The 130,995-nt window shown below is 46.0% G+C and overlaps 4 protein-coding genes, 3 long non-coding RNA genes and 1 other non-coding gene across 18 annotated transcripts in view; 3 read left to right on the plus strand and 5 right to left on the minus strand.

The window, feature by feature from the left end:
* The first annotated feature begins 3,420 nt into the window (after nucleotides 1–3,420).
* Nucleotides 3,421–52,320, plus strand: LOC118372004 (tumor protein D54-like). Of its 9 annotated transcripts, none has more exons than XM_052481320.1 (9): nucleotides 3,421–3,671; nucleotides 13,984–14,186; nucleotides 14,415–14,563; nucleotides 23,560–23,607; nucleotides 36,056–36,157; nucleotides 40,240–40,266; nucleotides 45,603–45,647; nucleotides 46,994–47,042; nucleotides 50,428–52,320. In XM_052481320.1, exons 1-9 carry the CDS (start codon nucleotides 3,656–3,658, stop codon nucleotides 50,512–50,514), a joined length of 726 nt encoding a protein of 241 aa, XP_052337280.1. In that variant the 5' UTR covers nucleotides 3,421–3,655; the 3' UTR covers nucleotides 50,515–52,320. The 9 variants fall into 9 exon arrangements, with proteins under 9 accessions (XP_052337280.1, XP_052337281.1, XP_052337283.1 ...); XM_052481321.1 differs by having other exon boundaries at nucleotides 45,606–45,647; XM_052481323.1 differs by having other exon boundaries at nucleotides 14,020–14,186.
* LOC127912381 (uncharacterized) lies at nucleotides 40,907–45,580 on the minus strand. Of its 2 annotated transcripts, XR_008082150.1 has the most exons (6): nucleotides 44,278–45,580; nucleotides 43,582–44,226; nucleotides 43,496–43,538; nucleotides 42,765–43,452; nucleotides 41,426–41,602; nucleotides 41,261–41,382 (listed from the first exon to the last, which is right to left on the minus strand). It is a non-coding gene; the product is annotated as an uncharacterized LOC127912381 (long non-coding RNA). The 2 variants fall into 2 exon arrangements; XR_008082151.1 differs by lacking the exon at nucleotides 41,261–41,382 and adding an exon at nucleotides 40,907–41,081 and having other exon boundaries at nucleotides 42,765–44,226; nucleotides 44,278–45,579.
* Nucleotides 52,321–52,525: 205 nt separating the features above from the next.
* On the minus strand, nucleotides 52,526–53,448 carry LOC127912380 (uncharacterized). The gene is made up of 3 exons (XR_008082149.1): nucleotides 53,303–53,448; nucleotides 52,633–53,235; nucleotides 52,526–52,565 (listed from the first exon to the last, which is right to left on the minus strand). It is a non-coding gene; the product is annotated as an uncharacterized LOC127912380 (long non-coding RNA).
* Nucleotides 53,449–56,292: 2,844 nt separating this feature from the next.
* LOC127912572 (uncharacterized) lies at nucleotides 56,293–57,585 on the minus strand. Its single transcript, XR_008083296.1, has 3 exons — nucleotides 57,078–57,585; nucleotides 56,588–56,903; nucleotides 56,293–56,418 (listed from the first exon to the last, which is right to left on the minus strand). It is a non-coding gene; the product is annotated as an uncharacterized LOC127912572 (long non-coding RNA).
* A 7,818-nt stretch (nucleotides 57,586–65,403) lies between these two features.
* On the minus strand, nucleotides 65,404–65,475 carry trnae-cuc (transfer RNA glutamic acid (anticodon CUC)). Its single transcript has one exon. It is a non-coding gene; the product is annotated as a tRNA-Glu (tRNA).
* Nucleotides 65,476–65,763: 288 nt separating this feature from the next.
* Nucleotides 65,764–73,707, plus strand: LOC118372002 (pancreatic progenitor cell differentiation and proliferation factor B). The gene is made up of 5 exons (XM_052481328.1): nucleotides 65,764–66,047; nucleotides 67,994–68,086; nucleotides 68,926–69,003; nucleotides 70,488–70,587; nucleotides 73,224–73,707. Exons 2-5 carry the CDS (start codon nucleotides 68,032–68,034, stop codon nucleotides 73,348–73,350), a joined length of 360 nt encoding a protein of 119 aa, XP_052337288.1. The 5' UTR covers nucleotides 65,764–66,047; nucleotides 67,994–68,031; the 3' UTR covers nucleotides 73,351–73,707.
* A 2,809-nt stretch (nucleotides 73,708–76,516) lies between these two features.
* LOC118372006 (uncharacterized) lies at nucleotides 76,517–99,174 on the minus strand. The gene is made up of 5 exons (XM_052481329.1): nucleotides 99,004–99,174; nucleotides 97,138–97,227; nucleotides 84,363–84,453; nucleotides 77,421–77,525; nucleotides 76,517–77,271 (listed from the first exon to the last, which is right to left on the minus strand). The coding sequence occupies exons 3-5, from the start codon at nucleotides 84,415–84,417 to the stop codon at nucleotides 76,703–76,705; spliced, it is 729 nt and encodes a 242-aa protein (XP_052337289.1). The 5' UTR covers nucleotides 84,418–84,453; nucleotides 97,138–97,227; nucleotides 99,004–99,174; the 3' UTR covers nucleotides 76,517–76,702.
* Nucleotides 99,175–113,095: 13,921 nt separating this feature from the next.
* The window catches only part of LOC118382079 (ER membrane protein complex subunit 1-like), a 39,211-nt gene continuing 21,311 nt past the window's right edge, over nucleotides 113,096–130,995 (plus strand). For both annotated transcript variants that reach the window (XR_008082152.1, XM_052481330.1), the window contains exons 1-13: nucleotides 113,096–113,380; nucleotides 113,859–113,986; nucleotides 114,100–114,165; nucleotides 114,339–114,432; nucleotides 114,583–114,711; nucleotides 115,005–115,131; nucleotides 115,422–115,577; nucleotides 119,251–119,424; nucleotides 121,956–122,027; nucleotides 122,293–122,388; nucleotides 125,737–125,833; nucleotides 126,714–126,830; nucleotides 129,146–129,345. Coding sequence is in view for 1 of the 2 variants with exons in the window: in XM_052481330.1 (XP_052337290.1) it covers nucleotides 113,238–113,380; nucleotides 113,859–113,986; nucleotides 114,100–114,165; nucleotides 114,339–114,432; nucleotides 114,583–114,711; nucleotides 115,005–115,131; nucleotides 115,422–115,577; nucleotides 119,251–119,424; nucleotides 121,956–122,027; nucleotides 122,293–122,388; nucleotides 125,737–125,833; nucleotides 126,714–126,830; nucleotides 129,146–129,345 (1,599 nt within the window). In the remaining variant the exon portion in view is untranslated. The remainder of the gene's footprint in view (nucleotides 113,381–113,858; nucleotides 113,987–114,099; nucleotides 114,166–114,338; nucleotides 114,433–114,582; nucleotides 114,712–115,004; nucleotides 115,132–115,421; nucleotides 115,578–119,250; nucleotides 119,425–121,955; nucleotides 122,028–122,292; nucleotides 122,389–125,736; nucleotides 125,834–126,713; nucleotides 126,831–129,145; nucleotides 129,346–130,995) is intronic.

The following is a 130,995-nucleotide window of genomic DNA, read 5'->3' on the forward strand; positions in this document are numbered from 1 at the left end:
TTATCCAAAGCGACTTACAGTCATGTGTGCATACATTCTACGTATGGGTGGTCCCGGGAATCGAACCCACTACCCTGGCGTTACAAGCGCCATGCTCTACCAACTGAGCCACAGAAGGACCACAATGACAACAAGCTCAGTCCGGTGATGCTGTGACACACGGCCCCAGACCCTCCACCTCCAAATCGATCCCGCTCCAGAGTACAGGCCTCGGTGTAACGCTCATTCCTTCGACGATAAACGCGAATCCGACCATCACCCCTGGTGAGACAAAACGGCAACTCGTCAGGGAAGAACACTTTTTGTCAGTCCTGTCTGGTCCTGCAATGGTGGGTTTGTGCCCAAAGGCGATGTTGCAAGTAGGGTCTGGTGAGGACCTGCCTTACAACACTCCTACAAGCCCTCAGTCCAGCCTATTGCGGACAGTCTGAGCACTGATGGAGGGATTGTGCATTCCTGGTGTAACTCGGGCAGTTGTTGTTGCCATCCTGTACCTGTCCCGCGAGTGTGATGTTCGGATATACCGATCCTGTGCAGGTCTTGTTACACGTGGTCTGCCACTGTGAAGAAACGATCAGCTGTCCGTCCTGTCTCGCTGTCTTAGGCGTCTCACAGTACGGACCTTGCGATTTATTGCCCTGGCCACATCTGCTCCAGCTGCTGTTTCCTGAAGCATCGACCACTGTCAGTTTGTTTTATAGAAACGCCATGCATCGACCACTGTCAGTTTGTTTTATAGAAACGCCATGCATCGACCACTGTCAGTTTGTTTTATAGAAACGCCATGCATCGACCACTGTCAGTTTGTTTTATAGAAACGCCATGCATCGACCACTGTCAGTTTGTTTTATAGAAACGCCATGCATCGACCACTGTCAGTTTGTTTTATAGAAACGCCATGCATCGACCACTGTCAGTTTGTTTTATAGAAACGCCATGCATCGACCACTGTCAGTTTGTTTTATAGAAACGCCATGCATCGACCACTGTCAGTTTGTTTTATAGAAACGCCATGCATCGACCACTGTCAGTTTGTTTTATAGAAACGCCATGCATCGACCACTGTCAGTTTGTTTTATAGAAACGCCATGCATCGACCACTGTCAGTTTGTTTTATAGAAACGCCATGCATCGACCACTGTCAGTTTGTTTTATAGAAACGCCATGCATCGACCACTGTCAGTTTGTTTTATAGAAACGCCATGCATCGACCACTGTCAGTTTACTGCAAAAGTAGGTGATGTCACTATTCTGAGATCTCTGAGTTATTCTAGGTGTATATCTATCTAAAGAGTTATCGGGTGTTTCATTGAAGTCTCCAGCTATTATAAGCTATGAATTTGTATACTTGTTTCGCAGCTCAGTCCAGTTTATCAGCGAGATCCAAAAATAAAGTCCTATTTGAGGTGTGAGAATTGTACCCATACACATTGCATATAATAAAACAAGCAGTATCTAGTTTTGAGATCAATTTAACCAATCTTCCATCTTTGGACACACAACACTCTGAAATAGCACCTCTAAACGTATGAAGAAATATATAGTATTAGCTGAGTGGTTCGATCCATGACTACAATAAACAGTGACTTCCAAAAACTAGAATCTGGTTCGCAAGGAGTGAGTCTCCTGGAGTAGAATGACATTTTCATTTGAGTGTTTACAAAATAAAGAAGTGATTTTATTTGAATGATGTCTTGTAATCCCCTGGCCTTTAGAGATGCAACATTAAATGCATTTAATTCAAAACTTAAACATAATCTGACAATAAAAAATGTTGTTTTAAATAAGAAAACATAAACAGTGCAGTGAATAACTGGTTAACTAGTTGACCTGGTAAGCTCGGTAGTGAATAACTGGTTAACTAGTTGAACTGGTAAGCTCGGTAGTGAATAACTGGTTAACTAGTTGAACTGGTAAGCTCTGTAGTGAATAACTGGTTAACTAGTTGAACTGGTAAGCTCGGTAGGGAATAACTGGTTAACTAGTTGAACTGGTAAGCTCGGTAGTGAATAACTGGTTAACTAGTTGACCTGGTAAGATCGGTAGTGAATAACTGGTTAACTAGTTGAACTGGTAAGCTCGGTAGTGAATAACTGGTTAACTAGTTGACCTGGTAAGCTCGGTAGTGAATAACTGGTTAACTAGTTGAACTGGTAAGCCCGTTAGTGAATAACTGGTTAACTAGTTGAACTGGTAAGCTCGGTAGTGAATAACTGGTTAACTAGTTGAACTGGTAAGCTCGGTAGTGAATAACTGGTTAACTAGTTGAACTGGTAAGCTCGGTAGTGAATAACTGGTTAACTAGTTGAACTGGTAAGCTCGGTAGTGAATAACTGGTTAACTAGTTGAACTGGTAAGCTCGGTAGTGAATAACTGGTTAACTAGTTGAACTGGTAAGCTCGGTAGTGAATAACTGGTTAACTAGTTGACCTGGTAAGCTCGGTAGTGAATAACTGGTTAACTAGTTGACCTGGTAAGCCCGGTAGTGAATAACTGGTTAACTAGTTGAACTGGTAAGCCCGGTAGTGAATAACTGGTTAACTAGTTGAACTGGTAAACTCTGTAGCTAGTAAGGAAACCTGAGTTTAGAGAAGGAACTGTACCGCCCTCAACCGAGGTAGTTGTGTTGTGATCAAAATGATGAGCCTGTTTTCAGATTTACCTGATGATATAAAATAGGTCTTGATGTAATAATGACAATCGACTTATTACTCAAGAATAACTTGGCTTGGAAAGAATTGTAGATACATGTCACTGTAGGTACGGTATATACCTGAGCACACAGTATTTTCAAGTCTTTCAGAGCTCTCTGTCTCTCTGTCTCTCTGTCTCTCTCTCTCTCTCTCTCTCTCTGTGTGTCGGCTGTAAAATCGGGGCAGGAGAGACGCTTTGACAACGCCATCCACTGACGCCGGAAAAGGCACATGCTGGAAGTTCATCATCGAGCAAAAATGTATGAAAAATAAAATAAAAAAATAGGCAATTTTTAAAAATATTTTTTAAGTCTTAATTTATGGTAAGATACAGGGTTTTTACTGTTAAGCTTAAAATAAGATAGCGAAGTAGAAATAGGCGGGGTTTGTGACTGGTATCTAACACTTTTCACGCCACTTTCGATACAGAAGTGACTTTTTCGTAGCAGGTGAGGAGACTGATGTTAAGGTTAGCGAAAATGCTCTTAAAATCATGAAAATCACTTCTCATCGAAATGGCGTGAAAAGAGTGTGTCCATTTATTGGTGTGAGTAGGTAGTATTTAGGGTGTATTCATTACGCAGATTCTACATAAACCGTTTCCTCTAAACGGATAAAAACGTTTTTGCAACGAAAATAAGAGTTTCTATTGGACACATTCAGATAGATCCCGTTCTTATTATAGCGGTAGGGCCCGTCCCCGTTTGGTTCTTAAACGGTAAACGGTTTCCGGTGCGAGACGTAATGAATACACCCCTTGTTCAGTGTACGTCTCCCTCGACGTGTTTTGTTATTGTGGAATCCTGTCAAACACACGGAGAGGCTCAAAGGTTTCAATTGATTGAGTGGACGGCGCTGTGCTTAGCCACCTTTTAAAATTATATATAATCTAACTTACATATTTATTTTTGTTTGTTGCTATAAAGCTCCCCCCCAAAAAAAACTCCGCTCAATTCGACGCCATGGACGTTGGTCAAGGTAACGTTTATTACTGACATGTAAATTGTTGTTGAATATGAGACATGTTTGGCCTAACGTTGGTTGATATATGTGTTTGTGATGGTGCACACTGTAGCTATGAATGCAACTTGGGGCCCGACGCAGCAACACAGCCGTTCTGGAAAATGGGGGACCGGAGAGAGACGTGTTACTATGATGACATTTCTTTTGTTGAAACCTTTTTCAATTAACACGGTTTACTCCTTTTTTTTTTTAGATATTGTTTTTTAAAATATTTTTTTATCTTACAAAAAAATTAATTAACGATATTTGTGCTTTTTAATAGCGTATATATATATTTTTTTGTATACAAAGGCTAGTTAGCTAGTACGCTATTTAGCTCTCACAAGCTAACGTTAGCTGGTAAGGCACGGTGCTACTTGGGATCCTTGGGACGTCCCCACAATAACAACTAGTCCAGGGGTGTCAATCTCATTCCATGGAGGGCCCTGTGTAGTAGGCATGTCCCCTCCCCCCTTTCAATTAAGACCTAGACAACCAGATGAGGGGACTTCTTTTAATTAGTGACCTTTTTTAAATGAATTAATCAAGTAGAAGGGATGACCGAAAACCCCGCAGACACTTGGACCCTCTGTGGAATGAGTTTGCCCGTCCCCTATAATAACCCTTTGTGTTTACCATTTAGACATGTAAACTTCAAGCGACGTAACGTTGACACCCGTTGGGACGTCCCAATGAGCCAAGGTTGCAGGGACCAGCCAAGAACTCACCCAGGTAGCTTATTAGTCTGCCAGCTCAAGTTTAGTTGACAGTGACGCATCTACTAGTGATTGGCAGTCCGCGAACGCTAAGGTATTTTTAAACAACTCTTTTTACTGACTCGATATGTTTTTCTTTACTATTTTTATGAACTTCACTGAGGAGAATGTTCCTCCCATTCCTCCACTCACATTAACCTATTAAAAACAGTACTGGACCAATTAGATATTTTTTTTTAAATTTAACTAGGCAAGTCGGTTAAGAACTAATTCTGATTTACAATGACGGCCTACCGGGGAACAGTGGGGTTCACTTCTGTGATCAGGAGAAGAACGACACATTTTTTAAAACCTCATCAGCTCGGGGATTCAATCCACCAACCTTTCGGTTCCTGGACCAACGCTCTAACCACTCGAACCACTAGGCTACCTGCTGCCCCATAGGCTATAGGCCCAATACATTATCACTGCATGTTGGCTGTGCTTGAATTGCCCTGCCAATGCTATTCTTCTCAGACCATATAGAAATTATATTTCAACGTGTTAGGTACGTGATCACACGGGTAATAGAACGAGTTATATCAAAATGTGGCTTTTTAAAAATGTTTACTGGACTGATGACCTGCACCTGATGATCAGGCTTAGAGGAGGGAGTAACGGAGAGGCTGTTCCGTTCTCCCTCCCTCCCCTCCGCTGAGAAAATGGAACAATGTCTTCCCAGTTGATGGTGAAACTCAAGTCGCACTGCATTGTTTTCTGCCTGATGCACCAATTCATGTGGTTAATTGGAGACGCACTGCTAATAATAATAACAATGCAAGCTAATCCAAAAACACTTTGCTATATATATATATGAGATAGATAGCATTCATTCATTCATTGCAGCTGCAGTGCTGTTCGTAGCACATTTTATGGCTTAGAAAAGTGTTTTCTAATGTGTTGACAGTTCAACTTACTCAAATACAGCAGCTCTTTGCTTTCTTTGTTGATTTTTTTTAAATCTCACAGTATCAACTTTCCTGTGTGCTCAAGGTTTCTTTTTTTTACAGTCCTATGGCTCGAAGGTAACTCTGCAGACACTGTGATCTGAGCTATCTGATTGGCCTTGTGGTCGGCTTGTAGGTGCACTTGATTTGCTCTCTGGACCTGCCATGTAGGCAGAGTTCTACCATCAGACACGTGAAATTTGTTCAAAATGGGAACGCTTTGCCTTCCCGGCGCTAGGGCTGCTGAATCAAGTGCACCTAAAGCCATCAGCGCTAGGGCTGCTGAATCAAGTGCACCTAAAGCGATCAGCGCTAGGGCTGCTGAATCAAGTGCACCTAAAGCCATCAGCACTAGGGCTGCTGAATCAAGTGCACCTAAAGCCATCAGCACTAGGGCTGCTGAATCAAGTGCACCTAAAGCCATCAGCACTAGGGCTGCTGAATCAAGTGCACCTAAAGCCATCAGCACTAGGGCTGCTGAATCAAGTGCACCTAAAGCCATCAGCGCTAGGGCTGCTGAATCAAGTGCACCTAAAGCCATCAGCACTAGGGCTGCTGAATCAAGTGCACCTAAAGCGATCAGCGCTAGGGCTGCTGAATCAAGTGCACCTAAAGCGATCAGCGCTAGGGCTGCTGAATCAAGTGCACCTAAAGCCATCAGCACTAGGGCTGCTGAATCAAGTGCACCTAAAGCCATCAGCACAAAAATAGGAATGCAAGGCTTATCATTGTTTATAGAAATGTTTGGTGATCGACTAGGAATGCCTTGGGAGGTCGACCGCGATCGGCTGGTTGGTGACCACGGAGTTAGAGTTTAATGGCTGTGATGGGAGAACTGAGGATGGATCAACAACATTGTAGTTACTCCACAATACTAACCTAATTGACTTAGTGAAAAGAAGGAAGCCTGTACAGAATAAAAATATTCCAAAACATGCATCCTGTTTGCAACAAGTCACTAAAGTAAAACTGCAAAAAAATTGACTAAGCAATTAACTTGTTCTCCTGAACACAGTGTTATGGGGCAAATACAACATATTACTGAGTACCCCTCTCCATATTTTCAAGCATAGTGGTGGCTGCAGCATGTTATGGGTATGCTTGTAATTGTTAAGGACTGGGGAGTTTATGGATACAAACATTTTTTTAATGAAGCAAACCACAGGCAAAATCCTAGAGTAAAACCTGGTTGTCTGCTTTCCACCAGACTCTGGGAGACAAATTGACATTTCAGCAGGAAAATAACCTAAAACAGAAGACCAAATGTACACTGGAGTTGGTTACCAAGACAACGTTGAGTGTTCCCGAGTGGCCTAGTTATAGATTCGGACTTAAATTGGCTTGAAAAGCTACGACAAGACTTGGAAAAGGGCTGTTTAGCAATGATCAACATCTTTTTGACAGAGCTTGAGGAATAAATGTTTTTTTTTTTTTTTTTTAAGAGCAATGTGCAAATATTGTACAATCCCAGTGTGCAACTCTCTTACAGACAGAAGGACTCTGTTGTAATCGCTGCCTACGGGCGTTCTAACAACATGTATTGACTCAGGGGTGGGAAATACTTATGTAAATTAGATTTCTGTATTTAATTTACAAAAAATGTTGCTGCAATTTCTAACGTGTGTGTGTGTGTGTGTGTGTGTGTGTGTGTGTGTGTGTGTGTGTGGCAACAACAAAAACATATTTTAATCCATTTAGAATTTGGGCTGTCCCAAAAATGTGGAGTAAGTCGAGGGGCAGGAATACGTTCTGAAGGCACACTGTAGCTAGCTACCTGAGAAATGTGCAGTTGTGCTGTGAATTCTAGCAGCCACCGTCCTTATGAATATGTATGATGTAATCATCGTGCCGGCCAATCAAGATGCCAACTGAGCTCAACCTGCCGAAGACAGACAAACGATAAAGAACTAGGACCGGATGCCAGGGCAGGGCCTCTTCTCGCCCTGCCCTGGATACTGTAGCTACTCGTTACGGTTGATAGGACGTGATTAGGGTCACATGCGTTCATCCTCAAACGTGCTACAATGTGGCATCGAGTCAAGTGGGGAGTGGAGGCAGGAAGCCTCGTGGTTAGAGCGTTGGGCCAGTAACCGAAAGGTTGCTAGATCATATCCCCCGAGCTGACAAGGTACAAATCTGTCATTCTTCCACTGAACAAGGCAGTTAACCCCACTGTTCCTAGGCTCTCATTTGAAAATAACTATTTGTTCTTAACTGACTTGCCTAGTTAAATAAAATAAATAAAGCGGGCTTGGTCTCAAATGTCTAGACTACAGACATCTCATTTCAGTGTGTAACTAGGTTACTCTGTTAGCCAGCTATATAATTGCTTCATGTTGACCCCGTGGTGATCTATTAAACACGAAGAGGTGTTGTACAGTACTACAACATGTCTTACCTAGGGCCGGGACGATGCCTGAATCACCGTACTCGTTAGTCTGAAACTATAACTAGGCCACTCGGGAACGCTCAACGTTGTCTTGGTAACAGAACAATATTCTGCTTTTTGGAGTCACGCAATGATATGGTGTGTGTTTGGTCCTCCCACTACGACGCGGGGAAACCATGCAGTTTATTAGGCTACGAAGTTTATTAGGCTGTGAACGGACCCAAGGTCCACTGTCACTCGGGAGCCAGTGTCCGAGACATCGACTCCCTCGTGCCCATGGTTCTGGCCAACTACTGTGATATTGACACCATCGTCACACACAACCTTTGCTTTAGGTGATCAGAGGGAGGACTACAAAATGTTTTTTTTTTAAAGACCCTCGCTAGCGCAGCGAAGAGAATTACTTTTTATATTTATTAATTCTGTTACTTTTAGATATGTGGGAATTGTTAGATATTACTGCACTGTTGGAGCCAGGAACATTTAGTTAGATATTACTGCACTGTTGGAGCTAGGAACATTTAGGTAGATATTACTGCACTGTTGGAGCTAGGAACATTTAGTTAGATTTTACTGCACTGTTGGAGCTAGGAACATTTAGTTAGATATTACTGCACTGTTGGAGCTAGGAACATTTAGTTAGATATTACTGCACTGTTGGAGCTAGGAACACAAGCATTTAGTTAGATATTACTGCACTGTTGGAGCTAGGAACACAAGCATTTAGTTAGATATTACTGCACTGTTGGAGCGAGGAACACCAGCATTTCCAGACACCCGCAATAACATCTGCTGAATATGTGTATGTGACCAATACAATTTGATTAAATGTTGAATTACCTCTGAGCCCCACCCCTCCCTTGATATTGAAGAGTTTCGGGAACATTTCAACCGCCTCGTTGCCCTAAACGAATGAAGAAACGATGTGTTGACAGTAATGTCTGCTTTTGTGACACTTTTTTAAAAAACAATTTGCTGTGGCACATTTTTAAAAGAGACGGCCTTCACCCTGACCACAGGGGTTCCAGGATTATATCTAGCAACATTGCAAACTGTTTGACTGACAATCCAATATGGAGGGTGTTAGGAGATAGATGGGAGGGGTTGAATGGAGCTGAAGGGACTGGATGGTGTTGAGAGACAGATGGGAGGGGTTGAATGGAGCTGAAGGGACTGGATGGTGTTGAGAGAGAGATGGGAGGGGTTGAATGGAGCTGAAGGGACTGGATGGTGTTGAGAGATAGATGGGAGGGGTTGAATGGAGCTGAAGGGACTGGATGGTGTTGAGAGAGAGAGATGGGAGGGGTTGAATGGAGCTGAAGGGACTGGATGGTGTTGAGAGAGAGATGGGAGGGGTTGAATGGAGCTGAAGGGACTGGATGGTGTTAAGAGAGAGATGGGAGGGGTTGAATGGAGCTGAAGGGTGGGACCTAACAAGATAACAAATGAAAAACATACCGAGTCTGTAAAATATATATATATATATATATTGGTTCAGAACTTTTGTGAAATAGCACAGTTGCAAATAGAAATCAAACTGGATGGACATCAGAAATAGAGGAAGGACTAAAAACAAACTAAATGTAACTATTGTAAAATAGATTGTGTCTGTAAAAATGTGTTTAAAGATGTATAAACTGAAGGTAGAAGCCCATGTGTTATTGTTCATTAGTTTACTCCAATTAGGGGGAGGGGTGGTAGGGTTTGGGGAATAATTAAGAAAGGTATATTAAAAGTATATGTGTGTGTGTGTGTGTGTGTGTAATGTAACCATGTGTGTTTGTATATAATGTATGTATGTATGTATGGTAATGTAATGTGTGTATATAACCATGTGTGTTTGTATATAATATATGTATGTATGATTGGAAATGATGCAGACAATTACATATGATGGAAGCGAGACAATCTATCTGCAATATTAAAGCTGATCCACCCCTCTAAAACCAAAATAAACTGACTGATTTGGGTCTGGTATTGCTCCTCTGTCATTGGCTGATGAGGACATGGAAACATGGTATGTCCCGTAGTGCAGTTAAATGTTAGAGGAGGTCTTTTAACTCTCCTGATTTTAACTTTGTAAATCTAGCAGCTATCCGTGTCAAGATTGGGTTATTTAATTTTAATTTAACTAGGCAAGTCAGTTAAGAACAAATTCTTATTTTCAATGACGGCCTAGGAACAGTGGGTTAACTGCCTTGTTCAGGGGCAGAATGACAGATTTGTACCTTGTCAGCTCGGGGATTTGATCTTGCAACCTTTCGGTAACTAGTCTCTCGCTCTAACCACTAGGCTACCCTGCCGCCTCTACACTCTAACCACTAGGCTACCCTGCCGCCTCTACACTCTAACCACTAGGCTACCCTGCCGCCTCTACGCTCTAACCACTAGGCTACCCTGCCTCCTCTACGCTCTAACCACTAGGCTGCCCTGCCGCCTCTACGCTCTAACCACTAGGCTTGCCCTGCCGCCTCTACGCTCTAACCAATAGGCTACCCTGCCTCCTCTACACTCTAACCACTAGGCTACCCTGCCGCCTCTACACTCTAACCACTAGGCTACCCTGCCGCCTCTACGCTCTAACCACTAGGCTACCCTGCCTCCTCTACGCTCTAACCACTAGGCTGCCCTGCCGCCTCTACGCTCTAACCACTAGGCTACCCTGCCGCCTCTACACTCTAACCACTAGGGCTTATTATTCTTGGAGAACATTCATTCATGATGTTCTAGCTGGGGAGTTTCTTAACCTGTCAGAATCCTTTAACTTTGTACCCCCCCTTACGGTTCTGCTACTCTGTTTATTAGCCATGCATAGTTACTGTACCTCTACCTACATGTACATATTACCTCGACTAACCTTTGCCCCCGAACATTGACTCTGTACCGGTACCCCCTGTATATAGCCTCCACATTGACTCTGTACCGGTAACCCCTGTATATAGCCTCCACATTGACTCTGTACCGGTACCTCCTGTATATAGCCTCCACATTGACTCTGTACCGGTACCTCCTGTATATAGCCTCCACATTGACTCTGTACCGGTACCTCCTGTATATAGCCTCCACATTGACTCTGTACCGGTACCTCCTGTATATAGCCTCCACATTGACTCTGTACCGGTACCTCCTGTATATAGCCTCCACATTGACTCTGTACCGGTACCTCCTGTATATAGCCTCCACATTGACTGTACCGTAATACCCTGTATATAGCCTCCACATTTACTCTGTACCGTAAAACCCTGTATATAGCCTCCACATTGACTCTGTACCGTAATACCCTGTATACAGCCTCCACATTGACTCTGTACCGTAATACCCTGTATATAGCCTCCACATTGACTCTGTACCGTAATACCCTGTATATAGCCTCCACATTGACTCTGTACCGTAATACCCTGTATATAGCCTCCACCTTGACTCTGTACCGGTACCTCCTGTATATAGCCTCCACATTGACTCTGTACCGTAATACCCTGTATATAGCCTCCACATTGACTCTGTACCGTAAAACCCTGTATATAGCCTCCACATTGACTCTGTACCGTAATACCCTGTATACAGCCTCCACATTGACTCTGTACCGTAATACCCTGTATATAGCCTCCACATTGACTCTGTACCGTAATACCCTGTATATAGCCTCCACATTGACTCTGTACCGTAATACCCTGTATATAGCCTCCACATTGACTCTGTACCGTAATACCCTGTATATAGCCTCCACATTGACTCTGTACCGTAATACCCTGTATATAGCCTCCACATTGACTCTGTACCGTAATACCCTGTATATAGCCTCCACATTGACTCTGTACCGTAATACCCTGTATATAGCCTCCACATTGACTCTGTACCGTAATACCCTGTATATAGCCTCCACATTGACTCTGTACCGTAATACCCTGTATATAGCCTCCACATTGACTCTGTACCGTAACACCTTGTATAAAGCTTCCACATTGACTCTGTACCGTAATACCCTGTATATAGCCACGCTATTGTTATTTTCCTGCTGCTCTTTAATGATTTAAGATAAGCATTTCACCGAAGTCTACACCTGTTGTATTTGGTGCATGTGACCATACTCTTAATCTTGTCCTGTGTGTCTGAATATGGAGAATTTGGAAACTATTGATGTCTCAGTATTTTTAATGCTTTCTTCCCCGCCTCCTAATTCAAATCATTAAAATAAATCTGTCTGTTAGTAAATGGTTTTTCCATCCCACTGATTCTGTAGTCTTGTCTTCACACAGATGACTTGGTGAATGGTTTTTAATGACCTATGTCAAGATTACTTTAGAATATCCATAATACATTGTCTGCCTGTACCTGATTTTTATTTTAAATGACCACACTCGCTCTTTAAAAAAAAAAAAGTTAACTTAGACTAAATGACAGCGACATGCTCGCATCCCCCATCATCTCTGCCAATAGTTTTTACGATTCTTTACAGGAGATATAGAAAATATTAGATCCCAAAACTGACAGTAGTTGGCTCCATTACCAGCATTTCTGGTCAGGAGGCGCTTGAGGCAACTACTTTGACAGTTTGCGGCTTCCTTTTTGCACATTGGAGCAAATATCCTTTCGAGTTCCTCCTTGATATGTTTCCTCACATGAAGACCTTCTCCTGCCCCTTGGGCGTGGTCCCTACTTGACTCCTGTTGGCCCTAACATTCTGTCTATTGTAAATAGTTCCCTGTTGGCCCTAACATTCTGTCTATTGTAAATAGTTCCCTGTTGGCCCTAACATTCTGTCTATTGTAAATAGTTCCCCGTTGGCCCTAACATTCTGTCTATTGTAAATAGTTCCCTGTTGGCCCTAACATTCTGTCTATTGTAAATAGTTCCCCGTTGGCCCTAACATTCTGTCTATTGTAAATAGTTCCCCGTTGGCCCTAACATTCTGTCTATTGTAAATAGTTCCCTGTTGGCCAGTAACATTCTGTCTATTGTAAATAGTTCCCTGTTGGCCCTAACATTCTGTCTATTGTAAATAGTTCCCTGTTGGCCAGTAACATTCTGTCTCTGTTCCAACCTCTCATTTTATAAAGCCCGATCTAGACCACTCTTGACTAAATAATTATAGACCTTTCTCTATCTATCTACATTAAAAATACGATCTAAGATTTTGGAAAAAGTTGTTTTCAAGAAATTTGAGTATGAACAACTTATTTGGAAACCTCCAGTCGGGCTTCTGCCCACTTCACAGCACGAAAACGACTTTATTGAAAATCCGTAATGACCTTCTGTTGGCTGACGGTGAATGCTCTATCCTAGTTCATTTGGATCTCAGTTCTGTGTTTGATCATAGCATCCTTGTTGACTGGCTGGAGAGGTGGGTGGGAGTCTCCGGCGGTGCCCTCGACTGGTTCAGCTCATATCTTTTGTGGCAGATGTTTCTCAGTGAGAATGGGTGTTTCCGTATCGTCCCCGGCACCTATTCACTATGGTGTCCCCTCGGGTCAATTCTGAGACCAATCCCCCCCCTCCCCATGTATATCCTCTCCCTTGGTGACATCATTCGCAGCTTTCAGTTTCGCTGCTATGCAGATGAGACACAGCTCTATTGACAAAGACCCAGTGACCAAGCTAGCGCAGTGACCAAGCTAGCGCAGTGACCAAGCTAGCGCAGTGACCCGTCACCAGTGTCTTGCTGACAACCAAATGTTGAATGTCTGACAATTTTGTATTTTATTTTTTTTATAATTAAATTTTAAAAATTCAGCTCAATGATCTGTGGTGGTTCTATTTGACAGCCTGACGTGCTGGAACTCAGATTGTAAATAACCTCTGTTCATTTGTCCACAAATCTCCCTACGAGCCAGGATGCAGCCAGAGATTCTCTGGCAGGGCACTGTTGACCATTCCAAGGTCTTTAGGTTGATGGCGAAAAGGAGGCGTGGCTTTAGGACCCCTGGACTTAGTAGGAGTGGTCTGCCAGAGGAGATCAGTGCTGATCGTTGCTGAAGAGACACTTTTTTTTAAACATTTATTTTTTATGAAGATGCTTTGCATATCTGTTTTTAATTAGCTATCCTTTTGTTTACCTATTTTTGTTAGCACTTTTATTTGATGTGAAGCACTTTTGTTACTTGTATTGAAAAGCGCTGTATCAATAAAGTTTATTATTATTATTACTGTAGATGACACTAACACATCAATTCAAGGCCTTCTACTCTCTCTCAACTCAGCATGCCCCCCTGCCCCCACTCTCTCTCTTGACCCAGACATCAACCTGAACTCTCCCAACAAGGGCCTGGGCCCTGCAGGAGGAGCAGACCCTCGGACTGATGTCCCCGTGGAGTGCGGAGCCGTGGGGGTATCCTCCATCAACACGCTACCCCCGGGGCTCACAGAGGAGGAGGCTGAGGAGATCCGCTCCGAGCTCGTCAAGGTATGGTTCTGTCTGCCGGTGTCTGTCGGCTGGAATCAATATAGGCCGCGTGTTCTGTCTGTTGTCCCTGTGCTCTAATCTGATCACAACCCTTTTTGACTGAGTTTGATTTACTAATAATCGGTCCCACGGACATTTGAGTGGAACCTTTTTGTTTCAGACAAGGGTAATGTTCATAACTAGGTTTGGCCCAGCCAGTGGTTGACCGCTCTGGTGTGTTGCTGTCAGGTGGAAGAGGAGATCAGCACCCTGAGACAGGTGCTCCTGGCCAAAGAGAAGCATTCTGCTGAGCTAAAGAGGAAGCTGGGGCTGAGCCCCCTCAACGAGCTCAAACAGAACCTCACCAAGGGATGGCAGGATGTCCAGACCTCTAATGCGTAAGTAGAAGAAGATCCTTTAAAAATTTGAGACCTTACATTTAAAAAAAAAAATGTATCTGTAATATTCTTCTTCTTAGGTTGTTAAAATAACATCAAGTTATCGCTTGCAGTAACGTCAGGCAATCGATTGTTCTAGACGCTCTCTGCTGTTCCGTTCTATCCTTCTGGCCTGGTCAGGGCTTTTAGTAGTGGCCCTGTGAGTGCGGGCCCCCTGTGATCCGTAGGCTTTTACAATCACGTCCGTCTACTTCGACCCCTGACCCTACTCAAATATTCCTTTTGCCGTTTATGATGACTCGTTCTGTAACTCAACTGTAAGTTCAACGTTCAAACGGCCCCGTTGCGTTTTATATAAGTAGCATGATTCAAATCAAAATGTTATTGGTCACATATACACATGGTTAGCAGATGTTAATGCGAGTGTAGCGGGAAAAAATGCTTGTGCTTCTAGTTATATTCTAGCATATCATCGTAGCATCTTTTAGATTTTGAGTGAAGAAGCCATTTTAAATCGAGGCTTCTAAATTCTAAATCCTGTTTTCAGTCTTAAAATGCCACATATATTATCAAGTCAAAATAGAGGAAGCAAAAACCTTTTTATTTATTTTTTTGATGTTGATAGTGAAGGTGTATCAGTCAGCATCAGTGATTGAAGTTTCTGAAGTAGCCTTAGTTAATGGATTCTCTTCCTCCTCCTCAGATATAAATATTTAAATTAAGCTGATGTTTTTATCCAAAGAGACCTACAGTACAGTGAGTGCATACATTTAAAAAAATATATATATTTATTTTTTTGTATATGTGGAATTGAACCCACAACCTTTTAGCGTTGCTAGCATCATGCTCTACCAACAGAGGACTCGCCAGATATATCTTAGCACGACAAAACCTAAGCATACTGAATGCCTGATTTCTACTGTCGTGCTGGCCAGGCTACGTTTCTGGAGCCAATCTGGAAAGTTAGTGCTGAGCGATTTTAGTGCTTTTTTTTAATGTTCAGTTAATATATATTAATTATAATCATGGCTCTCTCTGTCTTTTGCTCTCTCTGTCTTTTGCTCTCTCTGTCTTTTGCTCTCTCTGTCTTTTGCTCTCTCTGTCTTTTGCTCTCTCTCTGTCTTTTGCTCTCTCTGTCTTTTGCTCTCTCTGTCTTTTGCTCTCTCTGTCTTTTGCTCTCTCTGTCTTTTGCTCTCTCTGTCTTTCGCTCTCTCTGTCTTTCGCTCTCTCTGTCTTTCGCTCTCTGCCATGCTTTAACGTGCCAATGTTGGTTTGCCAAATAGTTGCTGTCTATCCTCGACTAACCCCGTATAGTCCCTTCTGTCAGACTAGATCTCTTCTGCTTGGGGAAACTTCAAAGCCTGCTGTGTGAGACTGGGGAAATGGCTTGTTGTACTCCACTGAGGGAGCTCAAGCTCTAGATCCATCTCTTTTCCCTTTTGGATGGGTGGCTAACTGGCAATGACTCTCTGTCTCTCTTCTTCTATCACTTCCTGTTTCCCTGTGCTGTATTTCCTGTTAACACCCAGGATGTCACCTTGCTTTAAGGTGACATCCTCATTCCCACTTCCTCTGAACCAACAACTTAATATCTCTGATAGTTTTATAACTAGGTTTGGTCGCTCTCCCTATGTTCATAACATCCTTCTCTCGTCCTGGTATTGAAGGTATTACTGGCTTAGTACACGAGGGGGCGCCAAAAACAACCCAAATGCCCACTGGGTGTTAATTATCAGAATGCAGAAACAAAATTTAACACGAGTAATGGCAAATTTACATGAAGGCTGCTAGATAAATATGCCAACGACCGCAAACTAAAATAAACAAATTGCAAAAACAGGAAATCCCATCTATATATATAGGTATGAGTTACCGAATGTAATTTGTGGTGAGTTTGGACATTTACAAGCAAATGTGAACGAGAGACATTGTGCAAATGAACAACGTTTTGAAGCACGCTTGTCTGAAGGAAGAACAGCAGTGGCTCTGGAGCAGCATGTGAACACACTGTCTGTGTGGAGTCTGGAGTCGCTAGGGCAACGGGCCTACCTGCGCTACTCTGAGAATGGGAGGGGGGAGGCCGAGAAGGGAGAGGAGAGAAAAACGCAAAGAAATCAAGATGGTGGCAGCTGTACAAATAACTCATCCAAAGGACTTTGACTTCTCAGACACGGCAGCAAGTTACCACTGATGCCCAGTCACCTTATTTTAAATTCAGCAACGTAACACGACACCTTATGTTTAAGTTGCTAGTTAACACAGAATTCCATTTTTTATTTTTTTAACAGCATAGAAATATCTTGCTGTGTTTTTGTAAACGTAGATTTAAAATGCTTATTGTAATTTCTGCTTGGCATCAGACTAATTTTGTGCTTCGGTTGCACTTCTCCACTTGGATGAGAATTCACCAAAAGGCATTCTACCAGCAGAGAACACTCTGATGTGGAGCTACTGTTCTCCATCATTCTATCAGCAGAGAACACTCTGATGTGGAGCTACTGTTCTCCATCATTCTATCAGAAGGAGCTACTGTTCTCCATCATGCTATCAGCAGAGAACACTCTGATGTGGAGCTACTGTTCTCCATCATTCTATCAGCAGAGAACACTCTGATGTGGAGCTACTGTTCTCCATCATTCTATCAGAAGGAGCTACTGTTCTCCATCATGCTATCAGCAGAGAACACTCTGATGTGGAGCTACTGTTCTCCATCATTCTATCAGCAGAGAACACTCTGATGTGGAGCTACTGTTCTCCATCATTCTACCAGCAGAGAACACTCTGATGTGGAGCTACTGTTCTCCATCATTCTACCAGCAGAGAACACTCTGATGTGGAGCTACTGTTCTCCATCATTCTACCAGCAGAGAACACTCTGATGTGGAGCTACTGTTCTCCATCATTCTACCAGCAGAGAACACTCTGATGTGGAGCTACTGTTCTCCATCATTCTACCAGCAGAGAACACTCTGATGTGGAGCTACTGTTCTCCATCATTCTACCAGCAGAGAACACTCTGATGTGGAGCTACTGTTCTCCATCATTCTACCAGCAGAGAACACTCTGATGTGGAGCTACTGTTCTCCATCATTCTATCAGCAGACAGCACTCTGATGTGGAGCTACTGTTCTCCATCATTCTATCAGCAGAGAACACTCTGATGTGGAGCTACTGTTCTCCATCATTCTACCAGCAGACAGCACTCTGATGTGGAGCTACTGTTCTCCATCATTCTATCAGCAGACAGCACTCTGATGTGGAGCTACTGTTCTCCATCATTCTATCAGCAGAGAACACTCTGATGTGGAGCTACTGTTCTCCATCATTCTACCAGCAGAGAACACTCTGATGTGGAGCTACTGTTCTCCATCATTCTATCAGCAGACAGCACTCTGATGTGGAGCTACTGTTCTCCATCATTCTATCAGCAGAGAACACTCTGATGTGGAGCTACTGTTCTCCATCATTCTACCAGCAGACAGCACTCTGATGTGGAGCTACTGTTCTCCATCATTCTATCAGCAGACAGCACTCTGATGTGGAGCTACTGTTCTCCATCATTCTATCAGCAGACAGACTGATGTGGAGCTACTGTTCTCCATTCTATCAGCAGACAGCACTCTGATGGGGAGCTACTGTTCTCCATCATTCTATCAGCAGAGAACACTCTGATGTGGAGCTAATGTTCTCCATCATTCTATCAGAAGGAGCTACTGTTCTCCATCATGCTATCAGCAGAGAACACTCTGATGTGGAGCTACTGTTCTCCATCATTCTATCAGCAGAGAACACTCTGATGTGGAGCTACTGTTCTCCATCATTCTATCAGAAGGAGCTACTGTTCTCCATCATGCTATCAGCAGAGAACACTCTGTGGAGCTACTGTTCTCCATCATTCTATCAGCAGAGAACACTCTGATGTGGAGCTACTGTTCTCCATCATTCTACCAGCAGAGAACACTCTGATGTGGAGCTACTGTTCTCCATCATTCTACCAGCAGAGAACACTCTGATGTGGAGCTACTGTTCTCCATCATTCTACCAGCAGAGAACACTCTGATGTGGAGCTACTGTTCTCCATCATTCTACCAGCAGAGAACACTCTGATGTGGAGCTACTGTTCTCCATCATTCTACCAGCAGAGAACACTCTGATGTGGAGCTACTGTTCTCCATCATTCTACCAGCAGAGAACACTCTGATGTGGAGCTACTGTTCTCCATCATTCTATCAGCAGACAGACTGATGTGGAGCTACTGTTCTCCATTCTATCAGCAGACAGCACTCTGATGGGGAGCTACTGTTCTCCATCATTCTATCAGCAGAGAACACTCTGATGTGGAGCTACTGTTCTCCATCATTCTATCAGCAGAGAACACTCTGATGTGGAGCTACTGTTCTCCATCATTCTATCAGCAGAGAACACTCTGATGTGGAGCTACTGTTCTCCATCATTCTATCAGTAGACAGACTGATGTGGAGCTACTGTTCTCCATTATTCTATCAGCAGACAGTCTGATGTGGAGCTACTGTTCTCCATCATTCTATCAGCAGAGAACACTCTGATGTGGAGCTACTGTTCTCCATCATTCTATCAGCAGACAGACTGATGTGGAGCTACTGTTCTCCATCATTCTATCAGAAGGAGCTACTGTTTTTCAGTGTAACCAGACTACTTTTGGTAAAGATGCCAGATTAGGATGACATTGTTTCTATGATAAACATAAAAAAATATGATGTCCATGCATAATATTAGCTAAAACAAATATATAAAACTTGCTTTTTCATTGTAATCTCATTTACTTGTGTGACTGCCAGCCAAATAGTGTCACAAATGAAGCTGTTTTCTGACGAATGTGATCACTCTCTCTATTGAAGCAACAAAAAAAAACCACTTACTTTCAATATAAACCGCGACCCCCTGTCAATACACAGCTGGACTTCCATGTTCCCACTTTCTCCCGTTGTGCTATAGTTACAAACAAACACCCTGTTCTGGGGAACTACGATAAACTGCCATAATGTGGACCGGAGGAATAAAGAATTCTGTCTGGGGTTTTTTCTCCTAATGTATTGCACAAGTCGACTGCATGTATTTTTAGCTAAAATAGCTACAAATATAATAATGTATTGAGGATGTTGGAGAGAGAAAAAGCTTTTGCGTGGCTATTTCCATATAGCCAAGTATAGATTTCAAGCCTGCTCGGCAGCGTAGCCTAGTGGTTAGAGCGTTGGACTAGTAACCGGAAGGTTGCGAGTTCAAACCCCCGAGCTGACAAGGTACAAATCTGTCGTTCTGCCCCTGAACAGGCAGTTAACCCACTGTTCCCAGGCCGTCATTGAAAATAAGAATATGTTCTTAACTGACTTGCCTGGTTAAATAAAGGTAAAAAATATATATATATATATATATAAAAACTCCCTTCTGTTAGTTTGGCGGTTGATTTTTTTACGCTTAAAACGAGGGTAACTGGAATACATGGGGTAACGACGTTTTCCCCCTCTTTCACTATACATTTCATTATATCCTGCATCTGTGTGTTTTAAGGTAGTGAAACTACCACATCCACCGTTGCTGCAGAAAATGAAATTGTCCGAGGTGGCTGAAGGCCTACATGAAGACATGGTGCTTATTTGTCAGCTATCTTACACTGTCCTTTCAGCGCATAAATATAACACACACACACACACACACACACACAGAGAGAGCAGAGAGCAGAGTTTCTCCACCAGACAAACAGCACAGACCCACCACAGGATTGTGTGGGAGAGGAGAGGGGAGGATTGGAATGCGAGAGAGACTGAAAGAGAGCTGGACTGATAAACGACCATGGGCAGCGAGAGGGAGAGAAGGCGGTGGGCTGGTCCCCAAAAAACGGTTGTCTTGCTTGATCAGTCGCGTGACTCTGAGACGTCAGTCGCGTGACTCTGAGACGTCAGTCGCGTGGCCCGGGAGGCGTCAGTCGCGTGGCCCGGGAGGCGTCAGTCGCGTGGCCCGGGAGGCGTCAGTCGCGTGGCCCGGGAGGCGTCAGTCGCGTGGCCCGGGGGAGAGGGAGGCGTCAGTCGCGTGGCTCGGGGGAGAGGGTCACGCCAGTCGCGTGGCTCGGGGGAGAGGGTGACGTCAGTCGCGTGGCTCGGGGGAGAGGGTCACGCCAGTCGCGTGGCTCGGGGGAGAGGGTTACGTCAGTCACGTGGCCCGGGAGGCGTCAGTCGCGTGGCCCGGAGTGAGGATGTAGAATGAACGAGAGTGCCTGTGTAGGGATGACGCTATGGCTGTGATACGAGTATCAACAAATAATAAGAATAATTCATGGCAAAAAATGAAAACGTGAAACAGACTCGACTCTTTAGGTCTTTTTAAAACCTGCTGTATGTAAAATATTGTGTTCTATACCTTGGAAAATAAATGTTTTATTTCCAACATTAGGGCTTTGTCCTTAAACAAGTGAAATCCGCTTCGTGTTTTATTTCCAACATTAGGGTTTTGTCCTTAAACAAGTGAAATCCGTTTCGTGTTTTATTTCCAACATTAGGGCTTTGTCCTTAAACAAGTGAAATCCGTTTCGTGTTTTATTTCCAACATTAGGGCTTTGTCCTTAAACAAGTGAAATCCGTTTCGTGTTTTATTTCCAACATTAGGGCTTTGTCCTTAAACAAGTGAAATCCGCTTCGTGTTTTATTTCCAACATTAGGGTTTTGTCCTTAAACAAGTGAAATCCGTTTCGTGTTTTATTTCCAACATTAGGGCTTTGTCCTTAAACAAGTGAAATCCGCTTCGTGTTTTATTTCCAACATTAGGGTTTTGTCCTTAAACAAGTGAAATCCGCTTCGTGTTTTATTTCCAACATTAGGGTTTTGTCCTTACACAAGTGAAATCCGCTTCGTGTTTTATTTCCAACATTAGGGTTTTGTCCTTACACAAGTGAAATCCGCTTCGTGTTTTATTTCCAACATTAGGGTTTTGTCCTTAAACAAGTGAAATCCGCTTCGTGTTTTATTTCCAACATTAGGGCTTTGTCCTTAAACAAGTGAAATCCGCTTCGTGTTTTATTTCCAACATTAGGGCTTTGTCCTTAAACAAGTGAAATTCGCTTCGTGTTTTATTTCCAACATTAGGGCTTTGTCCTTAAACAAGTGAAATCCGCTTCGTGTTTTATTTCCAACATTAGGGTTTTGTCCTTAAACAAGTGAAATCCGCTTCGTGTTTTATTTCCAACATTAGGGCTTTGTCCTTAAACAAGTGAAATCCGCTTCGTGTTTTATTTCCAACATTAGGGCTTTGTCCTTAAACAAGTGAAATCCGCTTCGTGTTTTATTTCCAACATTAGGGCTTTGTCCTTAAACAAGTGAAATCCGCTTCGTGTTTTATTTCCAACATTAGGGTTTTGTCCTTACACAAGTGAAATCCGCTTCGTGTTTTATTTCCAACATTAGGGTTTTGTCCTTAAACAAGTGAAATCCGCTTCGTGTTTTTGTTTCTTTGCCACGATACAAACGAGTGTCGCCATACTGGTATGGTCCTGGGCCCTAGAAGACAGGTATTTTATTTGGTTTGTCTGTGTGTTGCGTGGGAGATCTCTTAATTGGGTCTAGACAGAATCATCAGTGTATCCGTGTTTTTACAGATGCATTAAAAAAAAGTCAATTTAAAAATTGTTTTTAGTCAGACTACAGCTACAATTTCCATTGTAGACAGCAGAACTAAAGCCTCATCCTCCTTTCCCATGCAGGTGACTGTACTGACAGGCATCTATCTATATATAGGAAGGTTGCGAGTTCAAACCCCCGAGCTGACAAGGTACAAATCTGTCGTTCTGCCCCTGAACAGGTAGTTAACCCACTGTTCCCAGGCCGTCATTGAAAATAAGAATGTGTTCTTAACTGACTTGCCTGGTTAAATAAAGGTAAAATTTAAAAAAAAATAATAATTAAAATATGTTTACATTACACTAACAATGATGTTCAGGCACTGTGTATGGTTTGTGCTCAACGAAGGACTAATCCAACAGGTTCTAATGCTTGACACATTTCGTCCATTTATGTTTATGAAAAGTATTACAAAGAGTTTATTTTTATTTTTTTTAAATCACTAAAAAACACAGATGTGACTGACAGCTACGTCCAAGCTTGAGGAAGGTGTTGTGTTGGGTCCTTGAATCAAATCAAATGAAATGAAATGTTATTTGTCACATACACATGGTTAGCAGATGTTAATGCGAGTGTAGCGAAATGCTTGTGCTTCTAGTTCCGACAATGCAGTAATAACCAACGAGTAATCTAACCTAACAATTCCACAACTACTGTCTTATACACAGTGTAAGGGGATAAAGAATATGTACATAAAGATATATGAATGAGTGATGGTACAGAGCAGCATAGGCAAGATACAGTAGATGGTATTGAGTGCAGTATATACATATGAGATGAGTATGTAGACAAAGTGGCATAGTTAAAGTGGCTAGTGATACATGTTAACCCTCTAACGCAGGGTTAACAAAACTCATGTGGCCTGGGTTGCTTTATTGCCCCCCCTCCCCCCAGCGCGACACAGCTGATTTTCAAATCATCAAAAGCTTGATGTCGTGTTTATTTGAATCAGCTGTGTAGCGCTGGACCCCAGGGACCGAGTTTTGAGAGAAACCCAGCTGTAATAAAACCGTAGAAATTCAGTATTCGACACTTCTGGAACTTTCCAAAGACTGATGCATTGTCGTAGGGTTACTATTGTTCAGTCAATGCACTATTCAAACAAATCAAAGTATTGTGGCATGTTTTTGGACTGTCTGTTATATTTGTGTGTGTGTGTGTTCTAGTTATGTAAACGTTTTTAAAGTCTCTAACTTGCTCTTTCCTTCCTCTGTAAGAAGTCAGTTAGTCATTTCATTGTCCTACTGTTTGTCCGTAGATATCTCACAGCGTCTGCTAAATGGCATATATTATTATATATTATATTATTATATATTATATTATTATATTATTCCTACTGTTTGTCCGTAGATATCTCACAGCGTCTGCAACTTTGGATGAAATTGCCAGATCTGAAGCGTGAGTTGATCTAATCTAATCTATTTTATTTTGCCTGAGTTGCATTTTGTTTCGGCAAGGGGGAGGGGCTTCTGACTGTTCATGCTGTTTGATTGGAGGGGGAGGGGCTTCTGACTGTTCATGCTGTTTCAGGGGGATCTGACTGTTCCTGCTGTTTGCCTGGAGGGGAGGGGCTTCTGACTGTTCATGCTGTTTGATTGGAGGGGGGGAGGGGCTTCTGACTGTTCATGCTGTTTGGCCTGGAGGGGGGAGGGGCTTCTGACTGTTCATGCTGTTTCGCCTGGAGGGGGGAGGGGCTTCTGACTGTTCATGCTGTTTGCCTGGAGGGGGAGGGGCTTCTGACTGTTCATGCTGTTTGCCTGGAGGGGAGGGGCTTCTGACTGTTCATGCTGTTTGATTGGAGGGGGAGGGGCTTCTGACTGTTCATGCTGTTTGATTGGAGGAGGGAGGGGCTTCTGACTGTTCATGCTGTTTGATTGGAGGGGAGGGGCTTCTGACTGTTCATGCTGTTTGATTGGAGGGGGGAGGGGCTTCTGACTGTTCATGCTGTTTGATTGGAGGGGAGGGGCTTCTGACTGTTTATGCTGTTTGATTGGAGGGGAGGGGCTTCTGACTGTTCATGCTGTTGCCTGGAGGGGAGGGGCTTCTGACTGCTCATGCTGTTTGCCCGGAGGGGGAGGGGCTTCTGACTGTTCATGCTGTTTGCCCGGAGGGGGAGGGGCTTCTGACTGTTCATGCTGTTTGATTGGAAGGGGAGGGGCTTCTGACTGTTTATGCTGTTTGCCTAGAGGGGGAGGGCTTCTGACTGTTCATGCTGTTTGCCTGGAGGGGGAGGGGCTTCTGACTGCTCATGCTGTTTCCCTGAGGGGGAGGGGCTTCTGACTGTTCATGCTGTTTCGCCTGGAGGGGGGAGGGGCTTCTGACTGTTCATGCTGTTTGCCTGGAGGGGGGAGGGGCTTCTGACTGTTCCTGCCTCTCTTCTGTTTGGCTGGTGGTATTTGGATGGCCCTGCACATGACCACCTTCACCTAAATCATGTGAGCTTGTGTGGGACAACAACAACAACAACAACAACAATGGTTATCGCTGTGGGTTATTTGAGAGGCTGGTTTTTAGTGCGACTGGGGTGCCTGCCCTCGTCTAGCTGAATGCACTTGCTTTTGTCTTGGTCATCACATCTCCTGGGGGGAACCTCTGACCCGCTGTACAAAGTGTAACAAGATGTCATTAATTGATTATCCACCAACTGCATAGTTTCTCCAACTGTCTTCTCAGTATTATCATACAGTTATCTATACCATTTTTGCATTGGTCAAGTCTGAATAGAAATCAATTTTCTGGGATAAAGACGAGAGGACTTAGACATACAGACTTGTGTACTGAACGGATAGCTAGTAAGACATGATTACTCGATCAGGGGTGACTTAACTTTTGATCACCTGCTTGTGCGAGGCCTGTACAGGGGTGGCACCAACACGCCTAACAGCCATCCTTTCAGAGGGCTGTGGTGGGCTTATAAAATGCTATGGGCAGGAATGTGTTCCGATCCGTTGTGGGACGTCTTGTTTAGAAGCCTGCGGTGGATGGTTCTATAAAGACTCCGTGTGGGATTTAAGCACAGTGTCTGGGTAGTTTTCTGCTTCAGGTTGGTACTGCAATACTAATGGGTCTAAATTCTTCTGTCCCAATTATTATTATTATTATTATTATTATTATTATTATTATTATTATTATAATTAAACATTTTCTGTTTAAAACATCTGAAATAAGTCTGAAATGCCCCGTTTGAAAGATCAGAGAAGTTTAAGCTGTTTTGTGCAATACCTGCTCTCTTTAACACTCCTCCTCACCCTACTGGGTTGGTAGTCCTCCTCACCCTACTGGGTTGGTAGTCCTCCTCACTCTACTGGGGGTTGGTAGTCCTCCTCACCCTACTGGGGTTGGTAGTCCTCCTCACTCTACTGTGGGTTGGTAGTCCTCCTCACCCTACTGGGTTGGTAGTCCTCCTCACCCTACTGGGGTTGGTAGTCCTCCTCACTCTACTGTGGGTTGGTAGTCCTCCTCACCCTTCTGGGGTTGGTAGTCCTCCTCACTCTACTGTGGGTTGGTAGTCCTCCTCACTCTACTGGGTTGGTAGTCCTCCTCACTCTACTGTGGGTTGGTAGTCCTCCTCACTCTACTGGGTTGGTAGTCCTCCTCACCCTACTGGGGTTGGTAGTCCTCCTCACTCCCTACTGGGGTTGGTAGTCCTCCTCACCCTACTGGGGTTGGTAGTCCTCCTCACTCCTACTGGGGTTGGTAGTCCTCCTCACTCTACTGTGGGTTGGTAGTCCTCCTCACTCTACTGGGTTGGTAGTCCTCCTCACTCTACTGTGGGTTGGTAGTCCTCCTCACTCTACTGGGTTGGTAGTCCTCCTCACTCCTCCTCACTACTACTGTTGGTAGTCCTCCTCACTCTACTGTGGGTTGGTAGTCCTCCTCACTCTACTGGGGTTGGTAGTCCTCCTCACTCTACTGGGTTGGTAGTCCTCCTCACCCTACTGGGGTTGGTAGTCCTCCTCACTCTAGTCTGTGGGTTGGTAGTCCTCCTCACCCTACTGGGGTTGGTAGTCCTCCTCACCCTACTGTGGGTTGGTAGTCCTCCTCACTCTACTGTGGGTTGGTAGTCCTCCTCACTCTACTGGGTTGGTAGTCCTCCTCACTCTACTGGGTTGGTAGTCCTCCTCACTCTACTGGGGTCCTTGGTAGTCCTCCTCACTCTACTGGGTTGGTAGTCCTCCTCACCTCCTCTACTGGGTTGGTAGTCCTCCTCACCTCTACTGTGGGTTGGTAGTCCTCCTCACTCTACTGGGGTTGGTAGTCCTCCTCACTCTACTGTGGGTTGGTAGTCCTCCTCACTCTACTGGGGTTGGTAGTCCTCCTCACTCTACTACTGGGTTGGTAGTCCTCCTCACTCTACTGGGTTGGTAGTCCTCCTCACTCTACTGGGTTGGTAGTCCTCCTCACTCTACTGGGTTGGTAGTCCTCCTCTGGGTTGGTAGTCCTCCTCACTCTACTGGGTTGGTAGTCCTCCTCACTCTACTGGGTTGGTAGTTGGTAGTCCTCCTCACTCCTACTGTGGGTTGGTAGTCCTCCTCACCCTACTGGGTTGGTAGTCCTCCTCACCCTACTGGGTTGGTAGTCCTCCTCACTGCTACTACTGGGTTGGTAGTCCTCCTCACTCTACTGGGTTGGTAGTCCTCCTCACTCTGGGGTTGGTAGTCTCTACTGGGTTGGTAGTCCTCCTCACTCTACTGGGTTGGTAGTCCTCCTCACTCTACTGTTGGGGTTGGTAGTCCTCCTCACTCTACTGGGGTTGGTAGTCCTCCTCACTCCCTACTGGGTTGGTAGTCCTCCTCACCCCTACTGGGTTGGTAGTCCTCCTCACTCTACTGGGTTGGTAGTCCTCCTCACCCTACTGGGTTGGTAGTCCTCCTCACTCTACTGGGTTGGTAGTCCTCCTCACTCTACTGGGTTCCTCCAGTCCTCCTCACCCTACTGGTAGTCCTCCTCACTCTACTGGGTTGGTAGTCCTCCTCACTCTACTGGGTTGGTAGTCCTCCTCACTCTACTGGGTTGGTAGTCCTCCTCACTCTACTGTGGGTTGGTAGTCCTCCTCACTCTACTGGGGTTGGTAGTCCTCCTCACTCTACTGGGTTGGTAGTCCTCCTCACTCTACTGGGTTGGTAGTCCTCCTCACCTGGGTTGGTAGTCCTACTGGTAGGGTTGGTAGTCCTCCTCACTCCTACTGGGGTTGGTAGTCCTCCTCACCCTACTGGGTTGGTAGTCCTCCTCACCCTACCTCCTCACTCTACTTGGTTGGTAGTCCTCCTCACTCTACTGGGTTGGTAGTCCTCCTCACTCTACTGGGTTGGTAGTCCTCCTCACCCTACTGGGGTTGGTAGTCCTCCTCACCCTACTGTGGGTTGGTAGTCCTCCTCACTCTACTGTGGGTTGGTAGTCCTCCTCACTCTCTGTGGGTTGGTAGTCCTCTCACTGTGGGTTGGTAGTCCTCCTCACTCTACTGGGTTGGTAGTCCTCCTCACCCTACTGGGTTGGTAGTCCTCCTCACTCTACTGGGTTGGTAGTCCTCCTCACTCTACTGGGTTGGTAGTCCTCACTCTACTGGGTTGGTAGTCCTCCTCACTCTACTGGGTTGGTAGTCCTCCTCACTCTACTGGGTTGGTAGTCCTCCTCACTCTACTGGGTTGGTAGTCCTCCTCACTCTACTGGGTTGGTAGTCCTCCTCACTCTACTGGGGTTGGTAGTCCTCCTCACTCTACTGTGGGTTGGTAGTCCTCCTCACTCTACTGGGGTTGGTAGTCCTCCTCACTCTACTGGGTTGGTAGTCCTCCTCACTCTACTGGGGTTGGTAGTCCTCCTCACTCTACTGTGGGTTGGTAGTCCTCCTCACTCTACTGGGGTTGGTAGTCCTCCTCACTCTACTGGGGTTGGTAGTCCTCCTCACTACTGTCCTCCTCACTCTACTGGGGGTTGGTAGTCCTCCTCACTCTACTGGGTTGGTAGTCCTCCTCACTCTACTGTGGGTTGGTTCCTCCTCACCCTACTGGTAGTCCTCCTCACCCCTACTGGGGTTGGTAGTCCTCCTCACCCTACTGGGTTGGTAGTCCTCCTCACCCTACTGGGTTGGTAGTCCTCCTCACTCCCTACTGGGGTTGGTAGTCCTCCTCACTCTACTACTGGGTTGGTAGTCCTCCTACTCCTCACTGGGTTGGTAGTCCTCCTCACTCTACTGGGTTGGTAGTCCTCCTCACTCTACTGGGGTTGGTAGTCCTCCTCACTCTACTGGGGTTGGTAGTCCTCCTCACTCACTGGGGGTTGGTAGTCCTCCTCACTCTACTGGGTTGGTAGTCCTCCTCACTGGGTTGGTAGTCCTCCTCACTCTACTGGGGTCCTCCTCACTCTACTGGGTTGGTAGTCCTCCTCACTCTACTGGGGTTGGTAGTCCTCCTCACTCTAGTCCTCCTCACTCCTACTGGGGTTGGTAGTCCTCCTCACTCTACTGGGGTTGGTAGTCCTCCTCACTCTACTGGGTTGGTAGTCCTCCTCACTCTACTGGGTTGGTAGTCCTCTCACTCTACTGTGGGTTGGTAGTCCTCCTCACCTCTACTGTGGGTTGGTAGTCCTCCTCACCCTACTGGGGTTGGTAGTCCTCCTCACCCTACTGGGGTTGGTAGTCCTCCTCACTCTACTGGGTTGGTAGTCCTCCTCACCCTACTGGGTTGGTAGTCCTCCTCACTCTACTGGGGTTGGTAGTCCTCCTCACCCTACTGGGTTGGTAGTCCTCCTCACTGTGGGTTGGTAGTCCTCCTCACTCTACTGGGTTGGTAGTCCTCCTCACTCTACTGGGGGTTGGTAGTCCTCCTCACTCTACTGGGTTGGTAGTCCTCCTCACTCTACTGGGGTTGGTTGGTAGTCCTCCTCAGTCCTCCCACTACTGGGGTTGGTAGTCCTCCTCACTGGGGTTGGTAGTCCTCCTCACCCTACTGGGGTTGGTAGTCCTCCTCACCCTACTGGGTTGGTAGTCCTCCTCACTCCTCACCCCTACTGGGTTGGTAGTCCTCCTCACTCTACTGGGTTGGTAGTCCTCCTCACTCTACTGGGTTGGTAGTCCTCCTCACTCTACTGGGTTGGTAGTCCTCCTCACTCTACTGGGTTGGTAGTCCTCCTCACTCTACTGGGTTGGTAGTCCTCCTCACTCTACTGGGTTGGTAGTCCTCCTCACCTCTACTGGGTTGGTAGTCCTCCTCACCCTACTGGGTTGGTAGTCCTCCTCACCCTACTGGGTTGGTAGTCCTCCTCACTCTACTGGGTTGGTAGTCCTCCTCACTCTACTGGGTTGGTAGTCCTCCTCACTCTACTGGGTTGGTAGTCCTCCTCACCCTACTGGGTTGGTAGTCCTCCTCACTCAGTCCTCTCACTGGGTTGGTAGTCCTCCTCACCCTACTGGGTTGGTAGTCCTCCTCACCCTACTGAACTCCTACTGGGTTGGTAGTCCTCCTCACCCTACTGGGTTGGTAGTCCTCCTCACCCTACTGGGTTGGTAGTCCTCCTCACCCTACTGGGTTGGTAGTCCTCCTCACCCCTACTGGGTTGGTAGTCCTCCTCACCCCTACTGGGTTGGTAGTCCTCCTCACTCCTACTGTGGGTTGGTAGTCCTCCTCACCCTACTGGGTTGGTAGTCCTCCTCACCCTACTGGGTTGGTAGTCCTCCTCACCCCTACTGGGTTGGTAGTCCTCCTCACCCCTACTGGGTTGGTAGTCCTCCTCACCCCTACTGGGTTGGTAGTCCTCCTCACCCCTACTGGGTTGGTAGTCCTCCTCACTCTACTGGGTTGTCCTCCTCACTCTACTGTAGTCCTCCTCACTCTACTGGGTTGGTAGTCCTCCTCACCCCTACTGGGGTTGGTAGTCCTCCACTCACTGGGGGTTGGTAGTCCTCCTCACTCTACTGGGTTGGTAGTCCTCCTCACCCTACTACTGGGTTGGTAGTCCTCCTCACTCTACTGGGTTGGTAGTCCTCCTCACCCTACTGGGTTAGTCCTCCTCACTCCTACTGTACTCCTACTGGGTTGGTAGTCCTCCTCACCCTACTGGGGTTGGTAGTCCTCCTCACTCTACTGGGTTGGTAGTCCTCCTCACCCTACTGGGTTGGTCCTCCACTCTACTGGGGGTTGGTAGTCCTCCTCACCCTACTGGGTTGGTAGTCCTGGGTTGGTAGTCCTCCTCACTCTACTGGGTTGGTAGTCCTCCTCACCCCTACTGGGTTGGTAGTCCTCCTCACTCAGTCCTCCTCACTCTGGGTTGGTAGTCCTCCTCACCCTACTGGGTTGGTAGTCCTCCTCACCCTACTGGGTTGGTAGTCCTCCTCACCCTACTGGGTTGGTAGTCCTCCTCACCCTACTGGGTTGGTAGTCCTCCTCAGTCCTCCTACTGGGGTTGGTAGTCCTCCTCACCCTACTGGGTTGGTAGTCCTCCTCACCCTACTGGGGTTGGTAGTCCTCCTCACCTCCTCACTCTACTGGGTTGGTAGTCCTCCTCACTCTACTGGGTTGGTAGTCCTCACCTACTGGGTTGGTAGTCCTCCTCACCCTACTGTGGGTTGGTAGTCCTCCTCACTCTACTGGGTTGGTAGTCCTCCTCACTCTACTGGGTTGGTAGTCCTCCTCACTCCTACTGGGGTTGGTAGTCCTCCTCACCCTACTGGGTTGGTAGTCCTCCTCTCTACTCTGGTAGTCTCACTCTACTGGGTTGGTAGTCCTCCTCACTCTACTGGGTTGGTAGTCCTCCTCACCCTACTGGGTTGGTAGTCCTCCTCACCCTACTGGGGTTGGTAGTCCTCCTCACCCTACTGGGGTTGGTAGTCCTCCTCACTCTACTGGGTTGGTAGTCCTCCTCACTCTACTGGGTTGGTAGTCCTCCTCACTCTACTGGGTTGGTAGTCCTCCTCACTCTACTGGGGTTGGTAGTCCTCCTCACTCTACTGGGTTGGTAGTCCTCCTCACTCTACTGGGTTGGTAGTCCTCCTCACCCTACTGGGTTGGTAGTCCTCCTCACTCTACTGGGTTGGGTCCTCCTCACCCTACTGGGTTGGTAGTTGGTAGTCCTCCTCACTCTACTGGGTTGGTAGTCCTCCTCACCCTACTGGGGTTGGTAGTCCTCCTCACTCTACTGGGTTGGTAGTCCTCCTCACTCTACTGGGTTGGTAGTCCTCCTCACTCTACTGGGGTTGGTAGTCCTCCTCACTCTACTGGGGTTGGTAGTCCTCCTCACTCTACTGGGTTGGTAGTCCTCCTCACTCTACTGGGTTGGTAGTCCTCCTCACCCTACTGTGGGTTGGTAGTCCTCACTCCACTGGGTTGGTAGTCCTCCTCACTCTACTGGGTTGGTAGTGGTAGTCCTCCTCACCCTACTGGGTTGGTAGTCCTCCTCACTCTACTGGGTTGGTAGTCCTCCTCACTCTACTGGGTTGGTAGTCCTCCTCACTCTACTGGGTTGGTAGTCCTCCTCACCCTACTGGGTTGGTAGTCCTCCTCACTCTACTGTGGGTTGGTAGTCCTCCTCACTCTACTGGGTTGGTAGTTGGGGTAGTCCTCCTCACTCTACTGGGTTGGTAGTCCTCCTCACTCTGGGTTGGTACTCTACTGGGTTGGTAGTCCTCCTCACCCTACTGTGGGTTGGTAGTCCTCCTCACTCCTACTGGGGTTGGTAGTCCTCCTCACTCTACTGGGGTTGGTAGTCCTCCTCACTCTACTGGGTTGGTAGTCCTCCTCACTCTACTGGGTTGGTAGTCCTCCTCACTCTACTGGGTTGGTAGTCCTCCTCACTCTACTGGGTTGGTAGTCCTCCTCACCCTACTGTGGGTTGGTAGTCCTCCTCACTCTACTGTGGGTTGGTAGTCCTCCTCACTCTACTGTGGGTTGGTAGTCCTCCACTCACTCTACTGTGGGTTGGTAGTCCTCCTCACTCTACTGGGTTGGTAGTCCTCCTCACTCTACTGGGTTGGTAGTCCTCCTCACTCTACTGGGTTGGTAGTCCTCCTCACTCTACTGGGTTGGTAGTCCTCCTCACCTCTACTGGGTTGGTAGTCCTCCTCACTCTACTGGGTTGGTAGTCCTCCTCACTCTACTGTGGGTTGGGTTGGTAGTCCTCCTCACTCTACTGGGGTTGGTAGTCCTCCTCACTCTACTGTGGGTTGGTAGTCCTCCTCACTCTACTGGGTTGGTAGTCCTCCTCACTCTACTGGGGTTGGTAGTCCTCCTCACTCTACTGGGTTGGTAGTTGGTAGTCCTCCTCACTCTACTGTGGGTTGGTAGTCCTCCTCACCCTACTGGGTTGGTAGTCCTCCTCACCCTACTGGGGGTTGGTAGTCCTCCTCACTCTACTGGGTTGGTAGTCCTCCTCACCTACTGGGGTTGGTAGTCCTCCTCACCCTACTGGGTTGGTAGTCCTCCTCACCCTACTGGGGGTTGGTAGTCCTCCTCACCCTACTGGGTTGGTAGTCCTCCTCACTCTACTGGGGTTGGTAGTCCTCCTCACCCTCCTGGTAGTCCTCACTCTACTGGGTTGGTAGTCCTCCTCACTCTACTGGGTTGGTAGTCCTCCTCACTGGGTTGGTAGTCCTCCTCACTCTACTGGGTTGGGTAGTCCTCCTCACTCTACTGGGTTGGTAGTCCTCCTCACTCTACTGGGTTGGTAGTCCTCCTCACCCTACTGGGGTTGGTAGTCCTCCTCACCCTACTGTGGGTTGGTAGTCCTCCTCACCCCTACTGGGGTTGGTAGTCCTCCTCACCCTACTGGGGGTTGGTAGTCCTCCTCTCACCCCTACTGTGGGTTGGTAGTCCTCCTCACCCCTACTGGGTTGGTAGTCCTCCTCACTCTACTGGGGTTGGTAGTCCTCCTCACTCTACTGGGTTGGTAGTCCTCCTCACTCTACTGGGTTGGTAGTCCTCCTCCTCACTCTACTGGGTTGGTAGTCCTCCTCACTCTACTGGGGTTGGTAGTCCTCCTCACTCTACTGGGTTGGTAGTCCTCCTCACTCTACTGGGTTGGTAGTCCTCCTCACTCTACTGGGTTGGTAGTCCTCCTCACCCTACTGGGTAGTCCTCCTCACCCTACTGGGTTGGTAGTCCTCCTCACCCTACTGGGGTTGGTAGTCCTCCTCACCCTACTGTGGGTTGGTAGTCCTCCTCACTCTACTGGGTTGGTAGTCCTCCTCACTCTACTGGGTTGGTAGTCCTCCTCACTCTACTGGGTTGGTAGTCCTCCTCACTCTACTGGGTTGGTAGTCCTCCTCACTCTACTGGGGTTGGTAGTCCTCCTCACTCTACTGGGTTGGTAGTCCTCCTCACTCTACTGGGTTGGTAGTCCTCCTCACTCTACTGGGTTGGTAGTCCTCCTCACTCTACTAGGTTGGTAGTCCTCCTCACTCTACTGGGTTGGTAGTCCTCCTCACTCTACTGGGTTGGTAGTCCTCCTCACTCTACTGGGTTGGTAGTCCTCCTCACTCTACTGGGTTGGTAGTCCTCCTCACCCTACTGGGTTGGTAGTCCTCCTCACTCTACTGGGTTGGTAGTCCTCCTCACCCTACTGGGTTGGTAGTCCTCCTCACCCTACTGGGTTGGTAGTCCTCCTCACTCTACTGGGTTGGTAGTCCTCCTCACCCTACTGAACTCCTACTGGGTTGGTAGTGCTCCTCACTCTACTGGGTTGGTAGTCCTCCTCACCCTACTGGGTTGGTAGTCCTCCTCACCCTACTGGGTTGGTAGTCCTCCTCACCCTACTGAACTCCTACTGGGTTGGTAGTCCTCCTCACCCTACTGGGTTGGTAGTCCTCCTCACCCTACTGAACTCCTACTGGGTTGGTAGTGCTCCTCACCCTACTGGGTTGGTAGTCCTCCTCACTCTACTGGGGTCTCTACTGGGTTGGTAGTCTCTACTGGGTTGGTAGTCCTCCCTCACCCTCTGGGTTGGTACTCCTACTGGGGTTGGTAGTCCTCCTCACCCTACTGGGTTGGTAGTCCTCCTCACCCTACTGGGTTGGTAGTCCTCCTCACCCTACTGGGTTGGTAGTCCTCCTCACCCCTACTGGGTTGGTAGTCCTCCTCACCCTACTGGGTTGGTAGTCCTCCTCACCCTACTGGGTTGGTAGTCCTCCTCACCCTACTGGGTTGGTAGTCCTCCTCACCCTACTGGGTTGGTAGTCCTCCTCACCCTACTGGGTTGGTAGTCCTCCTCACCCTACTGGGTTGGTAGTCCTCCTCACCCTACTGGGTTGGTAGTCCTCCTCACCCCTACTGGGTTGGTAGTCCTCCTCACCCCTACTGGGTTGGTAGTCCTCCTCACCCTACTGGGTTGGTAGTCCTCCTCACTCTACTGGGTTGGTAGTCCTCCTCACCCTACTGGGTTGGTAGTCCTCCTCACCCTACTGGGTTGGTAGTCCTCCTCACTCTACTGGGTTGGTAGTCCTCCTCACCCTACTGGGGTTGGTAGTCCTCCTCACCCTACTGGGTTGGTAGTCCTCCTCACCCTACTGGGTTGGTAGTCCTCCTCACCCTACTGGGTTGGTAGTCCTCCTCACTCTACTGGGTAGTCCTCCTCACCCTACTGGGTTGGTAGTCCTCCTCACTCTACTGGGTTGGTAGTCCTCCTCACTCTACTGGGTAGTCCTCCTCACCCTACTGGGTTGGTAGTCCTCCTCACCCTACTGGGTTGGTAGTCCTCCTCACCCTACTGGGTTGGTAGTCCTCCTCACCCTACTGGGTTGGTAGTCCTCCTCACCCTACTGGGTTGGTAGTCCTCCTCACCCTACTGGGTTGGTAGTCCTCCTCACCCTACTGGGTTGGTAGTCCTCCTCACTCTACTGGGTTGGTAGTCCTCCTCACTCTACTGGGTTGGTAGTCCTCCTCACCCTACTGGGGTTGGTAGTCCTCCTCACCCTACTGGGTTGGTAGTCCTCCTCACTCTACTGGGTTGGTAGTCCTCCTCACCCCACTACTGTGGGTTGGTAGTCCTCCTCACCCTACTGGGTTGGTAGTCCTCCTCACTCTACTGGGTTGGTAGTCCTCCTCACCCTCTACTGGGTTGGTAGTCCTCCTCACCCTACTGGGTTGGTAGTCCTCCTCACTCTACTGGGTTGGTAGTCCTCCTCACCCTACTGGGTTGGTAGTCCTCCTCACCCTACTGGGTTGGTAGTCCTCCTCACCCTACTGGGTTGGTAGTCCTCCTCACCCTACTGGGTTGGTAGTCCTCCTCACCCTACTGGGTTGGTAGTCCTCCTCACTCTACTGGGTTGGTAGTCCTCCTCACTCTACTGGGTTGGTAGTCCTCCTCACCCTACTGGGTTGGTAGTCCTCCTCACTCTACTGGGTTGGTAGTCCTCCTCACCCTACTGGGTTGGTAGTCCTCCTCACCCTACTGTGGGTTGGTAGTCCTCCTCACCCTACTGGGTTGGTAGTCCTCTACTGGGTTGGTAGTCCTCCTCACCTACTGGGGTTGGTAGTCCTCCTCACCTCCCTACTGGGGTTGGTAGTCCTCCTCACCCCTACTGGGTTGGTAGTCCTCCTCACCCTACTGGGTTGGTAGTCCTCCTCACCCCACTGGGTTGGTAGTCCTCCTCACCCTACTGTGGGTTGGTAGTCCTCCTCACCCCACTGGGTTGGTAGATAGGAACTCTTGCTAATTCCTCAGTATTTCTGGAGGGTTTTCCTCAGTATTTCTACATACTTGTTATTCTGCTCTTGTCTGTCAGACTTATTAACCCCTTAGTGGCAAAGAATCTTCCTTCTGCTTGCGACAGAGGCGTAATCTATTCTAAACTAAGTGAGTCCTGTTTTTCAATCATGTTCTAATGATATGTATATTGAGTGTATCTATCCTCTCCCGCCAGGTACAAGAAGACTCAGGAGACCCTGTCTGTGGCGGGACAGAAGACCACTGCTGCCTTCTCCACCATGGGAACTGCCCTCAGCAGGAAACTGGGAGACATGAGGTACAGACCAAGACTCAAAATGGCCGCCCTCAATCCCTTTCTGTAGTGCAGTTTCGGACAACCACGAAGTTGTAAAACCTAGAGGTGTCACCTCAGTCCTCTTTTCCATTAGGTTGCATACGTTTATTTGGTGAGGCCACAACAACCCTCTTTCTGGTGAGAGCTAGTCCCGCCTCCCTAATCTTAGAACACCTGATTCCACTGCACACCTGGGGCCTCATTTTATAACCGTTGGGTCAATTTGACACTCAATATCTGCGTGCTTCCTTTCATGAAAAGACTGCGCACAAATATTGGTTCATAATATACAGCGTATATCTCCTGTTATGAGTCAGACCTGTTGATAAACTGCGCGTGTGTCAACGAGCGTTGTCACGCTAACCTGGAAACGCCCATCATTCACCTTTTTACGATCTGCTCAATCGTGTCGTTTTTTTTTTTGTACTTTGTAAATGTGGAAATTAGGCCAAGCCCCTAGCTAAAGGAGATGGGAATGGTTGAAGGTGATTAAATGTCTTTGTTTGGCGGAACGTTTTCTTTTGCAGTGACCTTTGTTTGTTCCTGACCGTTTTTCTGAAAGACGACGACGATTTGCAAATTTGTTGTGGCCCTGTAAACATTACAAACTTTTTCTCTTTTTTTTTTCCTCGAACAGAAATAAGCTGCACTTGCCCACAAATTCTATAACGTTGTCTGCTCCGGTGGGGGGGGGGGCGGGGACACACTACAGTAGGCCTGTTTACAGTGGTAACCTACCCACTTCAATGCTAAAGATCAACCGTCTGTTCACCTGTTTAAATGAGGTACCGCGCTCCTTTTCAGATGCACAGAGCAAAAAAACTTGAAATTATAATAATAATAGCCTATCTAAGGCTCAATTAAATGATGTGTAATTTATTTTATGGCTACTTCAGGAAGTTGAGGGAGTTATTTTGCAATGGTTATTATATTTTATAAATGAAATATTATCTGTTGGGAGTAATGTCACCTTAAATTATTCATACGTAGCCTATAAACCTCGATGGTAAAGGTGAACTGTTTGTTCTACCGTTGAACTGCACTTCGGATCACAGAGCAAAGCTGATCTATTTACTACTACTAGTGGTTAGAGTGTAGAGGCGACAGGGTAGCCTAGTGGTTAGAGTGTAGAGGCGACAGGGTAGCCTAGTGGTTAGAGTGTAGAGGCGACAGGGTAGCCTAGTGGTTAGAGTGTAGAGGCGGCAGGGTAGCCTAGTGGTTAGAGTGTAGAGGCGGCAGGGTAGCCTAGTGGTTAGAGTGTAGAGGCGACAGGGTAGCCTAGTGGTTAGAGCGTAGAGGCGACAGGGTAGCCTAGTGGTTAGAGCGTAGAGGCGACAGGGTAGCCTAGCGGTTAGAGCGTAGAGGCGACAGGGTAGCCTAGCGGTTAGAGCGTAGAGGCGACAGGGTAGCCTAGCGGTTAGAGTGTAGAGGCGACAGGGTAGCCTAGCGGTTAGAGTGTAGAGGCGACAGGGTAGCCTAGCGGTTAGAGTGTAGAGGCGACAGGGTAGCCTAGCGGTTAGAGTGTAGAGGCGACAGGGTAGCCTAGGGTTAGAGTGTAGAGGCGACAGGGTAGCCTAGCGGTTAGAGTGTAGAGGCGACAGGGTAGCCTAGCGGTTAGAGTGTAGAGGCGACAGGGTAGCCTAGCGGTTAGAGTGTAGAGGCGACAGGGTAGCCTAGCGGTTAGAGCGTAGAGGCGACAGGGTAGCCTAGTGGTTAGAGCGTTCGACTAGTAACCGGAAGGTTGCAAGTTCAAACCCCCGAGCTGACAAGGTACAAATCTGTCGTTCTGCCCCTGAAAAAGGCAGTTAACCCACCTGTTCCTAGGCCGTCATTGAAAATAAGAATTTGTTCTTAACTGACTTGCCTGGTTAAATAAATAAAAAAACTACTGCATAAGTTAGGATGGGATATTTCACTGGTATGAAACCATCTGTCAGAAAAAGGTGAATTTATTCATGTAAATGAGACTGATGCTGATTCCTAAATATTTTACAATGTAAAGATTTTTAAAAATTTTTAAACTCAAATTATTTTTGCTCTTCTCACTAACGGTCAAATAATCGCATTTTTATTATATTTCGTTTTTTATAAAAAATAAAAAATATTAATTGTCATATATTCCTGCAGAAGGCTACTATAGCCTACTTACTGTTGCTTTCTGGGAATGTAATGATTCAAACACTAGACACTGTGCGTGCTCCTGGTCTAAAGGTTTGTGGGAGGATAAGCACATGTTCTTCCCACATGCTCACGTCAAGCTACGATTTTATAAATGACTACTTTTTTTGTGAAAACCGTTGTGGCATATTTTGTGCGTATGCAACATTTATGAATGATTCTCCAGGGCCCTTGATTATCTACAACATTTATGAATGAGGCCCCAGGACCTTGATTAGCTGCAGGATTTATGAATGAGGCCCCCAGGCCCTTGATTAGCTGCAACATTTATGAATGAGGCCCCCAGGCCCTTGATTAGCTGCAACATTTATGAATGAGGCCCCCAGGCCCTTGATTAGCGGCAACATTTATGAATGAGGCCCCCAGGCCCTTGATTAGCTGCAACATTTATGAATGAGGCCCCCAGGCCCTTGATTAGCTGCAACATTTATGAATGAGGCCCCCAGGCCCTTGATTAGCTGCAGGATTTATGAATGAGGCCCCCAGGGCCTTGATTAGCTACAACATTTATGAATGAGGCCCCCAGGCCCTTGATTAGCTGCAGTGTTTGAATGAGGCCCCAGGGCCCTTGATACATTTATGAATGAGGCCCCCAGGCCCTTAATTAGCTGCAGGATTTATGAATGAGGCCCCCAGGACCCTTAATTAGCTGCAACATTTATGAATGAGCCCCCCAGGGACCTTGATTAGCCAGTAGTTTTCCAGGAGGAGTGTTTGGCATCTCTGATGTAGTAAACACTATCTGCGTTTACTCTCCTGGAAGACTTCTGAAGTAGACACTGTAGATTTTACACTAACCCCCCCACCCACCCACCCTCCCAGACTTGACTCATAACCGCCTTTGCCTGCAGTCAATTCCATTTGGTTGCTCCAACTTCAACTAGCCATGGAGGACCATGCTTTTTTACAGCCATGTTATAGATGTCTTGGAATCGAACCAAATGTCTGAAGGCCTTTTTTTAACATATGGTTTGATTCAACACTTTAATAATTTGTTGTAAATAATCCATCCATCCATTCATCTATCACCCTTGTAACATATTATCTCTAGTGTCTACGAGATCTCAGAATATGTCTACTAACTTTAACTATTAATTATTATTATTATTACTATTATTATTAACGTTGTCCAAGTCCACGTTGGCCTTGCAACAGATCCATTACTCTGGCCTTGCAACAGATCCATTACTCTGGCCTTGCAACAGATCCATTACTCTGGCCTTGCAACAGATCCATTACTCTGGCCTTGCAACAGATCCATTACTCTGGCCTTGCAACAGATCCATTACTCTGGCCTTGCAACAGATCCATTACTCTGGCCTTGCAACAATACTCCCTTCCTGCTTGCTCCGTATCAATGTTGCCGCGACAACTCCTTGTTCCTTGGAGGTTTTTGGATTTATTTTTGTCCCGTTGTTTTTGTTATCGTCTGGTCTAAAGTAGTGCACTATATAGGGAATAGGGTGCCATAGGGCTCTGGTCTAAAGTAGTGCACTATATAGGGAATAGGGTGCCATAGGGTTCTGGTCTAAAGTAGTGCACTATATAGGGAATAGGGTGCCATAGGGTTCTGGTCTAAAGTAGTGCACTATATAGGGAATAGGGTGCCATAGGGTTCTGGTCTAAAGTAGTGCACTATATAGGGAATAGGGTGCCATAGGGCTCTGGTCTAAAGTAGTGCACTATATAGGGAATAGGGTGCCATAGGGTTCTGGTCTAAAGTAGTGCACTATATAGGGAATAGGGTGCCATGCCATTTGGGACTTACCCTCTGAAAGCAGCCCCTTGTGTTAAATAGTCTCGCTCTGCTCAGCTCGTTGCTTCTTGTGCCTCACCCTGTGTTTTGTTTCTCTTGTTTTTTTGTAATTGCTGCGTCTGGTCTACAGAGCGCTGCCGTTCTCTAACTCCTTTAGGTAAGACCTACTCTGTGCTGCTGGAACCATCCACTTTACCGACTTCCATCACTTACTATGATCACTTACCGAGAGGTCCTGACTGTTTAATACAACTATAGTCTTTATGCTGCCACTCTGCTTTCTCAAATCAAAATGGATTTGTTCTCAGGCGCCGAATACAACGGGTGTAGACTTAACCGTGACTAGGCATCAGGATAGACAATAATAAGGTATTTGAGGTAGATATATACATGAAGGCAGGGTAAAGTGACCAGGCATCAGGATAGATAATAATAAGGTATTAGAGGTAGATGATGAGAGTAAAATAAAGAACAGAGTAGCAGCGGAGTGTGTGTTTACACTTAGTGGCCAGTTTATTAGGTACACCACCCCTCGTTCACAAAAAATTGATCTCTCCTACAGATAGTGAGTCACGTGGCCGTGGCTATATGAAGCAGGCAGACGGGCATCGAGGCATTCAGTTACTGTTCTATTTGAACGTTTAGAATGGGCTAAACGGATTACCTTAACCACTTTTAGCGTGTTATGGTCGTCTGGGCCAGGCGCCGGTTCCAGTATCTCAGTAACGGCCAGCCTCCTGGGCTTTTCACGCACAACATGTATCTAGGACAGGACTCTCCAACCCTGTTTTCCTGGAGAGCTAGCCTCCTGTAGGTTTTCACTCCAACCCTGTTCCTGGAGAGCTCGCCTACTGTAGGTTTTAACTCCAACCCTGTTCCTGGAGAGCTAGCCTCCTGTAGGTTTTCACTCCAACCCTGTTCCTGGAGAGCTAGCCTCCTGTAGGTTTTCACTCCAACCCTGTTCCTGGAGAGCTGACCTCCTGTAGGTTTTAACTCCAACCCTGTTCCTGGAGAGCTGACCTCCTGTAGGTTTTAACTCCAACCCTGTTCCTGGAGAGCTGACCTCCTGTAGGTTTTCACTCCAACCCTGTTCCTGGAGACCTAGCCTCCTTTAGGTTTTCACTCCAACCCTGTTCCTGGAGACCTAGCCTCCTGTAGGTTTTCACTCCAACCCTGTTCCTGGAGAGCTGACCTCCTGTAGGTTTTAACTCCAACCCTGTTCCTGGAGAGCTGACCTCCTGTAGGTTTTAACTCCAACCCTGTTCCTGGAGAGCTGACCTCCTGTAGGTTTTAACTCCAACCCTGTTCCTGGAGACCTAGCCTCCTGTAGGTTTTCACTCCAACCCTGTTCCTGGAGAGCTGACCTCCTGTAGGTTTTAACTCCAACCCTGTTCCTGGAGAGCTGACCTCCTGTAGGTTTTAACTCCAACCCTGTTCCTGGAGAGCTAGCCTCCTGTAGGTTTTCACTCCAACCCTGTTCCTGGAGAGCTGACCTCCTGTAGGTTTTAACTCCAACCCTGTTCCTGGAGAGCTAGCCTCCTGTAGGTTTTCACTCCAACCCTGTTCCTGGAGAGCTGACCTCCTGTAGGTTTTAACTCCAACCCTGTTCCTGGAGAGCTGACCTCCTGTAGGTTTTAACTCCAACCCTGTTCCTGGAGAGCTGACCTCCTGTAGGTTTTAACTCCAACCCTGTTCCTGGAGAGCTGACCTCCTGTAGGTTTTAACTCCAACCCTGTTCCTGGAGAGCTGACCTCCTGTAGGTTTTAACTCCAACCCTGTTCCTGGAGAGCTGACCTCCTGTAGGTTTTAACTCCAACCCTGTTCCTGGAGAGCTGACCTCCTGTAGGTTTTAACTCCAACCCTGTTCCTGGAGAGCTGACCTCCTGTAGGTTTTAACTCCAACCCTGTTCCTGGAGAGCTGACCTCCTGTAGGTTTTAACTCCAACCCTGTTCCTGGAGAGCTAGCCTCCTGTAGGTTTTCACTCCAACCCTGTTCCTGGAGAGCTGACCTCCTGTAGGTTTTAACTCCAACCCTGTTCCTGGAGAGCTGACCTCCTGTAGGTTTTAACTCCAACCCTGTTCCTGGAGACCTGAGCCTCCTGTAGGTTTTCACTCCAACCCTGTTCCTGGAGAGCTGACCTCCTGTAGGTTTTAACTCCAACCCTGTTCCTGGAGAGCTGACCTCCTGTAGGTTTTAACTCCAACCCTGTTCCTGGAGAGCTGACCTCCTGTAGGTTTTAACTCCAACCCTGTTCCTGGAGAGCTGACCTCCTGTAGGTTTTAACTCCAACCCTGTTCCTGGAGAGCTGACCTCCTGTAGGTTTTAACTCCAACCCTGTTCCTGGAGAGCTGACCTCCTGTAGGTTTTAACTCCAACCCTGTTCCTGGAGAGCTGACCTCCTGTAGGTTTTAACTCCAACCCTGTTCCTGGAGAGCTGGCCTCCTGTAGGTTTTAACTCCAACCCTGTTCCTGGAGAGCTGACCTCCTGTAGGTTTTAACTCCAACCCTGTTCCTGGAGAGCTGACCTCCTGTAGGTTTTAACTCCAACCCTGTTCCTGGAGACCTAGCCTCCTGTAGGTTTTAACTCCAACCCTGTTCCTGGAGAGCTAACCTCCTGTAGGTTTTAACTCCAACCCTGTTCCTGGAGAGCTGACCTCCTGTAGGTTTTAACTCCAACCCTGTTCCTGGAGAGCTGACCTCCTGTAGGTTTTAACTCCAACCCTGTTCCTGGAGAGCTGACCTCCTGTAGGTTTTAACTCCAACCCTGTTCCTGGAGAGCTGACCTCCTGTAGGTTTTAACTCCAACCCTGTTCCTGGAGAGCTGACCTCCTGTAGGTTTTAACTCCAACCCTGTTCCTGGAGAGCTGACCTCCTGTAGGTTTTAACTCCAACCCTGTTCCTGGAGAGCTGACCTCCTGTAGGTTTTAACTCCAACCCTGTTCCTGGAGAGCTGACCTCCTGTAGGTTTTAACTCCAACCCTGTTCCTGGAGAGCTGACCTCCTGTAGGTTTTAACTCCAACCCTGTTCCTGGAGAGCTGACCTCCTGTAGGTTTTAACTCCAACCCTGTTCCTGGAGAGCTGACCTCCTGTAGGTTTTAACTCCAACCCTGTTCCTGGAGAGCTGACCTCCTGTAGGTTTTAACTCCAACCCTGTTCCTGGAGAGCTGACCTCCTGTAGGTTTTAACTCCAACCCTGTTCCTGGAGAGCTGACCTCCTGTAGGTTTTAACTCCAACCCTGTTCCTGGAGAGCTGACCTCCTGTAGGTTTTAACTCCAACCCTGTTCCCGGAGAGCTGACCTCCTGTAGGTTTTAACTCCAACCCTGTTCCCGGAGAGCTGACCTCCTGTAGGTTTTAACTCCAACCCTGTTCCTGGAGAGCTGACCTCCTGTAGGTTTTAACTCCAACCCTGTTCCCGGAGAGCTGACCTCCTGTAGGTTTTAACTCCAACCCTGTTCCTGGAGAGCTGACCTCCTGTAGGTTTTAACTCCAACCCTGTTCCCGGAGAGCTGACCTCCTGTAGGTTTTAACTCCAACCCTGTTCCCGGAGAGCTGACCTCCTGTAGGTTTTAACTCCAACCCTGTTCCTGGAGAGCTGACCTCCTGTAGGTTTTAACTCCAACCCTGTTCCCGGAGAGCTGACCTCCTGTAGGTTTTAACTCCAACCCTGTTCCTGGAGAGCTGACCTCCTGTAGGTTTTAACTCCAACCCTGTTCCTGGAGAGCTGACCTCCTGTAGGTTTTAACTCCAACCCTGTTCCTGGAGACCTAGCCTCCTTTAGGTTTTCACTCCAACCCTGTTCCTGGAGAGCTGACCTCCTGTAGGTTTTAACTCCAACCCTGTTCCCGGAGAGCTGACCTCCTGTAGGTTTTAACTCCAACCCTGTTCCTGGAGAGCTGACCTCCTGTAGGTTTTAACTCCAACCCTGTTCCTGGAGAGCTGACCTCCTGTAGGTTTTAACTCCAACCCTGTTCCTGGAGACCTAGCCTCCTTTAGGTTTTCACTCCAACCCTGTTCCTGGAGAGCTGACCTCCTGTAGGTTTTAACTCCAACCCTGTTCCCGGAGAGCTGACCTCCTGTAGGTTTTAACTCCAACCCTGTTCCCGGAGAGCTGACCTCCTGTAGGTTTTAACTCCCCTGTTCCAACCCTGTTCCTGGAGAGCTGACCTCCTGTAGGTTTTAACTCCAACCCTGTTCCCGGAGAGCTGACCTCCTGTAGGTTTTAACTCCAACCCTGTTCCCGGAGAGCTGACCTCCTGTAGGTTTTAACTCCAACCCTGTTCCCGGAGAGCTGACCTCCAACAGTGGTGTGCAGAACGGCATCGGTCCTTGTCACGGGATTGGCTATTGCAGCAGACGACCACACCTGGTTCCACTACTATCCTCTACAAACAAGAAGAAGCAGGTCTAGTCGGACACGCCATCACCAACACTGGACAGAAGAGTGGAAAAATATTGCCTGGTCTGACGAATCCTAGTTCCTTTTGTGTCAAGCTGATGGCAGAGTCAAGATTTTGTGTAAGCAGCATGAGTCCGTGGCTCCATCCTGGCTGGTGTCAACGGTACAGGCTGGTGGGCACACGTTAGGTCCCTTGATACCAATTGAGCAATGTTTCCATACCCCGAAGAATTCAGGCTGTACTGGATGCAAAGGGGTGTCCGACCCAGTGCTAGATGGGTGTACCTAATAAACTGGCCACTGAGTTTATGGTCTTGTGAGTGTGCAGATAGTCTGAGTAACCAATGAACTATTTAGCAGTTTTCTGAATATTTAACTTTTACCCTCCTAGCCATAAGATTGTAATCCCAGAGCCAATGCTCTGGTACCATTCAGTTTAATTTTCTTTGAAAGATACATTTCAAATCAAATCAAATTTTATTTGTCACATACACATGGTTAGCAGATGTTAGTGCGAGTGTAGTGAAATGCCTGTGCTTCTAGTTCCTTCAGGTTCTGATTTAATTAATTACTTTATTATTTAAGAGGAGTTCAGTTCATATAAATTAATTCCCTGCATATTTGAATGATTAATTACCGGAGTGGCCTAAGGCACTGCATCTCGGTGCAAGAGGCTTCACTACAGTCCCTGGTTCGAATCCAGGCTGTATCACATCTGGCGCCGTGATCAGGAGTCCCATAGGGTGGCGCACAATTGGCCCAGCGTCGTCCGGGTTTGGCCGGGGTAGTCCGTCCATTGTAAATAAGAATTTGTTCTTTTAACTGACTTGCCTAGTTAAAATAAATGTTAAAAATGATTAACCTGCAGTAACCACCAGATGGCAGTATCCTCTTTGCACTGACTGACTGACTGACTTGACTGCAGTCCCACTGTGTGTGTGTGTGTGTGTGTGTGTGTGTGTGTGTGTGTGTGTGTGTGTGACTGCTCCAGTGGTGGGCCCGGCTTTGGGCCTGCCTCGTTGCTTTAATAACCCTCTTCTCCGCTTGGCTCCTAATCACTTCTTTGTCTCCCTCCTTTTTAACGCTTACAAAGTAGCAACTACTCCATCCGCCATTCGATAAGTATGCCAGCGATGAGGTAAATTAGCTCACACTTTATTTTATTTTTGATTTTTTTTCATTTACTTTTAAGTGTCATTTATGAGGATTTTAGTCGTTTTTATAGTAACACACTGTTGTGGTCTTGTTTGATTTTGTGGTCTTTTTTTTGTGGTCTTTTTGAATTTCCCATATACAATACATACATATACAATACATACATATACAATACATACATATACAATACATACATATACAATACATACATATACAATACATACATATACAATACATACATATACAATACATACATATACAATACATACATATACAATACATACATATACATACATATACAATACATACATATACAATACATACAATACATACAATACATACATATACAATACATACATATACAATACATACATATACAATACATACATATACAATACATACAATACATACATATACAATACATACATATACAATACATACATATACAATACATACATATACAATACATACATATACAATACATACATATACAATACATACATATACAATACATACATATACAATACATACATATACATACATATACAATACATACAATACATACATATACAATACATACATATACAATACATACATATACAATACATACATATACAATACATACATATACAATACATATACATACATATACATATACAATACATACAATACATACATATACAATACATACATATACAATACATATACATACATATACAATACATACATATACAATACATACATATACAATACATATACATATACAATACATACATATACAATACATACATATACATATACAATACAAACTATATAATGATACAGCACAGCCTTGGGAAAATACCTCGTGGAAACATTGGGTGTTTTAAGTGCTTAAATAAATTAAATTAAAATACTCAGCGTGACTTTGATATCCTGTCTGTATGCTTTTCCCCTGTGTATATATATATATATATATATATATATATATATATAATGAGCTAACTCAATACACATCATATGACTGGTAACTGGATGTAAATCAACTCCACTAAGACTATGCCCTGATGAGGCATGAACCTGTCATCTCCCAGAGGTATCCCTGGGATAAGGGTGTCTGGCAGTGGACAATCCAAGTGTAATAAAAATGGAGGTTACCACTTATGTTTGTCGTGCCCCCTAACCCCTTACGGGAGAGGGTCATTATTTCATTTTTTGGAGTCCGGTGTTTTATATTGATTCTATGATCTTCCCGTGTGCTCATTTTGTAGAAAGATTTTTTTGTTTGTTGTTGCTTGACTTTTTTAGTAATATATTAAATCTGTTTTTATTTTAATTTTTATTTTATAGAAACTCTCCAACCTTCAAGTCGTTTGAGGACAAAGTTGGAAACATCAAGGTGAGCTGAAGGTTGTTGAAATGGGAACATGACGCAGAATAAAACCTGCACGACTCACAACTGGAATGAACAAACAGTCAAAATGGAAAAGTATATTTTTGTAGTTGGTACATTCCATTTGTATCTTCATTGTGAACTGTGCCATTTGCTAATCGTCACCCCTGCGCCATATGCTAATAGTCACCCCTGTGCCATTTGCTAATCGTCACCCCTGTGCCATTTGCTAATGGTCACCCCTGTGCCATTTGCTAATGGTCACCCCTGTGCCATTTGCTAATGGTCACCCCTGTGCCATTTGCTAATGGTCACCCCTGTGCCATTTGCTAATCGTCACCCCTGTGCCATTTGCTAATGGTCACCCCTGTGCCATTTGCTAATCGTCACCCCTGTGCCATATGCTAATAGTCACCCCTGTGCCATTTGCTAATGGTGCCATATGCTAATGGTCACCCCTGTGCCTGCGCCATATGCTAATGGTCACCCCTGCGCCATATGCTAATGGTCACCCCTGTGCCATATGCTAATGGTCACCCCTGTGCCATATGCTAATGGTCACCCCTGTGCCATTTGCTAATGGTCACCCTGCGCCATATGCTAATGGTCACCGCTGTGCCATATGCTAATGGTCACCCCTGTGCCATATGCTAATGGTCACCGCTGCGCCATATGCTAATGGTCACCCTGCGCCATATGCTAATGGTCACCCCTGTGCCATATGCTAATGGTCACCCCTGCGCCATATGCTAATGGTCACCCCTGTGCCATTTGCTAATGCACCCCTGCCATATGCTAATGGTCACCCCTGCGCCATATGCTAATGGTCACCCCTGTGCCATTTGCTAATGGTCACCCCTGTGCCATATGCTAATGGTCACCCCTGTGCCATATGCTAATGGTCACCCCTGTGCCATATGCTAATGGTCACCCCTGTGCCATATGCTAATGGTCACCCCTGTGCCATATGCTAATGGTCACCCCTGTGCCATTTGCTAATGGTCACCCCTGTGCCATATGCTAATGGTCACCCCTGTGCCATATGCTAATGGTCACCCCTGTGCCATATGCTAATGGTCACCCCTGTGCCATATGCTAATGGTCACCCCTGCGCCATATGCTAATGGTCACCCCTGCGCCATTTGCTAATGGTCACCCCTGTGCCATATGCTAATGGTCACCCCTGTGCCATATGCTAATAGTCACCCCTGTGCCATTTGCTAATGGTCACCCCTGTGCCATATGCTAATGGTCACCCCTGTGCCATATGCTAATGGTCACCCCTGTGCCATATGCTAATGGTCACCCCTGTGCCATATGCTAATGGTCACCCCTGTGCCATATGCTAATGGTCACCCCTGTGCCATATGCTAATGGTCACCGCTGTGCCATATGCTAATGGTCACCCCTGTGCCATATGCTAATGGTCACCCCTGTGCCATATGCTAATGGTCACCCCTGCGCCATTTGCTAATGGTCACCCCTGCGCCATATGCTAATGGTCACCCCTGCGCCATATGCTAATGGTCACCCCTGCGCCATATGCTAATGGTCACCCCTGCGCCATATGCTAATGGTCACCCCTGCGCCATATGCTAATGGTCACCCCTGCGCCATATGCTAATGGTCACCCCTGCGCCATATGCTAATGGTCACCCCTGCGCCATATGCTAATGGTCACCCCTGCGCCATATGCTAATGGTCACCCCTGCGCCATATGCTAATGGTCACCCCTGCGCCATGCTAATGGTCACCCCTGAGCCATATGCTAATGGTCACCCCTGAGCCATATGCTAATGGTCACCCCTGCGCCATATGCTAATGGTCACCCCTGCGCCATATGCTAATGGTCACCCTGCGCCATATGCTAATGGTCACCCCTGCGCCATATGCTAATGGTCACCCCTGCGCCATATGCTAATGGTCACCCCTGCGCCATATGCTAATGGTCACCCCTGGTCACCCTGCCATATGCTAATGGTCACCCCTGCGCCATATGCTAATGGTCACCCCTGCGCCATATGCTAATGGTCACCCCTGCGCCATATGCTAATGGTCACCCCATGCGCCATATGCTAATGGTCACCCCTGCGCCATATGCTAATGGTCACCCCTGCGCCATATGCTAATGGTCACCCCTGCGCCATATGCTAATGGTCACCCCTGCGCCATATGCTAATGGTCACCCCTGCGCCATATGCTAATGGTCACCCCTGCGCCATATGCTAATGGTCACCCCTGCGCCATATGCTAATGGTCACCCCTGCGCCATATGCTAATGGTCACCCCTGCGCCATATGCTAATGGTCACCCCTGCGCCATATGCTAATGGTCACCCCTGCGCCATATGCTAATGGTCACCCCTGCGCCATATGCTAATGGTCACCCCTGCGCCATTTGCTAATGGTCACCCCTGCGCCATTTGCTAATGGTCACCCCTGCGCCATTTGCTAATGGTCACCCCTGCGCCATATGCTAATGGTCACCCCTGCGCCATTTGCTAATGGTCACCCCTGCGCCATATGCTAATGGTCACCCCTGCGCCATATGCTAATGGTCACCCCTGCGCCATATGCTAATGGTCACCCCTGCGCCATATGCTAATGGTCACCCCTGCGCCATATGCTAATGGTCACCCCTGCGCCATATGCTAATGGTCACCGCTGCGCCATATGCTAATGGGCACCCCTGTGCCATATGCTATATGCAGACGGAAGAGTGTCACATTAACGATTCACCGGTGCTGCTGAAAAGTGTACAACCTTTTTTAACGGGTGCTTGATCTATACAAATCTCAGACCATATTCTCTACAGTCTCACTCGGCTCCTTTTTGAAATTAAATTAATTAAGATTTACCCCATACCATCCTCCTCCCCCATTGCTCTGGTCACCCCTGCGCCATATGCTAATGGTCTTCCCATCTCTTCCTCTTTCTCTCACCCCTGCGCCATATGCTTTCTCTCTTCACCCTTTCTAATGGTCACCCTTTCCATATGCTCTCTCTAATGGGCACCCCTGTGCCATATGCTCTGCAGACGGAAGAGTGTCCATTAACTTTCTCTCTTCCCTCTTTCTATACAAATCTCTATTCTCTCCTCTTTCCCCATACCATCTCTCCCTCTTTCTCTCTTCCTCTTTCTCTCTTCCTCTTCTCTCTTCTCTCTTCCTCTTTGTCTCTTCCTCTCTTCCTCTTTCTCTCTTCCTCTCTTCCTCTTTGTCTCTTCCTCTCTTCCTCTTTGTCTCTTCCTCTCTTCCTCTTTGTCTCTTCCTCTCTTCCTCTTTCTCTCTTCCTCTTCCTCTCTTCCTCTGTCTCTTCCTCTCTTCCTCTTTCCCTCTTCCTCTTTCTCTCTTCCTCTCTTCCTCTTTGTCTCTTCCTCTCTTCCTCTTCAGTACAAGGTGGTTGGAGCCAGAGGTAACGGTGAAGCTGTCCAGTCCCCGACCGACACGAACCCTGTTCAGGACAACGCACCCTTCTGAAGACCTCCCCTCCTCCTCTCTCTCATCACCGGGACTGTGACATCATTAAGCGCCTCATCACTGAGTGACACATGACCTTTGGCCTAAAGAAGTCACCCTCTAATCTCCACATTACTCACTACTGCCTCCCTCGCCTGACCTGGAAAACATAGTGCCCTATATCATTAATACTACGGCCCAGTCCTAAATCACCCCCTAGCCCCTACTCCGTAGCCCCTACCCTCTCACTTGTGGAGAACTGAAAGGACTGGAGGGATGTGTGCAGTATGACAACAATTCCACCTATGCTATGACAGGTCAAGGTGGGAGCCACTACTATATTGTTTAAACCAATAGGTTGATTTGGTGCATATTGCTTTTACTCTTATCTAGTTCCTTCAGATCTCCACAAGTGCCTAGGAGGTTAGGGGCTAAAGGTACGTTTGGAATCTCCCTCCTCAGCCCCCCTCGCCTACCAAGAGCATGTGCATATCTCATCTCACTGTGCAAATACAAACTACCGCAAAATACAACCTGAGGTTACATAACATCAACTCACCACAGCTTGTAAAAAAATATTAAAAAAGACAACTACGGTAAACCATTTTGTATTATAAAATAATTTTACACTGCTTTGCATAATGTTTTTACATGACTTATCTGTATGTATAAATATATATATATGAATAAATATATTGTGAACACATACGGCCAGTTGGCATTCATCGGTAGGTATGGCTGACGTGGAGGCTCAAATCAAAAGGCAGATATATAAAACACTACGACTACAACAATGATCAGTTTGGTGCCCTGCTGAGTGTTCGAATTTCAGTTTGGTGCCCTGCTGAGTGTTCGAATTTCAGTTTGGTGCCCTGCTGAGTGTTTGAATTTCAGTTTGGTGCCCTGCTGAGTGTTCGAATTTCAGTTTGGTGCCCTGCTGAGTGTTCGAATTTCAGTTTGGTGCCCTGCTGAGTGTTCGAATTTCTGTTTGGTGCCCTGCTGAGTGTTCGAATTTCTGTTTGGTGCCCTGCTGAGTGTTCTGATTTCTGTTTGGTGCCCTGCTGAGTGTTCTGATTTCTGTTTGGTGCCCTGCTGAGTGTTCTGATTTCTGTTTGGTGCCCTGCTGAGCGTTCGAATTTCTGTTTGGTGCCCTGCTGAGCGTTCGAATTTCTGTTTGGTGCCCTGCTGAGTGTTCGAATTTCAGTTTGGTGCCCTGCTGAGTGTTCGAATTTCAGTTTGGTGCCCTGCTGAGTGTTCGAATTTCAGTTTGGTGCCCTGCTGAGCGTTCGAATTTCAGTTTGGTGCCCTGCTGAGCGTTCGAATTTCTGTTTGGTGCCCTGCTGAGTGTTCGAATTTCTGTTTGGTGCCCTGCTGAGCGTTCGAATTTCTGTTTGGTGCCCTGCTGAGTGTTCGAATTTCAGTTTGGTGCCCTGCTGAGCGTTCGAATTTCTGTTTGGTGCCCTGCTGAGCGTTCGAATTTCTGTTTGGTGCCCTGCTGAGCGTTCGAATTTCTGTTTGGTGCCCTGCTGAGTGTTCTGATTTCTGTTTGGTGTGCTTCTACAATGTGGAAGCAAGGCTTTAGTGTAAAGACCAGTTTCTACCTTCATCAGATATCTTTAGGCCTCTTTCAGTCCTATTGCTTTCTGTTACTTTGCTGGTATAAAATAAATGTAAAAACATTTTCTATTCTTTCTTAATCTGGAAGTTGTAGAATATCGTTTAACCTGGGAGGTGTTTTCTTTCTCTTTTATTTTTTTAGGCTCAAGTGTTTACTGTTATAGTGCCACATCTGAAATGATTTAACTGTCAAATACAGTCCAGACAGCTCTCTGTGTCCGCCATTTTATTCTAAGAATTGTCCTCGTGCCTCAGGGCGTAACCACACCACACACTTGTATGCACACACTCCTGTACCCAGACGTACTCGTACCCACCCTGTGACTAGCTCTACTGTTATTTATATGTCAACAACACTTCCTGTTCTGCCAGTGTGCACTAACCCAACCTCTTTACACTATAACACAACTTGAAATAGCAACACTTCCTGTTTTGCCAGTGTGCACTAACCCAACCTCTTTACACTATAACACAACTTGAAATGGCAACACTTCCTGTTTTGCCAGTGTGCACTAACCCAACCTCTTTACACTATAACACAACTTGAAATAGCAACACTTCCTGTTTTGCCAGTGTGCACTAACCCAACCTCTTTACACTATAACACAACTTGAAATAGCAACACTTCCTGTTTTGCCAGTGTGCACTAACCCAACCTCTTTACACTATAACACAACTTGAAATAGCAACACTTCCTGTTTTGCCAGTGTGCACTAACCCAACCTCTTTACACTATAACACAACTTGAAATAGCAACACTTCCTGTTTTGCCAGTGTGCACTAACCCAACCTCTTTACACTATAACACAACTTGAAATAGCAACACTTCCTGTTTTGCCAGTGTGCACTAACCCAACCTCTTTACACTATAACACAACTTGAAATAGCAACACTTCCTGTTTTGCCAGTGTGCACTAACCCAACCTCTTTACACTATAACACAACTTGAAATAGCAACACTTCCTGTTTTGCCAGTGTGCACTAACCCAACCTCTTTACACTATAACACAACTTGAAATAGCAACACTTCCTGTTTTGCCAGTGTGCACTAACCCAACCTCTTTACACTATAACACAACTTGAAATAGCAACACTTCCTGTTTTGCCAGTGTGCACTAACCCAACCTCTTTACACTATAACACAACTTGAAATAGCAACACTTCCTGTTCTGCCAGTGTGCACTAACCCAACCTCTTTACACTATAACACAACTTGAAATAGCAACACTTCCTGTTTTGCCAGTGTGCACTAACCCAACCTCTTTACACTATAACACTACTTGAAATAGCTTCTATTGGTTTGGTAACAACTTCACTTTTTGTTATTTTCAACATGATTTAACTATGGAGATTGTATCCCCCCTCCAATGTAATGTTACATTTCTATCCAGGGGATGGAGTATTCATTTACCCTTTGACTTCTTTTTATAATTATAATTTTTTATTCTTTAGTAGTGATGATCATATTTAGGTTATGTGTTTTTGATGTCTCATTCTTGGTTGGAGTTTAAATAAGGTTTGTTTTTATATTTAATTGCCATCTGTAAATCGTTGCCAATATGTAATTAACTGTCTGTTACAGATCTCTCTCACTTTCAAATTAATACCATAGTTATTATATAGATGGTAGGTCTGCTACGATCTGGACCGGTTTCCCCCACCGATCTGGACCGGTTTCCCCCACCGATCTGGACCGGTTTCCCCCACCGATCTGGACCGGTTTCCCCCAGACACGGATCAGACCAGAGAATTTCCGTTAGCAAAGCGTTTTAGTCCAGGATTTAGTTTAATCTGTTGGCGGACAGGGCCTCCCTAAGGACAGGGCCTCCCTAAGGACAGGGCCTCCCTAAGGACAGGGCCTCCCTAAGGACAGGGCCTCCCTAAGGACAGGGCCCCCAATTCATGTTTTGTCCGAGTTTTTTTTTTTTTTTGGCAAAAGATCTGATCGGTCAAAAATACCAATTTTAGTGGCAAAAGATCAGAATTGGGCTGCCTGTGTAAACGCAGCCTTGGTATATTCTGTTGTCTCTGGTTATGACGGAGCAAGGGGAAAGGCAGATGTATCCCATAGATTGTGTAGAGCTGCAAAAACATTGTTTGGGTCTAATGTACATTTTTGGGACGCCACAGCGGAATTTGTTAAAACACATTATTGAAGGCATGTACAATGTTGGGAATGATAAGAATATATATATATATAGCTTTATTTAGAATGGGAGCCCAGTTGTATACCTTTTTAAATGGATATGAGAATGGTGAATGAATTCAAATGTTGGTTTGTCATATGTTGAGGATATCAATAAAGCATTCCTTTAAACAAAGGAGAGTTGTGGGTAATGTTCAAATTTAATCAATCGATCCAATATATTTTTTTTATAAAACCCTTTCCCTCAGCAGTTCATAAAGTTCTTTACTGTTACCTGGCCTACAGCCCAAAGTGCAAGCGAGAGCACAGTGGCCAGGAAAGGGGATTAAACAACTGAACAAAAATATAGATGCTGTTTTCATGTTTCATGAGCTGAAATAAGTTGTTTTATTTATCTTATATTGTGTTTACAAATGTGTTTATGTAACAGTGTAAGTTCAGACCGTCCCCTCGCCCATACCCGGGCGCGAACCAGGGACCCTCTGCACACATCAACAACAGCCACCCACGAAGCATCGTTACCCATCGCTCCACAAAAGCCGCGGCCCTTGCAGAGCAAAAGGGGAGCTACTACTTCCGCTAACTAAGCTAGCCGTTTCACATCTGTTACATTTACATCCTTGTTGGTGAGCGTTTCTCCTTTGCCAAGAGGATAATCCATCCATCTGACAGGTGTGGCATATCAAGAAGCTGATTTAAACGCTATTCATTGGGCAAAAATGTTTTAACAATGGCAACTTAATCGAATAAAATGTTATTGGTCACATGCACATATTTAGCAGATGTTATTGTAGGTGTAGTGAAATGCTTGCATTCCTAGCTTCAACAGTGTAGTAGTATCTAACAATGCACGTCTAAAAGTAAACCAAATTGAATCAAGAAATATTTCAGGAGAGCAATGTTGGAGTGGTATTGCCTAAAATACAGTAGAATAGAATACAGTATGTAAACATTATTCAAGAGCCTGTTGTTCCATGTCTATGTACAGTGGGCTCCAAAATTACTGGCACCTCTGACTGGCAATGCACAAACAATACTTTTAAAAATATATATAAACAATAGAATTATAGAAAAACTCAAAATACCAACTTGAGAAATACTGTACTTTGTTTCGTTCCATTGACACATTAATAATTTAATTAAAAATCAATGTCCTCCAATTCAAGGTTTCACCATTAATGACACCCTTAAAGATTATTGTAAATAACATCTACCAAAATTTAAACGTGAAATTAAATTCCACTTTGAGTTTAAGTCTTAAGGAACTATATTGAGCCATTTCATCACTTCCTGTTTCACTAGGGTATAAAAATGAGGTAACATGGATGCAATATCCCTTTGTCATCCAACACCATGAAGAAAAGGGAACTGGCAGTTGAAAACAGATGGGCGTAGACCTTCATAAATTCACAAGAAGATCCACAAACGATTGAATATACCACTGAGCACTGTCAGGGCAAGTATTTTAAAAATTCAAAACATATAGAACAGTTGAAAACCTCACGGGAAGAGGACAAACATGCATTTTGACCCCAGGATATGGAGGAGGATGGTGAGAGAAGCAACAAACTACCCCAAAATCAGTGTGAAAGAATTGTGGGCCTTGGGGTCACCAGGTTAAAAAAAAAAAAAAACACTACTAGAAGCCACAACCACAGGCTCTTTGGAAGAGTTGCCAGCTCTTTCTGACCCCAAGACACAGACGCAAGCGCTTGGAGCCAAACGTCATTTAAATTATGACTGGAAGGAGGTGCTCTGGTCAGATGAGACCAAAATGTAACGTTTTGGTCAGATACAGCATCGGCATGTTTGGCGTCGAAACAGAGATGCATACCAGGAGAGGCACCTCATACCCACGGTGAAACAGAGATACAAGGAGAGGTACCTCATACCCACAGTGAAACAGAGATACAAGGAGAGGCACCTCATACCCACGGTGAAACAGAGATACAAGGAGAGGCACCTCATACCCACGGTGAAACAGAGATGCATACCAGGAGAGGTACCTCATACCCACGGTGAAACAGAGATACAAGGAGAGACACCTCATACCCACGGTGAAACAGAGATACAAGGAGAGGCACCTCATACCCACGGTGAAACAGAGATACAAGGAGAGACACCTCATACCCACGGTGAAACAGAGATACAAGGAGAGGCACCTCATACCCACGGTGAAACAGATACAAGGAGAGGCACCTCATACCCACGGTGAAACAGAGATACAAGGAGAGGCCTCATACCCACGGTGAAACAGAGATACAAGGAGAGACACCAGAGATCAAGGAGAGGCACCTACCCACGGTGAAACAGAGATACAAGGAGAGGCACCTCATACCCACGGTGAAACAGAGATACAAGGAGAGGCACCTCATACCCACGGTGAAACAGAGATACAAGGAGAGACACCTCATACCCACGGTGAAACAGAGATACAAGGAGAGGCACCTCATACCCACGGTGAAACAGAGATACAAGGAGAGGAACCTCATACCCATGGTGAAACAGAGATACAAGGAGAGGCACCTCATACCCACGGTGAAACAGAGATACAAGGAGAGACACCTCATACCCACGGTGAAACAGAGATGCATACCAGGAGAGTCACCTCATACCCACGGTGAAACAGAGATACCAGGAGAGGCACCTCATACCCACGGTGAAACAGAGATACCAGGAGAGGCACCTCATACCCACGGTGAAACAGAGATACCAGGAGAGTTACCTCATACCCACGGTGAAACAGAGATGCATACCAGGAGAGTTACCTCATACCCACGGTGAAACAGAGATGGTGAAACAGAGATACAAGGAGAGGCACCTCATACCCACGGTGAAACAGAGATACCAGGAGAGTTACCTCATACCCACGGTGAAACAGAGATGCATACCAGGAGAGTTACCTCATACCCACGGTGAAACAGATTCCAGGAGAGTTACCTCATACCCACGGTGAAACAGAGATTCATACAAGGAGAGGTACCTCATACCCACGGTGAAATATGGAGGGGGGTCAGTGATGTTTTGGGGCTGTTTTAATTCCAGAGGTCCAGGGGCTCTTGGTTAAGATAAATGGCATAATGAATTCCACCAAGTATCAGGTAATCTGGGCTGACAATCTGGTTGCCTCTGTCAGAGGGCTGGGACTTGGCCGTAGGTGGACTTTCCAACAAGACAATGACCCGAAACATACCTCAAAATCCACACAGAAATGGTTCTGTGACGACAAAATCAATGTTCTGCCATGGCCATCTCAGTCTCCAGACCTCAATCCAATTGAAAATCTGTGGGCTGAGTGGAAGAGGGCAGTTGATAAGAGCAAACCCAAGAATGTGAAGGATCTTGAAAGAATCTGCATTGAGGAATGGTCTGAAATCCTTCCAAATGTGTTCCTTAACCTTGTCAAACATCACAGGAAAAGACTCCATGCTGTTATCCTTACCAGAGGTGGTGACACTAAGTACTAAATGAGGAGTGCCAATAATTATGATGAAACCTTGATTTTGGTTAAATGTATTTTGTATTAAATAATTGTATGATTTTGGTGGGTTCCATTGAAACATTAATAAAGTACAGTATTTCTCACATGTTGGTATTTTGAGTTTCTCTGTAATTCTATAATTTCTTTATTTTTTTAAGTATTATTTTTTAAAGTATTGTTTGTGCATTGCCAGTCAGAGATGCCAGTGAATTTGGAGCCCACTGTGTACAGGGCAGCAGGGTTGAGTAACCTAGGGATTGCTATTCAACAGTCTGATGGCCTTGAGATAAAAGCTGTTTTTCAGTCTCTCGGTCTCAGCTTTGATGCACCTGTACTGACCTCGCCTTCTGGGTTATAGCAGGGTGAACAGGCAGTGGCTCGGGTGGTTGTTGTCCTTGATTATATTTTTGGCCTTCCTGGGACATCGGGTGGTGTAGTTGTCCTGGAGGGAAGGCAGTGTGCCCCCGATGATACGTTGGGCACACCACAACATCCTCTGGAGAGCCCTGCGGTTACAGGCGATGCAGTTGTCGTACCAGGCGGTGATACAGCCCGACAGGATGCTCTCAATTGTGACAAGCCACATTTATTCAGCCTCCTGAGGTTGAAGAGGCATCTGGAAAATTCACCCACAAATATAACTTTATTTACCGGCATACACTATATATATACTTTACAAAAATGTGTGGGATTCGGCTACTTCAGCCACACCCGTTGCTGACAGATGTATCAAATCGAGCACACATCCATGCAATCTCCATAGACAAACACTGGCAGTAGAATGGCCTTACTGCAGAGCTCAGTGACTTTCGACGTGGCACCTTCATAGGATGCCACTTTTTCAACAAGTCAGTTCGTCAAATTTCTGCCCTGCTAGAGCTACCCTGGTCAACTGTAAGAGCTGTTATTGTGAAGTGGAAACGTCTAGGAGCAACGGCTCAGCACGAAGTGGTAGGCCACACAAGCTCACAAAACGGGACTATCCTCGGATGAAAAACTCACTACCGAGTTCCAAACTGCGTCGGGTAACAATGACAGTACAAGAACATGAAATGCGTTTCCATGGCTTAGCAGCCGCACACAAGCCTAAGATCACCATGCACAATGCCAAGCGTCGGCTGGAGTGGAGTGAAATGGGTTTCCATGGCCGAGCAGCCGCACACAAGCCTAAGATCACCATGCGCAATGGCAAGCGGTGTAAAGCTCGCCACCATTGGACTCTGGAGCAGTGGAAATGCGTTCTCTGGAGTGATGAATCACGCTTCACCATCTGGCAGTCTGACGGACGAATCTGGGTTTGGCGGATGCCAGGAGAATACTACCTGCCCGAATGCATAGTGCTATAGAATTTGGTGGAGGTGAAATAATGGTCTGTGGCTGTTTTTCATAGTTCGGGCCCCTTAGTTCCAGTGAAGGGAAATCTTAACGCTACAGCATACAATGAAATTCTAGACGATTCTGTGCTTTCAACTTTGAGGCAGCAGTTTGGGGAAGACCCTTTCCTGTTTCAGCATGACAATACCCCCGTGCACAAAGTGAGGTCGAGATCGGTGTGGAAGATCTTGACTGGCCTGCACAGAGCCCTGACCACACCTTTGGGATGAATTGGAACGCCGACTGTGAGCCAGGCCGAAACGCCCCCAACATCAGTACCCAACCTCACTAATGCTCTTGTAGCTGAATGGAAGCACTTTGAAACTTTTCTTACATTCATTTGTATACCATTTCATAGGCCTTTGTCTACTATGAGTACTTGGGAACAGATTACCAAATATTAAGATCACTCGGGGCTGTTTTCCTGGTGTTTTTACAGTCTTTAATGTCATAGAATGAAAATTAAATCACACGTTTCATTAGAAAATTTAAAAAAGGTTTCATTAGAAATGTTTTTGCTCCTAAAGGTTGGGGGCCCCTGGGCCAAATTCAGTTTGGGGATCCCAGGCCCATATCAAGGGGAAAGTAGGGGAAATACTATTTGTAACAAACACATTGCAGTTTCTCAGGTCTTATTATAATTCTTTCTTTCGTAAGATATGGGTGTACATTGTTTCCTTGGGTGCTTTTGTGGTGATCTATAATATATTTGTGTTTACAGCTATAAGGGTAAGTTAAATGTCTTGGTAAAGTAACAAATACCAATCCCCACAAAGCCTAAATAAAAGAAACACCATAAAATACACAGATCTTAACGTAGCCGAACAATGAACGTTCTGCATTTATACCCTGAACAGACCTGTTATAACTAGAAGAGCTCTGGGAGTGTGGGTGCAAGGAAAATAACCTCTCACTCAACATCATCAACAACACAAAGGAGATGATCGTGGACACCCCCATCCACGTCAACGGGACAGCAGTGGAGTTTCAAGTTCCTCACCATACACATCACCGACAAACTGAAATGTTTCCACCCACACAGACAGTGTGGCGAAGAAGGCACACCAGCGCCTCAGGAGGCTGAAGAAATTTGGCTTGGCACCTATAACCCTCACAAACTTTTACAAATGTTCAATTGAGAGCATCCTGTCGGGCTGTATCACCGCCTGGTACAGCAACTGCCCCCGGCCGCAACCGCAGGGCTCTCCAGAGGGTGGTGCAGTCTGCCCAACACATCACCGGGGGCAAACTATCTGACCTCCAGGACACCTACACCACCGGATGTCACAGGAAGGCCAAAAAGATCATCAAGGACAACAACCAACCGAGCCACTGCCTGTTCATCCCGCTATCATCCAGAATGATCCATATTTAATTTTACCTTTATTTAACCAGGCAAGTCAGTTAAGAACATATTCTTATTTTCAATGACGGCCTGGGAACAGTGGGTTAACTGCCTGTTCAGGGGCAGAACGACGGATTTGTACCTTGTCAGCTCGGGGGTTTGAACTCGCAACCTTCCAGTTACTAGTCCAACGCATATGTTTACATATCTTGCATTACTCATATGTATATACTGTTTTCTATTCTATTCTACTGTATCTTAGTCAATGCCGCTTTGACATTGCTCATCCATATATTTATTACATTCTTAATTCATCATTCCTTTACTTAGATGTGTATATTGTGAAATTGTTACATATTACTGCTCTGTTGTAGATAGAAACACAAGCATTTCGTTGGATCTTCACAACTAGCTAGCTAGCGTTTCCACCCACTTAGCTTGAAGCTAGCCCGGCCAGAGCACCTGTAGCATACTCCTGGGCTACAATACCCGGGCCCACGACCGGTCTATCGATGTCACCGCATGAAGAGGAATAAACAGACTCACCCCATCGCGACGTCCCCCAAAGGCTAACTCTCTAGCCCTCGCTATCTCCCTGCTTGCTAATTCGGCCTGCTAACTGCTAGCTTGTCTAGCTCCGGTCCGCTAACTGCTACCTTGTCTAGCCCGGGCCTACGAACTGTTAGCTTGTTAGCACAGGCTTGCTAACCGTCTGAATCGCCGCGTCCCAAACACTCACTAGACCCATATTTACTCTCTATCTCTTTTTGATTTTTAATTTGTTTATACCTTCCGGAAACCTGCCTCACCCAATGTGATACGGAATCGCTATTATTTTTAATTTTTTAGAACACACTCAAGAACCTCCAGACGCTAACCAGCTAACTAGCTACAAGCTATTTAGTCATTGTTAGTTTTTTTTTAACCTGGATAACACTCGCCAGTCCAGCTTCCCTGCCCATCCACCGCTGCCCCCTGGACACTGATCTCTTGGCTACATAGCTGATGCACGCTGGACTGTCCATTAATCACGGTACTCCATTCTGCTTGTTTGTTTTATCTGTCGGCCCCGTTGCCTAGTCAACACCATTTTACCTGCTGTTTGTTGTGCTAGCCGATTAGCAGTTGTTGTCTCACATACTGTTTTAGCTAGCTTTCCCAATTCAACACATGTGATTACTGTATGCCTCGCTGTATGTCTCTCTCAAATGTCAATATGCCTTGTATACTGTTGTTCAGGTTAGTTATCATTGTTTAAGTTCACAATGGAGCCCCTAGTTCCACTCTTCATACCCCTGTTACCTCCTTTGTCCCACCTCCCACACATGCAGTGACCTCACCCATTACAACCAGCATGTCCAGAGATAAAACCTCTCTCATCATCACCCTGTGCCTGGGCTTACCTCCACTGTACCCGCACCCCACCATACCCCTGTCTGCGCATTATGCCCTGAATATACTCTGCCATGCCCAGAAACCTGCTCCTCTTATTCTCTGTCCCCAACGCTCTAGGCGACCAGTTTTGATAGCCTTTAGCACCCTCATACTACTCCTTCTCTGTTCCGCGGGTGATGTGGAGGTAAACCCAGGCCCTGCATGTCCCCAGGCACCCTCATTTGTTGACTTCTGTGATTGAAAAAGCCTTGGTTTCATGCATGTCAACATCAGAAGCCTCCTCCCTAAGTTTGTTTTACGCACTGCTTTAGCACACTCTGCTAACCCTGATGTCCTTGCCGTGTCTGAATCCTGGCTCAGGAGGAAGGCCACCAAAATTCAGAGATTTCCATACCCAACTATAACATCTTCCGTCAAGATAGAACTGCCAAAGGGGGAGGAGTTGCAGTCTACTGCCTCGTTGCCTGTAGAGATAGCCTGCAAAGTAATGTCATACTTTCCAGGTCCATACCCAAACAGTTCGAACTACTAATTTTGAAAATTACTCTCTCCAGAAATAAGTCTCTCACTGTTGCCGCCTGCTACCGACCCCCCTCAGCTCCCAGCTGTGCCCTGGACACCATTTGTGAATTGATCGCCCCCCATCTAGCTTCAGAGTTTGTTCTGTTAGGTGACCTAAACTGGGATATGCTTAACACCCCGGCAGTCCTACAATCTAAGCTAGATGCCCTCAATCTCACACAAATCATCAAGGAACCCACCAGGTACAACCCTAACTCCTTAAACAAGGGCACCCTCAGACGTCATCCTGACCAACTGGCCCTCCAAATACACCTCCGCTGTCTTCAACCAGGATCTCAGCGATCACTGCCTCGTTGCCTGTATCCGCCACGGAGCCGCAGTCAAACGACCACCCCTCATCACTGTCAAACGCTCCCTAAAACACTTCTGTGAGCAGGCCTTTCTAATCGACCTGGCCCGGGTATCCTGGAAAGACATTGACCTCATCCCGTCAGTTGAGGATGCCTGGTCATTCTTTAAAAGTAACTTCCTCACCATTTTAGATAAGCATGCTCTGTTCAAAAAATGCAGAACTAAGAACAGATACAGCCCTTGGTTCACTCCAGACCTGACTGCCCTCGACCAGCACAAAAACATCCTGTGGCGGACTGCAATAGCATCAAATAGTCCCCGTGATATGCAACTGTTCAGGGAAGTCAGGAACCAATACACACAGTCAGTCAGGAAAGCTAAGGCCAGCTTCTTCAGGCAGAAGTTTGCATCCTGTAGCTCCAACTTCAAAAAGTTCTGGGACACTGTGAAGTCCATGGAGAACAAGAGCACCTCCTCCCAGCTGCCCACTGCACTGAGGCTAGGGAACACGGTCACCACAGATAAATCCATGATTATCGAAAACTTCAATAAGCATTTCTCAATGCCTGGCCATGCCTTCCAACCTCGGCCAACAGCTCCGCCCCCCCCAGCTCCTCGCCCAAGCCTCTCCAGGTTCTCCTTTACCCAAATCCAGATAGCAGATGTTCTGAAAGAGCTGCAAAACTTGGACCCGTACAAATCAGCTGGGCTGGACAATCTGGACCCTCTATTTCTGAAACTATCCGCCGCCATTGTCGCAACCCCTATTTACCAGCCTGTTCAACCTCTCTTTCATATCGTCTGAGATCCCCAAGGATTGGAAAGCTGCCGCGGTCATCCCCCTCTTCAAAGGGGGAGACACCCTGGACCCAAACTGTTACAAACCTATATCCACCCTGCCCTGCCTATCTAAGGTCTTCGAAAGCCAAGTCAACAAACAGGTCACTGACCATCTCGAATCCCACCGTACCTTCTCCGCTGTGCAATCTGGTTTCCGAGCCGGTCACGGGTGCACCTCAGCCACACTCAAGATATCATAACCGCCATCGATAAAAGACAGTACTGTGCAGCCGTCTTCATCGACCTTGCCAAGGCTTTCGACTCTGTCAATCACCATATTCTTATCGGCAGACTCAGTAGCCTCGGTTTTTCGGATGACTGCCTTGCCTGGTTCACCAATTACTTTGCAGACAGAGTTCAGTGTGTCAAATCGGAGGGCATGCTGTCCGGTCCTCTGGCAGTCTCTATGGGGGTGCCACAGGGTTCAATTCTCGGGCCGACTCTTTTCTCTGTATATATCAATGATGTTGCTCTTGCTGCGGGCGATTCCCTGATCCACCTCTACGCAGACGACACCATTCTATATACTTTCGGCCCGTCATTGGACACTGTGCTATCTAACCTCCAAACGAGCTTCAATGCCATACAACACTCCTTCCGTGGCCTCCAACTGCTCTTAAACGCTAGTAAAACCAAATGCATGCTTTTCAACCGATCGCTGCCTGCACCCGCATGCCCGACTAGCATCACCACCCTTGATGGTTCCAACCTTGAATATGTGGACATCTATAAGTACCTAGGTGTCTGGCGAGACTGCAAACTCTCCTTCCAGACTCATATCAAACATCTCCAATCGAAAATCAAATCAAGAGTTGGCTTTCTATTTCGCAACAAATCCTCCTTCACTCACGCCGCCAAGCTTACCCTAGTAAAACTGACTATCCTACCGATCCTCGACTTCGGCGATGTCATCTACAAAATGGCTTCCAACACTCTACTCAGCAAACTGGATGCAGTCTATCACAGTGCCATCCGTTTTGTCACTAAAGCACCTTATACAACCCATCACTGCGACTTGTATGCTCTAGTCGGCTGGCCCTCGCTACATATTCGTCGCCAGACCCACTGGCTCCAGGTCATCTACAAGTCCATGTTAGGTAAAGCTCCGCCTTATCTCAGTGCACTGGTCACGATGGCAACACCCATCCGTAGCACGCGCTCCAGCAGGTGTATCTCACTGATCATCCCTAAAGCCAACACCTCATTTGGCCGCCTTTCGTTCCAGTACTCTGCTGCCTGTGACTGGAACGAACTGCAAAAATCGCTGAAGCTGGAGACTTTTATCTCCCTCACCAACTTCAAACATCAGCTATCTGAGCAGCTAACCGATCGCTGCAGCTGTACATAGTCTATTGGTAAATAGCCCATCCATTTTCACCTACCTCATCCCCATACTGTTTTTATTTATTTACTTTTCTGCTCTTTTGCACACCAATATCTCTACCTGTACATGACCATCTGATCATTTATCACTCCAGTGTTAATCTGCAAAATTGTAATTATTCGCCTACCTCCTCATGCCTTTTGCACACATTGTATATAGACTCCCCCTTTTTTTCTACTGTGTTATTGACTTGTTAATTGTTTACTCCATGTGTAACTCTGTGTTGTCTGCTCACACTGTTATGCTTTATCTTGGCCAGGTCGCAGTTGCAAATGAGAACTTGTTCTCAACTAGCCTACCTGGTTAAATAAAGGTGAAATAAAAATTTAAAAAATGAACACCCGCATACATTGCTTAAACACGTGCACGTGACCAATAATATTTTGATTTGATTTGAAGAGGACGTGACACTCTACTAAGGTCTGTTGATAGTAGATCTATTAATAAAACAGTTGTTCCCTGACCGGGAATCGAACCCGGGCCGCGGCGGTGAGAGCGCCGAATCCTAACCACTAGACCACCAGGGAAGTCATAGTTTTGTTATTGTTGGAAACGATTTCCTAAATATAATAAATGTTGACAGATAAATATGTATATATATTTTTTTACAATTGTTTACATATAAATATGTATATATTGTTTTACAATTGTTGACAGATAAATATGTATATATATTGTTTTTTTTGACAATTGTTGACAGATAAATATGTATTTATTTACTATAATTTATAAATAGTTTTATAAACCGTTTTCCTGAGCAAACACACTCTTGTCAACCCACTTGCACGTCGTGCACGAATGAAAATCAAACCCCTCCTTGTCTGACCAACATCCGAGTGTCTTCCTCGTAGTATAAAACCACTCGCCAATCCTTCATTCTGGCAACAACAACAACAAAAAAAGAACATTTACTGCGAATATATTTCACTTCTTATTACAGGGTCGTTAAGAGAGGGGTTTTGTTTTATTTACCCCCAAACAAAAATCTATTTTATAAATGGGCCCCGTCGTCCAAGCGTCAACTCCTTTACTCGTCTCGCAGATTGACTTGGGTGCTGTTTAACATCAGCTCGTCTCTTGGGTAACAAACAAAAGAAAGGTGAGATTTTGTTTTAAACTGCATTTTAATGATGAATACAGTGATGCTGAGTTTAGTTAGCTAATGATGCTCTCGGTCATTATAAGAGTGTGTTTTGTTGTTTTGGACATTTTTGATAATAGCACGAAGTCATCGTGATTTCAGTCTTACAGACTCGGATCTTTTTTCTTTCTTTCTTTCTTTCTTTCTTTGATTCTTTCTTGTAATTTGTTTGCAGCTAAACTGACTTATATGTTATTGTTTGCCAACATTACCAAGGAAGATTTGCTTTTGGACATTTTTATCTCGACAAAAAATGTATTTTTTTTTTAGGTCTTTCGTCCCAAATGGACAACATGTTATTCTAGGTAACGTTTAGTCGAGTTGGCTTTTTCCTTCAACAACAGTATGTTTCTAAACTCAAGTTTGTCATTTTCGTTCACGTTTTTTTGTTAAAGAATGGGAACATTGTAAGTTAGCTAGGCGCCTAACTACATCTTGCTGGCTAACGTTACTAGCTAGTTATGTACCACACGGTTTGGATTAGGGTTTGGTTTAGGTCATTGTCGGGTTTGGGTTAGGTCAGGTTTGGTTTAGGTTTGGGTTAGGTTAGGCTCTAGGTTTGGGTTAGGCTCTAGGTTTGGGTTAGGTCAGGTTTGGGTTAGGTCAGGTTTGGGTTAGGTTAGGCTCTAGGTTTGGGTTAGGTCAGGTTTGGTTTAGGTTTGGGTTAGGTTAGGCTCTAGGTTTGGGTTAGGTCAGGTTTGGGTTAGGTTAGGCTCTAGGTTTGGGTTAGGTCAGGTTTGGGTTAGGTTAGGCTCTAGGTTTGGGTTAGGTCAGGTTTGGGTTAGATTAGGCTCTAGGTTTGGGTTAGGTCAGGTTTGGGTTAGGCTCTAGGTTTGGTTTAGGTTTGGGTTAGGCTCTAGGTTTGGGTTAGGTTAGGCTCTAGGTTTGGGTTAGGTTAGGTTTGGTCATGTTAGGTTTACGGCCCTCTGACTAAGGTTTGGGTTAGGTTAAGGTTTTGGGTTCCGGTTAGGCTCTCCTGGAGGTTTGGGTTAACCCACTGTTCCTAGGTTTGGGTTAACCCACTGTTAGGCTCTAGGTTTGGGTTAACCCACTGTTAGGTTTTGGTCCCACTGTTCCTAGGTTTAACGTCATGGTCCCTGAGTTTAGCACCCCACATGACTAAGATATTGTAATTTTTGCCAGTTAACCCACTGGTCCTATACCTTTGGGTGGTTTGACCAGTTAACCCACTGTTCCTCCAGTAACAGTTAACCCACTGTTCCTAGACCAGTTAACCCACTGTTCCTTAGGCCAGTTAACCCACTGTTCCTGGAGTTGACCCACGTTCTTCTCCCAGTGAACAAGGCCAGTTAACCCACTGTTCCTAGGCCAGTTAACCCACTGTTCCTAGACCAGTTAACCCACTGTTCCTAGGCCAGTTAACCCACTGTTCCTAGTTAACCCACTGTTCCTAGACCAGTTAACCCACTGTTAACCCCCACTGTTCCTAGGCCAGTTAACCCACTGTTCCTAGGCCAGTTAACCCACTGTTCCTAGGCCAGTTAACCCACTGTTCCTAGGCCAGTTAACCCACTGTTCCTAGGCCAGTTAACCCACTGTTCCTAGTCCAGTTAACCCACTGTTCCTAGTCCAGTTAACCCACTGTTCCTAGGCCAGTTAACCCACTGTTCCTAGACCAGTTAGCCCACGGTTCCTAGACCAGTTAAAAAATACCATGTCATTTGTGTTTAGTAGTATCAGATGCCTACATTAATGTCACAGAACAGATGGTAGCTTACCCACTAACAATTTGAGACAGCCTTGCCAGTAATGATTGCTTCAATATTGATCATATAGATAAGTGTGTGGGAGGTGTTACTGTATGTACTTAGCCAGCCATGCATTCTGAAAAAACTTGTGCTATAATGTACAAATGTTTGACTTTTAGTCTCCCTTTCTTCCAGGGTTTCTATCTAACGCAATATTCAGCAAGCTCTGAAGAATGGCATCGATCAACGCAGGCGGTTCTCTCGTTGCTACCAATGACTACTACCGAAGTGAGTTAACTCTTGGGCCGGGACATGTCTTTACAAACGAAGCCCTCGGGGCCTAACTTAATCAAGCTTCATCAGTGTGATTTTTCCTTTGTCTTTGGAAGCATTGAGACATCAAACTATGAAATAACACATATGGAGTCATGTAGTAACCAAAAAAATGTGTTAAAACAAATCTAAATATATTTTAGATTCTTCAAAGTAGCCACCCTTTACCTTCCATGACAGCTTTGCACACTCTTGGCATTCTCTCAACCAGCTTCATGAGGTAGTCACCTGGAATGCATTTCATTTAACATGTGTGCTTTAAAAGTTAATTTGTCGAATTTCTTTCCTTAATGCTTTTGAGCCAATCAGTTGTGTTGTGACAAGGTAGGGGTGCTATTCAAAAGATAGCCCTATTTGGTAAAAGACCAAGTCCATATTATGGCAAGAACAGCTCAAATAAGCAAAGAGAAACAACAGTCCATCATTACTTTAATACATGAAGATCAATCAATCTGGAAAAATTCAAGAACTTTGAAAGTTTCTTCAAAATGCAGTCGCAAAAACCATCAAGCTCTATAATGAAACTGGCTCCCATGAGGACCGCCACAGGAAAGGAAGACTCAGAGTTACCTCTGCTGCAGAGGATAAGTTCATTAGAGTTACCAGCCTCAGAAATTGTGGGGATCAAACCTCTTTGTCATGAATGGGTTGTATTGTCCAGCCCTATCCTGATACAGTGACAGGAGAATGGATTGATCTTGTGACAATAGCCTAGGTCTGGAATGGGCTTGTAAAGGTACTGAATGAGTTGTCCTGTACAAACCTAACAATCCTATTGGTTTAACTTTCCCCAGGGCGCATCGGCTCCACCTCCAGCAGCAGCTCCTGTGGCAGTTCAGAGTACAGTGGGGAGGTCATTCCACACCATCCAGGTACACAAAGCAAGCATATGGGTGCTGGTGGGAAATGTGTCTGCTGAGTTAACTCAAACTGGTGGGGTAGAGACTGTTCAGGGGTGGTACTGGGAGTTAACGAACTGGTGGGGTAGAGACTGTTCAGGGGTGGTACTGGGAGTTAACGAACTGGTGGGTAGAGACTGTTCAGGGGTGGTACTGGGAGTTAACTGGTGGGGTGGAGACTGTTCAGGGGTGGTACTGGGAGTGGGTGGGGTAGAGACTGTTCAGGGGTGGTACTGGGAGTTAACGAACTGGTGGGGTAGAGACTGTTCAGGGGTGGTACTGGGAGTTAACGAACTGGTGGGGTAGAGACTGTTCAGGGGTGGTACTGGGAGTTAACGAACTGGTGGGGTGGAGACCGTGTGAGTATGGTGATACTGGTATAGTCCCAGTCTTACTACATGGTAGTCCTTTTAAGGTTGGTGACTGTAGAATTCCCTTGCTGTGAGTTGAGCCAGTCAGTTGGTTATGTCATATGCCCTGAGGCAGCAGAGAATGGCAGGCAGTCTTTCCACAGTGATGAGGTCGTTTAGTGAGTTATGTGACAGTTCAGGTGTTCTTGGACCTGGAATTGAGATCCTAACTGAATTGGATCTGTGAAATTCCCATCTGACACCACCATGACCAGGTCATTTTGGGGGGGGGGGTCTGAGGTTTTTCTAATAAAAAAAAAAATATGGTTTAATCTTTATTTAACTCGGCAAGTCAGTTAATTAAGAACAAATTCTTATTTTCAATGACGGCCTAGGAACAGTGGGTTAACTGCCTGTTCAGGGGCAGAACGACAGATTTTGTACCTTGTCAGCTCGGGGGTTTGAATTTGCAACCTTGCGGTTACTCGTCCAACGCTCTAACCACTAGGCTTTGTCAAAAATTGCTGGCAATGCTAGCAAGCGTGACGCTACATCTACAAGTCAATCTGGTGACGTCAAAATGACGAGGGGGGGGGTTTCCAACAAATTATTTACGTCCTTGTTGAAAGTCCTTGCATCTCAATGCATCTTTTGAAATCTTCATCGGCGCTCGTTGATGATGATGATGAGTAGAAGGCTCAGTCAGGGGGCATCGGTCCAAAACAAACATGCAGAACTCTTATTGTGACGAAACACCCAACCCATGAGGGCTGAAGTTAGACAGAGCGAGGAATACCGGTGAAGGAGAGAGATTATTTTTTTTTGTTTACTGAACCAACTGCCATGTGTAGCTAATTCGATTTAAAAAAATAAATATATATATATATATATTATATTTTTTTTTAGAGAGGGTAGTTATTTTTATCAGGGTATGTTATTGAAATAATTTCAAATCGTGGCTACCGAGCGTGATAGAATTTTCAGGTCATCGGGTTACTGTATATCCGTGACAACCTCTTATGCATTATGTTGGGGCTATTATATAGGCAATTGTCTTATGTTTAGTCATTTTATGTGTTTCACCTAGTTGTTAATCTTGTTTCTCAGGTCTGCCCAAACAAGACTCTGGACATTGGTGGTCCAGCTTCTTCTTTGGGAAGCAGAACCAGCCAGGAATGACCACACTGACGGAGGAGGCCAAGCAGAAGTAAGTTTAAGTAAAATGTTGGCAAAATGACACCGGGTGGACTCGGGATTAACAAATGGACATTTCTTGAGATGGGGAAAGTCATTTCTAGGAGTTAACAGGAATTTGAGACTGAGAAATGTCTATTTTATTTCCTTCTGCCCACCTTTTTGGTACTATTTCAATGCATTCCAATGGCCATGGACTTTCAATGGAGAAATGTCCATTCATAGCTCCTCCCACACCTATGCTTGGCTCATTAAACCGTTAACCCCGCCCTCACACTGTGATTGGTGAGGTGACTATAACCTTCCTGATAGCTACTCTTGTAAAGGTGAGATTGCAAGTGTTCATAAATGGGGGGGGGACAGATTCTAGGTTGGGCCGTTTTTATTGGCTTTTAAAGAGAAAGGTGCGTATCTTAAGTTACATAGTCCCATAGTGCACGTGCTTACATTTATACAGACTCATTTGGTCAGAAGAGGTGTTCTAGAATTACAGGCCTTCTAGAATACAGGCCTTCTAGAATACAGGCTTATTAATATCAAACAAATAAAAGAATGAGCATCTGTAATTTCACACAAATGTAAGCGTAGCAGGGTTTGCATATTCACGTGTAGCCTACAGCCTTGTAGGATCGTTATTCAGATGGTCATATCCTTACACTGTCCTTCTCTCACACTGGGATTTATGGTATTACTGGCTTAGTACACAAATGGGAACAACAAAGAAAACGCCAAGTCCCATAGGGCGTCTTACCAGAATGCTAGCAAAACCCCGCTAAATCCCATAGGGCGTCTTACCAGAATGCTAGCAAAACCCCGCTAAGTCCCATAGGGCGTCTTACCAGAATGCTAACAAAACCCCGCTAAGTCCCATAGGGCGTCTTACCAGAATGCTAGCAAAACCCTGCTAAGTCCCATAGGGCGTCTTACCAGAATGCTAGCAAAACCCCGCTAAATCCCATAGGGCGTCTTACCAGAATGCTAGCAAAACCCTGCTAAGTCCCATAGGGCGTCTTACCAGAATGCTAGCAAAACCCCGCTAAATCCCATAGGGCGTCTTACCAGAATGCTAGCAAAACCCCGCTAAATCCCACAGGGCGTCTTACCAGAATGCTAGCAAAACCCCGCTAAATCCCATAGGGCGTCTTACCAGAATGCTAGCAAAACCCTGCTAAGTAATATAATAATAATAATAATATAATTATAATAATATAATAATATATAATAATATATGCCATTTAGCTGACGCTTTTATCCAAAGCGACTTACAGTCATGTGTGCATACATTCTACGTATGGGTGGTCCCGGGAATCGAACCCACTACCCTGGCGTTACAAGGGCCATGCTCTACCAACTTACCAGAATGCTAGCAAAACCCTGCTAAGTCCCATAGGGCGTCTTACCAGAATGCTAGCAAAACCCTGCTAAGTCCCATAGGGCGTCTTACCAGAATGCTAGCAAAACCCCGCTAAATCCCATAGGGCGTCTTACCAGAATGCTAGCAAAACCCCGCCAAGTCCCATAGGGCGTCTTACCAGAATGCTAGCAAAACCCCGCTAAGTCCCATAGGGCGTCTTACCAGAATGCTAGCAAAACCCCGCTAAATCCCATAGGGCGTCTTACCAGAATGCTAGCAAAACCCCGCTAAGTCCCATAAGGCGTCTTACCAGAATGCTAGCAAAATTTGCACAAGCAAAAAACAGCTATTTAAGTGTTGTGAAACAACTTCAACTCGTCAGCCAATGAGTTGACTACATTTCCAAACCCTTATTAGGGCATTGTCTTGCTTGATGAATACTTCCTCCTGGGTCTCCCACTATGACAGACAGCTTTCTGACACGCTAAGGGCATAATCCTCATGACAATTTCATCTACAACATTAAGCAAGGTGCTCCCTGCTGCATTACAATGACATTTTTCCTTGTTCTCACACTCGACCTCTCTCTCACCCTAAACAACTCCTTGTTCTCACACTCAACCTCTCTCTAAACAACTCCTCCTTGTTCTCACACTCAACCTCTCCCTAAACAACTCCTCCTTATTCTCACATTCAACCTCTCTAAACAACTCCTCCTTGTTCTCACACTCAACCTCTCTCTCCCTCCCTAAACAACTCCTCCTTGTTCTCACACTCAACCTCTCTCTCTCCCTCCCTAAACGACGACTCCTTGTTCTCGCACTCAACCTCTCTCTAAACAATTCCTCCTTGTTCTCACACTCAACCTCTCTCCCTAAACAACTCCTCCTTGTTCTCACACTCAACCTCTCTCTCACCCTCCCTAAACAACTCCTTGTTCTCACACTCAACCTGTCCCTAAACGACTCCTCCTTGTTCTCACACTCAACCTCTCTCCCTAAACAACTCCTCCTTGTTCTCACACTCAACCTCTCTCTCTCTCTCCCTAAACAACTCCTCCTTGTTCTCGCACTCAACCTCTCTCTCACCCTCCCTAAAGAACTGTTCTCACACTCAACCTCTCTCTCCCTAAACAACTCCTCCTTGCATCACACTCAACCTGTCTTCCATCCCTGGGAATTGAACCGGCAACCTTTTGCATTGTTAGTGCGACAGTCTTACCAACTGAGCCACGCAGGACACCCTTACCATCTCCCCGTTTTGCTTTGCTCTCACACTCTACCTTTCTCTTCCAGGGCGGCGGCCATGACTGTGACCAACGGCCAGGTGACCTGCGTTGCCAGGGAGATGGTGATGAAGAGGCAGGTCAGCGAGGGCAGCACAGCCGGGACGTCCGCGCCGGGGAGTTCACCCCCGTCCTGAGAGATGGGACAAACGCTAGGAGACCGAGGCTGCGTCCTCATTCCCTAAACCCTTGATTCTGTTCCATCCTCCACACTACATAGAATGTATGCCTGTTACATTGCTTCATACTAGGTAGTATGGATATTGGCACATAACCTTTTTTTTTTTTTTGTCTTAGTAGGACGGGCTGACAATGATCGTTGTTTTTATTTTGTATCCCGTTTTTTAAAAGTTTTAATCTATGAACAAAATATATATATATAAAAAAAACTTTTTTTTTACATTTGTACTTGTCTGTAACACTGTGGTGTCCTCAACTTCTCCACTTTGTCACCCTGTGATTGCAGATGTCTAGTAAAAGTCGCCTCAGCCTAATTATGGACTTGTCTGTCATTTTTCTGTTTCTTTCAATGGAATTGAATTGCTCTGAAAACAATCTTGGTATGCCGAACAGTCAACGTTACCCTGGGCACTCAGTTTCCAACAGTCAACGTTACCCTGGGCACTCAGTTTCCAACAGTCAACGTTACCCTGGGCACTCAGTTTCCAACAGTCAACGTTACCCTGGGCACTCAGTTTCCAACAGCCAACGTTACCCTGGGCACTCAGTTTCCAACAGCCAACGTTACCCTGGGCACTCAGTTTCCAACAGTCCAAGTTACCCTGGGCACTCAGTTTCCAACAGTCCAAGTTACCCTGGGCACTCAGTTTCCAACAGTCAAAGTTACCCTGGGCACTCAGTTTCCAACAGTCAAAGTTACCCTGGGCACTCAGTTTCCAACAGTCAAAGTTACCCTGGGCACTCAGTTTCCAACAGTCAACGTTCAAAGGATCAGACCCTGGGCAGTCAGTTTTTTTTAAAGTTACCAGTATGTTTACACACTCTCAGGAATGTCATAAATTAGGAATAATTAGCTTCCCTACATAAAATAAATTAACCTTCACACATCTAGATCTATGGGCAGGGGTTTAAGCTGTAGAACCCAGTTCCTACATTTGAATATAAAAATAGATTTTTATCAAACAAAACTATGCTACATTTTATGGGACCCTCAGGATGACAAATCTTGAGTCGAGACACCATATCGTCTGACACGGTTAGGTTCTACTCCGGTACGGTACTCGGATACGGACGCCGAGAAAAGCTACGACCAGAACAGGATTCCTCAGCTGAATAGCACAGCGCTCGCTACAGTGTCAGTTTTATCTACAGTATCTGGGGTGAATGTCTCAGCAGGCTGGGACAGGCTGGACCAGATGGCTGTCTGGCTCTGCTCTCCCTTCAGATGGCAGAATGGTATCCGCATCTTATCATTCTCACTTCTCTTCCCCAACTGCTATGTAAGAAAGCCATCTCTTCGCTTCCCACAGAAACTAGTCGGTTGGACAGTTACTTAACCTTGACCGTATCATAACCCTGACAAATGGCTCCCATTCATTCATACTCCGAGGCAGTCCCCTATGCCTAAACACAATGCACATAGATTCACCCTAATCACAATCCAGGGACTGCAGGTTGAAAATTAGCCGGCTGGCTAAAACCGGCACTTTTACTGAAACGTTGATTAATGTGCACTGTCCCTGTAAAAATAAAAAATAAACTAAACTAACCCATAACAGGATCATTACTACGGATTATTCTAGAAAAGGTTCTTGAGTCATAACGGCCTCCAACAGCACCATTTGTAATTTTATCTTACCCTGTTGAGAAAAGCTTTCTACAGCATTCTGCTATTTTATACTGAGAGATACATTTCTAAACCTCAAAGAAAGGAAAACCGCTTATGATCGGCGGATTACTTTGATTTAACTTTTATTTTATCTTGGCAAGTCAGTTGAGAACAAATTCTTATCTACAATGGCGGCCTACCAAAAGGCAAAAAGGCCTGAGGGGGCTGGGATTAAAAATATCTTTATTTTATGGTTGTATTTGGTAAATCAAGTGAGGTTGGTTCCATAAAACAAGGATGAAAGACTAGTTTTCTATATACAAATTACACTTCCATCAGAGGTTAATGTTTGTGAATATATAAAGCACATCAGGCAATACATTGACATACCTGTCTTGGGTATTTGACCAGAAGCTAACTAAATGCTATTGTCGGGGTACATAGATTACAATAGAGTTCTAACCGTTAGACTACGTGAATGTGTCATGTCTTGTTAACCAGGAACCAGACACACAGAACAGAAGGGACCAGGGAAAAACAAACACTGATCATTATGTTCCTGAAGGGCTTTTATCTTTACACTGAGCAGCACTTTTTCCAGGTCACTGGGTAGGTGTGTTGGGAACATCACAGAGAGACCAAGCAACAGGTTTCTGCTGCCTGTCTCTCTCTAGCTCTGAACCAGACTACAGGTTTCTGCTGCCTGTCTCTCTCTAGCGCTGAACCAGGCTACAGGTTTCTGCTGCCTGTCTCTCTCTAGCTCTGAACCAGGCTACAGGTTTCTGCTGCCTGTCTCTCTCTCTCTAGCTCTGAACCAGGCAACAGGTTTCTGCTGCCTGTCTCTCTCTCTCTAGCTCTGAACCAGGCAACAGGTTTCTGCTGCCTGTCTCTCTCTAGCTCTGAACCAGGCAACAGGTTTCTGCTGCCTGTCTCTCTCTCTCTAGCTCTGAACCAAGAAACAGGTTTCTGCTGCCTGTCTCTCTCTCTCTAGCTCTGAACCAAGAAACAGGTTTCTGCTGCCTGTCTCTCTCTAGCTCTCTCTAACAGGTTCTTGCAATGTACAAGGAGATTTTATTCAACTACCATGCTGCTCCGAAAGCAAATACTGTTACAGTAAACAGATCCGAATCTGACTCCTGTCAACAGGTTCCTGCTGTAGGAGATTGGTGAATCTGATCTGTAATCAGATCTTATTTGATTAATGTCTATACCTTTTTGTTGTTGTTGTTGCTCTATGGTCTGATCTAAACGCAGTTGTTTTATTCCACTCATGTATGAATGTTCCCATATTGCTGCCTGGCAACCAGCCAGTATCAGGAGAAAAGGGGGACATCTTGTCCCTTCAGTGGTGCTGCACAGAGAAGAACAGGCTGCGGACAAGTTATGAAACGAAGAAAGGAAGTGGAGGGGGGGAAATTAATAAAAGAAAGAGGAGAGTATAACTGGACTGTGTGTTTGATTGAATTCACATTGTATACCAATGTATGGAATAATATACAAAGGGGGGTCTTTTTAATCCATATCGCTGAGGTTCAGTGTTATGGCGTGATTGACATTTTAAAAGGCGATGTTCGTGGACACTGCATTCACGGTAAAACGCTGAAATATGTCGGCTCAATCAGAAATGGCCTTTAAGTTTCGATAGCGTGCGATCTGTAACGCTTCGGCGAATAGAGGCTGAATAAAGGCTGACGTCTGTTTTAAGAGAGCTTGCAGAAATCCCTTCTTTTTGGTGTGACGCAAAATGTGAAACAGGTCCAACACCGACTGGCTTGATCAAGTCCATATTTCTGTGCTGAGAGGACAGACAGAGTGGAAGGTGTCTTCTCCCTTGTCTTCCTTGTGGAGTCTTTTCCCTTTGTGTGTTTCAACCTATTGATTGGTGGTGGTGTGTCTCTACTGGACCGCTCTGTTGGCTGGGGGCGCTGGACCGGGGCACTGGACAGGGGCGCTGGACCGGGGCGCTGGACAGGGGCGCTGGACCGGGGCGCTGGACCGGGGCGCTGGACTGGGGCGCTGGACAGGGGGCGCCGGGTGAGGGTGGGCTGGGGGCACTGGACCGCTCTGTTGGCTGGGGGTGCTGGACCGGGGTGCTGGACTGGGGGCGCCGGGTGAGGGTGCTGGGCTGGGGTGGGCTGGAGGGGTGGTGGGCTGGAGTGCGCAGGGCGGTGGGCTGGACGGGCGCTGGACGGGACGGTGCGTGGTTTGGGGCTCCCCAGAACCACACTGACCCACCATCCTTTAGATATCCCCCCTGCTCCTGGGAACCCTGAGGAGGATATGAAGTGGTTAGTACTCAAGTAGTAACAAATGACAGGAGACAATACAAAGTACAAGACAGACGGCAACAGTCTAGTTGAACCGCTGTGTGATGTCATCATTAAAGAAGTAGTTTGGAGAATATGACAGTTCAGTCACCTGGTTGTGTTGACATGGTCACCCAGACCAGTACTTGGAGCATCGACCAATCAGAGAAGCTGTAGACTGCAGTAGGCTTTATACTCTCTGTTGGGCTTGTTTTGTCTATGGAAAGAGATACATTAGTGACTATCCGGAGAGAGATAAAACAGTGACTCTACGGAGAGAGATAAAACAGTGACTTTACGGAGAGAGATAAAACAGTGACTATATGGAGAGAGATAAAACAGTGACTACAGAGAGAGATAAAACAGTGACTTTAGAGAGAGAGATTAAACAGTGACTATATGGAGAGAGATAAAACCGTGACTATATGGAGAGAGATAAAACAGTGACTACAGAGAGAGATAAAACAGTGACTCTACGGAGAGAGATAAAACAGTGACTATATGGAGAGAGATAAAACAGTGACTATATGGAGAGGGATAAAACAGTGACTACAGAGAGAGATAAAACAGTGACTTTAGAGAGAGAGATTAAACAGTGACTATATGGAGAGAGATAACGCAGTGACTTTACAGAGAGAGATAACGCAGTGACTTTACAGAGAGAGAACGCAGTGACTTTACAGAGAGAGATAAAACAGTGACTTTACAGAGAGAGATAACGCAGTGACTTTACAGAGAGAGAGATAAAACAGTGACTTTACAGAGAGAGATAAAACCGTGACTTTACAGAGAGAGATAATGCAGTGACTTTACAGAGAGAGATAAAACAGTGACTTTAGAGAGAGAGATAAAACAGTGACTTTAGAGAGAGAGATAAAACAGTGACTCTACGGAGAGAGATAAAACAGTGACTATATGGAGAGAGATAAAACAGTGACTCTACGAAGAGAGATAAAACAGTGACTCTACGGAGAGAGATAAAACAGTGACTATATGGAGAGAGATAAAACAGTGACTATATGGAGAGAGATAAAACAGTGACTTTACAGAGAGAGATAACGCAGTGACTTTACAGAGAGTGATAACGCAGTGACTTTACAGAGAGAGATTAAACAGTGACTATATGGAGAGAGATAAAACGGTGACTATATGGAGAGAGATAAAACAGTGACTCTACGGAGAGAGATAACGCAGTAACTTTACAGAGAGAGATAACGCAGTGACTTTACAGAGAGAGATAAAACAGTGACTATACAGAGAGAGATAAAACAGTGACTATATGGAGAGAGATAAAACAGTGACTACAGAGAGAGATAAAACAGTGACTTTAGAGAGAGAGATTAAACAGTGACTCTACGAAGAGAGATAAAACAGTGACTCTACGGAAAGAGATAAAACAGTGACTATATGGAGAGAGATAAAACAGTGACTATATGGAGAGAGATAAAACAGTGACTCTACGGAGAGAGATAAAACGGTGACTTTACAGAGAGAGATAACGCAGTGACTTCACAGAGAGAGATAATGCAGTGACTTTACAGAGAGAGATAATGCAGTGACTTTACAGAGAGAGATAAAACAGTGACTACAGAGAGAGATAAAACAGTGACTTTAGAGAGAGAGATTAAACAGTGACTATATGGAGAGAGATAAAACAGTGACTATATGGAGAGAGATAACGCAGTGACTTTACAGAGAGAGAACGCAGTGACTTTACAGAGAGATAAAACAGTGACTTTACAGAGAGAGATAAAACAGTGACTTTACAGAGAGAGATAAAACAGTGACTTTACAGAGAGAGATAATGCAGTGACTTTACAGAGAGAGATAAAACCGTGACTTTAGAGAGAGAGATAAAACAGTGACTTTAGAGAGAGAGATAAAACAGTGACTCTACGAAGAGAGATAAAACAGTGACTCTACGGAGAGAGATAAAACAGTGACTCTACGGAGAGAGATAAAACAGTGACTTTACAGAGAGAGATAAAACAGTGACTTTACAGAGAGAGATAAAACAGTGACTATACAGAGAGAGATAAAACAGTGACTATATGGAGAGAGATAAAACCGTGACTACAGAGAGAGATAAAACAGTGACTTTAGAGAGAGAGATTAAACAGTGACTCTACGAAGAGAGATAAAACAGTGACTCTACGGAGAGAGATAAAACAGTGACTATATGGAGAGAGATAAAACAGTGACTATATGGAGAGAGATAAAACAGTGACTATACGGAGAGAGATAAAACAGTGACTTAATAGAGAGAGCTAAAACAGTGACTTTACAGAGAGAGATAAAACAGTGACTCTACGGAGAGAGATAAAACAGTGACTACAGAGAGAGATAAAACAGTGACTATCACATTTCAGATGAGCACATTCACATGCAGCTTTTCAGAGACATTCCTGGTTGCTCAGTCTATCTGTATCAGTGGGGAACCGTCAGGGCCTTCCCCAAGGATTTATACAAATGTATGTTTTTTAAATTAAATGTTGTTTTAATTTCTATTTAATCTTTACAATCATCTTAATAACCATCATCTGATTTCATCTTCAGATTTTCTTTAGCTAGGTTGTGTTGTAGTAGTGTCACAATGTTAGCTAGCTTGTGTTGTAGTAGTGTCACAATGTTAGCTAGCTTTTGTTGTAGTAGTGTGACGATGTTAGCTAGCTTGTGTTGTAGTAGTGTCACAATGTTAGCTAGCTTGTGTTGTAGTAGTGTCACAATGTTAGCTAGCTTGTGTTGTAGTAGTGTCACAATGTTAGCTAGCTTGTGTTGTAGTAGTGTCACAATGTTAGCTAGCTTGTGTTGTAGTAGTGTCACCATGTTAGCTAGCTTGTGTTGTAGTAGTGTCACCATGTTAGCTAGCTTGTGTTGTAGTAGTGTCACCATGAAGATGGCTGCAGCAACTGTTATCAGCTTCAAAGTGGTGTTAAGCTACCATAGTTTGTGTAAACAGTGTGCTTTTTGTTTTGTTGGTCACATTATTTTATGCTGTGTGTCATTTTGTTTTCCATGCCGGTTCGGTCTCTGTGTGTGAGGCAGCCAGGAGCGGTGGCCAGGCCTGTTCGATTCAGTCATAATAACATTTTAAAAATCACTGCTCCTACTTCACTACAACTAGAATGGTCCAACTACAGAAGATATGATGCACTAAGTGATGCTATGTTTTCCGTTATTTTCTTGATATTTGAGTTTGATACAACGCATTTGAAGATGCTTGGTCCCTCTGAAGGACTAGGTCCTATAGTCATGGTTCACCACTGATCTGTATGTGAGTGACCTTCACTAAACCAGCCCTGTTCTCAGCCGATTGAGACTGCGTGTTGGACTGAAAACGGTAGTAAACTCTTTCAGCTTGGCATGTTTGGCTTACAACAATGGAGGCTCCTCAGAGGAGGACCATCCTCCTCAGTGAATAATTTTTTTTTTTAATTTAAAAAATAGTGACACAATAAAAAAAAAGTTATAATTTTTAGATAAAACTATACTGAATATATTAACATGTAAGCCAAATAATTGATTTAAACGACAAAGGTCTACAGTAGCCCCAACAGCACCCTCTGGTATAGCACCATGGTGTAGCTGGAGGACAGCTAGCTTCCATCTTCCTTTAGGTACATTGACTTCAAACCTAGAACGCTTATTTTTATTTTTTGTTGTTATTTAAATAGGCAAGTCAGTTAAGAACAAATTCTTAGTTACAATGATGGCCTACCCCCAGCCAAACCCAGACGACACTGGGCCAATTGTGCACCACCCTATGGGACTCCCAATCACAGCCAGATGTGATACAGCCTGGATTTGAACCAGGGACTGTAGTGACGCCTCTTGTACTGAGATGCAGTGCCTTAGACCGCTGCACCACTCGGGAGTTCTCACCCCCTTCCATACACAGTAATTGTGAGAACTTCAGGAGGACGTATTTCAACCTATCAGAGCTCTTGTATCATGAACTGACATATTGTCCATCCAATGAAAGGATCAGAGGATGAATCTAGTACTGAAAGAATAAGCTACAGCTAGCTAGCACTGCGGTGCATAAAATGTGATGAGTTGTTGACTCAAAGTGAGAGAAAGACAATAGTTGAACAGTTTTGAACAAATTCATTTCTTAAAAAATGTAAGAGAAGCAAGAGAGAGAGAGAGAGCTATATTTAGTTGTATTTCTTTTCACTTTCACTTATCTAGCTAGCGAATGCAGCTAGCTAGTTTAGCCTACTCAAACACCAGGCTCAAACAGAGGGATGCTATGTTAGCTAGCTGGCTATAACAGAGGGATGCTATGTTAGCTAGCTGGCTATAACAGAGGGATGCTATGTTAGCTAGCTGGCTATAACAGAGGGATGCTATGTTAGCTAGCTGGCTATAACAGAGGGATGCTATGTTAGCTAGCTGGCTAAAACAGAGGGATGCTATGTTAGCTAGCTGGCTATAACAGAGGGATGCTATGTTAGCTAGCTGGCTATAACAGAGGGATGCTATGTTAGCTAGCTGGCTATGGCTATCCAACACTGAAACTCTTCTTAGTCAAGGGAAGCTTTTGGTTTTATTAGTTTAATGCCACCAGGGACTGCCGGTGGAACTGCTAAACTGCTTGCTGTACACTGTATAGTGTGGGGTTAGGATGTACTGTAGGCCGAGGCTGGCTGGATGGGGTTAGGATGTACTGTAGGCCGAGGCTGGATGGGGTTAGGATGTACTGTAGGCCGAGGCTGGCTGGATGGGGTTAGGATGTAATGTAGGACGAGGCTGGATGGGGTGAGGATGTACTATAGGCCAAGGCTGGGTGGGGTTAGGATGTACTATAGGCCGAGGCTGGATGGGGTTAGGATGTACTGTAGGCCGAGGCTGGATGGGGTTAGGATGTACTGTAGGCCGAGGCTGGATGGGGTTAGGATGTACTGTAGGCCGAGGCTGGATGGGGTTAGGATGTACTGTAGGCCGAGGCTGGATGGATGGGGTTAGAATGTACTGTAGGCCGAGGCTGGATGGGGTTAGGATGTACTATAGGCCGAGGCTGGGTGGGGTTAGGATGTACTGTAGGCCGAGGCTGGATGGGGTTAGGATGTACTGTAGGCCGAGGCTGGATGGGGTTAGGATGTACTGTAGGCCGAGGCTGGATGGGGTGAGGATGTACTGTAGGCCGAGGCTGGATGGGGTTAGGATGTACTGTAGGCCGAGGCTGGATGGGGTTAGGATGTACTGTAGGCCGAGGCTGGATGGGGTTAGGATGTACTGTAGGCCGAGGCTGGATGGGGTTAGGATGTACTGTAGGCCGAGGCTGGATGGATGGGGTTAGAATGTACTGTAGGCCGAGGCTGGATGGGGTTAGGATGTACTATAGGCCGAGGCTGGGTGGGGTTAGGATGTACTGTAGGCCGAGGCTGGGTGGGGTTAGGATGTACTGTAGGCCGAGGCTGGGTGGGGTTAGGATGTACTATAGGCCGAGGCTGGATGGGGTTAGGATGTACTGTAGGCCGAGGCTGGATGGATGGGGTTAGGATTTACTGTAGGCCGAGGCTCGATGGGGTTAGGATGTACTGTAGGCCGAGGCTGGATGGGGTTAGGATTTACTGTAGGCCGAGGCTGGATGGGGTTAGGATTTACTGTAGGCCGAGGCTGGATGGATGGGGTTAGGATTTACTGTAGGCCGAGGCTGGATGGATGGGGTTAGGATTTACTGTAGGCCGAGGCTGGATGGATGGGGTGAGGATGTACTGTAGGCCGAGGCTGGGTGGGGTTAGGATGTACTGTAGGCCGAGGCTGGATGGATGGGGTTAGGATTTACTGTAGGCCGAGGCTGGATGGATGGGGTTAGGATGTACTGTAGGCCGAGGCTGGATGGATGGGGTTAGGATTTACTGTAGGCCGAGGCTGGATGGATGGGGTTAGGATGTACTGTAGGCCGAGGCTGGATGGATGGGGTGAGGATGTACTGTAGGCCGAGGCTGGGTGGGGTTAGGATTTACTGTAGGCCGAGGCTGGATGGATGGGGTTAGGATGTACTGTAGGCCGAGGCTGGATGGATGGGGTTAGGATGTACTGTAGGCCGAGGCTGGATGGGGTGAGGATGTACTGTAGGCCGAGGCTGGATGGGGTTAGGATATACTGTATGCCAAGGCTGGATGGGGTTAGGATGTACTGTATGCCGAGGATGGATGGGGTTAGGATGTACTGTAGGCCGAGGCTGGATGGGGTTAGGATGTACTGTAGGCCGAGGCTGGATGGGGTGAGGATGTACTGTAGGCCGAGGCTGGATGGATGGGGTTAGGATGTACTATAGGCCGAGGCTGGATGGGGTTAGGATGTACTGTAGGCCGAGACTGGATGGATGGGGTGAGGATGTACTGTAGGCCGAGGCTGGATGGGGTTAGGATGTACTATAGGCCAAGGCTGGATGGGGTTAGGATGTACTGTAGGCCGAGGCTGGATGGGGTGAGGATGTACTGTAGGCCGAGGCTGGATGGGGTTAGGATGTACTGTAGGCCGAGGCTGGATGGATGGCCATAGGGTGATTTTAAATGTTGTGTACGTAATCAAATGATCAATGACAGATGAAGACCAATGTCTTCTTTGGTTTTTACTTGAGCTGCCTTCTTGGCCAGGTCTTCCTTGAAAATGAGTCATATTGACCGCAACGGGACAACCGGGTTAAACTAAAGGTTGAATCCAACTCTGAAATGTTACGTTTTTTGGAGTTTGTCCTCTGTTTATAAATAGCAGAGGAACTAGACTACAGTCAATATAAACGAGTCACGTATTCTTTAGACCAGGGGTTGATAGCGAGGTCAAAGTTCAGTCAACCAAAATGCTCATCAAACATAAACCGGAGTGAATAAAAGACACCCTGTACTTAATTTCACGAAGGTTCAAAAGTTAAAGTGCAGAGTTTGACAGTAATTCTCCATTAAGTTAACACGTGTCCTCCAGTCATTCTTCATATCCTCTATCAGACAAACAAACACCAACACCCAGACTAAACCAGTTGTCTGTCCAAGTTCAATAATGAACGAGACAAAGTCAAAGTTTTAAAAATAGGGTTTATCTTTACTTCGATAGAACTGGTTACGAGCCAGGAGGCAGGCGGGGGAGTTAACACTGGTCATGGTGCTTCTGGTCGGGCCTGTCGACGGTTCAATTCCCTGGGAAAAAAAGAGACAAGAGAGAAAGAACGAATGAGTGGATCAGCCCGGTTAGACGTGAGCAAACAGAGTCATGGATTTTTTTTATTTATCCTGAACTCTGGAACAATTTGTTTAACCTGTAGTCCAGAAACCTCTGCTGCTATTTTCAGCTATTTAATTTGACAGTACATTTCGGTCATTTATCAGAAGATATTAGCTGAACTTTGAACTGAAGTAGGTCAAATAACAAATGACGTTGAAGATACTGTAACTTCTACTGGTAATCCCACTGAGCAAAAAAACTGGTTGAATCAATTAAATAAATGGAATAAATAAAAAATATATTAAAATAAATAAGAAATATATTGATAAATTACATTTATCAATATATTTTGACATGGAATCTATGTGGAAAATACATTGGATTTGAAAAAAGTCAAACAATTGTTGTTTTTCAGGGTAAAATTTCAACCACAGGATTACGTCACCGTGGTAACCAAATATCACGCTATTTGTTAATGACTATTACCAAGGTGCTGCTGTGAGAAATTATAGTTGAGAGATCTCCACTTAAAAAACGAAATAAATTCACTGTTACTATCCGTTTAACAAAGCTAATTAAATGTTACCATTACTTTGTCACTCACATCAGCAATGATGCTATTTAGGCCTATATAGCACTTGCAAAAACATCAACAGCTATTTGCATATTTACAGTTAAGAACAAATTCTTATTTTTCAATGACGGCCTATCCCAGCCAAACCTGGACAACGTTGGGCCCATTGTGCTCCGCCCTACGGGACTCACGGCCAGATGTGAGTCAGCTTGGATTTAAACCAGGGACTGCAGTGACTCATCTTGCATTAGTTCCTAGTAACTAGTCTTGTATAGTGTCTGTCCCAGTTCCTAGTAACTAGTCTTGTATAGTGTCGTTCCTAGTTCCTAGTAACTAGTCTTGTATAGTGTCGTTCCTAGTAACTAGTCTTGTATAGTGTCGTTCCTAGTTCCTAGTAACTAGTCTTGTATAGTGTTGTAACTAGTCTTGTATGGTGTTGTTCCTAGTAACTAGTCTTGTATAGTGTTGTTCCTAGTAACTAGTCTTGTATAGTGTTGTTCCTAGTAACTAGTCTTGTATAGTGTTGTTCCTAGTAACTAGTCTTGTATAGTGTTGTTCCTAGTAACTAGTCTTGTATAGTGTCGTTCCTAGTAACTAGTCTTGTATAGTGTTGTTCCTAGTAACTAGTCTTGTATGGTGTCGTTCCTAGTAACTAGTCTTGTATAGTGTCGTTCTAGTTCCTAGTAACTAGTCTTGTATAGTGTTGTTCCTAGTAACTAGTCTTGTATAGTGTCGTTCCTAGTAACTAGTCTTGTATAGTGTCGTTCCTAGTTCCTAGTAACTAGTCTTGTATGGTGTTGTTCCTAGTAACTAGTCTTGTATAGTGTTGTTCCTAGTAACTAGTCTTGTATAGTGTCTGTCCCAGTTCCTAGTAACTAGTCTTGTATAGTGTTGTTCCTAGTAACTAGTCTTGTATAGTGTTGTGCCTAGTAACTAGTCTTGTATAGTGTCTGTCCCAGTTCTTAGTAACTAGTCTTGTATAGTGTCGTTCCTAGTAACTAGTCTTGTATAGTGTCGTTCCTAGTAACTAGTCTTGTATAGTGTTGTTCCTAGTAACTAGTCTTGTATAGTGTCGTTCCTAGTAACTAGTCTTGTATAGTGTTGTTCCTAGTAACTAGTCTTGTATAGTGTCTGTCCCAGTTCCTAGTAACTAGTCTTGTATAGTGTCGTTCCTAGTTCCTAGTAACTAGTCTTGTATAGTGTTGTTCCTAGTAACTAGTCTTGTATAGTGTCGTTCCTAGTAACTAGTCTTGTATAGTGTCGTTCCTAGTTCCTAGTAACTAGTCTTGTATGGTGTCGTTCCTAGTAACTAGTCTTGTATAGTGTTGTTCCTAGTAACTAGTCTTGTATAGTGTCTGTCCCAGTTCCTAGTAACTAGTCTTGTATAGTGTTGTTCCTAGTAACTAGTCTTGTATAGTGTCGTTCCTAGTAACTAGTCTTGTATAGTGTTGTTCCTAGTAACTAGTCTTGTATAGTGTTGTGCCTAGTAACTAGTCTTGTATAGTGTTGTTCCTAGTAACTAGTCTTGTATAGTGTCTGTCCCAGTTCCTAGTAACTAGTCTTGTATAGTGTCTGTCCCAGTTCCTAGTAACTAGTCTTGTATAGTGTTGTTCCTAGTAACTAGTCTTGTATAGTGTCGTTCCCAGTTCCTAGTAACTAGTCTTGTATAGTGTTGTTCCTAGTAACTAGTCTTGTATAGTGTCTGTCCCAGTTCCTAGTAACTAGTCTTGTATAGTGTCGTTCCTAGTAACTAGTCTTGTATGGTGTCGTTCCCAGTTCCTAGTAACTAGTCTTGTATAGTGTTGTTCCTAGTAACTAGTCTTGTATAGTGTCTGTCCCAGTTCCTAGTAACTAGTCTTGTATAGTGTTGTTCCTAGTAACTAGTCTTGTATGGTGTCATTCCTAGTAACTAGTCTTGTATAGTGTCGTTCCCAGTTCCTAGTAACTAGTCTTGTATGGTGTCATTCCTAGTAACTAGTCTTGTATAGTGTTGTTCCTAGTAACTAGTCTTGTATAGTGTTGTTCCTAGTAACTAGTCTTGTATGGTGTCGTTCCTAGTAACTAGTCTTGTATAGTGTCGTTCCTAGTTCCTAGTAACTAGTCTTGTATAGTGTTGTTCCTAGTAACTAGTCTTGTATAGTGTCGTTCCTAGTAACTAGTCTTGTATAGTGTCATTCCAGTTCTAGTAACTAGTCTTGTATGGTGTCGTTCCTAGTTCCTAGTAACTAGTCTTGTATAGTGTTGTTCCTAGTAACTAGTCTTGTATAGTGTCGTTCCTAGTAACTAGTCTTGTATAGTGTCGTTCCTAGTTCCTAGTAACTAGTCTTGTATAGTGTCGTTCCTAGTAACTAGTCTTGTATAGTGTCGTTCCTAGTTCCTAGTAACTAGTCTTGTATAGTGTTGTAACTAGTCTTGTATAGTGTCGTTCCTAGTAACTAGTCTTGTATAGTGTCTGTCCCAGTTCCTAGTAACTAGTCTTGTATAGTGTTGTTCCTAGTAACTAGTCTTGTATAGTGTCGTTCCTAGTAACTAGTCTTGTATAGTGTCGTTCCTAGTAACTAGTAACTAGTCTTGTATAGTGTCGTTCCCAGTTCCTAGTAACTAGTCTTGTATAGTGTCTGTCCCAGTTCCTAGTAACTAGTCTTGTATGGTGTCGTTCCCAGTTCCTAGTAACTAGTCTTGTATAGTGTTGTTCCTAGTAACTAGTCTTGTATAGTGTCGTTCCTAGTAACTAGTCTTGTATGGTGTCGTTCCTAGTAACTAGTCTTGTATAGTGTTGTTCCTAGTAACTAGTCTTGTATAGTGTTGTTCTTAGTAACTAGTCTTGTATAGTGTCGTTCCTAGTTCCTAGTAACTAGTCTTGTATAGTGTTGTTCTAGTAACTAGTCTTGTATAGTGTCGTTCCCAGTTCCTAGTAACTAGTCTTGTATAGTGTTGTTCCTAGTAACTAGTCTTGTATAGTGTCTGTCCCAGTTCCTAGTAACTAGTCTTGTATAGTGTCGTTCCTAGTAACTAGTCTTGTATAGTGTCGTTCCCAGTTCCTAGTAACTAGTCTTGTATAGTGTTGTTCCTAGTAACTAGTCTTGTATAGTGTCTGTCCCAGTTCCTAGTAACTAGTCTTGTATAGTGTCGTTCCTAGTAACTAGTCTTGTATGGTGTCGTTCCTAGTAACTAGTCTTGTATAGTGTCTGTCCCAGTTCCTAGTAACTAGTCTTGTATAGTGTTGTGCCTAGTAACTAGTCTTGTATAGTGTTGTTCCTAGTAACTAGTCTTGTATAGTGTCGTTCCTAGTAACTAGTCTTGTATAGTGTCGTTCCTAGTTCCTAGTAACTAGTCTTGTATAGTGTTGTTCCTAGTAACTAGTCTTGTATAGTGTCGTTCCTAGTAACTAGTCTTGTATAGTGTCGTTCCTAGTTCCTAGTAACTAGTCTTGTATGGTGTCGTTCCTAGTTCCTAGTAACTAGTCTTGTATAGTGTTGTTCCTAGTAACTAGTCTTGTATAGTGTTGTGCCTAGTAACTAGTCTTGTAGTGTTGTTCCTAGTAACTAGTCTTGTATAGTGTTGTTCCTAGTAACTAGTCTTGTATAGTGTTGTTCCTAGTAACTAGTCTTGTATACTGTCGTTCCTAGTAACTAGTCTTGTATAGTGTCTGTCCCAGTTCCTAGTAACTAGTCTTGTATGGTGTCGTTCCCAGTTCCTAGTAACTAGTCTTGTATAGTGTTGTTCCTAGTAACTAGTCTTGTATAGTGTCTGTCCCAGTTCCTAGTAACTAGTCTTGTATAGTGTCGTTCCTAGTAACTAGTCTTGTATAGTGTCTGTCCCAGTTCCTAGTAACTAGTCTTGTATAGTGTTGTGCCTAGTTCCTAGTAACTAGTCTTGTATAGTGTTGTTCTTAGTAACTAGTCTTGTATAGTGTTGTTCTTAGTAACTAGTCTTGTATAGTGTCTGTCCCAGTTCCTAGTAACTAGTCTTGTATAGTGTTGTTCCTAGTAACTAGTCTTGTATAGTGTTGTTCCTAGTAACTAGTCTTGTATGGTGTTGTTCTTAGTAACTAGTCTTGTATAGTGTCTGTCCCAGTTCCTAGTAACTAGTCTTGTATAGTGTTGTTCTTAGTAACTAGTCTTGTATAGTGTCTGTCCCAGTTCCTAGTAACTAGTCTTGTATAGTGTTGTTCCTAGTTCCTAGTAACTAGTCTTGTATGGTGTTGTTCCTAGTAACTAGTCTTGTATGGTGTCGTTCCTAGTAACTAGTCTTGTATAGTGTCTGTCCTAGTTCCTAGTAACTAGTCTTGTATAGTGTCGTTCCTAGTAACTAGTCTTGTATAGTGTCGTTCCTAGTAACTAGTCTTGTATAGTGTCATTCCTAGTAACTAGTCTTGTATGGTGTCGTTCCTAGTAACTAGTCTTGTATAGTGTTGTTCCTAGTAACTAGTCTTGTATGGTGTCGTTCCTAGTAACTAGTCTTGTATAGTGTTGTTCCTAGTAACTAGTCTTGTATAGTGTCTGTCCCAGTTCCTAGTAACTAGTCTTGTATAGTGTTGTTCCTAGTAACTAGTCTTGTATAGTGTCTGTCCTAGTTCCTAGTAACTAGTCTTGTATAGTGTCTGTCCTAGTTCCTAGTAACTAGTCTTGTATAGTGTCTGTCCCAGTTCCTAGTAACTAGTCTTGTATAGTGTTGTTCCTAGTAACTAGTCTTGTATAGTGTTGTTCCTAGTAACTAGTCTTGTATGGTGTCGTTCCTAGTAACTAGTCTTGTATAGTGTCGTTCCTAGTTCCTAGTAACTAGTCTTGTATAGTGTTGTTCCTAGTAACTAGTCTTGTATAGTGTCGTTCCTAGTAACTAGTCTTGTATAGTGTCATTCCTAGTTCCTAGTAACTAGTCTTGTATGGTGTTGTTCCTAGTAACTAGTCTTGTATGGTGTCGTTCCTAGTTCCTAGTAACTAGTCTTGTATAGTGTTGTTCCTAGTAACTAGTCTTGTATAGTGTCTGTCCCAGTTCCTAGTAACTAGTCTTGTATAGTGTCATTCCTAGTTCCTAGTAACTAGTCTTGTATAGTGTCATTCCTAGTTCCTAGTAACTAGTCTTGTATAGTGTCATTCCTAGTTCCTAGTAACTAGTCTTGTATAGTGTCATTCCTAGTTCCTAGTAACTAGTCTTGTATAGTGTTGTGCCTAGTTCCTAGTAACTAGTCTTGTATAGTGTCATTCCTAGTTCCTAGTAACTAGTCTTGTATAGTGTCATTCCTAGTTCCTAGTAACTAGTCTTGTATAGTGTCATTCCTAGTTCCTAGTAACTAGTCTTGTATAGTGTCATTCCTAGTTCCTAGTAACTAGTCTTGTATAGTGTCATTCCTAGTTCCTAGTAACTAGTCTTGTATAGTGTCATTCCTAGTTCCTAGTAACTAGTCTTGTATAGTGTCATTCCTAGTTCCTAGTAACTAGTCTTGTATAGTGTTGTGCCTAGTTCCTAGTAACTAGTCTTGTATAGTGTCATTCCTAGTTCCTAGTAACTAGTCTTGTATAGTGTCATTCCTAGTTCCTAGTAACTAGTCTTGTATAGTGTCATTCCTAGTTCCTAGTAACTAGTCTTGTATAGTGTCATTCCTAGTTCCTAGTAACTAGTCTTGTATAGTGTCATTCCTAGTTCCTAGTAACTAGTCTTGTATAGTGTTGTGCCTAGTTCCTAGTAACTAGTCTTGTATAGTGTTGTTCCTAGTAACTAGTCTTGTATAGTGTCGTTCCTAGTAACTAGTCTTGTATAGTGTTGTTCCTAGTAACTAGTCTTGTATAGTGTTGTTCCTAGTAACTAGTCTTGTATAGTGTTGTGCCTAGTAACTAGTCTTGTATAGTGTTGTTCCTAGTAACTAGTCTTGTATAGTGTCGTTCCTAGTAACTAGTAACTAGTCTTGTATAGTGTCGTTCCCAGTTCCTAGTAACTAGTCTTGTATAGTGTCTGTCCCAGTTCCTAGTAACTAGTCTTGTATGGTGTCGTTCCCAGTTCCTAGTAACTAGTCTTGTATAGTGTTGTTCCTAGTAACTAGTCTTGTATAGTGTCTGTCCCAGTTCCTAGTAACTAGTCTTGTATATTGTTGTTCTTAGTAACTAGTCTTGTATAGTGTCGTTCCTAGTTCCTAGTAACTAGTCTTGTATAGTGTTGTTCCTAGTAACTAGTCTTGTATAGTGTCTGTTTCCTAGTAACTAGTCTTGTATAGTGTTGTTCCTAGTAACTAGTCTTGTATAGTGTCGTTCCTAGTAACTAGTCTTGTATAGTGTTGTTCCTAGTAACTAGTCTTGTATAGTGTTGTTCCTAGTAACTAGTCTTGTATAGTGTTGTTCCTAGTAACTAGTCTTGTATAGTGTCGTTCCTAGTAACTAGTCTTGTATAGTGTTGTTCCTAGTAACTAGTCTTGTATAGTGTTGTTCCTAGTAACTAGTCTTGTATGGTGTTGTTCCTAGTAACTAGTCTTGTATATTGTTGTTCCTAGTAACTAGTCTTGTATAGTGTTGTGCCTAGTAACTAGTCTTGTACAGTGTTGTTCCTAGTAACTAGTCTTGTATAGTGTTGTTCCTAGTAACTAGTCTTGTATATTGTTGTTCCTAGTAACTAGTCTTGTATAGTGTTGTTCCTAGTAACTAGTCTTGTATAGTGTTGTTCCTAGTAACTAGTCTTGTATAGTGTTGTTCCTAGTAACTAGTCTTGTATAGTGTTGTTCCTAGTAACTCTTGTAGTAGTAACTAGTCTTGTATAGTGTTGTTCCTAGTAACTAGTCTTGTATAGTGTCTGTCCCAGTTCCTAGTAACTAGTCTTGTATAGTGTTGTTCCTAGTAACTAGTCTTGTATAGTGTCTGTCCCAGTTCCTAGTAACTAGTCTTGTATGGTGTCGTTCCCAGTTCCTAGTAACTAGTCTTGTATAGTGTTGTTCCTAGTAACTAGTCTTGTATAGTGTCGTTCCTAGTAACTAGTCTTGTATGGTGTCGTTCCTAGTAACTAGTCTTGTATAGTGTTGTTCCTAGTAACTAGTCTTGTATAGTGTTGTTCCTAGTAACTAGTCTTGTATAGTGTCGTTCCTAGTAACTAGTCTTGTATAGTGTTGTTCCTAGTAACTAGTCTTGTATAGTGTTGTTCCTAGTAACTAGTCTTGTATAGTGTCGTTCCTAGTAACTAGTCTTGTATGGTGTCGTTCCTAGTAACTAGTCTTGTATAGTGTTGTTCCTAGTAACTAGTCTTGTATAGTGTCGTTCCTAGTAACTAGTCTTGTATAGTGTCGTTCCTAGTAACTAGTCTTGTATAGTGTCGTTCCTAGTAACTAGTCTTGTATAGTGTCTGTCCCAGTTCCTAGTAACTAGTCTTGTATAGTGTTGTGCCTAGTAACTAGTCTTGTATAGTGTCTGTCCTAGTTCCTAGTAACTAGTCTTGTATAGTGTCTGTCCTAGTTCCTAGTAACTAGTCTTGTATAGTGTCTGTCCCAGTTCCTAGTAACTAGTCTTGTATAGTGTTGTTCCTAGTAACTAGTCTTGTATAGTATCGGTCCCACTTCCTAGTAACAATAATCTCCTTAGTCACTGAGGTGAATTTCTTTTTGTTGTAGTATTGAGGAAATCAACTGTAAATCTGTCTAGTAAACAACAGATGTTTGTAGTATTGAGGAAATCAACTGTAAAGCTGTCTAGTATACAACAGATTTGTCAGTAATATTAACCTCTTCACAGATACAGTAATAAAATCGTCTGTCTTCTTGACCTTCAATGTCTGTTTTGATAATGAAACAGAGATTAAACTATCAATGGAAACTCAAACACGCAACCAAGCCGGGTTTAATCTCCCAGACAAAAGCTCCTCGATATGTCAACCTGGGGGGCCGTGGCGTGTTCCTTTGACTCCAAGTCTGGAATCAGCCAGCCTCCCTCCGGCTAAAAAAAGCAGAACGTTGTTGACTCTAGATAACAGTGGTTCTGTGTATCATAGGACCTTTAAGAAATATTTGTTTTTCTGTTGGATGCTCAGAGAAAAAAACAGGCACTACCTGGAAAAAGGTTGCTCAACAGTGTCTGGACTGCACAACTTGTGGCGTGTTTCTTCATAAATATGAAATAATCTGATATTTATGGACATGTATGTTGTCATGATGAGATGTTGAGAGGCTGACACACAGGGCAAACGGTTCGGACGATATCGACGTTTTCGTGGGAAGACCGATTTTTCAGGATGTACCGGTACCCCCTGTATATAGTCTCCACATTGACTCTGTACCGGTACCCCCTGTATATAGTCTCCACATTGACTCTGTACTGGTACCCCCTGTATATAGCCTCCACATTGACTCTGTACCGGTACCACCTGTATATAGTCTCCACATTGACTCTGTACCGGTACCCCCCTGTATATAGTCACATTGACTCTGTACCAGTACCCCCTGTATATAGCCTCCACATTGACTCTGTACCAGTACCCCCCTGTATATAGTCACATTGACTCTGTACCAGTACCCCCCTGTATATAGCCTCCACATTGACTCTCTCTCAGACTTAAAGTGGGTTTTTCCATCAAATCGCTATTAGTTACATGTCTGCCGGTAGTGAACTTCGACGTGAATACGCTTCTATCACGCCCACTGCGTCGTTGCGTCAAATGTTACGCAGCGTCATCTGGAGACGTGACTGCAACAAGAATTTCTGTCAAGCCGTCTACAGCGTACAGTTCGACTCACACGATGTCTCTGCAACGCAATGCTGCGCATCGGGAAGCGAATTGGGGTATCCATTTGTAATGCAGACAGCATGGTGTCCCCCCCCCCCCTTTCCATAGAGTCGCTGTAAAGGCTGTGTAAACCACACAGCACCACACGCAGAGACAGAGTGAAAGCGTCACCGTTACACTTGTATTAGGCTATGTAGGGGATAGGTCACGCATTGGCAGACAGCCCTCCCTTTTCCGACTGTACCAAACACTGCTGTGGGAAGGAGTCTGTTTCATGCCTGCTACACAGTCTCACCTCCAGCTGCCTAGCAGTACCAATAATGTTTTTTTCACATGTGAATTCTAAACTCTCCTTGTTATGTCTGCCAGGTGTTAGATTCACACACACACACACACACACACACGCACACACACACACACACACACACACACACACACACACACACACACACACACACACACACACACACACACACACACACACACACACACACACACACACACACACACACACACACACACACACACACACACAGGAACCGGCTGCTCCACTGTCTCAATCCACCAGGTACCAAGAAGGCCGTTGGACATTATCCCACATGATAGTGATTAACACCCCCTGTGTTGTAGTCCCAAGTCCAGGGAGCTACCGTGTCACTCGGTATTCCCATTCCCACCTCTCTCACTCTCTTACCCAGCATAGTGACCTCTCTCTCTCTCTCTCTCTCTCTCTTACCCACCATAGTGACCTCTCTCTCTCTCTCTCTCTCTTACCCACCATAGTGACCTCTCTCTCTCTCTTACTCACCATAGTGACCTCTCTCTCTCTCTCTCTTCCCCACCATAGTGACCTCTCTCTCTCTCTCTCTCTGTCTTACCCACCATAGTGACCTCTCTCTCTCTCTCTTACCCACCATAGTGACCTCTCTCTCTCTCTCTCTCTCTCTCTCTCTCTCTCTCTCTCTCTCTCTCTCTCTCTCTCTCTCTCTCTCTCTCTCCCACCATAGGGACATCTCTATCTCTCTTACCCACCACAGTGACTTCTCTCTCTCTCTCTTAACACATTTCGGTGTTCCTCAAGGTTCTGTTTTAGGACCACTATTGTTTTCACTATATATTTTACCTCTTGGGGATGTTATTCGAAAACATAATGTAAACTTTCACTGCTATGCGGATGACACACAGCTGTACATTTCAATGAAACATGGTGAAGCCCCAAAATTGCCCTCGCTAGAAGCATGTGTTTCAGACATAAGGAAGTGGATGGCTGCAAACTTTCTACTATTAAACTCGGACAAAACAGAGATGCTTGTTCTAGGTCCCAAGAAACAAAGAGATCTTCTGTTGAATCTGACAATTAATCTTAATGGTTGTACAGTCGTCTCAAATAAAACTGTGAAGGACCTCGGCGTTACTCTGGACCCTGATCTCTCTTTTGAAGAACATATCAAGACCATTTCGAGGACAGCTTTTTTTCCATCTACGTAACATTGCAAAAATCAGAAACTTTCTGTCCAAAAATGATGCAGAAAAATTAATCCATGCTTTTGTCACTTCTAGGTTAGACTACTGCAATGCTCTATTTTCCGGCTACCCGGATAAAGCACTAAATAAACTTCAGTTAGTGCTAAATACGGCTGCTAGAATCCTGACTAGAACCAAAAAATTTGATCATATTACTCCAGTGCTAGCCTCTCTACACTGGCTTCCTGTCAAAGCAAGGGCTGATTTCAAGGTTTTACTGCTAACCTACAAAGCATTACATGGGCTTGCTCCTACCTACCTCTCTGAATTGGTCCTGCCGTACATACCTACACGTACGCTACGGTCACAAGACGCAGGCCTCCTAATTGTCCCTAGAATTTCTAAGCAAACAGCTGGAGGCAGGGCTTTCTCCTATAGAGCTCCATTTTTATGGAACGGTCTGCCTACCCATGTCAGAGACGCAAACTCGGTCTCAACCTTTAAGTCTTTACTGAAGACTCATCTCTTCAGTGGGTCATATGATTGAGTGTAGTCTGGCCCAGGAGTGGGAAGGTGAACGGAAAGGCTCTGGAGCAACGAACCGCCCTTGCTGTCTCTGCCTGGCCGGTTCCCCTCTTTCCACTGGGATTCTCTGCCTCTAACCCTGTTACGGGGCTGAGTCACTGGCTTGCTGGGGCTCTCTCGTGCCGTCCCTGGGGGGTGCGTCACCTGGGTGGGTTGATTCACTGTTGTGGTCGGCCTGTCTGGGTTGCCCCTCCCCCCACCCCCCTTGGGTTGTACCGTGGCGGAGATCTTTGTGGGCTATACTCAGCCTTGTCTCAGGATGGTAAGTTGGTGGTTGAAGATATCCCTCTAGTGGTGTGGGGGCTGTGCTTTGGCAAAGTGGGTGGGGTTATATCCTTCCTGTTTGGCCCTGTCCGGGGTGTCCTCGGATGGGGCCACAGTGTCTCCTGACCCCTCCTGTCTCAGCCTCCAGTATTTATGCTGCAGTAGTTTATGTGTCGGGGGCTAGGGTCAGTTTGTTATATCTGGAGTACTTCTCCTGTCCTATTCGGTGTCCTGTGTGAATCTAAGTGTGCGTTCTCTAATTCTCTCCTTCTCTCTTTCTTTCTCTCTCTCGGAGGACCTGAGCCCTAGGACCATGCCCCAGGACTACCTGACATGATGAGTCCTTGCTGTCCCCAGTCCACCTGGCCATGCTGCTGCTCCAGTTTCAACTGGCCTGGGCCCTAGGACCATGTCCCAGGACTACCTGACATGAGGACTCCTTGCTGTCCCCAGTCCACCTGGCCATGCTCCTGCTCCAGTTTCAACTGTTCTGCCTTACTATTATTCAACCATGCTGGTCATTTATGAACATTTGAACATCTTGGCCACGTTCTGTTATAATCTCCACCTGGCACAGCCAGAAGAGGACTGGCCACCCCACATATGCTCTCTCTAATTCTCTCTTTCTTTCTCTCTCTCGGAGGACCTGAGCCCTAGGACCGTGCCCCAGGACTACCTGACATGATGGCTCCTTGCTGTCCCCAGTCCACCTGACTGTGCTGCTGCTCCAGTTTCAACTGTTCTGCCTTATTATTATTCGACCATGCTGGTCATTTATGAACATTTGAACATCTTGGTCATGTTCTGTTATAATCTCTACCCGGCACAGCCAGAAGAGGACTGGCCACCCCACATAGCCCGGTTCCTCTCTAGGTTTCTTCCTAGGTTTTGGCCTTTCTAGGGAGTTTTTCCTAGCCACCGTGCTTTTACACCTGCATTGTTTGCTGTTTGGGGTTTTAGGCTGGGTTTCTGTACAGCACTTTGAGATATCAGCTGATGTACGAAGGGCTATATAAATACATTTGATTTGATTTGATTTGATCTTACCCACCATAGTGATCTCTCTCTCTCTTACCTTGCAGGTCTTGATATCCTTCTTTAAAACTATCCCAAAGTTCAGTTGAGTTGTGAGCGCTTCATTCGGTCAGTCTGATATCTCGAGAACCTGAACCAGGAAGAAGAATGTAAGCGTAGTGGACTGATTGGTGGAGCAGAGAAGAAACCCACAGACAGTTAACTCTCCAGACAGACTACAAACTTTATATTATCAACAGCTCTCCTCGTGTGCTCCAAGCAGCACCGAGATACCCTCTCTCTGTTTGGCTGAAGAGGTCACCTTGTCCTCTCCTCCTTCCTCGACCCCTCCACCTTTCTTGACCTTTTGGTAGGGCTTTTTGGCTTGCTCTCTCCGAGGGAGGGAGGGAGGGAGGGAGGGTAGGGCTTTTTGGCTTGCTCTCTCCGAGGGAGGGAGGGAAGTTGATTCTTGGCTTGCTCTCTCCAAGGGAGGGAGGGAGGGAGGGAGGGAGGGAGGGGAGTATGTTTCAAGACATCCCCCCTCTCTCTTTCTGTAGCAACAATAAAGACAGAAAGGAGAAAGCCAGAGCTAGCTAGTTGTGAGATGGGTTAAAGTTCAACAGGAAGTTAACTTAGCTAAGGAATATGGAAATATTTATGGACATGACATCAAAATGTACAAGTGTTTATCTATATGGCTGAGAGTCAGCACCTTGGTCACGTAGTTATCTAGACTTTATTATTACTCTAGGCATGTGACCCTCATTGAAAAGGTGAGAGAGCGAGCGAGAGAAACATAGAGAGAGGTAGGTGGGCAGAGCAGGAGAGCAGGTTTTCTGAGCATCCGTTCTGTTCTCTCTCTCTCTCTCTCTCTCTCTCTCTCTCTCTCTCTCTCTCTCTCTCAACCTCGTCTCTCTCTCTCTCTCTCTCTCTCTCTCTCTCTCTCTCTCTTTACCCACCATAGTGACCTCTCTCTCTCTCTTACCCACCATAGATGACCTCTCTCTCTCTCTCTTACCCACCATAGTGACCTCTCTCTCTCTCTTACCCACCATAGTGACTCTCTCTCTCTCTCTCTCTCTTACCCACCATAGTGACCTCTCTCTCTCTCTTACCCACCATAGTGACTCTCTCTCTCTCTCTTACCCACCATAGTGACTCTCTCTCTCTCTCTTACCCACCATAGTGACTCTCTCTCTCTCTCTTACCCACCCACCATAGTGACCTCTCTCTCTCTCTTACCCACCATAGTGACCTCTCTCTCTCCCACCATAGTGACCCACCATAGTGACTCTCTCTCTCTCTCTTACCCACCATAGTGACCTCTCTCTCTCTCTTACCCACCATAGTGACCTCTCTCTCTCTCTTACCCACCATAGTGACCTCTCTCTCTCTCTTACCCACCATAGTGACCTCTCTCTCTATCTTACCCACCATAGTGACCTCTCTCTCTCTCTTACCCACCATAGTGACCTCTCTCTATCTTACCCACCATAGTGACCTCTCTCTCTCTCTCTTACCCACCATAGTGACCTCTCTCTCTCTCTTACCCACCATAGTGACCTCTCTCTCTCTCTTACCCACCATAGTGACCTCTCTCTCTCTTACCCAGCATTGTGACCTCTCTCTGTCTCTCCTGGTCAACACTGAGGGGACTGGCTTGTCCCAGTTCTGGTTGCATCCATTTGGCCTGACAATGACTCTAAGAGCAACACAAACAGATCTGGAACCAGGCAGTATGTACCTGTATAGCAGACGATGAAATACTTGGTAACCTAGAGTAGTGTTGCACAGTACCTGGGTGCTCCCTCCGTCTAAAGCCACTCTAACAAGCCATAGGTGCACCAATCAGGACCCTATAAACCAACACTTGGACTACTTCAAGGCATGCTGCCAGATTATTTTATTTTAATTATAAAACTCTTACCTTGCAGGTCTTGATATCCTTCTTTAAAACTATCCCAAAGTTCAGTTGAGTTGTGAGCGCTTCACTTTATATTATCAACAGCTCTCCCCGTGTGCTCCAAGCAGCACCGAGACACCCTCTCTCTGTTTGGCTGAGGAGGTCACCTTGTCCTCTCCTCCTTCCTCAACCCCTCCACCTTTCTTGACCTTTTGGTAGGGCTTTTGGCTTGCTCTCTCCAAGGGAGGGAGGGAGGGAGGGAGGGAGGAGGAGGGAGGGAGGGAGGGAGGGAGGGAGGGGAGTATGTTTCAAGACATCCCCCTCTCTCTTTCTGTAGCAACAATAAAGACAGAAAGGAGAAAGCCAGAGCTAGCTAGTTGTGAGATGGGTTAAAGTTCAACAGGAAGTTAAGCTAAGGAATATGGAAATATTTATGGACATGACATCAAAATGTACAAGTGTTTATCTATATGGCTGAGAGTCAGCACCTTGGTCACGTAGTTATCTAGACTTTATTATTACTCTAGGCATGTGACCCTCATTGAAAAGGTGAGAGAGCGAGCGAGAGAAACATAGAGAGAGGTAGGTGGGCAGAGCAGGAGAGCAGGTTTTCTGAGCATCCGTTCTGTTCTCTCTCTCTCTCTCTCTCTCTCTCTCTCTCTCTCTCTCTCTGTCTCTCTCTCTCTGTCTCTCTCTCTCTCTCTCTCTCTCTCTCTGTGTCTGTCTGTCTGTCTGTCTGTCTGTCTGTCTGTCTGTCTGTCTGTCTGTCTGTCTGTCTATCTCTCTTCCCACTGTCTCCAGATTTATATAAGCCCCGGACAGAAAACATAGGACCCATAGGTATCCCCCAGTAAGCCTGAATAAATAGTCTCCCTCGGCAGGCAGGCTGGTTGCTTCCCAGGGGATTTCCGAGACAAATTAATGAACAAACTTGTTTTTTCAGTCCTTAGACCTCCTTCAGTAGCCTGAGATGTATTCAGTAGTCCTGAGATGTATTCAGTAGCCTGAGATGTATTCAGTAGTCCTGAGATGTATTCAGTAGCCTGAGATGTATTCAGTAGCCTGAGATGTATTCAGTAGCCTGAGATGTATTCAGTAGTCCTGAGATGTATTCAGTAGCCTGAGATGTATTCAGTAGCCTGAGATGTATTCAGTAGCCTGAGATGTATTCAGTAGCCTGAGATGTATTCAGTAGTCCTGAGATGTATTCAGTAGCCTGAGATGTATTCAGTAGCCTGAGATGTATTCAGTAGCCTGAGATGTATTCAGTAGTCCTGAGATGTATTCAGTAGCCTGAGATGTATTCAGTAGTCCTGAGATGTATTCAGTAGCCTGAGATGTATTCAGTAGCCTGAGATGTATTCAGTAGTCCTGAGATGTATTCAGTAGTCCTGAGATGTATTCAGTAGTCCTGAGATGTATTCAGTAGTCCTGAGATGTATTCAGTAGTCCTGAGATGTATTCAGTAGCCTGAGATGTATTCAGTAGTCCTGAGATGTATTCAGTAGCCTGAGATGTATTCAGTAGTCCTGAGATGTATTCAGTAGTCCTGAGATGTATTCAGTAGTCCTGAGATGTATTCAGTAGCCTGAGATGTATTCAGTAGCCTGAGATGTATTCAGTAGTCCTGAGATGTATTCAGTAGCCTGAGATGTATTCAGTAGCCTGAGATGTATTCAGTAGCCTGAGTGAGGTATTACCAAATCATGTCTGTCTAATACAAAGTATTACATAGTGAATAATGTATGAAAAGTTTATTCATGTTTTAATGGCAGTTTATAAACTGTATCTAGACTTTCTAATCAAACTGGAGGTTTTTTCCTCTGTAAAACTACAGTTTTATCACTTTGTGTAAAACAAGAGACCACCTGGGTTCTTATCCCAAACCTGTCAGTTGTTGCTCTTGATGCTTCCCAAACCCCCAAAATGTAGTGTATCACTGCATGAGCTGTTGATGGTTTGATTGAAGCCATCCTGGCCTGGGAAAGCTTGAGGCACTCGGTAGCCATTCTGATTCTGGTCTCACTGGCCTGTTGGATGAATCCCCTAGACACTGGGCCTGGGTCACCACAGCAACAGAGGAAGAGGGACCGTCCCCTAGACACTGGGCCTGGGTCACCACAGCAACAGAGGAAGAGGGATCGTCCCCTAGACACTGGGCCTGGGTCACCACAGCAACAGAGGAAGAGGGACCATCCCCTAGACACTGGACCTGGGTCACCACAGCAACAGAGGAAGAGGGATCGTTCCCTAGACACTGGGCCTGGGTCACCACAGCAACAGAGGAAGAGGGACCATCCCCTAGACACTGGGCCTGGGTCACCACAGCAACAGAGGAAGAGGGACCGTCCCCTAGACACTGGGCCTGGGTCACCACAGCAACAGAGGAAGAGGGACCGTCCCCTAGACACTTCGCCTGGGTCACCACAGCAACAGAGGAAGAGGGACCGTCCCCTAGACACTGGGCCTGGGTCACCACAGCAACAGAGGAAGAGGGACCGTCCCCTAGACACTGGGCCTGGGTCACCACAGCAACAGAGGAAGAGGGACCGTCCCCTAGGCACTGGGCCTGGGTCACCACAGCAACAGAGGAAGAAGGACCGTCCCCTAGACACTGGGCCTGGGTCACCACAGCAACAGAGGAAGAGGGACCGTCCCCTAGAGACTGGGCCTGGGTCACCACAGCAACAGAGGAAGAGGGACCGTCCCCTAGACACTGGGCCTGGGTCACCACAGCAACAGAGGAAGAGGGACCGTCCCCTAGACACTGGGCCTGGGTCACCACAGCAACAGAGGAAGAGGGACCGTCCCCTAGGCACTGGGCCTGGGTCACCACAGCAACAGAGGAAGAGGGACTGTCCCCTAGACACTGGGCCTGGGTCACCACAGCAACAGAGGAAGAGGGACCGTCCCCTAGACACTGGGCCTGGGTCACCACAGCAACAGAGGAAGAGGGACCGTCCCCTAGACACTGGGCCTGGGTCACCACAGCAACAGAGGAAGAGGGACCGTCCCCTAGACACTTCACCTGGGTCACCACAGCAACAGAGGAAGAGGGACCGTCCCCTAGACACTTGGCCTGGGTCACCACAGCAACAGAGGAAGAGGGACCGTCCCCTAGACACTGGGCCTGGGTCACCACAGCAACAGAGGAAGAGGGACCGTCCCCTAGACACTTCGCCTGGGTCACCACAGCAACAGAGGAAGAGGGACCGTCCCCTAGACACTGGGCCTGGGTCACCACAGCAACAGAGGAAGAGGGACCGTCCCCTAGACACTGGGCCTGGGTCACCACAGCAACAGAGGAAGAGGGACCGTCCCCTAGACACTTCGCCTGGATCACCACAGCAACAGAGGAAGAGGGACCGTCCCCTAGACACTGGGCCTGGGTCACCACAGCAACAGAGGAAGAGGGACCGTCCCCTAGACACTGGGCCTGGGTCACCACAGCAACAGAGGAAGAGGGACCGTCCCCTAGGCACTGGGCCTGGGTCACCACAGCAACAGAGGAAGAGGGACCGTCCCCTAGACACTGGGCCTGGGTCACCACAGCAACAGAGGAAGAGGGACCGTCCCCTAGGCACTGGGCCTGGGTCACCACAGCAACAGAGGAAGAGGGACCGTCCCCTAGACACTGGGCCTGGGTCACCACAGCAACAGAGGAAGAGGGACCGTCCCCTAGGCACTGGGCCTGGGTCACCACAGCAACAGAGGAAGAGGGACCGTCCCCTAGACACTGGGCCTGGGTCACCACAGCAACAGAGGAAGAGGGACCGTCCCCTAGACACTGGGCCTGGGTCACCACAGCAACAGAGGAAGAGGGACCGTCCCCTAGACACTTGGCCTGGGTCACCACAGCAACAGAGGAAGAGGGACCGTCCCCTAGACACTGGGCCTGGGTCACCACAGCAACAGAGGAAGAGGGACCGTCCCCTAGACACTGGGCCTGGGTCACCACAGCAACAGAGGAAGAGGGACCGTCCCCTAGACACTTGGCCTGGGTCACCACAGCAACAGAGGAAGAGGGGCCGTCCCCTAGACACTGGGCCTGGGTCACCACAGCAACAGAGGAAGAGGGACCGTCCCCTAGACACTGGGCCTGGGTCACCACAGCAACAGAGGAAGAGGGACCGTCCCCTAGACACTTCACCTGGGTCACCACAGCAACAGAGGAAGAGGGACCGTCCCCTAGACACTTGGCCTGGGTCACCACAGCAACAGAGGAAGAGGGACCGTCCCCTAGACACTGGGCCTGGGTCACCACAGCAACAGAGGAAGAGGGACCGTCCCCTAGACACTTCGCCTGGGTCACCACAGCAACAGAGGAAGAGGGACCGTCCCCTAGACACTGGGCCTGGGTCACCACAGCAACAGAGGAAGAGGGACCGTCCCCTAGACACTGGGCCTGGGTCACCACAGCAACAGAGGAAGAGGGACCGTCCCCTAGACACTTGGCCTGGGTCACCACAGCAACAGAGGAAGAGGGACCGTCCCCTAGACACTTGGCCTGGGTCACCACAGCAACAGAGGAAGAGGGACCGTCCCCTAGACACTGGGCCTGGGTCACCACAGCAACAGAGGAAGAGGGACCGTCCCCTAGACACTGGGCCTGGGTCACCACAGCAACAGAGGAAGAGGGACCGTCCCCTAGACACTTCACCTGGGTCACCACAGCAACAGAGGAAGAGGGACCGTCCCCTAGACACTTCGCCTGGGTCACCACAGCAACAGAGGAAGAGGGACCGTCCCCTAGACACTGGGCCTGGGTCACCACAGCAACAGAGGAAGAGGGACCGTCCCCTAGACACTGGGCCTGGGTCACCACAGCAACAGAGGAAGAGGGACCGTCCCCTAGACACTGGGCCTGGATCACCACAGCAACAGAGGAAGAGGGACCGTCCCCTAGACACTGGGCCTGGGTCACCACAGCAACAGAGGAAGAGGGACCGTCCCCTAGACACTGGGCCTGGGTCACCACAGCAACAGAGGAAGAGGGACCGTCCCCTAGACACTGGGCCTGGGTCACCACAGCAACAGAGGAAGAGGGACCGTCCCCTAGGCACTGGGCCTGGGTCACCACAGCAACAGAGGAAGAGGGACCGTCCCCTAGACACTGGGCCTGGGTCACCACAGCAACAGAGGAAGAGGGACCGTCCCCTAGGCACTGGGCCTGGGTCACCACAGCAACAGAGGAAGAGGGACCGTCCCCTAGACACTGGGCCTGGGTCACCACAGCAACAGAGGAAGAGGGACCGTCCCCTAGGCACTGGGCCTGGGTCACCACAGCAACAGAGGAAGAGGGACCGTCCCCTAGACACTGGGCCTGGGTCACCACAGCAACAGAGGAAGAGGGACCGTCCCCTAGACACTGGGCCTGGGTCACCACAGCAACAGAGGAAGAGGGACCGTCCCCTAGACACTGGGCCTGGGTCACCACAGCAACAGAGGAAGAGGGACCGTCCCCTAGACACTGGGCCTGGGTCACCACAGCAACAGAGGAAGAGGGACCGTCCCCTAGACACTTGGCCTGGGTCACCACAGCAACAGAGGAAGAGGGACCGTCCCCTAGACACTGGGACTGGGTCACCACAGCAACAGAGGAAGAGGGACCGTCCCCTAGGCACTGGGCCTGGGTCACCACAGCAACAGAGGAAGAGGGACCGTCCCCTAGACACTGGGCCTGGGTCACCACAGCAACAGAGGAAGAGGGACCGTCCCCTAGGCACTGGGCCTGGGTCACCACAGCAACAGAGGAAGAGGGACCGTCCCCTAGACACTGGGCCTGGGTCACCACAGCAACAGAGGAAGAGGGACTGAGATGAGATTCTCATCTTCACCACAGCAATTCAGAGGAAGAGGGACCGTCCCTAGGTGACTGGCTGACTGGGTGGAGGGTGCAACAGGTGAAGAGGCTGACCGACATCCCAAATACCATCCTATTCCATAGGGCCCTGCTCAAACAGCAAAATAGGAATAGGGACCAGCCCTAGACACAAAGCTAGTGCACTAAATAGAGGAAGAGGGTGCCAGCCCTGCTCTGGGCCTGGTGCACCAAATAGAGGAATAGGGTGCCAGCCCTGCTCAAAGCTAGTGCACTAAATAGGGAATAGGGTGCCAGCCCTGCTCAAAGCTAGTGCACTAAATAGGGAATAGGGTGCCATCCCTGCTCAAAGCTAGTGCACTAAATATGGAATAGGGTGCCAGCCCTGCTCAAAGCTAGTGCACTAAATAGGGAATAGGGTGCCAGCCCTGCTCAAAGCTAGTGCACTAAATAGGGAATAGGGTGCCATCCCTGCTCAAAGCTAGTGCACTAAATAGGGAATAGGGTGCCAGCCCTTCTCAAAGCTAGTGCACTAAATAGAGGAAGAGGGACCAGCCCTGCACAAAGGCCTGGGCACCTAAATAGAGGAATAGGGACCGTCCCCTGGGATGTCGCCTGGGTCACCACAGCAACAGAGGAGATACCTGTAATTAATACCATTATTAACCGTGACTACATCTATATTGAATGATGCCTCAAGGATTGCCAATGGAAACACATGTAAGTCTAACGTGAGTTTCCAACAACCACAGAGAGCTATGTGTCTGTTCCCTTGTCACGCCTGTTGGTCACCACAGCAACAGATTGAGGGACCGTCCCCTAGGCACCCATGGTTCCTTCTGTAGCTCAGTTGGTAGAGCATGGCCTTGTAATGCCAGGGTAGTGGGTTCGATTCCTGGGACCACAGCAACAGAAAGAGGATGCACACATGACTGTAAGTCCTTTGGATAAAAGCACCTGCAACAAATGGCATATATTATTATTATTATTATTATTCATCCCAGCAACTCTGAGAGGAAGATGACTCTGCCCCTCCTTTGGCCTGGGTCACTACAGCAACAGGGGAAGGGGAACAGTCACTTTTAGATTTTTTTTTGTTGTTAACTTTAATTAACTAGGCAAGTCAGTTAAGAACAAAATCTTATTTACAATGACATGCTACTCCCGGCCAAACCCGAACGACGCTGGGCCAAATATGCACCGCGGTATGGGAATCCTAATCACGGCCAGATGTGATACAGCCTGGAGTCAAACCAGGGACTGCAGTGACACTTCTTGCACTGAGATGCAGTGTCTTAGACCGCTGCGCCACTCAGGAGCCCTGTTCCAGCTCATAGCGGTTGATGTTCTCCAGTTTGGGCCTGAACTCCTTGAAGTCCGGTCTGTCTGCAGGGTTGTCACTCCAACAGATGAGTTTGTAGAGGAAGTCTGGACATTTATCTGTAGCCGGCATCCTGTAGCCAACATCCTGTAGCCAGCATCCTGTAGCCGGCATCCTGTAGCCAGCATCCTGTAGCCAGCATCCTGTAGCCAGCATCCTGTAGCCAGCATCCTGTAGCCAGCATCCTGTAGCCGGCATCCTGTAGCCAGCATCCTGTAGCCAGCATCCTGTAGCCAGCATCCTGTAGCCAGCATCCTGTAGCCGGCATCCTGTAGCCAGCATCCTGTAGCCAGCATCTTGTAGCCAGCATCCTGTAAAGCCGGCATCCTGTAGCCAGCATCCTGTAGCCGGCATCCTGTAGCAACATCCTGTAGCCGGCATCCTGGGTGCCAACATCCTGCTAAGCATCCTGCACTAAATAGGGAAACATCCTGTAGCCAAAGCTCCTGTAAATATGCCAACATCCTGTGCCAGCATCCTGTAGCCAGCATCTTGTAGCCAGCATCCTAAATAGCCGGCATCCTGGTGCCAACATCCTGTAGCCAGCATCTTGTAGCCAGCATCCTGTAGGTGCGGCATCCTGTAGCCAGCATCCTGTAGCCAACATCCTGTAGCCGGCATTCTCAAAGCCGGCATCCTGTAAATAGGGCATCCTGTAGCCGGCATCCTGTGCCAGCATCCTGTAGCCAGCATCCTGTAGCCAACATCCTGTAGGCATCCTGTAGCCAATCCCGTAGCCGGCATCCTGTATGTCATCCTGGGGGAAATCTACATCCTGTAGCCATCCCTGTAAAATCCTGTAGCCGGCATTCTGAATGATGCCAACATCCTGTAGCCACATCCTGTAGTAGTTTCCAACAACCGGCATCCTGTAGCTATGTGCATCCTGTAGCCGGCATCCTGTAGCCAACATCCTGTAGCCGGCATCCTGTAGCCAACATCCTGTAGCCGGCATCCTGTAGCCAACATCCTGTAGCTCAGTTGGCCGGCATCCTGTAATGCCAGGGTCCTGTAGCCGGCATCCTGTAGCCAACATCCTGTAGGACATCCTGTATGTATGCCAACATCCTGTAGCCAGCATCCTGTAGCCAACATCCTTTGCCGATCCTGTAGCCAACATCCTGTAGCCAGCATCCTGGCCAACATCATGTAGCCAGCATCCTGTTAGCCGGCATCCTAGCCAGCATCCTGTAGCCACATCCTGTAGCCAGCATCCTGAGAGCCATGACTCTGCTGCCCTCCTGTAGCCAGCATCCTGTAGCCGGCATCCTGTAGCCAACAGTCACTTTTAGATTCCTTTTTTGTAGCCAACATCCTGTAATTAACATCCTGTAGCAAGTCAGTTAAGCAACAAAATCCTGTTTACAATGACATCCTGTAGCCGGCATCCTGTGGGCCAAATCCTGCCGGCAATCAATCCTGTAGCCATACATCCTGTAGCCAGCATCCTGTAGCCAACATCCTGTAGCCGGCATCCTGTCTCCTGCCAGCATCCTGTCCTCTTAGCCAGCATCCTGTAGCCAGGAGCCCTGTTCCAGCTCATATGCATCCTGAGCCATCCTGTAGCCACATCCTGTCCTCCAGTCCTTGGGCCCTGAACTCCTGTAGCCAGCATCCTGTCTGCCGGCATCCTGTCACTCCAGCATCCTGTAGCCGGTCCTGTAGCCAGGATCCTGTAGCCAGCATCCTGTAGCCAGCATCCTGTAGCCGGCATCCTGTAGCCAGCATCCTGTAGCCAGCATCCTGTAGCCAACATCCTGTAGCCAACATCCTGTAGCCAACATCCTGTAGCCAGCATCCTGTAGCCAACATCCTGTAGCCGGCATCCTGTAGCCAGCATCCTGTAGCCAGCATCCTGTAGCCAGCATCCTGTAGCCAGCATCCTGTAGCCGGCATCCTGTAGCCAGCATCCTGTAGCCAGCATCCTGTAGCCAGCATCCTGTAGCCAGCATCCTGTAGCCAGCATCCTGTAGCCAGCATCCTGTAGCCAGCATCCTGTAGCCAGCATCCTGTAGCCAGCATCCTGTAGCCGGCATCCTGTAGCCAACATCCTGTAGCCAGCATCCTGTAGCCATCCTGTAGCCGGCATCCTGTAGCCAGCATCCTGTAGCCAGCATCCTGTAGCCAGCATCCTGTAGCCAGCATCCTGTAGCCCTGTAGCATCCTGTAGCCAGCATCCTGTAGCCAGCATCCTGTAGCCGGCATCCTGTAGCCAGCATCCTGTAGCCAGCATCCTGTAGCCAGCATCCTGTAGCCAGCATCCTGTAGCCAGCATCCTGTAGCCAGCATCCTGTAGCCAGCATCCTGTAGCCATCCTGCATCCTGTAGCCAGCATCCTGTCCTGTAGCCAACATCCTGCCAGCATCCTGTAGCCAACATCCTGTAGCCGGCATCCTGTAGCCAACATCCTGTAGCCAGCATCCTGTAGCCAGCATCCTGTAGCCAGCATCCTGTAGCCAGCATCCTGTAGCCAGCATCCTGTAGCCAGCATCCTGTAGCCAGCATCCTGTAGCCGGCATCCTGCCAGCATCCTGCCAGCATCCTGTAGCCAGCATCCTGTAGCCAGCATCCTGTAGCCAGCATCCTGTAGCCAGCATCCTGTAGCCAGCATCCTGTAGCCAGCATCCTGTAGCCGGCATCCTGTAGCCGGCATCCTGTAGCCAGCATCCTGTAGCCAGCATCCTGTAGCCAGCATCCTGTAGCCAGCATCCTGTAGCCAACATCCTGTAGCCAGCATCCTGTAGCCAGCATCCTGTAGCCAACATCCTGTAGCCAGCATCCTGTAGCCAACATCCTGTAGCCAGCATCCTGTAGCCAACATCCTGTAGCCAGCATCCTGTAGCCAACATCCTGTAGCCAACATCCTGTAGCCAGCATCCTGTAGCCAGCATCCTGTAGCCAGCATCCTGTAGCCAACATCCTGTAGCCAACATCCTGTAGCCAACATCCTGTAGCCAGCATCCTGTAGCCCTGTAGGCATCCTGTAGCCAACATCCTGTAGCCGGCATCCTGTAGCCAACATCCTGTAGCCAGCATCCTGTAGCCAACATCCTGTAGCCAGCATCCTGTAGCCAACATCCTGTAGCCAGCATCCTGTAGCCAGCATCCTGTAGCCAGCATCCTGTAGCCGGCATCCTGTAGCCAACATCCTGTAGCCGGCATCCTGTAGCCAACATCCTGTAGCCAGCATTCTGTCGCCAACAAGGATCTGACTGTACACCTTGTTGTTTCTGTAGCCTGGATCACAGAGAAAAGCCATAAGATCAATCAACCAATCAAATGCCCGACGCAGAATTCCACGGTTCTTCAGGTTTCCTTGGAAACCACCACCAGTTCAATGCATTTGAACTATTCCAGATACTCTGATTTAACTTGTTAACTAATTATCCCAAGCCCTTGAATAAGTGAATCGGGTTTCACAGCAACACTGTGAAAACGTCTGAGGGTCCACGAGGAGAGGTTTGAGAACCACTGGGTTAGGGGATCATGAGATACGGTACCTAGGTATTGGCTTCCCACCATAGGTTAGCATCTCATAGAGCAGATTCTAGACAGAACGTTTCACAGATGAAAAGGGTTCTTAGTAGAACCATTTTGGAGGGTTCTATGAAGAACCTTAAGAGGATAAAAGGGTTCTTGGTAGAACCCTTCATTGAGGTTTCTAAGCATAACCATTCCCAGATTGTGCTAAGAATAACCCTCTATGTAGGGTTTTTCATAGAAGCTGGGTAGTTGACATTAAGGCGTGAAAAGCCCTTGCCCATCGGGCAGCCATTTTTAGTAGCCATTTTCACCGACAGACAATTCAGAGACCAGAAGGACCAGACTACTGGAATTCTTTTGCATTTTGGTAATCAGTTAAAAAAAAATACAAAGTAATGAACCTGCCCAATGAGGCCACTTACCCCGGGCAATAGGACTACTTGGGTTAAATGCAGGAATGGGGCAACCACAGAGCAGGCTCAACTTGCACGACTTCTCAGGCCACTTACCCCGGGCAATAGGACTACTTGGGTAAAATGCAGGAAGACACTTTTCAGTTGAATGCATTCAGCTGTACAACTAATTGGTATCCCCCTCCCCTTAATGTAAATCCCCTTTATGGACCTCCAGCACAGTTACAGTACATCTCAGGCTACTGAACTATCAATTATAGTAGTAATACTATCACTTATAGTAGTAATACTATCACTTATAATAGTAATACTATCACTTATAGTAGTAATACTATCACTTATAGTAGTAATACTATCACTTATAGTAGTAATACTATCACTTATAGTAGTAATAATATCACTTATAGTAGTAATACTATCACTTATAGTAGTAATACTATCACTTATAGTAGTAATAATATCACTTATAGTAGTAATAATATCACTTATAGTAGTAATACTATCACTTATAATAGTAATACTATCACTTATAATAGTAATACTATCACTTATAGTAGTAATACTATCACTTATAGTAGTAATACTATCACTTATAGTAGTAATACTATCACTTATAGTAGTAATACTATCACTTATAATAGTAATACTATCACTTATAATAGTAATACTATCACTTATAGTAGTAATACTATCACTTATAGTAGTAATACTATCACTTATAGTAGTAATACTATCACTTATAGTAGTAATACTATCACTTATAGTAGTAATACTATCACTTATAGTAGTAATACTATCACTTATAGTAGTAATACTATCACTTATAGTAGTAATACTATCACTTATAGTAGTAATACTATCACTTATAATAGTAATACTATCACTTATAATAGTAATACTATCACTTATAGTAGTAATACTATCACTTATAGTAGTAATACTATCACTTATAGTAGTAATACTATCACTTATAGTAGTAATACTATCACTTATAATAGTAATACTATCACTTATAGTAGTAATACTATCACTTATAGTAGTAATACTATCACTTATAGTAGTAATACTATCACTTATAGTAGTAATACTATCACTTATAGTAGTAATACTATCACTTATAATAGTAATACTATCACTTATAATAGTAATACTATCACTTATAGTAGTAATACTATCACTTATAGTAGTAATACTATCACTTATAGTAGTAATACTATCACTTATAGTAGTAATACTATCACTTATAGTAGTAATACTATCACTATAGTAGAAATACTATCACTTATAGTAGTAATACTATCACTTATAATAGTAATACTATCACTTATAATAGTAATACTATCACTTATAATAGTAATACTATCACTTATAGTAGTAATACTATCACTTATAATAGTAATACTATCACTTATAGTAGTAATACTATCACTTATAGTAGTAATACTATCACTTATAATAGTAATACTATCACTTATAATAGTAATACTATCACTTATAATAGTAATACTATCACTTATAATAGTAATACTATCACTTATAATAGTAATACTATCACTTATAATAGTAATACTATCACTTATAATAGTAATACTATCACTTATAATAGTAATACTATCACTTATAGTAAATACTATCACTTATAGTAGTAATACTATCACTTATAATAGTAATACTATCACTTATAGTAGTAATACTATCACGTATAGTAGTAATACTATCACTTATAATAGTAATAATATCACTTATAGTAGTAATACTATCACTTATAGTAGTAATACTATCACTTATAGTAGTAATACTATCACTTATAGTAGTAATACTATCACTTATAGTAGTAATACTATCACTTATAGTAGTAATACTATCACTTATAGTAGTAATACTATCACTTATAGTAGTAATACTATCACTTATAGTAGTAATACTATCACTTATAGTAGTAATACTATCACTTATAGTAGTAATACTATCACTTATAGTAGTAATACTATCACTTATAATAGTAATACTATCACTTATAATAGTAATACTATCACTTATAATAGTAATACTATCACTTATAATAGTAATACTATCACTTATAATAGTAATACTATCACTTATAGTAGTAATACTATCACTTATAATAGTAATACTATCACTTATAGTAGTAATACTATCACTTATAATAGTAATACTATCACTTATAGTAGTAATACTATCACTTATAATAGTAATACTATCACTTATAGTAGTAATACTATCACTTATAATAGTAATACTATCACTTATAGTAGTAATACTATCACTTATAGTAGTAATACTATCACTTATAGTAGTAATACTATCACTTATAGTAGTAATACTATCACTTATAGTAGTAATACTATCACTTATAGTAGTAATACTATCACTTATAGTAGTAATACTATCACTTATAGTAGTAATACTATCACTTATAGTAGTAATACTATCACTTATAATAGTAATACTATCACTTATAGTAGTAATACTATCACTTATAATAGTAATACTATACCACTTGACCTGGTTCAAATACTTTACAAATATTTGTTCAAATACTTTGAGCGTTTTCTCGAGTCTGATGGGTGGGTTTTACAGTTTTGGGACTTTTCTATTGGCTTATTAAGCCAGGCAAGTTCAACCCGGGCACATATTTAAATTAAGTATTTTAAACCTAGGTCAGAATACCATAAAAGATAGACTACAATATAAGTTATATTAAATACCATTGACTTACTCTCCTGACAGACAGACAGACAGACAGGCAGACAGGCAGACAGACAGACAGACAGACAGACAGACAGACAGACAGACAGTGTGTGTATGGTGGTTGGTTTCAGTGACAATAGTCCTCTTACCATCACAATCCAGCACGGTAGAAGGCGGTAATGCACCTTATATGTTAGTTTACACATCGCCAAATAAAAGGAAGAAGAAAATCAACCCGGAAGGGATTATTACATGGGTTATCAGAGACGGAAGAGAAAGTGAGACACCCCACTCCCTATTTTATTCTGGTTACATTTACAGCCAATGAAATAAGCAGACCAGACCCAGCAGCTATTGCATTGGTGTCCATGGGAGAACCACCCCCTTTAAGCAGATCGGAACTGACCATTTTGTTTTCAATGGTTAACGGCCTGAGTGAATCATCTTCATGTATCCACCATCTTTGGTCGTTACCTTCACTAAGAAGTCATCTGTTAAAATGGCTAAACTAACGTCTTTTTTTGTAATCTTATTGTCTTTTTTTTGTATTAGTGAAGCTGTTTTCGAAGATCAAGTTGGAAAATTTGATTGGTATGTTAGCTAGCTATTTTACCATTGAGAATGTCTATTGATTGTGCTATATGCAGCTAGTGAACGTAAGCTAATGCTAAGTGCTAACCACTGACAGCGTCAGATGTGGTTGATCTTAATTAAGACACAGGCGAAAAGGCAGTAGATCTCCCCGGGGTTGGATTCACTCAATAGTTAGCCCTGTCATGTCTGCACCCGTCTCTTGTTTGAACATATATGCTAGTCATTCACGAATGTAAATGTATTTTCAGATCGCTTCTTTTAATGGGGTTAAGGATCAATGGGGGAAGGAGACCCGTTACCCCCAGATTTGTCCCACTTGCTCCTTCTTGTGATATGATATGATACTGTCTCCAAATGCCACAGTAATGATTATGTGCATTGGTGATTGATTAACTAAAGTAAAAAATAGCTTGCTGTATTTCAACAAGAAGGCTTGGACTGTTAAAAACAAATGTTCCCCTTTTTGTGTCTCCAGGAGACAGCAGTATGTGGGGAAGACACTCTTTGCCCACTTTGAGTCGAATACACAGTCGTCTAAAAAGCTGTTCGTCGCCACCGACAAGAATATCTTTGCCTCTTTCAACTCCAGGACTGGAGATCTCCGTGAGTATCTGTAATTCACATTACAATACGAATGGGTTTATAGCTTTTCTCTTTGACTCAGATTTTTTTGTTGAGTTGCATAGAGTTAAATATTTTTCATTCTGACTTTACAGTTTGGAGACACGTGGACAAGACTGGACCAGAGGGAACCATAGACATACTTCTGCTGCATGGACAAGGTGACTACAGCCTTTTAAACGTTTGTTGTAAACCTGCCTAGTTTCTTGGCCTAGCCAACATAACCGTGTTGTACAGAGTCAAAGCATTGGCTTTATCTAGGCCTATGTTCATTTTAAGATCCTGCCTTCATCTTTCACAGCGGATATTTGACTGTTCTTTACGTCTTCTCTAGATGCTCTGATGGTGGTTGGAGATGGTCGTTTGCTCCGTTCCTGGGACACAAACATTGGCGGGCTGAACTGGGAGGCCGTGCTGGATACTGGCAGGTGTGTGTGTGTCTCTGTGTCTTCGTGTGCAGATTTACCTGTTTCTCATTATCTGCAATTTTTATATCTGAGAGACACTCTCTCAATAGAAATGGACATCATTGATTTTTTGAGATTTCGAACTGCTCATAATGTCTCTCTCTATTTCAGCTTCCAGGCTGCGTGTTTTGTGGCCATACAGGACACCGTAAAGCTTGTGTCTGTGCTAAAGAAATCTGCCATCTCTCTCCACTACTTATCCAATGGACACCAGAAATGGGTGGAGAACCTGCCTGACAGGTAGGACACTGGTGCTGTCTGGGGCCAGACATGGGTTCAAATGGTATTTGTTTTTATTTCAAACGATTTAGCTGCACTTGGTGACGCTTACCTGACGCAATGGAGCCAATCAAATGTAGCCAAAAGTGCAAGCACTGCCCATCTGGCAATCCATAAAGGCTCAATCAAACACTCAAAGTATCTAAAAATATTTCAAATAGTATTTGAACCCAGTCTACAGCACGTAGGTAATTTGCATTTAATTTCAGGACTGTTGTAAAACTGATCTACTAAGTATTTTCTGTATCCCACAGTGATGCAGTCCAGTACCAGGCAGTGTACTCTGGGGGAGAAGAGGAGGTCTATGTGTTGGGGGTGGTTCCTAACTCTCACCTCACTATCATAGCCTATAGCCTAGAGGACGGAGAGATCATCAAGCAGGTCACTACTCTAGCACTGTCATCAAACCTTCATTGGCAACCATTTTAAAATTCACGAAGGTATCAGGAAAGGGCCTCTCTTCCAGAGCCAGATTAAGCCTAGTCCAGATTTATAAATAAATAAAACGGCATGCTTTTTCAGTCCAGGAGGAAATGGAATCTGTGTCTGGGAAACCAGCCCAAAGGGTTACTCCTCCGTCAGCGTCTACACTGTGTCTGTTGGTCCACCGTAAGCCTATACACACATGTCCTGTCTCTAACCCAGTGATTCCTGTCTGTCGTTGTCCTCAGAGATCAGTCGAAGCCCCGTGGCTCTCCAGTGTTGAGTCCAGCTGTGTGGTGATTGGTCAGGGGGTGCTGATGTGTGTGGATTCCGCCACTCTCGCCCTCTACACCCTCCCGATACAGGCTGAGGAGACTCCAGAGTTCAGCCAGATCCTACTACAGGTACCTGTCTCCCACCACCACAACCGTATCGTTCAGTGAGCCAGTGCTTGATGGCAAACAGATGTGTTTGCAACTGATCTTATGGAATAAGAGTAAAATAATTTGTAATGAGTTTGAATAACAGTCGGTATTCAATAACAAGGATGGGAATCAAAGGTGAAATCGGATCGGATTGGATTTCAGATCTATCCATCGACCATAGATAGATGATCCGATGATAATGGACCTCGAGCGAGAGAGATCGATAGATGATCCGATGATAATGGACCGCGAGCGGGAGAGATCGCTAGATGATCCGATGATAATGGACCTCGAGCGAGAGAGATCAATAGATGATCCGACGATAATGGACCTCGAGCGAGAGAGATCGATAGATGATCCGATGATAATGGACCTCGAGCGAGAGAGATCGATAGATGATCCGACGATAATGGACCGCGAGCGAGAGAGATCGATAGATGATCCGACGATAATGGACCGCGAGCGAGAGAGATCGATAGATGATCCGACGATAATGGACCTCGAGCGAGAGAGATCGATAGATGATCCGACGATAATGGACCGCGAGCGAGAGAGATCGATAGATGATCCGACGATAATGGACCGCGAGCGAGAGATCGAGAGAGCCGACGATCGATAGATGAGCCGACGATAATGGACGAGCGCGAGCGAGAGATCGATAGATGAGCCGACGATAATGGACCGCGAGCGAGAGATCGATAGATGAGCCGACGATAATGGACCGCGAGCGAGAGATCGATAGATGAGCCGACGATAATGGACCGCGAGCGAGAGATCGATAGATGAGCCGACGATAATGGACCGCGAGCGAGAGATCGATAGATGAGCCGACGATAATGGACCGCGAGCGAGAGAGATCGATAGATGATCCGACGATAATGGACCGCGAGAGAGATCGATAGATGATCCGACGATAATGGACCGCGAGAGAGATCGATAGATGATCCGACGATAATGGACCGCGAGAGAGATCGATAGATGATCCGACGATAATGGACCGCGAGCGAGAGAGATCGATAGATGATCCGACGATAATGGACCGCGAGCGAGAGAGATGATTATATATACATGATAATGGACCGCGAGCGAGAGAGATGATTATATATACATAATGGACCGCGAGCGAGATAGATGATCCGATGATTATATATACATGATAATGGACCTGTATATTTTCAAATAACTGTCCCTTTTCTAGCCTGCAAGTCGATTTTTGACAAACAAATCGGTCTTAAAAAATAAAACATCTGAGCAGCCCTCCTTTAAATGTCAAAATCCCAATGTGTCTCGAGCCAAAAGGTTTGCCTTCCGATCTTAAGGTTCAGTCATGGCATCTGTTTTTGCTTTAACTTCTGTGATTCTTAAAGGAATCCACTCAAAAAAAGGTTATTTTTCATTATTATATATATATTTTTTCATTAGTCCACTTGTTAAAACATTCCCAAAAATGTTTTTGCGTGTCAAGTTTTCAAGATGTTGGACTTTCAAGATACAACGTGTCAGTTGACACCTCATGATGACTCCTATGATGCAAAACACTTCCCTGATGAAGAGGCAAGTGACACTTTGCATCTTGAAAGTCCCAACGTCTTGATACATTCGGCAGCAGTCAAGTTCAACAGTGGACTACACCGTCTCGCGCTCAAATGGCAACATTCATGCCTCTACCGATTTGTAAAAAAAAAAAAAAAAAAGTTGTTTGCTCATCTTGCCTAAAACAAATTCCTAGTTCTGAAAATCACTCTGTTCTCGGTAGCTTTGACGCACTGGCTACTATGGCAACGCATGCTCCAGCTAGCAGCCCTAGTGCTAGCTAGTTTGAACGGTCATACGTTAGATAGTTTGAACGGCCATACTCTCGCTAGCTAGTTTGAACGGCCATACTCTCGCTAGCTAGTTTGAACGGTTATACGCTAGCTAGTTTGAACGGTCATAAGCAAGCTAGTTTGAACGGTCATAAGCTAGCTAGTTTGAACGGTCATAAGCAAGCTAGTTTGAACGGTCATAAGCAAGCTAGTTTGAACGGTCATAAGCAAGCTAGTTTGAACGGTCATAAGCAAGCTAGTTTGAACGGTCATACGCTAGCTAGTTTGAACGGCCATACTCTAGTTAGTTTGAACGGCCATACTCTAGTTAGTTTGAACGGCCGTACTCTAGCTAGTTTGAACGGCCGTAAGCTAGCTAGTTTGAACGGTCATACTCTAGCTAGTTTGAACGGCCATAAGCTAGCTAGTTTGAACGGCCATACGCTAGCTAGTTTGAACGGTCATACTCTAGCTAGTTTGAACGGTCATACTCTAGCTAGTTTGAACGGTCATACTCTAGCTAGTTTGAACGGTCATACTCTAGCTAGTTTGAACGGCCATTGACGCTAGCTAGTTTGAACGGCCATACGCTAGCTAGTTTGAACGGCCATACGCATACGCTAGTTTGAACGGCCATACGCTAGCTAGTTTGAACGGTCATACGCTAGCTAGTTTGAACGGTTATACGCTAGCTAGTTTGAACGGTCATAAGCAAGCTAGTTTGAACGGTCATAAGCAAGCTAGTTTGAACGGTCATAAGCAAGCTAGTTTGAACGGTCATAAGCAAGCTAGTTTGAACGGTCATAAGCAAGCTAGTTTGAACGGTCATACGCTAGCTAGTTTGAACGGCCATACTCTAGTTAGTTTGAACGGTCATACTCTAGTTAGTTTGAACGGTCATACTCTAGCTAGTTTGAACGGCCATAAGCTAGCTAGTTTGAACGGTCATGCGCTGGCTAGTTTGAACGGTCATGCGCTAGCTAGTTTGAACGGTCATACGCTAGCTAGTTTGAACGGTCATGCGCTGGCTAGTTTGAACGGTCATGCGCTAGCTAGTTTGAACGGCCATACTCTCGCTAGTTTGAACGGCCATACGCTAGCTAGTTTGAACGGCCATACTCTCGCTAGTTTGAACGGCCATACTCTCGCTAGTTTGAACGGCCATACTCTCGCTAGTTTGAACGGTCATGCGCTAGCTAGTTTGAACGGCCATACGCTAGCTAGTTTGAACGGTCATACGCTAGCTAGTTTGAACGGTCATACGCTAGCTAGTTTGAACGGTCATGCGCTAGCTAGTTTGAACGGTCATGCGCTGGCTAGTTTGAACGGTCATGCGCTAGCTAGTTTGCCAGCTTGTTGATGAAGTTGTACGGAACCAAAGTTGTAGGACTGTTGTCAGTCAGATAAATGCTGATTTCTGACAACTGGCTCTGTGTCTCGCTACTCTGGAACATTTGGCCAACGTGATGACATCACAGAGAGGAGTCAGCTGTAGAACTCGGCGCACCAATCACAGCAGAACAGAATGAAAACTAATTTGGGAATGAGCGAGAACTTCACTGCACTAGCTAGCATGTGTATTCAGCATGGAGTGTGTGAACTGGCGTTGTTGGCATCCCTGCCTTTTAGTTTCATATGGGTTGATTTTGAGACTGGTTCAGCGAGCGAGTAGACGCTAGCTAATGTTAACGTGTTAGCAAATTTCCATTGTTTTCGAGTGGATTTTTTTTCCTTTTCAATCCTGTGAATACCTTGTGGATTAATTATCCCATTGATGCTATTGTTTGATGAGTGGAAACGAATGACCAATGTCTTTCTGTTGCTTCCTTTCCTAACCTCTCCCCCAGTCTCTGGATCTGGAGGTGTCCCCAGGCTTCCAGCCCGTCCTGGTGTCCAGCCAGCCCCACCCGGCCCGCTCCCCCCTCTCAGAGTTCTTTCTCCAGCTCGGACCAGACCACCACGTCCTGCTGCAGCTCAATGCTGATGGATACACCATCGCCCCACTCAGAGACTTCCAGCCGGTACACATTCATTCATTCATTCATTCATTCATTTTTGTTTATTCAATATAGTTGAATTCAATAAACGTAATTAATCCCAGACAGGCAATCATTAATGTCACTGACTTTTGTTATACCATACAGTAAACCATATCTACCTATATACAGTAAACCATATCTACCTATATACAGTAAACCATATCTACCTATATACAGTAAACCATATCTACCTATATACAGTAAACCATATCTACCTATATACAGTAAACCATATCTACCTATATACAGTAAACCATATCTACCTATATACAGTAAACCATATCTACCTATATACAGTAAACCATATCTACCTATATACAGTAAACCATATCTACCTATATACAGTAAACCATATCTACCTATATACAGTAAACCATATCTACCTATATACAGTAAACCATATCTACCTATATACAGTATCTACCTATATACAGTATCTACCTATATACAGTATCTACCTATATACAGTATCTACCTATATACAGTAGCTACCTATATACAGTAAACCATGTCTACCTAAATACAGTCAACCATATCTACCTGTATACAGTAAACCATATCTACCTGTATACAGTAAACCATATCTACCTGTATACAGTAAACCATATCTACCTAAATACAGTAAACCGTGTCTACCTAAATACAGTAAACCGTGTCTACCTAAATACAGTAAACCGTGTCTACCTAAATACAGTAAACCGTGTCTACCTATATACAGTAAGCCGTGTCTACCTATATACAGTAAGCCATGTCTACCTATATACAGTATCTACCTATATACAGTATCTACCTATATACAGTAGACCACGTCTGTGAGTTTGATTACTGCTATATATTTCTCCCCCGGTACTACGGGGCTCTACTGCTATATATTTCTCCCCCGGTACTACGGGGCTCTACTGCTATATATTTCTCCCCTGGTACTACGCGTCTCTACTGCTATATATTTCTCCCCGGTACTACGCGTCTCTACTGCTATATATTTCTCCCCGGTACTACGGGGCTCTACTGCTATATATTTCTCCCCGGTACTACGCGTCTCTACTGCTATATATTTCTCCCCGGTACTACGCGTCTCTACTGCTATATATTTCTCCCCGGTACTACGCGTCTCTACTGCTATATATTTCTCCCCGGTACTACGGGGCTCTACTGCTATATATTTCTCCCAGTACTACGCGTCTCTACTGCTATATATTTCTCCCGGTACTACGGGGCTCTACTGTTATATATTTCTCCCGGTACTACGGGGCTCTACTACTATATATTTCTCCCGGTACTACGGGGCTCTACTGCCATATATTTCTCCCGGTACTACGGGGCTCTACTGCTATATATTTCTCCCCTGGTACTACGCGTCTCTACTGCTATATATTTCTCCCGGTACTACGGGGCTCTACTATATATATTTCTCCCGGTACTACGCGTCTCTACTGCTATATATTTCTCCCGGTACTACGCGTCTCTACTGCTATATATTTCTCCCGGTACTACGCGTCTCTACTGCTATATATTTCTCCCGGTACTACGCGTCTCTACTGCTATATATTTCTCCCGGTACTACGGGCTCTACTGTTATATATTTCTCCCCGGTACTACGGGGCTCTACTGCTATATATTTCTCCCCGGTACTACGCGTCTCTACTGCTATATATTTCTCCCCGGTACTACGCGTCTCTACTGCTATATATTTCTCCCCGGTACTACGGGGCTCTACTGCTATATATTTCTCCCGGTACTACGGGGCTCTACTGCTATATATTTCTCCCGGTACTACGGGGCTCTACTGCTATATATTTCTCCCGGTACAGTACGGGGCTCTACTGCTATATATTTCTCCCGGTACTACGCGTCTCTACTGCTATATATTTCTCCCGGTACTACGCGTCTCTACTGCTATATATTTCTCCCGGTACTACGCGTCTCTACTGCTATATATTTCTCCCGGTACTACGTGTCTCTACTGCTATATATTTCTCCCGGTACTACGCGTCTCTACTGCTATATATTTCTCCCCGGTACTACGCGTCTCTACTGCTATATATTTCTCCCCGGTACTACGGGGCTCTACTGCTATATATTTCTCCTCCGGTACTACGGGGCTCTACTGCTATATATTTCTCCCCGGTACTACGCGGCTCTACTGCTATATATTTCTCCCCGGTACTACGCGTCTCTACTGCTATATATTTCTCCCCGGTACTACGGGGCTCTACTGCTATATATTTCTCCCCGGTACTACGCGTCTCTACTGCTATATATTTCTCCCCGGTACTACGCGTCTCTACTGCTATATATTTCTCCCCGGTACTACGCGTCTCTACTGCTATATATTTCTCCTACTACTATCCAGAGAGACGCGTAGTCCATCTGCTATGTAGCACACCGTGTATTATGTGACTATTTACCATTTACCAACCTGGACAATATATGACCTCAAATGTTGGAAGGTCAACGAGTTCTAAGTGGAGATAATAAACACGTTGTTGTTGTTGTTGTTGTTGTTTTTACAGGCGTTCTTAGTCTCATTTGCCACCACGGGGAAGAAGACTGTTGCTGCTGTCATGACTCCCAAAAACGAAACGGTGAGTCGTCATGGTGTCGTCATGGTGTCGCCATGGTGTCGCCATGGTGTCGCCATGGTGTCGCCATATGGTGTCGCCATGGTGTCGCCATGGTGTCGCCACGGTGTCGTCACGGTGTCGCCTAAACATCTTAAGTGTTGCGTCACGCGTGTGATCCGTATAATTTTGGCAGTTTTAATTTTAATATGAATGAAATGTAATTATAATAATAATATAATAATTATACCGCGGTGGTTGGTTATCTCCCTTGTCGTTCCCACTGCAGGCTTGCGCCATCAATCTGTTCAGCGTTGACTCTGGTAGGCTGTTGGATACCACCGTCCTCTTTCCCCTGGAGCCTAACGATGGGAAACCACACGCGGTGAGTGATGTCTGTATGTCGGAGAGAGCGGGTAGTAAATATGGGGGTTTTGACACATCCAACCCCTCGCTTCCAGAAAAGTCTAAAGGAAACCCGGTTGGAATCTGCCGATGTTGGGGTGCAGGACGGCAATCAAATCACATTTTATTTATGAATTGTCGAAGTGCTTTACGGGTGTCTCACCCTGTGGTGTGATGACCCCCCTTGTGGTGTCTCACCCTGTGGTGTCTCCCCCTGTGGTGTCTCCCCTGTGGTGTCTCCCCCTGTGGTGTCTCCCCCTGTGGTGTCTCACCCTGTGGTGTCTCACCCTGTGGTGTCTCACCCTGTGGTGTCTCACCCTGTGGTGTCTCCCCCTGTGGTGTCTCCCCCTGTGGTGTCTCCCCCTGTGGTGTGGTGTCTCACCCTGTGGTGTGGTGTCTCACCCTGTGGTGTGGTGTCTCACCCTGTGGTGTGGTGTCTCACCCTGTGGTGTGATGACCCCCTTGTGGTGTCTCACCCTGTGGTGTCTCACCCTGTGGTGTCTCACCCTGTGGTGTCTCACCCTGTGGTGTGATGTCTCACCCTGTGGTGTGGTGTCTCACCCTGTGGTGTCTCACCCTGTGGTGTGGTGTCTCACCCTGTGGTGTCTCACCCTGTGGTGTCTCACCCTGTGGTGTCTCACCCTGTGGTGTCTCACCCTGTGGTGTCTCACCCTGTGGTGTCTCACCCTGTGGTGTGATGTCTCACCCTGTGGTGTCTCACCCTGTGGTGTGGTGTCTCACCCTGTGGTGTCTCACCCTGTGGTGTGGTGTCTCACCCTGTGGTGTCTCACCCTGTGGTGTCTCACCCTGTGGTGTGATGTCTCACCCTGTGGTGTCTCACCCTGTGGTGTGATGTCTCACCCTGTGGTGTCTCACCCTGTGGTGTATCACCCTGTGGTGTGATGTCTCACCCTGTGGTGTCTCCCCCTGTAGTGTCTCCCCCCTGTAGTGTCTCCCCTGTAGTGTCTCACCCTGTGGTGTCTCACCCTGTGGTGTGGTGTCTCACCCTGTGGTGTCTCACCCTGTGGTGTCTCACCCTGTGGTGTCTCACCCTGTGGTGTCTCACCCTGTAGTGTCTCACCCTGTAGTGTCTCACCCTGTAGTGTCTCACCCTGTGGTGTGTAGTGTCTCACCCTGTGGTGTCTCACCCTGTAGTGTCTCACCCTGTAGTGTGTGGTGTCTCACCCTGTGGTGTCTCACCCTGTAGTGTCTCACCCTGTAGTGTGTGGTGTCTCACCCTGTGGTGTGTGGTGTCTCACCCTGTGGTGTCTCACCCTGTGGTGTCTCACCCTGTAGTGTGTGGTGTCTCACCCTGTAGTGTCTCACCCTGTAGTGTCTCACCCTGTAGTGTGTAGTTTCTCACCCTGTGGTGTCTCACCCTGTAGTTTCTCACCCTGTGGCGTCTCACCCTGTGGCGTCTCACCCTGTAGTGTGTGGTGTCTCACCCTGTAGTGTCTCACCCTGTAGTGTGTGATGTCTCACCCTGTAGCGTCTCACCCTGTAGCGTCTCACCCTGTGGTGTGTGATGTCTCACCCTGTAGTGTCTCACCCTGTGGTGTCTCACCCTGTAGTGTCTCACCCTGTAGTGTGTGATGTCTCACCCTGTGGTGTGTGGTGTCTCACCCTGTGGTGTGTGGTGTCTCACCCTGTAGTGTGTAGTGTCTCACCCTGTAGTGTCTCACCCTGTGGTGTGTGATGTCTCACCCTGTAGTGTGTAGTGTCTCACCCTGTAGTGTGTAGTGTCTCACCCTGTAGTGTCTCACCCTGTAGTGTGTAGTGTCTCACCCTGTAGTGTGTAGTGTCTCACCCTGTAGTGTCTCACCCTGTGGTGTGTGATGTCTCACCCTGTGGTGTGTGATGTCTCCCCCTGTGGTGTCTCCCCCTGTGGTGTCTCCCCTGTGGTGTCTCCCCCTGTAGTGTCTCCCCTGTGGTGTCTCCCCCTGTGGTGTCTCCCCCTGTAGTGTCTCCCCCTGTAGTGTCTCCCCCTGTGGTGTCTCCCCTGTGGTGTCTCCCCCTGTGGTGTCTCCCCCTGTGGTGTCTCCCCCTGTGGTGTCTCACCCTGTGGTGTCTCACCCTGTAGTGTGTGGTCTCACCCTGTGATGTCTCACCCTGTAGTGTGTGGTCTCACCCTGTGATGCCTCACCCTGTAGTGTGCGATGTCCCACCCTGTAGTGTGTGGTCTCACCCTGTGATGTCTCACCCTGTAGTGTGTGGTCTCACCCTGTAGTGTCTCACCCTGTAGTGTCTCACCCTGTAGTGTCTCACCCTGTAGTGTCTCACCCTGTGGTGTCTCACCCTGTGGTGTCTCACCCTGTAGTGTCTCACCCTGAAGTGTGTAGTGTCTCACCCTGTAGTGTCTCACCCTGAAGTGTGTAGTGTCTCACCCTGTGGTGTGTAATGTCTCACCCTGTAGTGTGTGGTGTCTCACCCTGTGGTGTCTCACCCTGTAGTGTCTCACCCTGTAGTGTGTAGTGTCTCACCCTGTAGTGTGTAGTGTCTCACCCTGTAGTGTCTCACCCTGTAGTGTGTGGTGTCTCACCCTGTAGTGTCTCACCCTGTAGTGTCTAACCCTGTAGTGTGTAGTGTCTCACCCTGTGGTGTGTGGTGTCTCACCCTGTAGTGTCTCACCCTGTAGTGTGTGATGTCTCACCCTGTAGTGTCTCACCCTGTAGTGTCTCACCCTGTAGTGTCTCACCCTGTAGTGTGTGGTCTCACCCTGTAGTGTGTGGTGTCTCACCCTGTGGTGTGTGGTGTCTCACCCTGTAGTGTGTGATGTCTCACCCTGTAGTGTCTCACCCTGTAGTGTCTCACCCTGTAGTGTCTCACCCTGTAGTGTCTCACCCTGTGGTGTGTGGTGTCTCACCCTGTGGTGTGTGGTGTCTCACCCTGTGGTGTCTCACCCTGTGGCGTCTCACCCTGTAGTGTGTGGTGTCTCACCCTGTAGTGTCTCACCCTGTAGTGTGTGATGTCTCACCCTGTAGCGTCTCACCCTGTAGCGTCTCACCCTGTAGTGTGTGATGTCTCACCCTGTAGCGTCTCACCCTGTAGTGTCTCACCCTGTGGTGTGATGTCTCACCCTGTAGTGTCTCACCCTGTAGTGTCTCACCCTGTAGTGTCTCACCCTGTAGTGTGTGATGTCTCACCCTGTGGTGTCTCACCCTGTAGTGTGTGATGTCTCACCCTGTAGTGTGTGGTGTCTCACCCTGTAGTGTGTGGTGTCTCACCCTGTAGTGTGTGGTGTCTCACCCTGTGGTGTGTGATGTCTCACCCTGTAGTGTCTCACCCTGTAGTGTGTGATGTCTCACCCTGTGACGTCTCCCCTCCCCAGCTGTACGTCCATGCCTTCCTGAAGAAGGACGACTCTGTGGGCTACAGGGTCCTAGTGCAGACACAGGACCATGCTCTCACCTTCATACAGCAGCCAGGTATGTTTACACACACACACACACACACACACACACACACACACACACACACACACACACACACACACACACACACACGCGTTGGTTTTACTATCCTTGTGAGGACCAAACCATCGATTCCCATTCAAAATGCTATTTTCCCTAACCTTAACTCTGAACCCAACTCCTAACCCTGATTGTAAACTAACCCCCCTCAGCCTAAAATAGCTTTTTCTTCCTTGTGGGGACTGAGAAATATCCCCACTTGTCTGAATTTTCCTTGTTTTAGTATCCTTGTAAAACCAGAAGGGTGAGACATCACACACATTAGGGATTTGTCTGCCATTTGTAATCTTTGTATTTTTTGGGGTAAAAAAAAAAAAAAAAAAAAAAATTGGGATGGAAAAGCGCTCTCGGTGTGTAAACTTAAACGAAAAATCATATATATAAAATATGTAGAAAAAGATAATGGTCTAGATTGTTCTCATTCAAATGTTTTTTAAAATCTAACATAAGTTAGACGGTCGGGGAGAATTGAAAATTAAAAAAAACAAAGCATTTATTGGTATTAATTTTGTTATTATGTTTGTGCGAAAGAACACAGCATTGTTCATGGCGAAATGCATAGAATTGTAGGAAATTAGCTTTAAACTGCGAAAGGGATTCTCGGCTCCATCGAGAAATGTGTAGACTTGCAGGAAATTTGCTTTATTTTTTTTATATATATATTTTTTTACAAATAAATAATAAATTGTAAAGTATGTAATGTCTCTTTTTGTTATGTGTCAGGCCCCAGGAAGACTAGCTTTCACCATTGGCTAACGGGGATCCTAATAAGAACATCACACACACACACACACACACCCTAGACGAGGCTTCTAACCAACCCCTGTGATTCCAGGACGTGTGGTATGGACCAGAGAGGAGGCCCTTGCTGATGTTGTTACCATGGAGATGGTGGACCTGCCACTCACTGGGACCCAGGCCGAGCTGGAGGGGGAGTTTGGCAAGAAAGCTGGTAAAGAACGTCAGAGATCAGAGCCCAGCTAACGTTATTCATGTTATCATTTTAAAATACACAATGTAGAAAAGACAACGTGCATAAAATATAATTATTAAGGATGACAGGAAAAAAAAGTGTTTCTCTAATGTTATTATGCTTAGTCATTCCCTTTTTTAAAATATATGTATTGAAGTTTTTAACAGTCTTTTTTGTTAATTTTTTAATTTTTATTATTTATAAAATATATATATTTTTTTGTGTTTTTGTTTCTTTTTGGCTTTGTAGAAGTATTTGTGATTGCCTGTTTTTGTTGCCGCCGGCAATGTATTTGACCCTGTCTCAGTTAACTGTCCTCTTATGTATTGCTATCCCCGATTGGTTTAAGTCTTGCTCTGTCTCTTTGGTTTTCTCATTGCTGCGCTTGGATCCAGCCATTCAAGGTAAAGCTCTGGGCTTTCTGTCCTTTCTGTTTGCTTATGTTGACGATCAGTAGCGAAGGGATCTGATTTTAAAGTTTCTGCTTTGTTGTTTGGTGTGTTCCTTGTAGTCTTTGGTGTGTTCTTGTAGTCTTTGGTGTGTTCTTGTAGTCTTTGGTGTGTTCTTGTAGTCTTTGGTGTGTTCTTGTAGTCTTTGGTGTGTCCTTGTTGTGTTCTTGTAGTGTTCTTGTAGTCTTTGGTGTGTTCTTGTTGTGTTCTTGTAGTCTTTGGTGTGTTCTTGTTGTGTTCTTGTAGTCTTTGGTGTGTTCTTGTTGTGTTCTTGTAGTCTTTGGTGTGTTCTTGTTGTGTTCTTGTAGTCTTTGGTGTGTTCTTGTTGTGTTCTTGTAGTCTTTGGTGTGTTCTTGTAGTCTTTGGTGTGTTCTTGTTGTGTTCTTGTAGTCTTTGGTGTGTTCTTGTAGTCTTTGGTGTGTTCTTGTTGTGTTCTTGTAGTCTTTGGTGTGTTCTTGTTGTGTTCTTGTAGTCTTTGGTGTGTTCTTGTTGTGTTCTTGTAGTCTTTGGTGTGTTCTTGTTGTGTTCTTGTAGTCTTTGGTGTAGTTATTGTTGTGTTCTTGTAGTCTTTGGTGTGTTATTGTTGTGTTCTTGTAGTCTTTGGTGTGTTCTTGTAGTCTTTGGTGTGTTCTTGTAGTCTTTGGTGTGTTATTGTAGTCTTTGGTGTGTTCTTGTAGTCTTTGGTGTAGTTATTGTAGTCTTTGGTGTGTTCTTGTAGTCTTTGGTGTGTTCTTGTAGTCTTTGGTGTAGTTCTTGTAGTCTTTGGTGTAGTTCTTGTAGTCTTTGGTGTAGTTCTTGTAGTCTTTGGTGTAGTTCTTGTAGTCTTTGGTGTAGTTCTGAAACTGTAGTCTTTGGTGTGTTCCTTGTAGTCTTTGGTGTAGTTCTTGTAGTCTTTGGTGTGTTCTTGTAGTCTTTGGTGTGTTCTTGTAGTCTTTGGTGTAGTTCTTGTAGTCTTTGGTGTAGTTCTTGTAGTCTTTGGTGTAGTTCTTGTAGTCTTTGGTGTAGTTCTTGTAGTCTTTGGTGTAGTTCTTGTAGTCTTTGGTGTAGTTCTTGTAGTCTTTGGTGTAGTTCTTGTAGTCTTTGGTGTAGTTCTTGTAGTCTTTGGTGTAGTTCTTGTAGTCTTTGGTGTAGTCTTTGTAGTGTTTGGTGTGTTCTTGTAGTCTTTGTTGTAGTCTTTGTTGTAGTGTTTGGTGTGTTCTTGTAGTCTTTGTTGTAGTCTTTGTTGTAGTGTTTGGTGTGTTCTTGTAGTCTTTGGTGTGTTCTTGTAGTCTTTGGTGTGTTCTTGTAGTCTTTGGTGTGTCCTTGTAGTCTTTGTTGTAGTTCTTGTAGTCTTTGGTGTGTTCTTGTAGTCTTTGGTGTAGTTCTTGTAGTCTTTGGTGTAGTTCCTGTAGTCTTTGTTGTAGTTCTTGTAGTCTGTAATTTGTTTGTAGATCAGTATGTGGGCTTCAGTGTCGTCTGCCTCGTGTATGTCGTGTCCCTGTAGAGAGAATCCACTGTCGTCCTGATAAACCTGAGGTGGTTTGTTGCGGTCCAGCCTTCTATCGTGTGGTTCCTTCCCGATAACTGTTTTTATAATCTAACGACTGAAACTGTAGATCATAACGTGTGTCCGTCTGTCCGTGGTTCCCCCCCCTCCCGTCTGTCCGTGGTTCCCCCCCCGTCTGTCCGTGGTTCCCCCCTCGTCTGTCCGTGGTTCCCCCCCCGTCTGTCCGTGGTTCCCCCCCCCCCGTCTGTCCGTGGTTCCCCCCCCGTCTGTCCGTGGTTCCCCCCCCGTCTGTCCATGGTCCCCCTCCCCGTCTGTCCGTGGTTCCCCCTCCCCGTCTGTCCGTGGTTCCCCCTCCACAGACGGGTTATTCCCCATGGTGCTGAAGCGTCTGTCATCCCAGGTGACTCTGCTCCAGGCGTGGCTGGCCCACCTGTGGAAGCTGTTCTACGAAGCCCGTAAACCCCGCAGCCAGGTTAAGAACGAGGTCACCATAGAAACGTTGTCCAGGGATGAGTTCAACCTGCAGAAGATGATGGTTATGGTCACCGCCTCGGGGAAGGTGAGACGGGAGGGGGGGGGGTCACCGCCTCGGGGAAGGTGAGACGGGGGTCACGGCCTCGGGGAAGGTGAGACGGGAGGGGGTCACGGCCTCGGGGAAGGTGAGACGGGAGGGGGTCACGGCCTCGGGGAAGGTGAGACTGGAGGGGGGTCACGGCCTCGGGGAAGGTGAGACTGGAGGGGGGTCACGGCCTCGGGGAAGGTGAGACGGGAGGGGGTCACGGCCTCGGGAAGGTGAGGGGGGTCACGGGGGAGGGAGGGGGGTCACGGCCTCGGGGAAGGTGAGACGGGAGGGGGTCACGGCCTCGGGAAGGTGAGACGGGAGGGGGTCACGGCCTCGGGGAAGGTGAGACGGGAGGGGGTCACGGCCTCGGGGAAGGTGAGACGGGAGGGGGGGTCACGGCCTCGGGGAAGGTGAGACGGGAGGGGGGGTCACGGCCTCGGGGAAGGTGAGACGGGAGGGGGTCACGGCCTCGGGGAAGGTGAGACGGGAGGGGGTCACGGCCTCGGGAAGGTGAGACGGGAGGGGGTCACGGCCTCGGGGAAGGTGAGACGGGAGGGGGTCACGGCCTCGGGGAAGGTGAGACGGGAGGGGGTCACGGCCTCGGGAAGGTGAGACGGGAGGGGGGTCACGGCCTCGGGGAAGGTGAGACGGGAGGGGGGGTCACGGCCTCGGGGAAGGTGAGACGGGAGGGGGTCACGGCCTCGGGGAAGGTGAGACGGGAGGGGGGGTCACGGCCTCGGGGAAGGTGAGACGGGAGGGGGTCACGGCCTCGGGGAAGGTGAGACGGGAGGGGGTCACGGCCTCGGGAAGGTGAGACGGGAGGGGGTCACGGCCTCGGGGAAGGTGAGACGGGGGGGGTCACGGCCTCGGGGAAGGTGAGACGGGAGGGGGGTCACGGCCTCGGGGAAGGTGAGACGGGAGGGGGTCACGGCCTCGGGGAAGGTGAGACGGGAGGGGGTCACGGCCTCGGGGAAGGTGAGACGGGAGGGGGTCACGGCCTCGGGGAAGGTGAGACGGGAGGGGGTCACGGCCTCGGGGAAGGTGAGACGGGAGGGGGTCACGGCCTCGGGAAGGTGAGACGGGAGGGAGGGGAGGGGGTCACGGCCTCGGGAAGGTGAGACGGGAGGGGGTCACGGCCTCGGGGAAGGTGAGACGGGAGGGGGTCACGGCCTCGGGAAGGTGAGACGAGTGGGGAGGGGGGTCACGGCCTCGGGGAAGGTGAGACGGTGGGGGAGGGGTCACGGCCTCGGGGAAGGTGAGACGGGAGGGGGTCACGGCCTCGGGGAAGGTGAGACGAGTGGGGGAGGGGGTCACGGCCTCGGGAAGGTGAGACGAGTGGGGGAGGGGGAAGGTGAGACGGAGGGGGTCACGGCCTCGGGGAAGGTGAGACGAGTGGGGGAGGGGGTCACGGCCTCGGGGAAGGTGAGACGAGAGGGGGAGGGTCACGGGAAAGGTGAGACGGGAGTGGGGGTCACGACCTCGGGAAGGTGAGAAACTACCTGCTAAAAAGGTAAAAGAAGGAGAAACTAAAGGTGAACTGCTGCTAGAGATCTACTCATTGGTAGAGAAAGGTTCTGTCTGATGACCTCACCACTACTGTCTGATGACCTCACCACTACTGTCTGATGACCTCACCACCTGTTGACC

The sequence above is a fragment of the Oncorhynchus keta genome, chromosome 27 (assembly GCF_023373465.1).
Source record: "Oncorhynchus keta strain PuntledgeMale-10-30-2019 chromosome 27, Oket_V2, whole genome shotgun sequence".
Taxonomy (NCBI): domain Eukaryota; kingdom Metazoa; phylum Chordata; class Actinopteri; order Salmoniformes; family Salmonidae; genus Oncorhynchus; species Oncorhynchus keta.

Bases quoted from the DNA above. Each gene is read 5' to 3' on its own strand.
- LOC118372004 (XM_052481320.1), top strand. The intron at 14,564-23,559 runs GTAAGTAGAAGA...GTTTGTCCGTAG, and splicing joins GATGTCCAGACCTCTAATGC to ATATCTCACAGCGTCTGCAA. The intron at 47,043-50,427 runs GTGAGCTGAAGG...CTTCCTCTTCAG, and splicing joins ACAAAGTTGGAAACATCAAG to TACAAGGTGGTTGGAGCCAG.
- LOC118372006 (XM_052481329.1), bottom strand. From the start codon at position 84,417: ATGACCAGTGTTAACTCCCCCGCCTGCCTCCTGGCTCGTAACCAGTTC. The intron at 77,526-84,362 runs GTAAAGATAAAC...CTCTTTCCATAG, and splicing joins TCGTAACCAGTTCTATCGAA to ACAAAACAAGCCCAACAGAG. The intron at 77,272-77,420 runs GTGACTGAACTG...TATCCTCCTCAG, and splicing joins GACCATGTCAACACAACCAG to GGTTCCCAGGAGCAGGGGGG.
- LOC118372002 (XM_052481328.1), top strand. From the start codon at position 68,032: ATGGCATCGATCAACGCAGGCGGTTCTCTCGTTGCTACCAATGACTAC. The intron at 68,087-68,925 runs GTGAGTTAACTC...AACTTTCCCCAG, and splicing joins TACCAATGACTACTACCGAA to GGCGCATCGGCTCCACCTCC. The intron at 70,588-73,223 runs GTAAGTTTAAGT...TTTCTCTTCCAG, and splicing joins ACGGAGGAGGCCAAGCAGAA to GGCGGCGGCCATGACTGTGA.